General features: G+C 43.2%; 4 protein-coding genes across 11 annotated transcripts in view; all 4 read left to right on the top strand.

Annotated features, from left to right (window-relative positions):
* Window positions 1-1,451, top strand: part of CRABP1 (cellular retinoic acid binding protein 1) — a 13,901-nt gene extending 12,450 nt beyond the window's left edge. Inside the window, exon 4 of the mRNA XM_074964740.1 lies at window positions 1,130-1,451. Within this exon, the coding sequence (XP_074820841.1) occupies window positions 1,130-1,180 (51 nt within the window). The 3' untranslated portion in view covers window positions 1,181-1,451. The remainder of the gene's footprint in view (window positions 1-1,129) is intronic.
* A 37,125-nt stretch (window positions 1,452-38,576) lies between these two features.
* IREB2 (iron responsive element binding protein 2) lies at window positions 38,577-80,364 on the top strand. Its single transcript, XM_074966082.1, has 22 exons — window positions 38,577-38,682; window positions 40,915-41,004; window positions 46,433-46,598; window positions 48,058-48,195; window positions 51,287-51,508; window positions 53,668-53,737; window positions 58,374-58,557; window positions 60,202-60,341; window positions 62,619-62,790; window positions 64,268-64,368; window positions 65,228-65,344; window positions 67,687-67,846; window positions 68,703-68,838; window positions 69,508-69,592; window positions 70,437-70,593; window positions 71,042-71,166; window positions 71,466-71,570; window positions 71,851-71,993; window positions 74,046-74,193; window positions 74,282-74,404; window positions 75,941-76,126; window positions 76,753-80,364. Exons 1-22 carry the CDS (start codon window positions 38,577-38,579, stop codon window positions 76,861-76,863), a joined length of 2,985 nt encoding a protein of 994 aa, XP_074822183.1. The 3' UTR covers window positions 76,864-80,364.
* Window positions 80,365-94,521: 14,157 nt separating this feature from the next.
* HYKK (hydroxylysine kinase) lies at window positions 94,522-117,899 on the top strand. 8 transcript variants are annotated; one of them, XM_074966077.1, is made up of 5 exons: window positions 94,522-94,591; window positions 102,762-103,114; window positions 105,547-105,689; window positions 113,343-113,526; window positions 116,109-116,606. In XM_074966077.1, the coding sequence occupies exons 2-5, from the start codon at window positions 102,769-102,771 to the stop codon at window positions 116,567-116,569; spliced, it is 1,134 nt and encodes a 377-aa protein (XP_074822178.1). In that variant the 5' UTR covers window positions 94,522-94,591; window positions 102,762-102,768; the 3' UTR covers window positions 116,570-116,606. The 8 variants fall into 8 exon arrangements, with proteins under 8 accessions (XP_074822178.1, XP_074822179.1, XP_074822182.1 ...); XM_074966078.1 differs by lacking the exon at window positions 94,522-94,591 and adding an exon at window positions 101,300-101,435; XM_074966081.1 differs by lacking the exons at window positions 94,522-94,591; window positions 116,109-116,606 and adding exons at window positions 101,301-101,622; window positions 116,904-117,899.
* Window positions 117,900-122,946: 5,047 nt separating this feature from the next.
* Window positions 122,947-133,676, top strand: PSMA4 (proteasome 20S subunit alpha 4). The gene is made up of 9 exons (XM_074966072.1): window positions 122,947-123,074; window positions 123,855-123,874; window positions 124,333-124,375; window positions 126,713-126,875; window positions 128,758-128,835; window positions 130,729-130,817; window positions 131,770-131,900; window positions 132,148-132,271; window positions 133,416-133,676. The coding sequence occupies exons 2-9, from the start codon at window positions 123,872-123,874 to the stop codon at window positions 133,568-133,570; spliced, it is 786 nt and encodes a 261-aa protein (XP_074822173.1). The 5' UTR covers window positions 122,947-123,074; window positions 123,855-123,871; the 3' UTR covers window positions 133,571-133,676.
* The last annotated feature ends 10,503 nt before the right edge of the window (window positions 133,677-144,179 follow it).

Raw genomic sequence — 144,179 nt, 5'->3', positions numbered from 1 at the left:
GCACCTAAAGGCCCAACCTCCATTGTGTTGGGCACTGTACAAACATAATAAAAAGACAATCCCTGCCTCAGAACTCTTATAATCAAAATAAAATTGCTTAAAAACATCACAGCAATAAAACTCCTCGGGGGTACCATTCCTACACTCCTTTTTCTGGCATAGCTCCTGCTTAAGTTATCTGGCATGTGTGCATATTTTTTCAAATGTTGTCAGGAAGCCATGTTAAAGTGGGGTAAATCTGGTGGGGTATTAGTGCGCGATGCTGGATGATATGGCTGTGGGGAACTGGTTGAATCCTTTAACTGCTCATTTCCAGGGAATGAGTTTGCCTCAGACAGATTCCGAGTCGATAAGTGTCCATGTCAGAAAACATCAGCAGAATTGGCAAGTTTATTGGTAGACTCAGCAGAGGGGCCGAGGATCGAATGGGCATTGCAAGGAGACTAAGCTACCCTCTCACTCCCAAAGGAGAAAGCTCCAGGTCAGGGTCAGGACTCCCCGTCAGAGCAGTGTGGGGATACTCACATTGATGCTGTCTACACTATAGCTGGAAAAAGAGGATTTCAGTCTGTAGGTCTGTCACGTCAACATCTTGCAGCAGCATTATACAATTACAGGTTTTATATATATAGTGGTATATATGGACCAGATCTTCAGCTGGTGTAAATTAGCATTGCTCCATTGATCTCACTGGAGTTACACTGATTTACACCAGCTGAGGAACTGGACAGCAAAGCAGTCAGTCTTGTACGTGCAGTCAACCTGATCTGAATCCCACCCTAAACACCCTTAATTCAGACAAAGCCATTCAAAGATTGTGACCGTTTTCAAATATAAAAGCCTAGTACATTCCAACTTCTCTTGCCATTCACAAATGCATGCCAAGAAACTGTAGAAAAATTATGAGGTTCCAGGCTATTTATCTCTCTGACAAACTTCATCGGGTCTGGGACAGAGAACCACCTCCAGTATATTACCCTTTCAAAACTTACATCTTTGCTTCGGCAAAGCTACAATTTAATGTCTGCTATACCACTAGCTACTATGGTAAAGTTAACATACTCCTGAAAAATTGTATGTAATTTTTGCCTATTACCTCTCTGCTGATTGATTTCTGTTTCTTTTCAAGACTTTTGGTGCCGATGACGTTGTGTGCACAAGAATTTATGTAAGAGAATGAAGAACACCAATTGACTTGTCATCTGGGATGGAGTGGAGGATTAAGAGGCAGCCGTTGTGAGAAATCCTGCATAATGAATATCTATGTGTACTGTTACTAATGCAGCGTTGTATGTGACCAAGTGTGTCATATCAGAATCCCTATCTGCTGTTAAGTGTATTTTGCTTTTGTTTTGCATAACAAACATTGTTCCTTTTGTCTCTTATGCCGTCACTTTTCTGTCTACTTTGTATTTTGTAGTTACAAATTTGTATCAGTTATTAAATTTATTGGGCATAACTCACAGCTGTTTTGTTAGTTGTTTTGGATTGAAAACCCAACAAAACATCTAGGGCTAGTATGGGCCAACTGGACACAGCCCCATGTTGGGGGCAGTGCAGCGTCCCACTGACCCTGGGAAGCGCTGGAGGCTCTCTGCATGCCTTCCAGAGCTCCCCAATGTGTAAGGGAAGTGCACAACTGCTACCCCTTTTTAAGGGATGCAGCATGCTCCCGCAGAGCCATGGCTCTGCTTACTCTCTACTCCTCCACACCCCCTTTATGGCACCATGAGGGAACAATCTCTATGCTGCTTTGAGTGGAGGGACTGCCATTCTGTTGCAAGCCATGCAGTGTGGGGAAAGCTCATCCCACTACATTTCCACAATATAGCTAGGCAGGAACTACGCTTTTAACACTGGCATCAGTCAACCTTCCCCAGTGGTGACAGCCATTAGCCACTCACAGTAAGACCCCAGCTTAATTTAAAGGCAAACAATGTTTTCATAATTTCTCACAATGATTGCTGTCACACCGGGACATCTTGGATCTGCCCAGAGAGCAGTCAGACCCAACACACCTTGCCTACTATCCTTAAAGGGTAGAGCGGAGGAAAGCCTACTGAGACCCCCACCCTCACTGAACTTTTCCTTTTGTGGGTCACTTATAATGCTGAGAATTTCTTGTGGACCCATGGCGTCTCTCAGCACCCCCTTCCCGCTCACTACGTGTGACTCAGTATTTCAACCTGTGAAGAGCCAGAAAGGGCTTGGTGGACCATAGCTTGAGAACCACGGAAAGTATCTCCATGCCTACTGAGTGGAGCTCAGACACCAGCACTGTTACAGTTTAGATTCAAGCTGGAAGTATCTTCAGGGCACTAAGATGCAAATGAGCCAGGCACTCCTGTTTTCTTCACAGTCTCCCCCTCCGGTATTACCACAGCAAATGTTGCTCTTTCCCTTTAAAACATATATAATGAAGTGTCCAGGAAAATGGAATAGAAAAACTGGCTATTTCTATCCCAGGGAGTTCTTGCGAACAAACTGCCAACACTGTTAATTAGCGTGGTGTTTTTCTGACGGGGATAAGAAAATTAGTAGCTTTTAGAAATGCATCTGTGGGTAAACCCTGCTACAATCAATACCCACAAAAATGTACAGAGCTACATACCGCTGCAAATCTTGCATGCATTGTGTGGCTTTCAGAGCATCCCACAATGTGCCAGGTTAAAAATATCTGTCTATCTGTACAGAATCTCCCATGTCCTCAATGTTCCTCTGGTATCTGAATGAGGAATCCCTGGGTACTCTGTCTGTGAAGATCCTCCTTCAGGTTCACTAATAATATGAACTGCAGCGTGAGTAACTGGCTTCCTGCAGCATGGAGAGAATGCATCTTACAGTTACATGGAACAAACATTTGCCCTCAATGTAATAATTATGAAAACTTGGCTTTTTTGACAATAATACACACCGCTTAGACAGGAAGTGAAGAACAGCATATCCACTTACTTGCTGTTCTGAACTGGCCTGAATTACTGGGGATGCAGGCATATAATAAGCTTAATAATAATAACAAGCAAGAACAATCCTACCAGCATGGGGCTGTTACAAGCTGAATAGAAAATTTGCTTAGCTGAGGAAAAATTGTTGAGGGGAAAAAATATTTTTTAAGAATTGCATTAGTCCACTACAATGTCCATTCCAACAGTAATCCATAGGAGAAAGAATAGTCTTGGCTTTAAGGCACTGGGGTAGGATTCAGGAGAGCTGAGTTCAATTCCTAGTTCTGCCATGGATGTGCTGTGAGAATTTTTGGGCAAGTCACTCATGATCTGATTTTTTCAGACATATTGAGCACCCTGTCTCCAGCTGAAGTCACTAGGAGTTGCAAGAGATTGGCACATTTGAAACTCAAGCCACCAGTTTCTCAGTGCCTTAGATCTGTAAAATGGGAAATATACTGCCCTAGTTCACCAGGGTGTTGTGAGGGACCTAGATACTGTGGTGATGGGGCAAAACAGATAGAGAGGTCCATAAAGATAAGAGAGAAGATTTATACAGGCAGACCATCAGTATCTGAAACATTTGGACCTAATCTGCACCAGAAAATGTTTGTCTGTATAGCTATACCAGTGAACCTTCCCCGTGTACACGCAGCTTATACCTGAAAAGGGGAGCTTTTGCCGATTTAGCTTATACTAGTCCCACGAATGAAATAAGCAATACTGGCAAAAGCACTTTTTTGTGTTATAACTGTGTCTATGTTAGGGCCCAGATCGTTGCTTAAATCGGGGGAGTTAGGCTCTTAAACACAGGTGAAGATCTTGGCCTAGGGCTTTTGCCAGAGTAGAAATGTTGCATAAACAAAATCGCATCCCTAACTAACATTGCTATCCCAGGAAAAGCTTTGAGTATAGACCAGGCCCCGATCGTCCGTCTTCTGGAGCCTTTACCAGACTTGTCTCACACTACCTACACCTGAAAGGAATGGAATCTACCTTGTAAGAGACCGTTTTTCTCTCTCTCTCCACACAAAATATGGCCACAGTATGTAGTCCAGCAGAATGTGGCCCAGCACGTTTTGGCTCAGATGGAAAAGTCACACACTTGTCTGGAAGGGAGAGCAGAACCCGAGGTTGATTATGACAATTGGCATATTTTATCCAGAGCTTCTTAATTGTTTTTAAATGTGGTCCATTATAGATGCATCTGAAGAGTAACCATGACCTCCTAGTCCTGCACTCAGCTATGCCATTGGGGTTGCTCCCCAGGGCAGGGTGCCAGCCATTGGATCCAGCTGAAGGATCAGGGCCATTACTCTAACGTTTCCTACAACAAGTGAATGTATTTAATGGAAGCCATGAGACTAGAAAGGATAGTGCTAAATGACTCTGCTGTTCCAGCAACTATCCTTTTGAGAGTTTTCATGTTGATTGTCAAAAATGGTCAGATATCCATCCAGTTGGCAATTGCTCTGTAGCAAAGCACGAGCCGTAAATCTGAGTTGTGAGGTTATGATTAAAAGCAGATTCTTGAGACAGGGATCGTTTTGTGTAACAGGAAATTTATCTGCTTTAGTGCTGGAAACTAGCCACAGAAATGAAGTTTTGCCTGTAGCTTGGCATTGCAGCAGTTCCCTACTCTCTTAGTGCTGTCACAGCAGCTTTGCAACCTTATTGATTTAGGGTTGCCAATTTTGGTTGGACATATTCTTGGAAGTTTCATCACATGACATAATCTTTAATTAAAGATTAATCTTTAATTCCTGGAGGCTCCAGGACAATCCTGGAGAGTTGACAATCCTATTGTGTGGCATTGCATTAGATTTATGCCAGTGTAAATTGAGAGCAGACTCTGGCTACACTCCAATCAGAGGTGCGACTGCAGCAAATACCCAAGCTAGCTTTGCTCTAGCCAGCTCAAATACCAATAGCAGGGAAGTTGCAGTAGCACAGGTGTCAGCATGGGCTATATACACCCACGTGGGATCCTGGGTATGGAGTCAGGTGGCTAGCCCATGCTGCCATGTTGAGATCACACCTCTGATTGCAGTGTAGATGTACCTTCTGACCCAAGGTGTTTGTTTTATTCTTACAACAAACAGTTGGAAGATCACAAAAGTCAAACAGCATTAGTGAGTCCCCTGACTCTTTACAATACAGCAATATTCTAAATCTAATTGCAAGGGATTTTGAATGACCATTCGCCAAAAACCTTGGAAAAAGACTTCTGGCTTTTTTTATTTGCTGCAGTTAGGCCACTTTTGGGAATTATACAATTTCAGTGTAGCAGTTACAAATAACCTGCACATCTTTGGCACGTTCCAGCTCAGCGTGCTGTACAAACATCAGTGAATGACGTCCTTCAGAACATCTCTGTGAGTGAAGGCAGGAGGGTATCGTTATCGCAGCTTTACAGAGCACCATTATTAAGGGTCTGATCCAAAGCCCACTGAGATCAAAAGGACTCTATTTACTCTGACTTCCATAGGCTTTGGCTCAGGGCCCCAGGGATGTGCCCACAGGCACACAGCAAGGCTGTGACAGAACCAGGAGGCAGTTCAGTGCTTTAGCCAGCAGGCCATGCCCCTCCTGCAAAGCAGAAGCTACTTTTGCCATCACCAAGCTATATTCTGCAGGCAGTGAGTGTCGAAGGGCTTAGTAGCACTTGAGGTGAAACATGCAGTTTGCCACTGCCATCTGGACACATTGGTGGCTGAATGATTGCAATAAGCATAACTGTTCACGGCGTGTCTGCTGTCTTACCAATCCACCTCAGTCTGAGGCAGTCCTACTTCTCATCTGATGACCAGTGCCTGTTGCCAAGTGGCTTTCTGCTTGTGTAGCTAGGAAATGTCTGACAATGCAAGTGAATGCGCGAGGGAAACAATCTCCCATGAGTTGTCACATCTGATGATGACACAAACTTGGGGCGTTACTATTGAATAAGAATTGCTTATACAGGGCCAAGAGAGAATGAGGAGTTCCCTAAACATGTCTGAAAGACAAGATCCCTGCCTGGGGAGCTTGCAATCTAAGGGCCTGATCCTCCAAACACTTGACCAGTCTGTGATGTTGAACTCCACATGCTTTATGAAAAGATGCTTGGAATGTGAATATGATGTAACTGGAATATGCTTTATGCGAAAGGTCTCTTGTAAGGTATCATTACAAATCTTATAATCTACTGAGTTTGTTCATCCTATTTGTATGAATGTCTCATTCTTCTATCTAAAACTAGAAACATGACGTTAACTCTGAGGTCCTATTATAATTATGCAAGGTGTGGGCCATTAATGGTGGTTTAGAATCTTGATGGCATCCATTGACTAGGACAATTGGCCGTACAGTAACTCCCCACTTAACATCCTCTCGCTTAACATTGGTTCGATGTTACATCCCTGCTGCATTACAGAACATGCTCGTTTAAAGTTGTGCAATGCTCCCCTATAACGTCGTTTGGCCGCCTGCTTTGTACACGGCTTGCAGCCCCACTACATTGCCGCCCCCCCCAGCGCCTCCTCACTCCTCCCTCCCAGCCTCCTGAATGCCACAAGGCAGCTGATTGCCGCAGGCAGGAGGCAGGGGGAGCAGGCAGAAGGTGCTGATCCGCGGCATCCACCAGTGGGCCAGAGGTGCTGGGGGGGGGAAGGTATAGGGGAGCTGATGGGGGGCTGCCAGCCTGTTTAATAGCCATATTAAATTGCTTGTTTAAAATTGTTTAAAATGTATATAATGCCTTTTGGCTGGTAAAAAAAATTCCTGGAACCTAACCCCCCTATTTACATTCATTCTTATGGGGAAATTGGATTCGCTTAACATCGTTTTGCTTAGGGTCGCATTTTTTAGGAACATAACTACAACGTTAAGTGAGGAGTTACTGTAGATGGTTTATTTACCTGTAAGCCTCCTTGTGGACGTGGGAACCAGCCTGTGGGTAATGAAGAATAATATCTTACAGTGACATGTGACCATGTCACCTGATACTGGAATCCATCTTAAACCTGGTGCTTTTCCATTTAGAAGGAGGGATGGGAACCCACAGAGACAAAGGATTCCCACCTTGGGCCAAAGCTATAAAAGGGGGTGGAACAGAACAAAAGAGGCTGCAGTCATGAGAAACCCCTAGTTACCAACTGAGCTGGAACTAACAAGAACTGTACCAGGGGAAAGGATTGGACCCAGACTAGGAAGGAGTCTAGTCTGTGAAATAAGATTATTGGAATAGCTCTGAGGGTGAGATTTTACCTGTATTCAGTTTGTTAATGTATTAGGCTTAGACTTGCAAGTTTTTGCTTTATTTTACTTGTTGACTTACTTTGTTCTGTCTGTTATTACTTGGAACCATTTAAATCCTACTTTTTATTCTTAATAAAATCACTTTTGTTTATTATTGAACTCAGAGTAAGTGATTAATACCTGGGGGAGAAAACAGCTGTGCATATCTCTCTATCAGTGTTATAGAGGGCGGACAATTTATGAGTTTACCCTGTATAAGCTTTATACAAAGTAAAATAGATTCATTTGGGGTTTGGATCCCATTGAGTCTGGGTGCTGGAGACAGGAGTACTTGCTAAGCTGTTTTCAGTTAAGTCTGCAGCTTTGGGGGCATGGTTCGGACCCTGGGTCTGTGTTTCAGCAGGCTTGCATGTCTGGCTCAACACGACAGGGTTCTGGAGTCCCAAGCTGGCAGGGAAGACAGGCTCAGAGGTAATTCCAGCACGTCAGGTGACAGTCCCAAAGGAGTCTCTGTGACCGAACCCATCACACAGTCTTCTGCTGATTTCATTGGCACTACTCATTGAGTCAAGTAAATATTTGTACGATTGGGCCCACCATGCTCATTGCATGGAATACTGAGAATGACATGCTATAAAGGCATCTATAAAGGGTTATCCTGATCTTTACAGAGATCTCCAGTTAACTTGTGTAACTTCAACAACAACAAAAAATCTGTTCTGCATGATTCAACCCTTAGGTGGCTGGGACACACTGGGATATCAGGCCACATCATCTGCCCCAGGACGAGAAGGGTTCAGATTGGGAATATTTCTCTGATTTCACTACACTTGGTTGTTATAATGCTGCTCTCATAAAACTTTTGTTTTCTTTTCTCCAGCAAAAACAAAGAAAGACAAGCCAATAAACAGAACAGGCAATGATGTTGGATTCAAAGTAATTCACACTGGGAAAGCAAAAAGAGAAAAGGAACAGCTCAGCCAGAGATGTGATATTGCAATGAATTGGTTAGTGCAGCAGTTCTCAAACTGGCTCCGCAAACCTCTGGCAGTCCGTAAGTCATGTCTGACTCCAGGGGATCCGCAAGTCATGTCCAGGGCTGCTGACCCCGCTGACCAACTCCTCCCCTTTCCTCCCAGTGCTTCCTGCACACCGCAGAACAGCTGTTCAGTGGCATACAGGAGATGCGGGGGGGTCGGGGGAGGGGAGTGGGGATGGGGTGCGCTCAGGGGAGGGGGCAGAAAAAGGCATGGAAGAGGAGGGGCGGGGGTGGGTAGAGGTGGGGGGGCATTGGGGGAAGGAGTGGCCTGGGGGCCAGGGACTGGGGCTGAGCATGGGTTGAGCACCCCCAGGGAAAATTAGAAGCCAGCTTGGGGTTCTGTGAAAAATTTTAAATCAAAATGTGGGGTCCTCGGGTTGCTAAAAGTTTGAGAACCACTCGGTTAGCGTACAAGTAACCGCATTTTTGCCCACTATTGGACAGAAGCCAAACTGTCCAACTGCATGTTCGGGGTGGTTCTTAGGTTCTGTACCAGTGAGTTTCACAGTCTTGGACCAGCTCTTGCATCTCTTGCACAGAGTAGTACCCTGGCTGTAGACAACTCCATGGTGCTAGAGGAATGGGAATGACTTTGGCAGTTCCATTCTAGTCTACATAGGTTTTTATACCACTCTTTGTGATCTTGAAGCTCGAGATAATCTTTTCGGTTCTTTGGACCCAAATTGTTAAGAGCCTTGAAGATAAGGACCAAGATCTTGACCTCAGTGTGTATTCACTGGAGAATACAGATTGGAGGACAGGTCTGATGATCTTGCAGTAAGTTTTCCCAGGGCTGGAGTTTTCATGCCCCAGTAAATTACATTGCTGAAAGGTGATAAAATAATGACAGATATCAAGTGATCTGACAGGACTGCCCATTTTATACAGCATACAGTACAGCAGGACGCAGGTTGAGAATACACATAGTGCTGCTCATTTACATGAGTTCCCTGCTCCCGAAAAGTTCTCCAACTCCTTCCTGTGCATTTGGTGCATTCTTTTCCCACTCTCAACTTGGCTGACAATCCCCAGGGGCTGCATTAGCTGAAGAAAAGCAGCTGTGTAGGATCTCCAAACCAAACTGCTGAATTGCGGGAAAGAGAAGGCTTTTCCTTCTAATCTCCTGTAGGCAGTTTCCCAAGGCTTTGCATTAGAGAACAGAAAGCAGCACTGAAGTCAGTGGAAGTTTTGTGCTGAATAAGGACTGCAGGATTTGACCCAATATAAGTGAAATAAACAACAAAACAGGTCTGATGCCCTTTGCATGTTGAGATTTCATTCATCCATTACAATGAAGGCCTAAAACGTGCACTAATGCAGGGGTGGGCAAAATTTTAATGCAGACAAACTTTTTAATGCAGGGGTGGGCCATGAATGCTCACAAAATTGGGGTTGGGGTGGAGGAGGGGGTGCGGGCTCTGGGGTGGGGCTGGGGATGAGAGGTTTGGGATGCAGGAGGGTGCTCTGGGCTGGGATCAAAGGGTTTGGCGCTGGGGAGGGGGATCAGGGCTGGGGCAGGGGGTTCAGGCGTGTGGAGAGACTCGGGGGTGCAGGCTCCGAGCAGCACTTACCTCAAGTGCCTCCCGCAAACAGTAGCATATCCTTTCTCCGGCTCCTATGCGGAGGCGCTGCCAGGCAGCTCTGCATGCCACCCCATCCACAGGCACCGTCCCTGCAGCTCCCATTGGAGCGCATAGGAGCCAGAGCAGGGCCATGCCGCGGCTTCCGGGAGTCATGTGGTGTGGCCCCCAACCCAGCGCCCCGGCCAGAGCACCACAGCGGGGCCGAGCTGCACGCTATGGGTCAGAGGCCGGCTTAAAATGGCTCGTGATCTGGATCCAGCCCACAGGCCATAGTTTGCCCACCCTTGCACTAATGGGATTATGGTCTAATAATAATATCCAGTTCTTATATAGTGCTTTTCATCAGTATAGCTCAAAAGACTTTACAACTGAGCTCAGTATCATTTCCCCATTTTACATATGGGGAAACTGAGGCACAGAGAGGGGAAGTGACTTGCACTAGGTCATCCAGCAGGCTATAAGCAGAGCTGGAAATAGAACTTAGGTCTTCTGAGGCCCAGTCCAGTATCCACTAGATCACACTGCCTCTAGCATGCTACCTCTGAAGACAAAATGATTTACAGTGGCAATTCCTTATAGCAATCTTTAGCCAGTATTTTATTGCCAGTGTCAATGCAGAGATGTTCATATTACCAGGAGGTTGCTGGTTATTGAAGCCATTTCTTTTGCTATATTTAGGAACTTTTAAAATGTTCTGTGTGTGAACATCTGTGCAGAATATGTACTGTGCCACAGTGACAATTAGTGAATCAGACTACAATAGGGCAATTTGCGAACAATTAGATAAGTTGCACATAACTTTGCAGCCCATAATCACATGAAACTCGCAGTGATCTAAATGAGACTTCTGCTTAAGCCAGGACTGTACATATTCAGTGTGAGTATCTAATAATTTTAGTTTCATCGGTTTTAACGCTGAGTTCAAACTCTCTTTAGCAGGACATTGCCGGAGGACTTGGACATATTGCAGATATTATACAGCCTGAAGGCCAAGTCCTTTCCAGGCACGCCGGCAGACAACGTGCTTACATAAAACATTGTGGTTTAGTGAAATAAATTGGAATCATCTGGAGCTGATTGGCACGATAACCTCTGAAATGTCATTTACTTCCCAATTCCAGTAACTAATTTGATGTCAACAGTTTAGTGCCGGCACGAAGGATAATAAAAGTCTGCAACTGGCCACTTAGGACAGATTACCACAGAAACCTTGTGGTTGATGGCTTCATGCAACAGCTGTTAGAATCTTCAAAACAGGCCATGATATAGTCCAGCCATTGGAATGCTAAGAGTGCCGTACATGGACCACTTACATGGACAGCCCTATTCTTTCATGTTATTGTTTGAATAACTGTAGGAAGTATCAGAAGAGTGAATAGTTTCTGGTAGTTCACTCTGCTGGGTAAAATACCTGAGAATCTCTCAGTTCCCCAGCAGAGGAGGGCAGGGCTGTGTCTGGGAGTTGTCCGGCTTCTCTGCTCCACTACCTGCAGCTGGCTGCATGCAGGCCCCACACAACGCCCTCTACTGCTGGGCAGGAGGCCCAACGTGGGGGGAGGGGGGTCACTCTTAGCTGCTTTTGTAGCCACTGCCAAAGCTGGCCAAAGTACTGCCACCTCCCTCTCCACAACATGGCACCAGAGGCCCAGCTCCTGCTGTGGAAAAGCAGACACCCGGACAGCCCCTCCCGCAGCACAGTGAGGTGGCCTCAGTCTGACACGGTTGCTGTCACACACCCAGCAAAGGGGCTAGGAGAAAATCAGGCCATCACAAGTCCTACTCAAATGCACTGAGGTACGTGGAGAACAGCCCTTTAAATTGCAGCTGTAGTGAAAAGGGGAAAGGGAACTGCACATTGGGGGGTTGGGGAGAGGATGGGATGGGCACAAGTGAAATGGGGACCGCATAGCAATGAGGGGAAGGGGGAACTCCATAGAGAGGGAGGAAACGGAGAGGAAAGGGGAATGTTACTGTGACTGAGGAGAAAGGGAACCCACAGCAAGGAGGGATATGTAGGAAGGAAAATCCACAGTGATGGGGAAGAGGAAACCCTGCACTGTGGGTGGGAGAATACAGGAAAAGGGAGAACCTCAAAGCAATGGAGGAGAAAGTGTACAATGAAGGGAGAGCAGAGGAGACCCATTAAAGGTGGCAGAAGGACATGACCGCGAGGAACATTAAGGGGTGTTTGAGAGGAGAAGATGCTCCATGAAAACACCAAAGGAGGGAGCAAGTTTGGGGTAGCAGGGCCAGTGAGCTTTTCTCCAAGAAGGTAACAGCCAGGGAACAGAGGAAGGGTGGTTTTGAGTAGGAGGCTCATGGGCTTCCTGTAGTGTTTCTAGTTTCTGATAAGTATTTGTAGTGTAGATGTAGAGAAAGGGTGGTTCGATGGTTCAGGCACCAGATCGGGATTTAAGAAATTTAGGTTGAATTCCCTGCTCTGCCACAGACATCTTCTGTGACCTTAGGCAAGTTACTTAGTGTCTCAGTTCCCCATCGGCAAAATGAGGGGGAATAGCGTCCCCTGCCTCACAGTGTTGTGAGGATAAGCACACTAAAGATTGTGAGGCACTCAGACACTATGGTAATAAGGCCATATAATCACTTTAGGGTATGTCTACACAACAAACAAATAATTTGCAGCAGCGACTCTTAGAGCCCAAGTCATGGGCTCATGCTGCAGGGCTAAAAACAGCAGAGTAGATATCCAGGCTCAGGCTGGAGACCAGGCTCTGAGACCCAGAGAGGGGGAGAGGGTCTAGGACAGTGGTGGGTAGCCTGTGGACCACATGAGGCCCATCAGGGTAATCTGATTGCGGGCCATGAGACATTTTGCTGACGTTGACTGTCCGCAGGCACCACCCCCCGCAGCTCTCAGTGACCCCTGTTCACTGTTCCCAGCCAGCAGGAGCTGTGGGAAGCAATGGCCAGCACATCTCTGCGGCCCGCCGCTTCCCGCAGCACCCATTGGCCAGGAACGGTGAACTGCGGCCAGGGGAGCTGTGTGGGGCCACAGGGGGCCATGCCTGTGGACAGTCAACATCAGCAAAATGTCTCATGGCCCGCTAGTGGATCACCCTGATGGGCCACATGCGGCCCACCGGCTGCAGGTTCCCCACCACTGGTCTAGGAGATCAACTGTAATTTTTAGCTCCATAGCATGAGGCCAAGTCAGCTGACCTAGGCCATGAGAGTCTCTGACATGGGTGTTTTGTTGCTGTGTAGACATACCCAGAGATAGATGGAACTATAATTGAGCTTTCTTTGTGCTGGCCTCATGTTAGTTTCCATTTTTCCACTGAATGCATCCGATGAAGTGAGCTGTAGCTCATGAAAGCTTATGCTCAAATAAATTGGTTAGTCTCTGCGGTGCCACAAGTCCTCCTTTTCTTTTTGTTAGTTTCATGGTTCACCAGGGAGATCACCCACAAACTAGTTTTATTCCCTTTAAAATGGATTCTAGCAATCACCTTGAAACAGGTCTTGTGCCAGCATGTCCCTGCCTCACTGACATAGTACATTTTACCAACACATTGTTGGCTGTCTGAAGAGTTAAAAATATGATGAGAGATTTGTGACAGACACCATTTTGTTAACAGAGTGGAATACTGTACAGTCCAGCAGATTTTAACAATGCATAGCAGTGCCGAAATGTACAAGTAATCCCGTGATTTTCATAAAACATTTAAATTTGGCTGTGAAAACCAACATTGTTGCAAAGCAGTTTTATATGCTTCAATTCTGTGCAAAAAAATCCACATATACCCCTCCCCAAATAACAGCCACAGTGGGAATTAAGTGCTTTTGGTACTGCAGATATCTGGAAACACAGAAGGGTCTTGCTTGTGAACAAAGCCCCTAATCAGCTCCACAAAAGAACAGTTCATAATTTCTTCCCTCGGGATTTTTTTTTCCTTCTTGATAAATATTGGGTGAGAAACAGCATTTTAGGAGCAGTTAGAATTCTGTGCAATAAATTAAAGGCCTGAGAAATGGCTTCATTCAATGCCTTAAAATTACATACATGTGACCAGATTGCTGTATAGCTCCCTAAACCATTTGACATTTCCTCTTGTTAGGGCGAACTGCTGCTTCATCTACTTTTGACCCTGATATCTTATGAAAGAGCAAGTTGCTCTCAACTAAGTTTAAATAATGACATGTACTAAATGCTCATAATAAGTGCAGTGGCCTGTTAAATGAAGTTTGAATTCATTCAGGATATGTTAATTTTATGAATACTTTTGAATAAGTAATTATGATCTTTTTGCCTGAAGCTTGTTGTTGGGATGCTGAAGTAATTAAGGTACCACTTAGCCAGTTTTTATTTGTGTGCTACAGCAAACCAAAGGCGAAAGGAAATGTCTAGGGGAGAAATATCCAGATATATTTTGGGAAAGGAGAGGATTTGGGGATAAGAATTAGAAAACATTTATCAACAGGCAAATAGTGAATGAAATAAATTCCTGGAGCTGATTAAATAAAGAGATGGTTGAAGAGTTCTCACTGCAGCTGGGTGACCAGAAGCAGAAGCACCAAATGATACTTTGGAGTGATTGGGAGCAATTCTTTCATGTGGAATGGAGCATGACTGTCTCATGGTAGCTCACTAGCATATGTCTGGTAAACGGGACAATTCACATCAGCTGGCCATAAACAGATGAGATCAGCCTGCTGTTTAGAGAAAAGGGTGAGAACCTGAAAATATCCTGATGCTCACTGGATGAGAATTTCATGCATCTCCTTCCTTTTTGACAAGTGCCATGGTGTATCCACTAAAACCTGACAATCTATTTTGAACAAATGGTTATTGATTTCTATGTTCTGTTGTAATAATTTTGTTAGATCCTTTTCTCAAGCATCCTGTTTATTACCATCCAGCTAAGGCCTCCGTCCTGCAGCCCTTACAATGAGTAGTACTTATTCACACAAGAAGTCCCACAGAAGACATTAGGGCAACTTGCTTAAGTGCCACTCAAAGTGAGTAAGTGTTGCACAATGAGACCATTATATTATGGGGGGGTGGGATCTGTCTGTTAAGAATCCATCTCTAATGTCTGTAAAGTGCCATGCACATGTCTGACTGTAAAAGTAACAGAGAGACAAGGTAGGTAAAGCAATCTCTTCTAGTGGACCAACTTCTGCTGGTGAGAGAGATGAGCCTTCAAGCTACACAGAGCTCTTCTTGATCTCTGTACAGCTCGAAAGCTCATCTCTCTCACCAACAAAGATTGATCCAATCAAAGATATTGCCTCACCCACCTTGTCTCTCCAATATCCTAGGACCCACTCAGCTACAACAACATTGCATACAAAATTAACAAACAATCCTAAGTGCTATGGGGTAATACAAATAAATAAATAAAAATAATAATATAATGTGCTAAGTGTGTATGACTTTAATAACAATATTTGCCTTATGTTAGCATAATAAATGCTCCCCTCCAATTCTGGATGTGGCAACAGTAGCCAGAAGGCATTGATTGGCGTCTGCAAGAAACCTGCCACACAGACTTTGTATTGTCTGTAGCATGTGATGAAGTACAGTACACTATTGTTTCTGGAAATACTTGGAATCTGGATGTCTTGTTCAGTTGTCTGGTCATCCGTGACCACGATAAACTAAGTAATCATAACTATTACTGAGAATGTAACTATGAAAACAGAGGATTAGTTTTTCTCTTCAGATTGTTTGGGGAATAGGGTGATTTATTTCTGAAATTCCTAGAGTTGCGGGGAAGCCATAAAAAAGTCTCACAGCTGAGGTAAAGAGAGCGTTGTCAGATATTTAGTGAATAATACAAACCACAGAAAATAGAGGAAGGAAAATGTCATAGGTTAGCTGGTCCCTGTTCATAGACTAGGCCTAGCAGCCCTGGACCAGAACAGGTGTGTCCAATCCAACCAATTAAAAAGAGCTGGGCAACACCTAGGCCCATAAAAGGCTGCTGGGGGGTAGGAAGAGGAGAGATAGAGTGAAACAGGTGGTGGGGAGGGTCCCCTCAAGCAGCGGGCTAGATGCTCCAGGACACAGCCCTGAGGTTGCTGCCTTAGAGAGGAAGAAGAGCTGGGTATATTCTAGAAGCCACTGAGCTGAGTGGAAATTTGAAAGTAAGGACTGAGTTAAGACTATTTTATTGTTTGCTCTCTTTTGTTGAGAAAACAAACCTCCTTGCAAGACAGTGGGGGTAGCAGTGTATATTTTGGAGCAGGGGAGAAATGCTGCCTGCTTATATGAAACATGTACATTTCCTGGTTGGAAAACTGGCATATGTTTTGAGCCACAGAACTGATGGGTGCATGTGAATTTCCCAAGCTTCCAGTCGCTGCAAATCTAGGACAGGGTGTGGCTTTCCTGAAACAACAATTTCCGTCGTAGGGAAAACGGTCCATTCCTCACAGAGCTTGCTGAGCAATCGGTATCTTATAAATACTCCTCCCCAGCCACCCACTAAACTGCAACCAACAATGAGACAACCAGTTTCATCATCCCCACTATTTCAGTGCCTCCCTTCTCAACTTTTCATGAGGAGCTGGGACTCCGGCCCATTCCACACCACTTTCACTCTATTGGGTTCAACAGATGTGGCTCAGTCCAGAGGTGCCCAAACCTGGCCCATTCCATGTGATAGATTGATTGGAGTCTGAGGACAGCACCTAATTTGCATGGAATGGATCCATGCTCAGCTTTAATCTGAAGGTATGGCTGAGTGCATCCACCTTTCTGTGTGGCCAGGCTGGCTGGCCAGGCCTGATACACTTCATGTAGTGGAAAGCAAATGGCCTAAAGCAATAATTGGGTCTGTTTAATTGCCAGGCCATGTGAATCAATATGGAACATTACATGTTAGAATCTGTGGTCTCCATGGACCTCAACCCCCAGATGAAAGATGAGGGCAGCTGGGTAGAGAAAGGGTCACAGTCTTACCTCAATCAATACCTACCAACATTTAAGTCCCAAAAGGTGCGATTAAGACACTGCTGCACCAAGTTAGGATTCCCTTCTCTACAGCCTATTGGCTGTAATGAAATGACCTGAAAACCCTGGTCCCAGGAGAGTCAATGGCCAGATGTCCCTGGAAGGAAGCTTATCGCTTCCGCCCCCTCCCCCCCCCCCCCCCGCCTGCCCAATGGCTCCAGTTGTTACTGTAGTTGGTTTCCCTGTGCCTTAGCTTTAGTGAGTTGCATTGAGCTTTCTCCTAGAATAAGTTACTCTTCAGCAATAAACCCAATGAACTCACAAGCAGATGATCTGGATGCTAGTTTTTTCTTTATAGTACTAACATACGCCTTTTGTGGGTGCTCTTGGAGGTGTCACATACCTTTGAATTTGTATGTACCTGCAGAACTGCCTGGAGTAGGGTGAACAGAAATGTTTCTCTTTACTAACCCATGGGTAGGAGCGTTGTTTTCCAAGTCCATGTTCAACAGTATTCTCTCTGGAGAGGTTCAAGGAATGGGGTGATAGCTCTTGTGAGCCCAGATGTACCAGCAAGTCTTTAATTGAGCCATTTTCTGATGAGATTAAGGGTCTGAGACTTTGCAAACTGAAAATTCTGATGTCGGGAATCTCTGCTCATTCTCTAAAGGAGGGGAACGACTGCTGTGGAGGGCTGGGAGGAAAGGCTTTAGGCTCACTGTGGCAGAGCTGATTGGGAGGGACACTAGATAGGTGAGGAGAGGGGTTGGTTTGGAGAAATGAATAAACAAAAAGCACAAGTTGCCAGGCATGTTAGGTGTGGCTTATAGCTGTGTATAAGTACTATATTTAGCTGTGTTAAATATCTGCACGTTCTTCCCAAAAGGCTGTTTCAAGATCATTATTTCCATGAATAAATCTAACGGACTGCATCAGGTTAAAATGGTTTTATAATCTGATTTCAGAGTAGCAGCCGTGTTAGTCTGTATTCGCAAAAAGAAAAGGAGTACTTGTGTGCATCCGATGAAGTGAGCTGTAGCTCACGAAAGCTTATGCTCAAATAAATTGGTTAGTCTCTAAGGTGCCAGAAGTACTCCTTTTCTTTTTATAATCTGAGGCTCTTTCTATATATGTTTTTTCCCCACCATATCATCATCAAGTAACCCAAAGGAAGAGACTAATGCATGTATCTTGTATTCTGCATGGTTGGTTTATTATTGACTATATGTCATTCCACACAGAATATGTGGTTGGATTGGCATATTGGTTAGCATAGTAAAACTGGGGTACATGGTAATTGCTGAGGCATGATTAACAATCTATGTAATGTTTTTGCAGGTATTTGTGATTTTTTATTTTCTACTTGCAGGTTCAATATTTATGTTTTAAAATTCTGGAAATCTGGAAGAGCCATGTATATATCTATGGCTCTGCAGCCAGTGGCAGATATGATCTTGGAGAAAGAAAGGACCTATGAATATTATGGCTCATCTCCACGATTTCTGCCTTGCACATGAGTCTGTCTCTAAGAACAAGTAATTAGTTGTCTGTTGTTCAAAGACAGGCACACATGCAAGGCAGAAATAGAATCACTCATGCACAGATCAAGGAGCTGGGGGATGAGTGGAAACCAAGGTCAGTCTGGCCACAGGTTAGGCTCTAGATTAGTTTCAGCTGAAATGTCATGAGAAACCATTTGCTAATAATATTATGGGAACACAGTCTAGGTCACAGCCAGGGAGGGAGTCTATTTGAGGGAGAAACTGAAGGCAAAAGGGAATACATCAAACAGATGTTTGGAGAGGGAGTAGGGTTCAGAGTCTAAGCGTCAGGCTTGAAACACTTAGACTCCCTGGGAGTCTAAGTTTGTACTCCAGCAGAGCTGACTCAGCCCTTCATCATTCTTTGACTGGTGAGTAACTGAGTTGAAGGAAAGGTGACCAGATAAACCCAAATGTGCACGTGTCTAAACAATAACCTTGCAGTTGCACAGATAAAATATGTGCTGGTACCAGAAGATCTCCACTTCAGCTCATACAGTTTCAATACTGGCAAATATCTGGAAAAATGAGACTCATACAACAACCAAAATAAAGTTTCACAATATTATTGAGATCCCCACTTTGTTACATGCTTCTGAAACTTGGCCAATGCTAGACACCCATAATAGGAAATGTAACACACTAATGCTGATGTGTTAGAACTGGCCAACAGACCGTAGGGATAATGATCTGAAAAAGAAGGCTGAAGTGGTTTGGGCATTTTGTACGGATGTCAAAAAAGTATTCCTAGACAAGCCTTAACTGGGTATCAATTGGTGGAAGATGGAAAAGAGGACAATAAATAACACATAAGAAAACTATTGAGAGAGATGTCACTGTCATGTTCACAGACATAGTGGAGCAAGAAATGTGGCACTAGACAGAAGTGGAAAAACTGGGTTGTTTCATGTCACAAGGCAGGAGAGCATCTAATAAAAAGTGTATTGTAATTAGAGGTATGTGCTTTACTGAATATCATAGCTCACCCTTGTTTTTATGCTTTTTTTTTTTTCCAGTTTCAACAGTGTGGAACATTTAACTCCTCCCTTCATTTGAAACAAGCAAAGAAAGATCCTCTGAAACCATGATTGTGAGCCAAAAGATGATACACAGTAATGCTATTAGAGTTTACAAATCTGGGAAAGTAGAATAATTCAGCACAATAAATACTTGGAGCTACATTTGCCTAAAAACCATTTGTTTGCTAGCTGTGACACAGATGCACTGGAAATAGTGAGCCATGAAGCTGCAAAAGAAAAAAAACTCACATCAGGGTAAACAGATTCAGAATCCTAATTCTACAAAGCTCCCAATGATATCAGCTGGAACTGAGGGCTCTTGGCATTTCAGTAAGTGAAAGGGTAGGCTCTGGATTTGCGTAAAGCCAAGTATTCATGTGGGAAGGTGCCTCAAAAACCCATGCATAAAAACAAGCACTTGTGAAAGGAAAACACTCATGGAATGAATGGCACATTAACGTACCTTCCAAAAATTATTCCAGATATGGCAGCAGATAATAGAGCCAGACTCTTTCCAGAAAATGTCAAGAAAATAATGAAGAACCAAAAGAGCCTGAAAATGAACTAAGCCTAGAATTCATCTCAAATGTAGATGACGATTGCAACAAGGATAATAGCATAATAGGAGGCAGAAGTGCACAATATATACAGGGGCAAAGTCATTTAAGATTACTTTGTGATCTAAGTACAAGAGAGAAAAGGATGGCAATCATAGTTGTAGTAGTGATAACACAAAGAGAATGTGCTGATTTACTACAGGAAATTGGGACTTATTTTCCTTTGCATGCAGGGGGTGCGAGTGGCATCTTTCTTTAGTGTTCTCTCCAACTAGCATTTGATGCAAAACAATATGAAGCTCAGTGTCTAAGCACAGGCTGCTACCCAAGCAGAGAGGAGAGCGGATTTGACATTTCCAGCAGAGAGATGTCAGTGCTGGGCAGTCTCAGAGTGATCTCAACCTTTCCTGGAGTTCCTGGGACTGTCTTTCAATGTTCAGGAGTTTGGATCAATCCAGTTCTTAGGAAGTGGGGATTGTGAAGCCCCTAAAGAAAAATGACCAAGGTGGAATTGTCTCTTGCTCTTTTCTTCGAATTCATCAGAGTGAAATTTTATAACGGTATTTCCAGAGCCATCTGGTTCTTCCTTCTTACACAGAAGAGCAGTGCCACCTGCTGAAAAGAGATGTGTATGTAATAATGACTTGTGACTCCAGAGACCAAACACTCAGGGCCTGATTCTCCACAGCCTTACACCTTGTACAATAGTGAGGGTGAAACACTACCGAATCAGAGTGATAGCACTTTACACCTCCACAAAGTGAGTGTAAGGGACAACCCAAGGTGCAGAGACTTACACCCTAGATTATTGTCCTATGAACAACAAAATCCCCACCCCCACCTCAGTGATCACCTTCAGAAGAGGATATATGTGCAGTTCATGATATCAAGACAGTTTGCAGCTGTCCCATTGTAGCTGACCCTGGGTTTTTATATAATTGAGATGGTTATTTAAGTTCTAGTTGAATTTATTAAAGCTGGAGATGGGTCTGAATTACAAGGCTGAGACTGATTCAGCCTGTCCCACGCTCTTGTGTAGAGAGATGAAGGTTTGGCTACACACAGAACTGGGCAGCAAGATGTCTTCCTCCCCCAACCCCTCCATCAAAGGCTGATTAAAATTCAGTCATTGTAGAATCGTGGAATATAAGAAGCCCTCTTGAGAGAATGATCAACTTGGTCTTGGTCCAACATCTCCCTGAAGGTTTCTCTACATAAACATGCTGGTTGAGAGTGGGATGGAAGGATTGCTTTGCCCTCTTCCATGATGGGGTCTTCTGCTACTGAGGAATGGGTCTCTGCCTTTAAGGTTTTCCAGAGATTTTTCTGGTTTATTAATTACTCTTCTTTGGAAATTCTAGAATTCAGGGGTTCTCTCACTTTGGTATTTATAAATACCAGCCCCCCCAGATAAATTGCCTTCCCCACCTCGCAGTCCCAACAGTGCAGCAGTGATGTCATAGTGAGGCTAACCCATTTACCTACCTTTGTCTTACACCTGAATGTAAGGCCAGAAAGCTTCTAGCTTGCCCAGTGCTTGCTAGGAGGTGGGGGTGTGAGCAGTACTTGGTTGCTCAAAAGCAACGTGAGACATTTGGAAAGGTTTGCCAGATTCTCTTGTATATACAAAAATCTATCAATACTCTCTATAGTACTTGTAGTCTTCTAAAGAGTCTAGTGCATCTGGACTGGCTACTGTTTTATTACTGACAATATCTGCATTGTTCCTTGTCATACTGACAAAGTGAGTGAAATTCTGAAACTATGGAGAGATAGACAGTGAAGGCATTTCATGTTAGTGATTAAATGTGAAACTTTCTTGAGAGGCTGTGTGAATCAGCTGGCATCCTCTCCAACAGGGGGCAGGGTAAGTGAAGCTGTGATCCCTTCTCGTCTGCTTCCTTGGCTTTCTCAGTTCTCCCTTTGCCCATCTCATACCTTCCTCTTTCCTGGCTGCTCTGTCACCTTCCCCACTCCCTTGATGTTTTGTTACAATCTGTTGTGGAATGTCACTGCTCCAGAATGACTAGTTAAAAGGTGGTTGCATTTGCATGGAAGGCAAAAGATCCCACTGCCACAGAATCATAGACATTGGAGATTTGGACCATTTCCATGACATCTGGGCTGCAATGCAATGCAATTCTTTGTGGAATATTCTTGAGTATTTCATCCATTCTGAATGTAAATTCTGGACATCCTGTATCAGATTGTTCAGGCCCCTGCGGGTCCTCCAGGATGAAAGGTACCATATTTAAGGTACATGATAATTAAATGATAACACATGGCCTGAGCTCTTTGTATTTAACATGTTTGGGGGCCGGTTCCAGGGACCGTTCTTTTCTCTTACAAAAACTTTTGGGATTAAAATTCAACATACCTAGTGCTGAGGGATTAATTCCTCCAGGAAGACCAAGTGGAGAACTAACCTCGTATTGAGGCATCTTAGAGAGCTGAGGAGGGAGCTCAGGGGCTCCTTAGTTGAGATCAGCCAGGCCACTTCTGTATCCTGAGAAGAGAAATTTAGAATGCCCCCAAAATAAGTTCCACCTTCCAGAGAGGAAGGTGTCCTCTTCCTTGCTTCTGCTGCACTAAAGAACTCCCCTTCCACCTGGCAATGTTCCTCACTGAGACCCTGTGTCTTGGCTTCAGTCTTCCTGACCATGAATGGGGGCCATAGTCACCAGCAGTGGATATTTCATCTGCTTGTCCTTAAATGGCAGGGCTGATATTCTTCCTTACTAAGGTTTAACTCATAAAACTGTGTCATCTTCTACAGATTGACTGACTGCTGCTCTTGGCTGCCATTGTGTTGTTTGCTCTTGGTTTACTCCTAGGGAACATATTTGTCTGATCAGTAACACGCTAATTACAGGTGAGAATTCACCTGGTTTTATCTTAATTCTGTAATGTAGTTGCCAACAGCCCCCATAATCTCCAGTATCCCAGAAGAGAACAGTCTCTCCATCCCAGCCAGCTTTGCTTTTATATGCTAGCCCTTCCATTCATCTCTAAGATCTGCTCCTCTGAGTTGCTATGGAATTTTGGTCTAACAAATGTATTGCTTTGAATATGGAGCATTGGCTTGACTACTGCAATCTGAGTGTGCCCTGCCTATCACAGTGATCCAGTGTCTACCTACGTTGATAGTGACAGGGCCAGTTATTTGTATGACAGTAACACCTAGAGGCTCCAAACAAGATCAGAGACCCAATATGCTAGAAATTGTACAAATGTAGTAAGTCAGCCGCTGCTCTCCAGAGCTCACATTCTCAATAGGTGACATAGACAAAGATTGGGAAGGGAAATAGTGACTCACCCAAGGACACCCAGCTTCAACCTCCTCTATGTAAAACTTATAGGCATTTCAGGTAAGAATCCTCATGGTCTCAGCATAACCCTGTTCTTTCAGGACCCCCTCCAGTCTTTAGTTTCATCACATCCATTAGAAGATTTGTCTGTTTCACCACTATATAAACCAGTGGGCACTCAGCATCCTGCTGTTCAGGTTTCAGCCTCAGACAAATTGTAGAGAACAAATTTACAGCATTAACAGAATTAGTATTTTCCCTAGCCTATTTGGGATTGGGGAAAGAAAGCCGGGGGTATTGCTGGATTAAACTTTGTTAAGGTGGAGTTTTGTTTGCCACACATCAGTGCCTTCTGCCTCTAGTACCCTTCCATTATGGGGGACTTCACAACCACAGACTCACACGTCCGAAAACCAAGAAATGACTAGTTAAGGTCTCTCTGTATATCCCTTGGTGTGTGTGGGGGGGAGTTCCCCCCTGGTCTTCTCTCTTAGGACCTGGACTGAGCAAGATTCTCTGCACCAAGCTTTCCCTCCCATTTAACTGTCTTAAAAAAAATTTAAGGATGAGGTGGTTACTATGTGCAGAGAAGAGGTAAAATGTCCTGAGTCCCAAAATGAGGCTGTGAAGAAAAGTCTCCTAGATGGCTGGATCTCCTGCATATGCCTGACCAGAACTTTGGAACAACTGAAGGGGCCATCCGCAAGAATCCATTCTATGTTTTACAAAGACACCCATGTGTGCTGGGACAGTTTTAATACTGTCATCTCTAGCCTCTGTAAAATATCATGTACGCTTGCTGAACGAAGGGTCACCATCGGGATAGGGTAGAATACGCTTTACAGAATTTTCCTCCAAATAACACCTTGGATATTTTTGTTCAAAAAGATAACTAGAAAGGTTATTAGTAAACCAGGTACTAAACTTGAACCCAAAGCAATAAAGCCTGGAACAGATATCTGAGATACAGGATGAGAAAGCTCTTGGGGCAGGGACCATCTTCTTATTCTGTTTGTATAGCACCCAGTGCAATGGGTCCTGATCTATGACTAGATCCCCTAAGCACTATGTTAATAAAACTAATCAATAATAAGAACACTACAGAATTGTCATAAATGTTATTTCTAACTGGGGTCTTAATTCCCTCTTTTACATATTGGTTACAGGAAGAGGGATATCTAGATTATAAGTGTTCTTTTCTCATGGATATTACCTAGCAAACAGTTTTGAAGGGTCTGCTTGTGTTCATTTTAAACAAAATGTGACTTAGAAGGTACTTAAGCATAAAAAGCATGATGTGGCTCACCACCCTAGGAACATTCTAGAAAAGGCCAAAGGGAGGGGCTCAACATGTGGAGTGGAGAAGTATAAGCATGTGATGAACAAATCCTATATAGAAAGGTTAAATATGATTGGTTAGAGGTTTGTGTTATGTAACTTGTTATGCAACTGCCACATGCTATAAAATAGCAATGGGAGGGGCTGCTTGCTGGAGAGACTCTGGCTGATTTTTGTACCGGGGCTCTCCGTTTGTGCACATTGAATAAAGTCTTGTTGAATTGAATCGAAGACCCTTGATTCTGCCCAGCATCTGACTCATTTGGTTGTTATTGGGAACCACAAAATCCCAACAGTTTCAATATGCTTTTTCTTTCCAGAAACACATTTAGTCCCCTGAATCTTTCACTCCTGGCTAATCTTCCCCCCTCCCCCACAACAGAGAAAGAAAGCATGTGACAAGCTATGCAACCTGGAGCAGGGGGGAAGGGCTCAAATCAACCTCTCTGAAGCCTTCCTGATGTCACTGGGAATGTTAAACCTGTGTAGCTGCCCTCACACTAGATAATACATACAGTAGTGTCAAAGAGAACATTCATGTTCATTTTCTTTAATTCTTCCTACTATTGTCCAATGACATGAGTCTTAAAACTCTTGATCATCTTACTGATGGCTAACTGTCACTGTCAAATCGGCTCTTCCTTCTTTTTTAAACTAGCATGTCTTTGAGCAATGTCTGTGTCATTGTTTCTCTAAACACACATTACTGGTCCTGCCTGTCTCTGTAGATTTGCTCATGTGCCTTAGATGGACCATTGCTAGATTAGACTGACCTTAATTTCTTACATAAATGTTCTACGGAAGGTTTTTAAAGCTATGTCATCCTTTATTCTCAGACTTCACTTGTGAGTGGAAAAAAGGTCAGTTGCTTTATTTCTGTACTGTCGCTAAAGAATAGAAATAGAAGAGAGTGATTCGGTCCCATCTTGTCCTTATGCAGGGAACTATTGGCGGATAGGTTTCTATAGCATGTTCTCCAGTTCTTTGTCCAGTCTTGTTTTATGGGGCTCAAGCACTGGAGCTTTTGCCATTTCCCAAGAGTGACTATCGATAATCTTCTGGATACACAGATACTACTACTATTTGTATTTTTGTAGTGCCTAGAAACCCCACTCAGGGACCAGGACCCCACTGTGCTACACGGTTTCCTATAAAATACAGCTCAAATTGAGGGAATCTTTCCTGATGTGTATTAGTAATACTTTGCACTTCCTACAGCACATTCCATTCATGGATCTCAAAACACTTAAACATGCTTGAAATACCCCTCCCAATGACCCCTGTGTGAATAATAGTACTTACCTATTGCCCCCATTTTATAGATGAGGAAACTGAGGTACACAGAGATAAGGGCTCAATTCTGCAAGTACTCCACACTTAGATATTCCAGTGACTTAAATGGGATGGCTGTAAAAGGAGGGAGTGCTGGATTGGAGACCTAAGCACCCCAAGATCACACAAGGAGTCTCTGCAGCCCAGATTAGAACATGGACTTCAACTCACAGTCCTATGCTTTAAGCCCTAGGCCATGCTTTCTCTCAGAAGACTATAAGGGGAGGATGTGGTTTTATGGGGGGATTGGTTGGTAACACCATACTCTTTCATCAGCCAGAGCAAATAGGCAACAGTTAAAAAGTCTCACATATTGCCCTGCTCTCCCTTCCCCCGTTATTTACAGTGTAAGCTCTTTGGAGCAGAGACCTGAGGGCGTAATGTGGCCCAATCTTATCCAGTAATAACTGTGCTTCCTGTTTGGGACTTAGAAACTATGGTGAATGGTACTCTTAAAATCCCTTAGATTGATTTAGATACAGTAATAGCCTTACTCAGACTTTTGCACAAGCACCCTGGAATGCTTGCCTTTGCTTTCTGTGTTTCACCGAGACACTTCAGTGGGCTTCTGTCAGTTCTGATTACAAAGCAGAAGCAACTGACCTTGCTTTTTCTTCATGGTAAACTCTCCCTTGAATTTAACTTCCTCTAGGATACTGGACTCCAGCTGGGAAGCTAGGAAGAACTCTGAAGGCAGCAAACCATGCTCAGACCATTATACAGACATACTATAGGTATCCATTAATTTACTTCTGAGGCTCCTTTCAGATTCTGATAGAACCATTGAAAACAACAGGGCAGAACTACAGAATAGGAGGAAACTACTATGCAAACCAATAGAAAGGTTTTCAACCTGAGTTAACATCAAGAGCCCATACGCCTTACCCTGCCCAAACAGCTTGTTAAAAATGTGGATGTTTGTGGTTTTAAAAACTGCCTGTTTGTTTAGGTGATGGGTATTAGAAAACCAGAGGTCCTGTGACACTGGAAAAACATTTAAATAAGTGCCTAAAAAGATTTAAAATAAACATATACAAATTCCTCTGACTCATTTTGCCTCATCCACCACAGCCAGCCTTCAGCCAACCGGAGATGATCACCAGAAGTCACGCTGACATTGTCCTTCTGGAGGCCCCTTACGCCTTCTTCAGAAAAGAAAAACAAAACAAAAGGGTCAGCAAGAACCTCCTAGGAGTGAAAAGAAAAGGAGTACTTGTGGCACCTTAGAGACTAACAAATTTATTTGAGCATAAGCTTTCGTGAGCTACAGCTCACTTCATCAGATGCATCCGATGAAGTGAGCTGTAGCTCAGGAAAGCTTATGCTCAAATAAATGTGTTTGTCTGTAAGGTGCCACAAGTACTCCTTTTCTTTTTGCGAATACAGACTAACACGGCTGCTACTCTGAAACCTAGGAGTGAAAGGAAAGGATCTCTCTGAAGACACATCTCACCTGTCTCTTAGAAAGAATGTCCGCAACTACCTCTGCAACATCCACCAGCCAAGCATTTACACAGCACTTCATCAACACTGGGATCTCCTTCTAGACACTTCCTGGAGCAAATCGCTTCTAGCTGGCATGTGTCACATTGCCCTGTGTGATGGAGGGAGCAGAAGGCTATAACCTACCCTCTGCCCCAGGTTATTTGGCTGCAGCACACAATGCTCGGAGGAGGCTTATTAGAAAAAGCTACTACAGTGAGCCAGTCAGTGTGAAGGCAATGGATAGGACACTGATTACAGCCAATATATACAAAAAAGAGACATGGCTTTGACCAGTCTGACATGTGGGCAGCCTGGATCTATCTGGGCACATCGACATAGGAATTAAAAAACCTGCGGCTGGCCCATGTCAGCTGATCTGGGATTGTGTTTGAGAGCAGGTTGGGAATGGTACCTGCTCACCTGAGCATTTTGCTATAAGGTGTCAGTTTGAATCCTGCCCACAATTACAGTGATTGCAAATGGCTACTCTTAGGGGTTTGGAGGCCTTGGTGAAATGAATTTCTGGTCTCAATTCAGCTTCTCATGGGCAGGTGTCCATACGTCAAAAACCAGCATCACAACCAGCACTCTCAGCAGAGAATTGAAGAATGGCTCCTTCAAACCACAGTTGAGACACATTGTTTCACCTATACTACCCTGTCAATCTTAAATGATATATAAACATTGCTGTAGGAGCAGCAGTGATCTGTATGCTCTGTATAACCTGTATGTTCAAAAGATCTGTTACACCTCCTCCCACCCCCCTTTTGTCTCCTCTCCCTCGTTGAATACCTGTGAAGTGGCTTTCCCCCTCCTTCCTGGAATGCTTGTGGAATGAATGGGCTGCTTGAGTAGCTGGAAGATCAGAAGAGCTCCCAGGTAGACCAGGTGTCTGGAACTCTAATTAGGCAGTGATCACACACCCAATGCATGGACACTGTCCGAGGTGGAGTGTGACCAACCTGATGCGGCCAAGTCATCTCTAGTTGCAGGCCATGAGGAGCAGTCCTTAAAAGGGGAAGGGGCCATGTGCTTGGCAGTGCACTCACAAGACTGCACCTCCCGTGAAGGCCCTTCGCCCAGACCACCTGGCCAGTGCTTTGTCGCGTTGCATTCCATTGTGCCTCGGGAAGACTTACCTTCATCGCACCGTCCATCGCTGCGCTGTGGGACACTTACCTTGAAGGATCCTGACACCTCCAGTGCCATGCCTGTTCTGGGAGCACGAGTATATGAGTGTGACCCCCTCCCCCTTTCTTTTGAGCTTAGCTATCAGTATAATAAACATGCTGCTTTCTGCCAAACGCTGGTAGGTCATTAGTCCTCCCTAAGCTTACTAGCTGGCCCAGTTTCAGGTAACAAACATAATGGTAAAATCCTGGCCTCAGTGAAGTCACTGGGAGTTATGCTATTGCCTTCAGTGGAGCCAGGATATCACCCAATATGTTTCAGAATATTCATTGATTGCCCAATAGAACTGATGACAAAAATAGATCCCTATATAATATATTATGTATGATAAACTTTCCCTCTTTGTACATGCTTAATTAATGACTTTCTTATACTTGGTTGTTCCTGTTCTGAGGACAAAAAACGGTCATCAGTCTCAGAGCTGTCAGTACAGCATCTTCCACTGGAACTAAACTCACTTAAAAGGTGTCAACAGCTCTGATGAATGATGAAGATGGGTGCAAATCTTTCTTCCCAACAGCAATGACATTAGAGGATGAACTGTGGAACATGCGATCTAAACATTTGTATAGCTAATGCTTACACCGCATTCCCCCATTCTGAAAGCCACATCAGGAATTGTCTCTGAGGCTTTTTCAGCACTAGGCCTCCCAAAGAGGTTTGCCATTACATGACCCTCTCCCTGGATGCTATTGTTTACCAGTGAGAGCCATGGCGGTGACAATAGACAAGTGTAGAAAGAACACGGAGAATCACTGCATGCAGCACTGAAGGTAAGGGGAATTCCAGGGTGCTGTGCTAAAGGTGCCACACATTAGCTGGGCACTCTCACAGACAGGCTCTGGAGTGGTTTCTCTATGGGAAAGGGGTATACTTACTTCCATTTATTGTTTTGGTGGATTGGAGGAGTGGTGGTTTGGTTAACTAATGTAGGTTTGCTGGAAACACACTGGATATTTTTACCGCTCGTACTGTATACATGTCTAGAGACTGGGTAAATCTCACCTCGGTGCAATTTTTAAACCCTATGTTAAGCACTTAAGTGGGGCTGCAGTCATACATAGATCTTGCTATGTATCGTAATCAGTCCTTATGATTGAATACAACCCAACTCTAACATTACATATAACAAACTAATTTCAAAGCTGTGCAAGTTTCTGGACAAAAATTTAGCGAGTTTTCTTTCCTTCTACTACTGCTTTTATTTGAAGAAACATAAGAGAATCAATTATTTATGATTTTTGTACACATAGATATGAAGTTTCTTACGAAGTAGAGAAAGCACTTTGAAGTCTCTGAAACTTAACGATGTTTCAGCATTCATTTATGCTGGTCATTGTCTATTATTTGATCACTGTCAGTTTGCTTATAGAGACAAGGTGAGTGAGGTAAAATCTTTTATTGGACCAACTTAGAAGTTACCTCACCCAGCCTGTGTCTCTAAACGGCTACAACATCCCACCATCAACCTCAGCCGGGACCAGTCCACACAAGAGATCCACTTCCTGGGCACTACGGTGCTAATAAGCGATGGTCACACAAACACCACCCTGTACCGGAAACTACTGACCGCTATACTTACCTACATGCCTCCAGCTTTCATCCAGACCACATCACACGATCCATTGTCTACAGCCAAACTCTACGATACAACCACATTTGCTCCAACCCCTCAGACAGAGACAAACACCTACAAGATCTCTATCAAGCGTTCTTACAACTCCAATACCCACCTGCTGAAGTGACGAAACAGATTGACAGAGCCAGAAGAGTACCCAGAAGTTACCTACTACAGGACAGGCCTAACAAAGAAAATAACAGAACGCCACTAGCCGTCACCTTCAGCCCCCAACTAAAACCTCTCCAGCACATCATCAAGGATCTACAACCTATCCTGAAGGACGACCCATCACTCTCTCAGATCTTGGGAGACAGGCCAGTCCTTGCTTACAGACAGCCCCCCAACCTGAAGCAAATACTCACCAGCAACCACACACCAAGCAACAAGAACACTAACCCAGGAACCTATCCTTGCAACAAAGCCCGTTGCCAACTGTGTCCACATGTCTATTCAGGGGACACCATCATGGGCCTAATCACATCAGCCACACTATCAGAGGCTCGTTCACCTGCACATCTACCAATGTGATATATGCTATCATGTGCCAGCAATGCCCCTCTGCCATGTACATTGGCCAAACCAGACTCTACGTAAAAGAATAAATGGACACAAATCAGATGTCAAGAATTATAACATTCAAAAACCAGTCAGAGAACACTTCAATCTCTCTGGTCACTCAATTTCAGACCTAAAGGTCACAATATTACAACAAAAAGACTTCAAAACCAGACTCCAGTGAGAGACTGCTGAATTGGAATTAATTTGCAAACTGGATACAATTAACTTAGGCTTGAATAGAGACTGGGAGTGGATGGGCCATTACACAAAGTAAAACTATTTCCCCATGTTTATTCCCCCCGCCCAGTGTTCCTCAGATGTTCTTGTCAACTGCTGGAAATGGCCCACCTTGATTATCACTACAAAAGGTTTTTTTTCTCTCCTGCTGGTAATAGCTCACCTTACCTGATCACTCTCGTTATAGTGTGCATGGTAACACCCATTGTTTCATGTTCTCGGTGTATATAAAATCTCCCCACTGTATTTTCCACTGCATGCATTCGATGAAGTGAGCTGTAGCTCACGAAAGCTTATGCTCAGATAAATTTGTTAGTCTCTAAAGTGCCACAAGTACTCCTTTTCTTTTTGCTGTTACAGACTAACACGGCTGCTACTCTGAAACCTGTCATTACTTATATTATAGTCACAGAACTCCCTCTTGTGGCCAGCTTAATACAGTTAGACCCTTACTAATCTACACTTTGCTACTCCACAAATCCTATAATTCAAGTAAAACCCTGCCACTTCAACAACCTTTCAGCAAAGATGGCTGAGCCAAGTGCTGTGCCTGTTCACGAGTATACTACAAAGTGCCTGCATAAAGAACAGAAACTATTGAATTTTCATGCCTTCTCGCTGCTTTTTGTCCGTTTGATTTTCAAGTATTACAAACAGTCAGGGACAAGTATTACAGCCAGGGAGTCATCCTGAAACCATTTTCTAACAGATATTCTGCAAGGGTTATTGTAGTCCTGTGGGCTTACCATGGGGACAGAGGGAGACCAAGCCCAGCAGAGAACAACTCAAAGGAGCAGAATGCTCACACCTCCAGCACTTAGCACCTGTGGGTCCCACCGATGTGGAGAAGAAGAGCTCCTCTACAATTCCTTTGATCCTGGTGACAGATGGGCCACTTTTAATGAGTCAGGTAAATAACCAGTTTGCACAGGAGGAATTAATGTGCTCTCTTCTCCTTTACAGGGTAAAAGCAGGCCAGTGTAGATACACCTACACATAGGCGCCAACTCCGTGGGTGCTCGGGGAAAAATTAGCAGGTGCTCCGCACCCACTGGCAGCCAAGCTCCCCGCTCCTTGCCTCCTCCTCTCCCCACCTTCCCCAAGTGTGCCATGTCCCCGCTCCTCCCCCTCCCCCCAGTGCTTCCCACCGCCTAACAGCTGTTTGGTGGTGCTTAGGACTTTCCGTGAGGGAGGGGGAGGAGCGGGGATGCAGCACGTTCAGGGGAGGAGGCAGAGAAGATGAGAGGTGGGGACTTGGGGGTGGAATGGGGTCAGGGACTTTGGGGAAGGGGTGGGATGGGGTGAGGCAAGGGCGGTGCAGAGGCAGGGCCAGGAGAGGGCTGGGGGAAAGTTGGCGCCTATGCACCTACATAGCCCACAGCAGCAAGCCTCCCAGCCCGGGTCGATAGACTTGGGCTCACAAAGCTTATGCTACCGTGCTAAAAATAGCTGTGTAGACTAGGGCTGTTGATTAATCTCAGTTAACTCACGTGATTAACTCAAAAAAATTAATCACGAGCATTGTTAAACAATAGAATACCAATTAAAATGTGTTAAATATTTTGGATGTTTTTCTACTTTTTCATATATATTGTATTCTGTGTTGTAATTGAAATCAAAGTGTATATTATTTTTATTACAAATATTTGCACTGTAAAAATGATAAACAAAAGCAATAGTATTTTTCAATTCACCTCATACAAGTACTGTAGTGCAATCTCTTTATCGTGAAAGTGCAACTTACAAATGTAGGATTTTTGTTATATAACTGCACTCAAAAACAAAACAATGTAAAACTTCAGAGCCTACAAGTCTACTCAGTCCTACTTCTTGTTCACCCAGTTGCTTTAAGACAAACAAGTGTGTTTACATTTACAGGATATAATACTGCCCTCTTCTTATTTACAATGTCACTAGAAAGTGAGAACAGGCATTTGCATGGTACTTTTGTAGCTGGCATTGCAAGGTATTTGCATGCCAGATATGCTAAACATTCGTATGCCCCTTCATGGTTTGGCCACCTTTCCAGAGGACATGCTTCCATGCTGATGACACTTATTTAAAAAAAAATGCATTAATTAAATTTGTGACTGAACTCCTTGGGGGAGAATTGTATGTCCCCTGCTCTGTTTTACCCTCATTCTGCCATATATTTCATGTTATAGCAGATGATGACTCAGCAAATTTTGTTCATTTTAAGAACACTTTCACTGCAGATTTCACAAAATGCAAAGAAGGTACCAATGTGAGATTTCTAAAGATAGCTACAGCACTCGACCCAAGGTTTAAGAATCTGAAGTGCCTTCCAAAATCTGAGAGGGACGAGGTGTGGACCATGCTTTCAGAAGTCTTAAAAGAGCAATACTCTGATGCGGAAACTACAGAACCCAAACCACCAAAAAAGAAAATCAACCTTCTGCTGGTGGCACCTGACCCAAGATAATGAAAATGAACATGCGTTGGTACGCACTACTTTGGATTGTTATCGAGCAGAACATGGATGCATGTCCCCTGGAATGGTGGTTGAAGCATGAAAGGACATGAATCTTTAGCACAGCTGGCACGTAAATATCTTGCGATACTGGCTAGAACAGTGCCCTAAGAATGCCTGTTCACTTTCAGGTGACATTGTAAACACGAAGCGGGCAGCATTATCTCCTGCAAATGTAAACAAACTTGTTTGTCTGAGCGATTGGCTGAACAAGAAGTAAGACTGAGTGGACTTGTAGGCTCTAAAATTTTATAATTTATTTGTAATGCAGTCTTTTTGTACATAATTCTACATTTGTAAGTTCAACTTTCATGATAAAGTGATTGCACTACAGTTCTTGTATTAGGTGAATTGAAAAATACTATATTTTTTTTGCAGTGCAACTACTTGTAATCAAAAATAAATATAAAGTGAACACTGTATATTTTGTATTCTGCATTGTAATTGAAATCAATATATTTGAAAATATAGAAAACATCCAAAAATATTTAAATAAGTGGTATTCTATTATTGTTTTAACAGTGCGATTAATCGCACAATCAATTTTTTAAATTGTTTGATAGCCCTAGTGTAGACCTATTGCAGCTCATGCTCTGAAATCTAGGGAGCCTTGACTTCAGAGCCAGAGCTCCAGCCTGAGCCACGATTTCGAAGTGCTGTCAACACAACTATTTTTTGAGCACTAGCGTGAGTCCTGCTAGCAGTCACAATGGAGCACTCTGGTATAGCTCCCGGAGGCCAATACCGTCAAATTGTGTCCACACTACCCCAAATTCGACCCGGCGATGTCGATTTCAGTGCTAATCCCCTAGTCAGGGAGGAGTACAGAAATCAATTTTAAGAGCCCTTTAAGTCGACAAAAATGGCTTCGTCATGTGGACGGGTGCAGGGTTAAATCGATCTAACGCTGCTAAATTCAACCTAAACTCGTAGTGTAGACCAGGGCTAAGGCTGTATTTGCACTGGAATTTTCCATAAAGGCTACCACTGTTGCACTAACTGGTGCAACTCCACTGGTGCTAGAAGCAATGGTGGGAGGACTAGTGTAGACTGGCCACCAGCATTTTAACGCTGTGTGAGTGATCCAAAGTTTAATGATGCTGGTGAATTCTAGACCCATATCTACACTAGTGCTCCCACCAGTGGAGCTGCTAGCACAGTGATGGGAGACTTTGGAAAAAATTGAGAATGCAGAGTTGTAAAAGTATGATCTCACTTATCTCCCACCAGTAGTCAGCCCTCCCAGCTACGTTCTGTTCTGGTTAAACCTCTCCTTATTTGTCTGGATGCTTAGTGGACAAACACCGTCAGCCTTTGTGTTACCTTAGCACAGGTGACAGAATCTGGAACAGCCTGGGCTGTTACAAAAAATCTTTGTTAGGTGGAGGAATTGAGAGGCAGTCAGAACAAGTGCCAAGACGAATTGTGTTAGAAAGCACAAACTAGCTGCATGGCTTTGAGTAAACTGATTCTTATACGAGTTTCTGCCAGAAACTTGTAACCAGTAGAGAGAACTTGTTTTTTCACACTTTGGGTCCAGGAATAAGAGATTTTCCAGGGTAACACTGCAAACTTCAAGTAGCAGTATGGATGAGAGGCCATGTTGCCCAATGGACAGAGCACTAGACTTGGATGCAGGAGACCAGGTTCTATTTCTGCCACTGCCTTATGGGTGACCTTGGCAAGTCACTATGCCTTCCTGTGCCTTAGTTTCCCCCTCCGAAAAATGCAGGTAATGGTTTTGTCCTTTGAGATCCACTGATGAATAGCACTCTATAAGATGTATGTAGGAGTATTCTATACTCATGACATTAGTTCCATTGTTCCCAACAGCTATTTAGGCCAGACTTTGAACTCCACTGAAATTATTCACATAAATTACTATTCACTAGTATAAATAAGGGGCTATACAAGTTATAAGAGCTATAAAAGCGGGACCCCTTTGTTTGGACCCCTTCTCCTGAACATAATTCCGCACTCTGCAAACTGTGTCAGACATTTCAGAAGGTGAGGGAGGAGGAGTTTAGTACATACAGACCTATCAACCAAGGGTAGATCTATTTTTAAAGTAAGTTTTGTACTGAAAACAAAAGGTGGGAAAAAATTGTGCATAGAGGAGTCTGATTCCTATCTTGTAGCCATATATTAACATCTGAAATAAAGATACAACCAAAAGCCATGTTGTGTAATATGTTCAAAAAAGGGAGAGAAAATAAAAAATAAATCCCAATAGTCAAAATATAGTGGAGGGGGGGAGAGGATGAGTTCCTAGTTGCAACACATTTTTGTCTTTGCTACTACAGCATATTTGCTGTTCTTCGGGAGCTAAAACTCCAAAGTTACTCTGACCAAGAAGATTAAAAGGCAATGGTCATTTGTTTCTTCTGATAAGAAGCCAGTAATGGGATTTCAAGCCCGCAGCAAATCATCTGAGGTCCTAAAGATATAAAATGTCTAAAGACATGAATCTGAGTAGGGTGGAGATGGCAAAGTCTTTTAAGCAAGTGTCTGTTCATTTCATCAGGGTGCCCTACAACCCAGCAAACAAGGAACACAAGGAGTCATTTTTTTCAGCAGCCTAACAATGGAGTAGCTGGTACATAGTCTCCTGTGGGCCACCTTCCATAACTGCAGGTGCAAGGACCTCATTGACAAAAAGTTCACTGGGGAAGATTTCAATGGTGCAAAGAACCCACACTCTTGCATACTCCAAAATGGCCAGGGGACAATGTTGGTCAGGGAGGATGTCCAAAAAATGGGCAACGTTGATTAGTAAGGGGCATAACTAGAGTAGCTAAGGGTGTATCCTAACTGCAGCACATGCTGCTAGGACTTCGGTAGGACCCTCAGTGAAAAGTAAAGAAACTTACATATACTGAGGGAAACCCCAACCAGTGCAAGTGACCTGCTCTCCTTTGCCTGAATTTTGGCTGGGGCACAGTGGACAGGCAGTTGCATGGAAGTGTAATTTACATCTGCTATTCCAGGAAAAACAGATCTGTCCCAATCTTTTCTACCTAGAAGGTCAAATATTTGATTTTGGACATCGCGAAGCTGTGGGCATGACATGAATGATCAACTTTTTTTTAAAATGTCACTCTTTAGTCTGCACCTTAGAGACTAACAAATTTATTTGAGCATACGCTTTCGTAAGCTACAGCTCACTTCATCGGATAAAGTGAGTTGTAGCTCAAGAAAGCTTATGCTCAAATAAATTTGTTAGTCTCGAAGGTGCCACAAGTCCTCCTTTTCTTTTTGCGGATACAGACTAACACAGCTGCTACTCTGAAACTCTTCAGTCTGAATTTCAATTCTTACTGGCCTTACAAGTAACACCAACAACTACTTTAAATTTGTTTATTGATTTGATTTCAAGCTGACTGTGTCCCTTTATTTAAAAAAACCCTCTCCTCTGCTGCATTACTAATCCACTTTATTAAATTACAGAATTAATGAAGCCTAATTTACTAATTATTATCTATTCTGATTACTTTTCGCAGTCAATTCAGCTTGGCCAATGAGAATGGACTAGTCAATTTCACTTGTATTTAGCATCAGCTCAGGATCTGGGATCTCAGGTGCTTGAACCACATTGCAATACTTTGTGCGTCACTCTTCAAGCAGATGACAGCAGGGCACAGAGCTCTTTGGTTTGCTAACATGCTCAGTGCTGGAGGAACAATAAAGCATCCAGTCAGAGGGACAAGGGACTCATAGAATCATAAGACTGGAAGGGACCTTGAGAGGTCATCTAGTCCAGTCCCCTGTGAACCTGCTCTTAAAAATTTCCAATGACAGAGATTCCACAACAATTTATTCCAGTGTTTAACCACCCTGACAATTAGGAAGTTTCTCCTAATGTCCAACCTAAACTGCCCTTGCTGCAATTCTCCAATTGCTTTTTTTCCCTATCCTCAGAGGTTAGGAAGAACAATTTTTCTCCGTCTTTCTTGAAAGAACCTTTTATGTACTTGAAAACTGTTATCATGTCCCCCCTCAGTCTTTTCTTCTCCAGATTAAACAAAGTGTTTTCAATCTTCCTTCATAGGTCATGTTTCCTAGACCTTTAATCATTTTTGTTGCTTTTCTCCAGTTTGTCCGCATCTTTCCTGAAATGTGGCACCCAGAACTGGGTAAACTATTCCAGTTGAGGCCTAATCAATGCAGAGTAGAGCAGAATTACTTCTTGTGTCTGGCTTATAACACTCCTGCTAAAACATCCCAGAATATTTCAGTTTGTTTTTTTTTGCAACAGCGTTACACTGTTGACTCATATTTAGCTTGTGATCCCTTATGACCCCCAAATCTCTTTCCAGTTCTCCTTCCTAGGCAGTCATTTCCCATTTTGTATGTGTGCAACTGATTGTGCTTTCCTAAGTGGAGTACTTTGCATCTATCCTTATTGAATGTCAGCCTACTTTCTTCAGACCATTTCTCCAGTTTGTGCAGATCATTTTGAATTTTAATCCTGTCCGCCAAAGCACTTACAACCCCTCCCAGCTTGGTATCCGTCACAGACTTTGTGAGCGTACTCTGGACCATTATCTAAATCATTGATGACGATATTGATCAGAACCCGACCGAAGGGGCACTAAAACGCAATTTCCCCAGGGAAGCGTGAAATGAACGTGAGCCCCCACCCTGCCCCATCTGAATGGCTCAGCTAGACAGGACCTGGTTGCTGCCCACCGGACCAGCCACCCCTTGTGCCCCCAACTCTCCCAGCATGGGGCACAGCCTGGGGTGACACGTAGCCCCTGCCCTGCGACGCCGAGCCTCGCAACCAGCGCCTGTAGGCCCCCCCTGCGGGACAGTCCCAGTCACCCACAGCCTGCTCCCGCCCGCCTCTTTCTCCCGCGTAGCCCCGCACAACCACGGTGTCGCGGGGACCCCAGGGCATGGAACAAGAGAGTCGCCGGAAGCTGAGCTCACGCCCAGACTGAGGCTGACCCGACCTGACACCCAGCGACTAGTAAAAACACTTCCCCCAAACACCCCACCCCCTCCTTTATTGAGCCTGGAACTGCCGCGAGAGCGGCCACACACACCGCCCTCCCCCCGCCCCACTGCTAATTCTCGCGAGATCCCCCCTATTTTTCCTTTATTGCCATGACCCAAGGTCTCGCGAGAACTGTGTCAGCTAATCGGAAGGGCGGAGCTCATTTCTAGTCTCGCGATGTTTGGTGCTGGCTCCGCCCCCACGGGCCCCTCCCCGAGTCTTCCTCGTCCCCCTCCCCACGTAGGGTTAATATGGTCGCCAGCGATGGACCCTGCAAGGCCAGGTCAGTGCGAGCCGGGCTTGGTGGGGGAGGGGCGATCCCGCTCCCGAAGGGCCCCGCTTCTGCCGAGCGTCCCCACGTTCCTGGTCTGGTGCGACCCTCCCCCTTGCAGTTAGCGGCCTGGCTTGTACCTCGGCCCCAGGTGCCCCCAGAGTGATGGTTTATCACCCCCCTCTCCCCCCCGCTGTCTTTATCGCCTCATCATCCCTCCCCCCCGCGCCCCGGACCAGCTGCGCTTTCGAGCCGTCGCTTCCCCCCCTCCGCAGCCGCCTTCACTGTCTGCCGTTCTTTGTTCAGCCCCTTTCCGGTATCACCGACTTGCACTGACATGTTCACAGCCCCTGGGCGGGGGGCTCGGCCGAGTCCGGGCGAATCCCTTCTCCGCTGGGCAGGGCCCAAGGCCGAGCCTAAGGCGGCGTGGAGAGCCGCCAGTGGGCACCACTGAGCGGCACCGCGAGCAGCTGCCCCCTCGCTCCTGGCACGCTCCGTATAGATCTAACGGTGCTGCGTAGCGGCTCCTGCTGCTGCCCCGCACCCCATCCCAGGGTAGCGCTCACCCTTCACCCCCCGCCCCGTGCCCCCCGTTGTCTGCACACCTTTCAGCTGCCGGGTAGGGGGCCCGGGGCTTCCAAGGGGGGGGCCGCCCCGCAGCAGCTGCCTCCCACAGCAAAATGGCCAAAAAACTGTCCTGTGATTTGGGGGGAGGGGGGTGACAGCTATACCGGACCCTGAGCTGGGAAGGGCCTCAAAACACCTGTTATGTCTGTGTAGGTGAAGTGAAATGGGATGGTGGAGTCCCAGCGAACATGATGTAGTGGGCCCCAAATTTTCTCAGGACAGGCCTTTCTGTGACCCAAGCCTCTCAATCTTTGGTAGGCTCTTTTCCAAGTCATGGATCAAAAATGGGTTGAAAAACAATGGATCTCATACTTGTACTCTTCTTGGGTACTTTTTACAATAGATAGGCACAGAGCAGACAGGGCTTTGTTTTTTAACCTTTAATTCAAGAGCCCACCATGTAGATAATTGAGTCCTATGTAGTTCATTACTTCAGAAGGTTGAAGGGCATAGGTTCATGGTGTTACTATTTATTAAGCTGTCTCACTTTAAATATTTGTGAATAGATAACCTATCTCACTAAGTATCTCACTCCCTTTTTTAAAACTAGTATCTCCAAATCCTTCAGTTATTTTTGTTAACTATTTCTGGTTCTTCTTTAAGTTCATTATCCTGCGAACATTTAAGCACATGAGTAACATTATGCGCATAAATGGACTACTTGAGCATGTTTGCAGATTCAGGGCCTTACCATAAAGGCAAAATAATTTGTAAAGTACCAATGTTGCTGCATTTACATTACAATGAAAATGTAAGCAAAGTAGGAGGTGAAAACAAGGCAACCTAGTAAAAAAGATAAGCTTTTATTGCTGATACAGTCTTTTAAAATCAACAGAGGCCCTCTGCCTGCAAACATGCATATACTTAACTTTACTCACCTGAGTTGTTCCATTAATTTCATTGTAAATGTTTGTAGGACTGGGAGTGGGTGGTGTCACAGTTTTAACTTTTGTTTTAAAACCAAATTTGAATTTCTTAAACATACACTATATTGAGTTCTTTGGGCCTTCCTAAGAGATGTTACTGACATTGTTCATTTAGGTTAATAGTATTTGAGTGGCAATAAATATTCTTTTTGTAAATTCCATTACTTCAGAAAATAATTTCAAATTAATATACAGTTCTTTTCTACAGATTTTTTTTTCTACAGATGCTTTTTAAATAAGGTCCGTATTAAAGTGCATTTCTGTCTATTATCTTTAGGTACTTATATGGCCCCTGTTGCCATAGTACTTCACAATCTTTAATGTACTTATCCTCACAACTCCCCTGGGAGGTAGGGAACAACCATTTTGCAGATGTGGAACTGAGACTAGATGCCAGATTTTTAGTAGTATTTAGGTACCTAGTGGGACTTACAAAAGTTCCTAGGTGTCTAACTCCCATTGAGTGCCTGACTCCCTAAGAGGTTTTGAAAATCCCACTAGGTACCTATCTGCATCTTTAGGCACCTGAATATCTTTAAATATTTGGCCCTGAGTGATTTGTCCAAGGTCACACAGGGATATCTGTGGTGAAACAGGGACTAGAACTGCATCCGTTTGAGCCCCAGCCTACTGCCTGAACCATTGCACCATTCTTTCTTTCCACTTAATATTTTGCTGCATTATTTTTCAGAATGCCCGTTCCAGTACTTAATTGAAACATTAAATGACAATCCAGAGAAGAAGTTCTACAATATCCCTAAACTTGGAGGCACCAAGTATGGTAATGCTACTTTTTCATAGCTTTTTAGTAGTATGGTTCCACTAGTAAATATGCACCAGTTATATGATGCAGGAGGAATGACTACATTGTCTTTAGTAGGTTTGTATGAAAGTGTGTAATTTTACCCTAAACATGCTGTTTTATTAAGTTGATTAATAGCTTGCTTTAAGTGAGATTAAAGGAATGATGCTTAACGAAACTTTTCTACTAAAGGAAAAGTGAGGGATACTTCTTGGACTTTTACAGGCATAATAGTCAATATAGTAATAAAAAAACATTTCCACTACAGAAAATCACCACTTCTGTTATGGAATTAACAAGCGGTGACAAAAACATAAACTCTTTGTTACCTTACATGTAAATAAATGTTTGTACTGAAATGAATTCATGGTGTGGTCACATAAATGCGGAAGAATTATGCATCATTGACTCATTTACTCTAATGACAATCTCATATTTCTTTGAGGGTTTCCTTGTGTCACAGTTTAGGGCCAAAAGCATCTGTATTTCTGTGCATGGTCCAACAAGAGTACCTGCTGTCAGGCTTCTGGCTCCCTCGCTGTTGTCTTTCCTGGATGGAGACCCACCTCTCCCTTCTGACTGAGTATTTCCTGCCTGAAAAGTTCCTTGATTATACTGTGAATTCACCATCAAAGTCAGACTGCCTGCTTTGCCTTTTTCCTCAGAGATGATTTACAGTGCAGTTGCCACAGTCATAAGTTACCAAACAGCACTTCCTATTCAAGAATATTTATTCTTTGGGTATAAACATTACAGAGAAAACATTAAAGAAATAAAAGAACCTACATGCATGCTAATAAGCTTACCAGAGATCAGCGCAGCTGTCTTTAATATGGGCTCTGGCAAGTGAGTCCTTCAGCACTCCTCCAAAGAGGTTTCTTTTGTGGTCACAAGTTCATAACAGCCTTAGCTCAAAACTAGTGCACACGTGAAAAATTTAGGCCCTCTTTGTACAGTTTGGAGGTCTTTGTACTGAAGTTTTCAGGAGCAGGTAATCAGTAGACAATTGGTTTCTCTCCCCAGGGCTTAGCTTCAAAAGGACGGATTCATAGTGGGTCATTTGCTCTCACTCCCAAGTATTTCTTAGGAAATCCACTTCACATGTATTGTTCCAAAAAGTCCTTTGAAGTTCCTAATATCTCCCAGAGATTGCGCTCATCCTTCCTTCTGCCTCCTAAAGAATTTCCATACAGTTCCACGATAGTGCACAAACATTAGCATTTTCAATATAATGGATCCCAAAGGTGTTAAATGTAGTTCAGTAAGGTTTAATTCCGTAAGATTTGTCCATGATATTGCAGAATACGATCATAAGTGTCACATCTTGATTTTAATTTTTTGGGTGAACTTGGTGTTCATGAAAATGATGAAACTAGCTAGAGCCAGAGAGGCCTTATGAAAGTTTTCTTGTCAAGGTCTTCAAATACACCTTTGTCCTGACACACAGTTGACTTCTCTCCAGCTGTGGCTCACCGGCCTGTTCATCTAATAAGTAGAAAACTACACGTACATCACTTGGGTTTCATGTATTTTGTGGAGTGAACTTTGTCAGGGGCGTGGGCTTAGTCCAATAGTCTTGGTTGCTGGCGACTTTCCTAAAGCCCAGTTCTGTTCAGTAGGACTACTGCTGTTAGCCTTATCTCTTTTGCACTGTTTCTTGCTATCCCATATCTCTCCTCTTCAGGAATTCCAAACTATGGATAAATGCCCTGTTTACTACCTGTTGCTAGATAGGGCATAATTTCTATTGCAGTTGCTGCAGAGGGTTCAGTTGAACTGAACTGTATGGAAGTTTTTGTGAAGTAGACAAATATTTCACCTCAGCAGATAAATTACTGTATAAATATATTTATTTGTGTGTACTTTTAGATGTCTAAAATAAACCTATTAGGCCTGTCTCCCTTGATGCATAATTAAATAAAAATACACTTATGCAATGCAAATACAATACAGAATATTGTTGATCAGTGACAACTTGAAATAAACTTCCCCATAAAATTTAAGTAAAAGTTACCTCCATCATGATCTCCCCAGGCAAATCAAAATTCTGAGTAAATAGAGGAGTTTGAGTCTCTTTGGGACTTTTTTGGGAGGTGTGGATTATACTTATATGCTCACTGGACCATTAATGCACTCCTTTGCCGCTGTTTCAAATGGATGTTTTATTTAAATCAATATATATGTTTGGGAACAGTAAAGCAATTACTTTTCTTTGGTTTGAAGTTTATGTATAATATAGCTTCAGGGCTTGAAAAAAATTCACTTCCCGGTAGAGGGACATAGACCATCAACTTATGCAGCATTTAAACTTATGCTTTAAAAAAATATCTCTAGTTCTATTGGCAGCAAAGAGAATCTTCCAAATGTGAATGGCAGACAGACTGCTCCTCTGCCTCTACTCATAGCTTTTCAAGCAGCATCAGTAGAGTAGAATTAAGAAAACCAGTCAGTTTCACCTGTTCTCTTCAGAACCTTAAGGACAGCAGTGAAATTGAACAGAATTATTTCACTTTCTGTCTGGATGCTTTGGAAAGCTATGAAGAGCAGCAGAAATCACTGGAGCTATTTAGGGCAAAAGACTGTGTAAATGGAGACTGTGGAGGAGTAGACTAATAGTGACTCCAACAGTCAGAGTGCTGGGTTGTGAGAGGGAGAAAACCCTCTCTTCCAGCAAATATGGATGCCTTCAAAGTTATCAAACATGCATTAAAACAGACAGAGATTGTTATGAAAGATAGAATTCCAAAGCAGGGCCCCGAGACAGCATTCTGATAGGAATCCTAGCTCCTGCATCTTTCCAGGTCATCCATCCTGGATCTCCTTTGTGACTCCTCTGTCCTGCAGTTTAAAGGTTCGTTTGATTTCTTTGGTTCCAAATTGCTATAGAGAGTCTGATTGTCTTAATATTTAAAGTGGGAGCAGAGGTATTCAGTTATGAAAAAAATTGCAGCTAGGTGACTGAGACTGAAAGACCTTTTCTGGTCAGCGCGCGCGCTCTCTGTGTGTGTGTGTGTGTATATATATATATATATATATATATGGTAGTGCATTGGAATGCCTTTATTCTTCATTAAAGGGAAGAACACAACCGACAGGGATATACGGTCATTTTGTTCTGGTAATTAAACACACTTAGTGCTGACATTACACCACATTTATTTTAATCAGATTTCTGTACAATTTGCTTTTTATATGAATCATCTAATTAGAGAATTACAGTGACTGCCCTTTAAAATGTATCTCATGTAACAGAAGCCACCAAACCCTGAAGCAATAGTTTGTAGGAAGACAAAGTCCATGGACTTGGTTGAAACTGCCAAACTCATCTGTTTGTTAACATTATTCAGATCTGAGCTTTGGTCTCTAGAGCTGAAACACTAGTACATGAACCTGTTTGACCAGTTACCTAGCACCCTTTATACTTGCCCCTATTACTGTACTCTCATCTGACCACCTGAATTATTGCTGAATGGAATGATGTTTGTGAGCGAATGAGTGCTCTTAATTTAGTACCTAAGAGCTCCATTACTGCCTTCAGTGGTGACTGGCAGCCCTTTCTTTTTTTTAATGTATTCCCTCCCCACACACACACACGTTTTCCCTTCCTTGAAAGCATCTCCCAATTTTTGCTTTGCTGTTACTTTATATTAATCAGTTTAGGTCTAGATTTCTCCCACTTTTGGAGCCCACACTGAGATTATTTCTTGTCTTACTGTCACCTTCTGTGAACAAAGGGGAAACTGCACATAGCGATCCATATTCTGTCATTAAAGTCAGTTCTGACTTGATATCACAAAGTAATTAAATGGTCAAGTTTAGGCTTCCAAAAATTATCTGTATTAATAGTTAGCAGCATAGTCTCATTGTGTCACACCTTCTGCTTTGTCAATGATACCAGCTTTGGCACTCCCTACAGTTATTTCTCCTACCAGCCTCTCCATGCCTTCTCTTTCTTTCACCCTATACATAGGGTATCATTGCTTCTGTGTTCAGTCAAGTCCTTATTCTCTTCCATTCAAATCCTTCTTAAAAACTCCTCTTCTCTAGTGCCTACAATAAGTGACTCACTATTCAGTGTTTGTTTTTATATATTTAAAACAAAATCCCCAACCCTCCCAGATGTGTACACTCCTAATCATACTGCTGTAGCCCTCATCCTAACTCGACTGTTTGTCATTGTCATAAATATAAAGGGAAGGGTAAACCCCTTTAAAATCCCTCCTGGCCAGAGGAAAAATCCTCTCACCTGTAAAGGGTTAAGAAGCTAAAGGTAACCTCGCTGGCACCTGACCAAAATGACCAATGAGGAGACAAGATACTTTCAAAAGCTGGGAGGAGGGAGAGAAACAAAGGGTCTGTGTCTGTCTGTATGCTGCTTTTGCCAGGGATAGAACAGGAATGGAGTCTTAGAACTTTTAGTAAGTAATCTAGCTAGGTATGCGTTAGATTATGATTTGTTTAAATGCCTGAGAAAAGAACTGTGCTGAATAGAATGACTATTTCTGGCTGTGTGTCTTTTTTGTGACTTAAGGTTTTGCATAGAGGGATTCTCTATTTTTTTGAATCTAATTACCCAGTAAGGTATCTACCATCCTGATTTTACAGAGGTGATTCCTTTACTTCTATTAAAAGTCTTCTTGTAAGAAAACTGAATGCTTTTTCATTGTTCTAAGATCCAAGGGTTTGGGTCTGTGGTCACCTATGCAATTTGGTGAGGATTTTTACCAAACCTTCCCCAGGAAGTGGGGTGCAAGGGTTGGGAGGATTTTGGGGGGAAAGACGTGTCCAAACTACGTTTCCCAGTAAACCCAGTTAAAGTTTGGTGATGGCAGTGGAAATCCAGGGGCAAAGGATAAAATTAATTTGTACCTTGGGGAAGTTTTAACCTAAGCTGGTGAAAGTAAGCTTAGGAGGTTTTCATGCAGGTCCCCACATCTGTACCCTAGAGTTCAGAGTGGGGAAGGAACCTTGACAGTCACTCTCACATATTTTGGTCCATCTATAATAATGTCGTGACCCTGCAATGAGCTCTGTATGATTGGACCGCTACACTTGGGTGGTATCCCTTTGACTTCAGTGGGGCTCTGCCTGGATTCACATATTCAAAGCTCATTGTACGATCAAGGCCATTTTTTTCATAAGCTTTTATACTAAGGACCAGGTCCTCCTCTCTTCCGTGAGACACTGTTGCACCCTTCTGAATGCTATAAAATAATAATAGAGAACAAATGCACATTGATTTAGTGTTTCCTTGTAACTTTATTGTATTCCTGTGCTCTTATGGGGTCGGAATGAATTTCCCTGCATGATTTGTCAAATATCTTAAGTATAGTAAGGTGCTATTAGTTAAAACATGTATAGGCTAAAAGTGTTTCCTTGATTAATTCATTTACTTTACCATAACCAGATACTCTGCCTTATTCTATACGGGTACTGTTGGAAACTGCTGTCCGTAACTGTGATGGCTTCTTAGTAAAAAAGGAAGATGTTATGAATATTTTAGACTGGAAAACAAAACAGAACAATGTTGAAGTGCCCTTCTATCCTGCCAGAGTTCTTCTTCAAGACTTTACGTAAGTGAGATACTTCCTTTTTTTTAATTACATTTTTCTAACAACGTTTTCAAAATCTGTCTTGGTTCACCGTGCTCAGTGAGTTTACCAATCTTTTATCAGGCCTGAAAGAAAACAAAATGAGGTGGCCCTTGTGACGTTTAAGCATTCCATTAAGGAATGGAAATCATAGTTTTTGTTTCTTAGTGCACCTTCAGTGATGTTTCTACATTGTAAATAAAGCCTCTGATCCTGCAAGTTGGTCCAAGAAGGCAGATGCCTGTGCCCACATGGAACTTCGCTAACTTCAGTGGGACTCCATGTGGGTGAAGGTTTCTGTCTGCATGGAGTAACTTGCAGAATAAGGGCCAAAGAACCAGCTTGGTGGCACTTTAACTGTAGTAGGATTGTGTGATGGTGCAATGAAATATTTAGAAATCTTACTTGTGATAACCTAAGGTCAAATCCTGCTTGTTTTACTTGTGCATATAAGCCTATTGAAGCCAATGGGACTACACTCATGAATAAGAAAAGCAGGATTTGTCCATTAGAATGTTACCTATGGATTATTGAGATTTGTGGATGTGAGGCGGCTAAAAGGAATATTAAGCAGCTACAGAATATTAAACTAAGCACATTTAATTTTGCCAAGCTAGGCAATCATTTATTTGTCAAGTAGCCATGCAGAATAGAGAAGAACTCTGTAAATTCAAAAGCTCATCTCTCTGACAAACAGAAGCTGGTCCAGTAAAAGGTATTAGTTCACCCAACTTATCTCTCTAAGAAGTATCCTGGTTTTATAAAAATATATGGAAGTGATTTAAGTGCTTAGTTAACAAATCAAATCATAAGATTTTCATAACATTTCAGTTTATATCAGTATTCATATTCTTTCCTTTGGTTTTGTATGTTGTCCTTAAAGAGTGTTTTTTATTTGTAAAATGGGGATAACAGTACTTAACCACTTTTGTAATGATCTTTTAGATCCTGAAATGAATACTGTTATAATATAAGTGAAAAATACAAATTGAAAAGTAGTAGTAGAATATGTAGCATACACGTTCATTTGTATAGCAAAGTGGTGGTGTACAGTAGCATACATCCAGAAGTGGGCATTATGCCAAGATTTCCTCACAGTTCAGGAGCATACCAAGACAAAAGGGCAAATACCAAATGTAATCAGTTGGCCAAGGATTTTGCATATTCCTAGTTGACACAGACTTTAAATGTGATGGTGGTTATGCTTGGGGTTAGGATGGCAGACAGTTTTTATTTAGATATATTTAAATAAACCCAGCACATGAATACTAAATATTCCTTAAAACATGTTAGACAAAGTAAAACAAGCATTATGAGATGGTATTCAAATAGGCTGCTATGGAGGGTGAATTAAAAACAAGCCTCTACAGTTAGCTTTATTTTAGAGAATTGTCAATGTATCATAATATATATAAAGTGCTATTTCTTTGTTCTTTGTTAGTGGAATTCCTGCAATGGTGGATTTTGCCGCGATGAGGGAAGCAGTGAAAAATCTTGGAGGAGATCCTATGAAAGTCCATCCTGCCTGCCCAACTGATCTCACTGTTGACCATTCTTTGCAGATTGACTTCAGTAAATGGTATTTAATCTACAAAAGCCAGTTCTGTTTAATGATTAAATTTCAGAGGGTGGTCAGTATTCTCCATTGTGCTTTGTTCACTGCTCCTTTGGTAGCATAGAGGTAGCCTATGTAACCGTCATGGAGTTACTATTTAATAATTCACGAATATCATATGTTCTATACATTTGATGTAAGAGGGTTTGCTATATGATTATAAAGTGAATTCAGACAGGGGTCAGTTGCATATATGTAGGAAAGAGGACAATAGCCTGAGATAGCCACCCATTTACCTACATTTGAGGGACAATATTAGACCCATTTGCTTCTAACCCCCCACTCAAACCCATATCGTGCTCCATGGACCAGTTTATTGGGTGGGTGGGGGATCACAGATTGTAGATGCATGGAAACCTAAGACAAAGGGCTTCCTGGGGGACAAAAGACATTCTCAAGTGGGGAGGACAGTAGTTGTCAGGAGCTGTTCAGGAGCAAGAGGCTGACAGACATACCCTTAAGGAGGTCATCTGAAGCCATTGGACCTTTTTAAGCTTCCAAGTGATGGTTAAGTTTAAACAGTACTTTGTTTTAAGAACATAAAACAGCCATACTGGGTCAGACCAATGGTCCATCTAGCCCAGTATCCTGTCTTCTGACAGTGGCCAATGCTCAGTGCTTCAGAGGGAATGAACAGAACAGGTAATCATCAAGTGATCCATCCCCTGTCGCCCATTCCCGGCTTCTGGCAAATAGAGGCTAGGGACGCTTCAAAGCATGGTTTTGCATCCCTGCTCATCCTGGCTAGTAGCCATTGATGACCCTATTCTCCATGAACTTACCTCATTTGTTTTTGAACCCTGTTATAGTCTTGGCCTTCACATCCTATGGCAAAGAGTTCCACAGGTTGACTGTGCATTGTGTGAAGAAATACTGTCTGGTCCCTCAGAAAGCTGTCTGGCCCTGTATTGACTGGGGGTCATACCTCCTGAAGGGCAGACTTGCAGGTGCCGAGCCCAGTTGGGCCTGCTGAAAAATCACGTTGGTATGCAGGGCTGTAGCCCAAGACCGGTATGAGATTGGCAGAATCCCAGCCCAGGCAGGTTGAGGCACAAGACCTCATACCTGAGGAGGTGCATGCAGAGAGACTAGAAAAGCGGTCCGAGGCAGTGATGTCATGAGATCAATTTGGGGCTCTCCTTTATGTCTGGAAGTTTTGACAGTGTGGAAAAGGAAATCTTTAAATTACACTTACCTTTTGCCTCACTCATGTAACAGTATGTTACACAGCAAAAGCTGTGCATGTGCTAGCCTACTCAGGCTAGCTTGAATCTAGCTAGCATGACTAACAATAGTGGGGAAGACATCACTGTGAGGGGTAGCAAGCAGAGTACGTACCATGGGGCCTTCCAGGCTTGTACTACCCATGCTGAAGTCTTCACTGCTTTTGTCACCCTGCTATATGGACTGAAGCTAGCTTGAGTAAGCTAGCCCATGCACAGATTTTGCTATGTAGACATACCCTAAGTGATTACAGCTCCTTTTCTTCTTTCAAAGCATGTAGCCTCCCAAAGGGCATATTGACTGGTCTAACCTGTGGAATAGTGATTTCAGTCTCTGGAGAACTGAAAAAGTTCAGAACTGCTGTGAAAGACAGTCTTGTGCGCATATTTGGTATTTGCATGGACCTTTTAAATACATACACAGCTCCAATTTTGGCAGTAGTAATTTAGAAGAATGAAAAACAAGAAAGTACAGTAGAACCCTGTTAACCGAGCCTCCATCATCCAGCTCTCAGTATTAACCAAACCACCAGCCACCCCAGGCTGACAGTGGCAGGGGCTCCTGCTGTCAGCCTGAGTCCCAGCCACCCATTCTCCAGTTTATCCAGTTTTTTGGTTATCCTGTCTGGCTGTGGGCCCAATTAGACTGGATAATCGGGGTTCCACTGTATAGCTGTGAAATGAAGATTATTTTGTGATACTGCTTCTCCAGCAGTCCAGTTCTTTTTTTACCCTTCCTCGTGTTTGAAGGGAAAAGCCCAAATTGTAATTAGTTAAGTCTGAAATTATCAGGCCAAATGTTGGCAAGAGATCTCAACATGCTGCTTTATACTGATAGATCCAGTTCTGCTAGCTCACTGTTGGAAATTCCACGGGGAGTCTGTCAGCATCTGCTAAAGTGTGATATGAGGCCCTTCCCCAAGGTGCTGCATGTATTGTCTCTGCATAGCTTCCAGATCCCACTAGCTGAGGGATTGTGAACTGAACTTAGATTCAGACAAAATACCCTGTGAGGTGGTACGGTATCCTGCCACTAGACAATGGAAATGTTTCTTTTTATTTTAGAGCAGCAGAAACATTGATAGACGTATTTATCATTGTGGCAAATTACTGAATGTAACCATTAGAGGTAAAAAGTCAATCATCTTTCACAGTGGGTTTTTTCAGTGTGTTCATGTTAAGGTTGAATGTAGTGTAAATAGAGTGTAGTATGGTAAACGTGTAGATGGTTTTAAAAATGTTTACCTACAGTGTTTTATGTATGTACTTACATTATTTTCTTGAGCCTGAAGTATAATAATTTTATATTTGTAGTAATAAAATGTGTTTATTGCTTGAGCCCTTATTTCAGAAACACAATTAAATATAAAATATCACAACTGCTGCTTTGAGTAAACTGTAGCATATTCAATTCTCCAGGGATCTAACAAATGTCGACAGTGCTGCAATAGAGAATAAAACCAAACACAATTCCCAGCCCTTCCCTGGGACAAGACTTTCCTCACATCCCTTCCCTTCAGAACTTGAGTAAACAGTGCAAGGACCATCTGTGTCCTGTTAATAAATGTAGTGTTTTGCAGACCAATCAGATGAGTGAGTAGTTTATATGGCAGATAATATAGTTCATTTTAGAAAAGGTCAGTACAACTTCTTTTTGTGTGGTCACCATGCTGTATTCTTTGATTAACTAAACTTACCCAGTGACACTTTACTTTCACCAGGGTTGTAATAAAATGGTGACCTTTTAGATACAGTTGGTCATTTGTTGGGGGTGTTTTTTCAGTAGGAAAATGTTTTTATGCACTTGTTTTATTTTCTGTTTAAAATGACAGTGCAATACAGAATGCTCCGAATCCTGGAGGTGGTGACTTACAGAGGCCGTTGGCAAAGGTTTCTCCACTTAAAGTGCAGCCTCGGAAGGTACCTTGCAGGGGCCAGACTGGCTGCAAAGGGCCATGTGATGCTGGAGAATCAAGTCGTAACTCAGGAAAATTTTCTGCGCAGATTGAGAATACCCCTATCCTCTGTCCATTTCATCTTCAACCAGTGCCTGAGTATGAAATGCTTTTATTGCTTAGCATTTAATTGTCAAATCCGTCTTTTGCTGGAGGGAATTATGGTTGTGTTTTACTGACTGGAATTCAGGCTCTTTCTGTGTGCTGTCTCCTAGTTCAGCACTTCCTTTTAGTTTGCAGTGCTTTTGGTTTAAATTTAAGGTGGAGCAGAACAATTGTACTATGCTATCAGATGATGCAGGCTTGTCCCCAGAGCAACAGTACAGCTTTTAAAGTGTTGGCCTGCCTTCTGAAATCCTGTTGGCTAATTACAGCTAGCTTTTTTGTAGTTAATTGTAAAATTTAAATGTTGCCTCCAAAATACAAAAAAGTGAGCTAGCTGTCTGTCGTCCGCAAAGCAGGCAATGCTCCTTAAGCTGCACTGAAGGGGCCTCTTGGTTGACATCCAGAATGCCTGCAACAGCTGACAGAGATGCTGCTCCATGCTAAGTGTACCTCTCTGCATCTTCGTCCACTGCACCCAGAAACAGGCCGGAGCATTTAGGATGATGTCTAACACAACAGGTGTTTGAACTGACCTAAAACAGGAGAAGAACTTAGGTAAAGCGTTCTGTAGAGGGTCATTTATCTGGTGGTTGATTGTCTTTTTAAATCTGAGCTGGAGACTTGCCTCATTTCCTTGTAAGGGCAGTGATACATAGGAACAGTGCTCTGTAAATTAGTTAATGTAATAAGGCACTGCTGAAACTTTGGTTTAAATCTGAAAGTCTCTCTTGTTTTATATTTCATTTAAATGATTTACAGAAGGTTTAAACTCCTTTCTTTCCTGATAAGAATTGGACATCCCATACCAGCTAAGAAAGCAGTCTATGTATCATCCCCCAGGCCACAAATAACCTCTAATTCATCTGTCACTGAGTTGAAATGCAGCATTACATCTTGGCTGCATGTGACACCCCACAAAGGCCTCATCTGCTTGCCTTTTCCCAAGATTCATTTATTTATAGGTCCTTTTGCAGCACTCTGTCTATGACAATTACATGTAATAACCCTCATCTTTCAACTGCCACCTATCGTCTCTGATAGATTGACTAGATCTCTGTCTTTCTGTGGCTGACATATCTAGAATTTCAGTGCTATATCGAAGAGGAGACCCACAACAATACAGTATTTTGATTGTGTTGCAAATTTTGTTTTAAAAAAATTATTTCCATCCTCTTTTGCTTTTTCCACACAGAAATAGAAATGTTATGAGAAAAGCTAAATGTTTTCTGCAATCTGGATGTTGCTGATACCAGTACACCCTTTTCTACCAGCAGTGGCATTCATTAAGCTGCAATTTGAGTGTTGACTGTCCCTTAGAGCTTTGTAAAACAATACACCATATGACCTCTCTCTATTGCAGAAGAGAAAGGGGGAAAGGTCATGATGTAAAATGCAGCCCTAAAATATCATTTAGAGAAGGGCTTTTATTACTCTCTCTCACAAAAAAGCTCCCAGAGAAGCAGTAGCTATAAAAACACAATCCAGCAATGAATTTCACTCATTTAATAAAATGATGCTTTTCATAACAAACACATATGAAAGTTAGTCATCTGCATTTATGTTTAGACACTGTGGTGATGAACGCATATACATAAGTAAATGAATACGTTTCTGGAAGATATTTACAAATAGATTATACAGTATCTTATTGGTGTTCTAGTCAGCCGTTAGAGGACCAGAGTTGAAAATGAGCAATTCTCTTGCCAGCAATAACATAAATCAGGCACCTAATTTCTTTCTCAACGTCAAATTGTTTGAGGTAAGCAACTCCTACAAATATCAGTTAGAAGAAATACCTTCCTTGTTTGACAGTGCAGTTTTTGTAGTCCCTCATATGCTGGGAAGGTATCTTTTTCTGATTGGTGTTTTTTGAGGTTACTTGGTTCAGGCAAACTAGAGCTAAAAACTCTCATTTATGCTGTGTGTGATGAGAAGACCAGTCCCTTTCTCTGCTGTTTTCAGAGGGCATCTTCTCCTTTCCTCACTTCCTTGTTTGCAAGAAATTGCCTCAGTCTTATCTAAAAGAATTTAAAAGAATTCTGCTATTTGCAGCAATGAATCAGCGTTCCAGCAAATAGAAGCAAAAACCAAATCTCATTGTTTATCATTCAAAACATGCCGTTGTTTATCAATTAATTTTAATTAATTTCTAGGCCTGAAACAGTGTTAAAAAACCAAGAGGTGGAATTTGGCAGAAATAGAGAGAGACTTCAGTTTTTTAAGGTATGCCATTTTTTTTCTACAGCCCTCTTACTATATTTTTCATTTGATTTGATGTTTTGTCAATCTTTCAGATGGCCTTGGCAGTTCATGATGGTAGTGGGGGAGTTATTGTATCCCTTTCAAAATTTCAGGTTTTCAAGTCAGAATTTTTGAGTGTATATTAGTACAGCTGATTAGTGCATAACATGATGATACAATTTTTTGGAAGAATGCCCAAGTAATTAATGACTCTTAGGCATTGTAGAGCCCTAATTAAGGTGTGTGTGGGGGGGGGTTTAAAGGAGGAAGGGTACAAAATGTTAATAGAAATAGTAAATAAGCTAATATTAACTGAAACAGTGGATTTATTTGGATTTAAACATTTCCCAAGTGTTTGTAACCCAAATATCAATAGTATGGTGTTCAAACCTGAGAACCGGAAGTGATGCTAACTGGAAACAAAAGTGAAACTGACCAGACACTAAGGACTTGATACTTTGAGGTGCCAAACATCCTAAATTTCCATTGAAATGAAAGTGCGTTGAGAGCACTCAGCACCTCAGAATTATTATCTGTCTGCATCTCTACAGGTTAACTGCTTCCTCAGTCCAAAACTGTTTTCATCTAAAGTGTCATAGGAATTTTTAGTAGGTAGACAATAGAGCCCATATACTTAAAAGTTGGTACTGTCTATTGAATCAACAATCCTCAGCCTTAAGAGGATTGGAAAGAGGTGCCATATATGAGAGATTTCAAAGCCTAAATACAGCTGAGTTTCGCACCAGCCTTATCCCTAGACAAAGCCCTGATCCTGCAAATCTTTGTTTAAGACAATAGTCCCATTTAAATCAGTGGGACCACTTCTGAATGGGATTTGGGTACAAGTCAATGCCACTCTGATTACCAGTTGGTAGTTGTGGTGGGGTTGCTTTACTGATGTAAGTCATTTCTCCCTTCCTCTGATTCAGTGTGTTTCTGTAGTGCTTGCTGCTAGCCTAGGAATTTATGACCTGAACTCTGATCACTATAAGGCAGCATGATATGCTGCTATTCAATCAACAGACAGGATACCTAACTATGTATGTTGCTAGGGCATTTTTCTTCTGTATTACCATTACATATAATAACAGTAAAAGCTGTTTTATCCGGCACTTCACCAACCGGAAAGCTCTATAAACTGGCATTTCTGAGCTTCTTTGAAATTCTGGTTGAGAGTCTGGTTGGGCTGGGGCACAGGAGGGGGTGCGGAGGGCGGGCTTTGGGGGAGGGAGTTTGGGTGCAGGAGGAGTTCGGGGCAGCGGGTTGGCAGGCAGGGATGTCAGATCCGGGGGGGCTGTCACTTTGGGCAGCTCCCTGCAAGTGGCGACCTGTCCCAGCTACTCCAGGTGGAGGCATGGCAGGCGGCTCCGTGCTCTGCCTCTGCCCCGCCCCAAGCACAAGCTCCACAGCTCCCGTTGTCTGGGAACCGCCTGCGGGCGGAGGCAGTGCGCAGAGCCTCCTACTGCACCTCCATCTAGGAGCAGCCAGGACAGGTCACTGCTTGTGGGGAGGTGACCGCCCCCCAGATCCAGCACCCTGCATCCCAACCTGCTGCCCCGAGCCCCCTCCTGCACCCAAATTCCCTCGCTCTTAGTTAACCCACATTTTTCACTTACCGGCACCCCCCATTTCCCCAACATGCTGGATAAAACCGCTTTTACTGTAATTTAACACAACCAACAAAGAAAGAAAGAAATTAACAATTAAAGTGCAGTTCTCCTCTGAAAAGTGACTCTGAAAATTGGGTTTCCATGTTTGTGATCTGAGTTTACAAGTAAAAAATAAGGCTGTCGATTAATCTCAGTTAACTCACGCGATGAACTAAAAAAAAAAAAATCGCAATTAAAAAAATGAATCACGATTAATTGCAGTTTTAATCGCACTGCTAAGCAATAGAATACCAATTGAAATTTATTAAATATTTTGGATGTTTTTCTACATTTTCAAATATATTGATTTCATTTACAACACAGAATACAAAGTATACAGTGCTCACTTTATGTTATTTTTATTACAAATCTTTGCACTCCAAAAATGATAAACAAAAGAAATAGTATTTTTCAGTTCACCTCATACAAGTACTGTAGTGGAATCTCTTTATTGTGAAAGTGCAACTTACAAATGTAGACTTTTTTGTTACATAACTGCACTCAAAAACAAAACAATGTAAAACTTTAGAGCCTACAAATCCACTTAGTCCTACTTCTTGTTCAGCCAGTTGTGAAGACATACAAATTTGTTTACATTTTCAGGAAATAATGCTGCTCGCTTCTTGTTTACGCTGTCACCTGAAAGTGAGAATAGGTGTGCACACGACACTGTTGTAGCTGGCATCACAAGATATTTATGTACCAGATACGCTAAAGATTCATATGTCCCTTCACGCTGCAACCACCATTCCAGAGGACATGTGTCCATACTGATGACTGGTTCTACTTGATAACGATCCAAAACAGTGCAAACTGATGCATGTTCGTTTTCATTATCTGAGTCAGATGCCACCAGCAGAAGGTTGATTTTCTTTTTTAATGGTTTGGGTTCTGTAGTTTCCGCATCAGAGTGGTGTTCTTTTAAGACTTCTGAAAGCATGGTCCACACCTCGTCCCTCTCAGATTTTGGAAGGCACTTCAGATTCTTAAACCTTGGGTTAAGTGTTGTAGCTTTCTTTAGAAATCTCAAATTGGTACTTTCTTTGCGTTTTGTCAAATCTGCTGTGAAAGTGTTCTTAAAATGAACAACATGCTGGGTCATCATCCAAGACTGCTATAACATGAAATACATGGCAGAATGAGGGTAAAAAACAGAGCAGGAGACGTACAGTTCTCCCCCAAGGAGTTCAGTCATAAATTTAATTAACACATTTTTTAACTGGCGTCATCAGCATGGAAGCATGTTCTCTGGAATGGTATCCAAAGCATGAAGGGGCATATGAAGGGATTGCTCTACAGCAGTGGTCTCCAAATTTTTTTGAGCGCGCATCCCTATCAGTAAAACTTTTTTGAGCACACCCCCCCATATATGTGTATTTATTTATGTATAAATTATATATATGTCCTACTGTACTAATATATTGTGTAAATTATGAACCATACACAAAAAAATAGAAATTAAAAAATGATGAGATAAAGATGAAATATTTTTAAGATTTTTTTATTTTATTAACGGAACAAAAAACCTTTTTGCTCTCACTTTAAAAAATTTATTAATAATAATTTTAATGAGAGCAATGTGATTGAATATGCTTTATTATTTTTGAAAATCTTGGTTTAACACTTTGTGATACAGCAGGCACTCAGGGTGGGGTGCGGGGTCTGGGAGGGAGTTAGGGTGCGGGAGGAGGCTCAGGGCTGGGGCAGGCAGGAGGTGCAGAGCACTTACCTGGGGCAGCTCCTGTTTGGTGCAGGGGGTGTGCAGGTGGCTCTGTGCAGCGCAGCACCACCCCCATGGCCACGATTCTGGGAGCTGCCGCCCCCCCCCCCACCCCTCACCCCCCTAGCAGGCGGGGCCACCCGGAACGCAAGGGCTTTAGGGGCTTCAAGGCCTTGGGCTAAGGGGGCCCCGGGGCCCTGGTCTGCAGCTCTAAAGCCCCTTTCGGAATGCGGCCCTGTGAGCACGAGCCGGAGGACTCAGGAGGAGCAGGGGCAGTCGTGCAGCCAGCGGCCGGAGAGAAGCGGCACTTTCCCTTCAAAGTGCCGCTTCCCTCCAGCCGGCTTTGAAGGGGAAAGTGCCACTTCTTTCCGGCTGCGCGGCTGCCCCTGCTCCTCCACAGGCTTTAATTTATTATTTTTAGAGTGCAAATATTTGTGATAAATAATATAAAGTGAGCACTGTACACTTTGTATTCTGTGTTGTAATTGAAATCAATATATTTGAAAACATAGAAAACATCAAAAAATATTTAAATGATATTCTATTATTGTTTAACAGCGCGATTAATCACAATTAATTTTTTTAATCACTTGACAGCCCTAGTAAAAAGATGTTTTTCTAAGTGTCAGCTTTGCAATCTCAGCCAAGTTTGTGAGAATCAAGCTGTATTTTTTGCAATCTCATAAAACATAATCAGTACTGACGGTTCTGCTGGCCAAGTATTACCCTTGGTTACACTTGTGCTTCTCCGTTGTCTCAATTCAGTGACATCTGTGTGAGCCCATTGCTTTCATTAGGTTTGTACCTAATTTAGTAAATTTACCTAATTTAGTAAATTTTGGTGATGAACAAGAAGGAATAGACCCCAACTGATTCTCTCATAGCTGTGATGACTTTGCAGTACTAACAGAAGGAGTGAAAACCACAGCCAGGAATATCAGAAAATGTCTTTCTATACTCACAGGAAACAGATGTGTGGATTTTTACATAGTCACTTTTCAGAGTAGAACCATGTATAAATGCTGAAATTGCATGTTTCCCAATTTACTTGAACAGCCAATCATATCTGAAGAGCAAGTACGATGACGTTCATTTTTTTAATTCTTTATTATGTGTTCTTTAAAGTTATGTGGCTTTATGTCACTAAACACAGTTTAGCACACCTTCTTTACAAATGCAAAACACCCTGGTTGATTTAAATATAACACAATAACCTTTTTTTTATTCTCTCTCTCAAAAAAAAATTTAGTGGGGTTCAAAGGTTTTTAGAAATGTTGCTGTAATTCCACCTGGAACGGGAATGGCACACCAAATGAACTTGGAATATTTATCAAGAGTTGTTTTTGAAGTTAAAGATTTCCTATATCCCGACAGTGTAGTTGGCACAGATTCTCATACAACTATGGTAAATGGTTTGGGGATCTTGGGATGGGGTAAGTATTCTGTACATGACTTGATAATTTCAATTGTATTGTAAGGGTTTTTTTACTATGTAAATGGAAAATAATTACTATTTAATACTTTCTTTATATTGGATATTTTTCTGTTTCAAGCCTAACAGCATTTCAGAACTTGAAATTTTATTTAGGGGAAACATATTTTGAAGATAGTTTCATGACATACGAATAATGGACTGAAATTGTTTGCAGTTCTTCTAAAACAAGGGTGGGCAAACTTTTTGGGCTGAGGGCCACATCTGGGTGGGGAAATTGTATGCAGGGCAGGGGGTTGGGGTGCGGGGGGGCATGCAGGGTGTGGGAGGGGGTGCGGTGTGCAGGAACGGGCTCAGGGCAAGGGATTGGGGCATAGGAGGGGTGTGGGGTGTATGGGGGGACTCAGGGAAGGGGGTTGGGGTGCAAGAGGGGTGCGGAGTGCCGGAGGGGGCTCGACGGGTGCAGGAGGGGTGCAGACTGCGGGAGGGGGCTCAGGGCAGGGGGTTTGGGTGCAGGGTGCGACGGGGCTCAGGGTAAGGATTGGGGTGCAGCAGGGGGCTCAGGGCAGGGAGTTGGGGTGCGAGGTGCAGGCAGGGAGTTGGGGGGCGGGGTGCAGGAGGGGTTTGGGCTCTGGTCCGGCGCCACTTACCTAAATCGGCTCCGGGGTGGCAGCGGTGCGCACCGGGGCCAGGGCAGGCTCCCTGTGTGCCTGCCCTGGCCCCACGCTGTGCTACTCCGGGAAGCTGCTGGAATCACATCCTTTTGCGGCGTCTGGGGGACGGGGGGCACAGGGCTCCGTGCGTTGCCCTTGCCACGCCTCCAGGTACCTCCCCCGAACCTCCCATTGGCCACGGTTCCCCGTTCCTGGCCAATGGGAGCTGTGGGGGGTGGTGCCTGGAGGCAAGGGCAATGCATTGAGCCCTCTGCCCTCCAGGGACATGGTGCAGGCCGCTTCTGAGAGCGGCGCAGGGCCTCCGTCACCACAGGGAAATCCCGCAGGCCGGATCCAAAGCCCCGAGGGGCCAGATCCGGCCCGCGGGCCATAGTTTGCCCACACCTGTTCTAAAAGAAACTAGAGAGATTCCATATAGTAAGGCCAGTTTCATTCCCAGAATAATAGTGATTCACAGCCTAAATGGTTGGATTTAAGACATTTATATAATGCATAGATGAGTGTTTTGATGTTGTCATTGGAAATCAGTCAAGAACTGTGTATCCTGAGAAGGGATTTGAAGGAAATCATAATATTGCAAAGCTCTTGTTACTGTAGTTCGATGCACATTGGCATGGCAGTGTGAGGAAGTTTCCATGCTGCATGTGTTCTCTGGATGAATAGAAAACTTCTATCTAACACCTTTATATAAAATCAGTAGTAGATATGGTACACCAGTAGGATTAAAATGTGATAATTTGAGCAGTAGTTTTGCAAGATTCTTTCTTGTCCGTCTTTTTATTAGAAGACACGTGTATTGAAATATTGTCTTTCAGTTGGAGTCAGATACAAATAAGGATGTGTTATTGTACAGATTATTATGGCCTTTAGCTTCAATAGGAGGAACTTCATTAGACTTTAATATGCACTTCAAAATGTTTATTATGTTAATTACTTAGCACAATAAAAACAGTTTAATATTCTACCTCTAGGTGTTGGCGGTATTGAAACAGAAGCAGTAATGCTGGGAATGCCAGTTGCACTCACTTTGCCTGAGGTAGTTGGGTGTGAGCTGACAGGCTTAGCCAGCCCACTTGCTACATCCATAGATGTTGTTCTAAGCATTACTAAGGTAATTTAGAATTCTGTTTATCCTAAATCAAGCAGACTTTGTTATGGTGAGAGTTCTACCAGAGATGCTTGGGAAGTGAAATAAAAGCTGGATATGAGTCAACAGTGTGCCCTTGTTCCCAAGAAAGCTAACAGCATTTTGGGCTATATAAGTAGGGGCATTGCCAGCAGATCGAGGGACGTGATCGTTCCCCTCTATTCGACATTGGTGAGGCATCATCTGGAGTACGTGTCCAGTTTTGGGCCCCACACTACAAGAAGGATGTGGAAAAATTGGAAAGCAACCAGCGGAGGGCAACAAAAATGATTATGGGACTGGAACACATGACTTATGAGGAGAGGCTGAGGGAACTGGGATTGTTTAGTCTGCAGAAGAGAAGAATGAGGGGGGATTTGATAGCTGCTTTCAACTACCTGAAAGGGGGTTCCAAAGAGGATGGATCTAGACTGTTCTCAGTGGTAGCAGATGACAGAACAAGGAGTAATGGTCTCAAGTTGCAGTGCGGGAGGTTTGGGTTGGATATTAGGAAAAACTTTTTCACTAGGAGGGTGGTGAAGCACTGAAATGGATTACCTAGGGAGGTGGTGGAATCTCCTTCCTTTGAGATTTTTAAGGTCAGGCTTGACAAAGCCCTGGTTGGGATGATATAGTTGGGGATTGGTCCTGCTTTGAGCAGGGGGTTGGACTAGATGACCTCCTGAGGTCCTTTCCAACCCTGATATTCTATGACACTCGCAGTCTCTGATGCGGCATCATTAACGGTAGCTATATGAAACAGCAACATCTCTATTAACCGCCTAAGTACGCAACTGCTCATTTAAGTCCTATTTATTTTCTTTTTACCAATGGTCCCTTAGAGGTCTTACATATAACTATGTATTTACAGACATTTTATAAATGTAATTAATGTCAGTGTTCCCTAGTGAGAGCACTTACAGTCTCTGCAGTGGAAAAACCCTCCTGTTTGACTCTTTTTGCTCCAAAGTGTTCCCGCAAAACCCTGCTTTTGCTCTCAACCTGGGGTAAATCAGGAGTAACTTTACTGAAGTCAGTAATTACAGTAGTGTAACAGAAATGTAGTGAGAGGATATCTGTCTCTCTGGATCTCCACTCCTGGGCCTCTGGTAAATGGTGTCAGAGTGATTTGTGTCAGTATGGTGAATGCTTCCTTTCTGTTCAGACCCTTAGCAAGATTTAATCAGTTTCTATTTTTCAGTTTTTCACTGCACTTGGAGTTTTGTCCTTATAAAGCAGAAGGTGTAAGAGGGGATAAATGTCAATGAATCCCTACTCTCTAAGCCCGGTGAACTAGTTACAGTGGATTGCACAATCACACAGAAAAGCCTTGTTAGATTTCTGTTCCCAGTTTCTTGTTTCCCAGGATACCCTAGCTGTGAATGCAGCATGCTTGGCTCCAAGAGATGAGTGTAATGTTTCACACTGTTTACCAGCAGCTATGCTAGCCTAAGGAGGACAGGTGCTGGCATCCTGGAAGGATTAATGGGGCAGTGTACAGTGCCTCAGAATGTATGGGGGTTTTCCAGGGAAATTGGGGGACCATCAGGGATAAAGCAGCACTTAGTTTCAGTGACCACACCCAACAAACCAGTAGTGTCGCTTTGCTTAACTGTCTGTTAATTCCAGTATGGTGGTTTTGTTTTCAAAAGTTGTTCCAGTGACATATGTTGCTGCTTAGATATTTATTTGTCTTCTTATCCTGACCTCTACAAATATCTTTTCCTTCAAGTAGTTATCCGATTCTTTTCATTGCCATCCGCTGTTCTCTAAAATTTCACTGCCTTCACAGCTAGGGTACCTTGAGGAACAAGAGAGGGGGAATAGTGTCTAACTAGGCTTTCCCCGTGATAGTACAAAGCACCCTCACTAGTTCACTGGGCTTAGAGTAGAGCTTTAAATTCCTTCCTTTGAATCTTTGTCACCTTGACTACCAAATGAAAAGCCACACGTTGCCTTGTGAATTCCTGACTCCTCCTAGCAACACTTTAAAAAGCATGGTACAGTCACTGCTTGAAAATACGCAGAACTGAGTGGGTGGGGAGACATATCTTGAGGGTTTTTACCTCTGTCAGAGTCCAGTTTAAGTGTTAAAGTTTTGAAGTTTGTGGACATGATTTAGATATAAAGAAGTTTTGCACTGTATTTCATTTTGTAAAATTAATAATTGTTACTAATTTCAAACTGTTGCACCAACCATTCCTTGTAGTATATCTTCTTATATTCCAGATGTTTTATAGTTCTGTATTTCATTTTTAACAGCAACTCAGGCAAGCAGGAGTGGCTGGAAAATTTGTTGAGTTTTTTGGAACTGGCGTTTCCCAGCTGTCTGTAGCTGACCGAACCACAATAGCAAATATGTGTCCTGAATATGGTGCTATTCTGAGCTTTTTCCCTGTTGATAATGTGACGCTAAAGCACTTAAAGCATACAGGTAAGGATGAAATTAAGGTGTAACACATATGATTCAGCATATTAGCATTTTAAACTCACATGGAAAGTATTTTTTATCTAAAATTGCATCATGCGTTACAGTTGGACAGTATTTTTCTTCAGGATTATAACCTGCTTGATGGAGATAATGTAATGAGTTCTGCTGGCAATAACGTTCTGTGTCGTGGGGAGCTACTTTGCAGATCCCTCCCATGAATAGCCTCATGGACACAATGGAATTTTAAATTTAATAAAAATTATATTGCTTTAATGAATATCAGCTACCTTTTTCTGTGGAAGTGGCCTTTGGGCCTTGGAGCTTATTAGCATGTAAATTTCCTTATGGCACTACATTTCATTAATTACTGTTTTTCTATTTAAGCTAGGAAATAATTTTTTTAAATAAATCTTGACAGATGGATAGCTGGCGTGCCTCTGAAGCTTGTACCAAATCTGGTTATATTATGTTTGCTGTGATCAGTCTGATCATTGCCATCACTGTTCAGGGTCAGCTTATTCTTGAGCATGCAGAGGTCTTCTTTGTCAAGACAGACCATTTTCCGCCCCCCATGAGTTATTCTGTAAGGCCAGGAATGGCAACATGGTAAAGTGGTTCCTCTTGACAATTAATGAAATCTTCTTTTTATATTATGGGAAAAAAATTGTGAGCATATATTTAAAAACGGTTTCTGCCAGGATGGGTTAAATGTGATTTGCCTGGTAACTACGGACCTCACAAACCATTACTTCATCTAACCAGTGTTTGAAACAATGTTAGAGAACCATGTTTAAAATGGTTTATCACAATTTGAAAACAAGTTCAGACAGAGTTTGGTGGCTGCTGGGAATGGTCTTTTGCAGGATTATTTTGGTGCATCTTAGCTTCTTTGGTTTTTGAGTTACCTTTTGGTTTTTGCCTTTTCACCTCCTACAAAAGTGAGATTCAGTCGCTCCTCTTGCCTAATTTGGCTCAGAGGATCAAGAAGTTTCTGCTGTTGCTCCCCATAGACCAGGTCATAATGAGAAGGGTACCTGCTGAATGGATGTTCCTTTTCTGAGTTCCATCTTAGACTGCAGTGAGGTGATCAGATGAAAATGAAAAAAGCTCTTAATTATGAACTAATAGTACATATGCTTTCAGCAAGCTATTCAGTTTGTGTAGCTTGTCAGTCCTTGTTTCAAAGATTGAAGTATTTCACTTTTAGATTTTGTGGGGGTTCAACAAACTGCTAATAGGACAGAGGTAGAATGTATAGGGACGATTATATGGCAAGAAGACTGATCTTCAGGGCAGTTATTAAAGTGCAAAGTCAGATTTGTCATGCACTTCAATAGTGCTTGATTCATGGAATCCATGGGGCGGCACACAGATTGTGTGAATTTGTCACAATATTTATTTCTGAGAACCCTAGTTACAAGTAAGTTATGCTCTTTTTCAGTAGCATACCTTTTCCCATGTCTGGAAATTTTTTCCATAGGCTTTGACAAGGCCAAGCTTGAGTTCATGGAAGCATATCTTAAAGCTGTGAAGTTATTTCGAAATGATCAGATTTCTTCAGAGGAACCTGAGTATACCCAGGTATTTGTAAAATGGCTTTTACTTTTTCAACTATTTGTATTCATTATTCATAACTTATTTTTTATCATTGTAATTGTTGCCACTTTTTAATTGACATTTGTACATGAATATCTTAACTCATAGCTTTGGATAGTTAGATACTTTACAAAAAAACCCAACAACGTTCGGTAGCGTAGCTAGGGTGGGAAGCGAGACAGCGGCCGCTCTCCCACTGAGCAGAAGTGGTGCCTTTTTAAGTTTTACTCACCCTGTGGCTCTCTGGGTCTTCGGCAGCGGATCAGGCAGCGCTCCGGGTCTTCAGCGGCACTTTAGCGTCGGGTTCTTCATTCACTCCAGGGTCTTCGGTGGCAGTGGGTCCTTCAGTGCTGCCAAAGACCGGAGCGAGTGAAGGACCCAATGCCGAAGTGCCACCAAAGACCTGGAGTGAGTGAAGGACCCGACGCTGAAGACCCGGAGCACCGCCGGGTGAGTACAAGCGGGCGGTGCCTTTTTTAATCTCCGCTCCCCCTGTTTTCTCCACCTGGCTATGCCACTGACAACCTTAAGCACTATAATAAGTGTAGGAACGGCTGATGAATCCCTTTCGTCAACCAACTCTTTCAGGGTATCATATAAGTCTGACTTCATGAGAAATTTTGGCAGCTGGCATCAAAGCTCACGGATTGTTCATGATAAAGCATTGTTAGTAATACTCCATCCTGAAAATGAAAGCCTCACTTTTTAATGGAAAAACACCACAGAATATTCAGATTACTAAACCGGATGGGCCCAGTTGCCTTGAAAAACTAGGGCTAAATGTGTTCTTACCTATTGGGTAATGTTTCCTAGCACGTGTTACTGGGTTTTTTTTCTTTTCCAGATAATACAAATAGATCTGAGTTCTATAACGCCATATGTCAGTGGCCCAAAGAGGCCACAGGATAGAGTGGCTATTACTAATATGAAGAGTGATTTCCAAGCCTGCTTAAATGAGAAGGTTTGTACAACTTTACTTTTAGTGGATTGGTAGATAGATGTATTGTAACTCATTTTTTGGCTTTCATACTGAACACAATAGTTTATAAAGTCATAGTCCGTAATCTGAAGCATTTATTTTACAAATACTCACTACGTCAATGAGTGTCCCTTGGGCATAGCTCTGTGTACTAACCATCACAGTAATGTTACTTGGCCTCAAACAGTAGAAAATTTGAATAAAAATTGCAAAAAGCCTCAATTCATATTATGGACCTAAGAATCTACTAAGCAGAAAAGTGAAAAAGTTAAGCAGTCAGATGTTCCAAACTTCTACAGTTTGTCCATTTAAGTCATTTTTAATTGCTAAATTGGTTAGGCACATGAATGGGTGGGTTTTTTTGAGAATTTCTATTTTAAAACAACAGTGGGGCAAAAATTATTGTACAGTGCCATTTCTTATGAGTGAGTTAAAAATCCCTCCAAATCAGCTTCATTGTTTGAAATTGAAACGATGATTCTCAGTGTTGTTGGGAGGTAAATTCAGTTTAGTCCAGCTTAATATAACCGTTGATTTTAATCAATTGTTAAATTATCCAAAACGTAAAAAAAAAAAAAAACAGAACGTGCCTTAACAACCATGAGCCTCCAATTTCCAATGCTTTTGAATGGGAGCTGAATTTTCAATCCTAACATGTACTGTTAAGTTCAGTGATCAAGAAGAGCTGGTTACAGCACCGAGTCAGAAGTAGAATTGCAAGTAGCATAGAGTCTGATTCAAAGGCCATTGAAATCTCTGAGTCTTCTGCTTCAGTGGGCTTTGGATAAGACCCATAGTGTGTAGCAGTCAGCTGTGGTAGGCTTGCCTTATGTGGGAGAAAAATCAAAGACTCGGTAGTAAAAAAAAGAGATGTTTGCGGGGAAGCTGTTTGACTGGGAATGGTGTGTCTGGGTGGGCCATGAAGACTTCTGGGAGATTAAATGTTACAGATCCAGACCCTGTTTATCTTTAATCCTTTCCCAGTCAAACTTGGTTTGACAGCTTCCTGTTTGATTAGTTCATCTTTATTATATTTCAGACAGTTATAAAATAGTGCTGAAGAAATATATGTAATTAATTAGGTTTAGTGAAGGGGTGGGCAAACTTTTTGGCCCAAGGGCCACATCAGGGAATAGAAATTCTATGGCAGGCCATGAATGCTCTCGGGTTCAGGGTGTGAGCTCTGGGGTAGGGCTTGGGATGAGGAGTTTGGGGTGTAACAGGGTGCTCTGGGCTGGGACCGATGGGATCGGAGGGCAGGATAGGGATCAGGGCTGGGGCAGGGGTGCAGGAAGGGGTGCAGGTTCCAGCTGGGGATGAGAGGTTTGGGGTGCAGGAGGGTGCTCTGGGCTGGGATTGAGGAGTTTGGAGAGCAGGAGGGGCATCAGGGCTGGGGCAGGAGTGTGGGGAGAGGCTCAGGGGTGCAGGCTTCAAGCGGTGATTACCTCAGGCGGCTTCTGGAAGCAGTGGCATGTCCCTTCTCCGGCTCCTACATGGAGGCGTGGCCAGGTGGCTCTGCACACTGCCTCATCTGCAGGCACTGCCCCTGCAGCTCCCATTGGCATGCCAGAGGGGGTATTAGAGTGCGTAGGAGCTGGAACGGGGCCGAACCCTGACCCAGCACCCCGGCTGGAGTGGGGCCAAGCTGCGTGGTCCAGCCCCCGACTCAGCGTCCCAGCCGGAGTGGGGCCAAGCTGCATGGTGCGGCCCCCAACCCTGCTCCCCAGCGGGAGCTCGTGGGCTGGCTTAAAGTGGCTCCAGCACGTGGGCCATAGTTTGCCCACCCCGATAGTGAGTAGAATATCTTGTACTGGAGTACGTGTTGGAGGTACAAAGCTGGAGGAGTTGTTTTTAATGGACCAGTTATGGTTTATATTAAAAGTCTTGAGCCTTGCCACATGATACACACATTTTCTAATTTTGCAAACTACATATACCTGAATGAATGCCTATTCCTTTAAATAAGGGAATTCACCTAAAAGAAGGGGGAAAATACTCTAGGGATTTGATCCTGCTTTTGATACATAAGCACTTATTGCCACACATTTTGTACTATTAACAACGGCAGTTATAAAGGTATATGGATGAGTGCATCACTGTTCATTTGAGGGCAATGAATCCTTGCACACATCTCTGAAGACTTCTTTGAAAACCTATTATATTTCAGTCTACTCATATGACTGATAAGCACTTTCACGGAGTACATGAGTCTTAAGTGAAGGTGCACATAATCATGCTATGATGAGGTACATATCTGTTTTAAGTGTGATCTATAGTTGTTGAATTGTCTCTGTTCTTGACTTGTTATATATTTTGTCATCTAGATTGGCTTTAAAGGGTTTCAGATTGCTATTGAGAAACAAAATGACATTGTGCCTGTTGAGTATGAAGGAAATGAGTACAGATTGTCTCATGGATCTGTTGTCATTGCTGCAGTAATCAGTTGTACAAATAACTGCAATCCATCTGTCATGCTTGCAGCAGGTATGTTGTGACTGGTGACAACTAACTTTGGTTTACTATTGCAATCTGGTGTTTACATGGTCTTTGTCAATTTTGGTCCAATTCAGCAAATGCTCAGTGCAGGGAATTCCCAGTGTCAGACCTTTTAACTCAGTTAGACTGTTCATTGTACTTTCAGGCCTGAATTCCTGTTATATGTATTGAGAACTGTGTTAATGAGAAGTGGCCTTTATTGTACATAGTGCTGTATAATTTCAAAGTTTCTGTGGCCTTATCAGACATCTATAAAAACTAGATGCCTATGAAGGTAGGTCTAATACGTTTGTGTTTGTTTACTTTATGATCCGACATTACCAGTCTGTTTAGAGCTCCTTTCAAAAGGCTATGGATATCAACATAACCATTGATAGTGTCAGGAGGTTTTGATCCCTGAATGAAAGGGTGAAATTTAGCCTTTAATTAGATGCTAGCTGAGCTTTAACAGCAGGAATTGAAAAGTCAGTGACAGAACTTGAAATAAAACCCAGACCAGACCACCCTTCCATGCTCTGACCACTAGACCATCCATTAAAACACGGAGAAGAGATTTTCTATCAGGTAAGGGGAAGAAAATGGGTATGTTTGATCTGAATAAGAAAACAAATATGACTTCTTATTATTGATAAAGCAACTTTGTTATATTACTTGTCTAAGGAATATTACAAATATATATTCCTTTTAAACAGTTTCCTTAAAAGACAGTAAATGATGATTTCCCTTATTTTCCCCTCGTCACAGTAATTTACCTACCTGACACCATCTTGGTAGTTATAAATTCAATTGCTCTTCCAATAAATATGCACAAGTCTTATTTAAGTATTATTTTGTTTTTCTTTAGGTCTTTTGGCCAGAAAAGCTGTCGAAGCTGGACTGATGGTTAAACCTTATATAAGAACAAGTTTATCTCCGGGTAGTGGGATGGTTACACATTACCTCAGTTCAAGTGGAGTGTTACCATACCTCAGTAAACTTGGGTAAGTTTAACTTCTTTATTCATGCTGACGGAGGGAAAAGTGGTGCATGTGTAAGTGGATTTATGTATAGTCCTTAGATATGGCCCCAGTTCAGCAAGGTGCCTAACTTTAAGCATGTGAATAGTCCCACTGACTTTGGGACAACTTGCATGCTTAAAATTAATCATACACATAAGTGTATGTTGGATCAGGTCTTGGCCCTTGCACATACAATTTACAAGGTGCAGGTGATCTCCTGTGCCTGAGCAGAAGCCTGTTTTCTTTAACAGAGCTCCACAGGACTGGTGGTTTGGATTGTAAATTTTTCAGGACAAGAACCATGCCCTGGCTTGCTTGTCTGAGACACCTACTATACTTTTGACTGCTCAGTAGCAATAATAATCATAATCAAATCACACTGTATATTAGCTTTGTTTTATGCATGAACTTTATTGTCCTTGCTTACGTTTCACTAAGTAATGGCAATACATCAGGAGATATTCTGGAGACCTGACTTATTTTTTGTAATTCACCAAGACAAGTGAGAAGTAATGGGATTATTATCTCTTTTCAGTGTACTCAGTATAAAAAATGCCCAGTTAGCAAAACAAATTCCCTCAGCTTCAAATATTTCACCAACACTCATTTTAAATAATTGAATGTGCTACTTACTGCAGTTTTTCAATGCAGGTTTGAGGTTGTTGGATATGGATGTTCAACATGTGTTGGAAACACTGCTCCCTTGCCAGAAGCCATTCGGAATGCGATAAAACAGGTACAGCTTAAAGATTCTGACAGTGCATATACAATGTAGCAGATTCTTTTCTACTCAAATGGTCAGGAAATAAAAGAATCTGTATAAAATAATATACTTTGTCCTTGGCTGGAATTTTGCAGTGCATTTGGAGATGCATCTTTGCATGTCACATGGAGTATATAAAGTGACTAATTTGGTGTCTGAAATAATAATAAAGTCATAGTGAATACAACTTTATACTACACAAATCTCAGCTGTAAGATGAAGTTTGTATATTCTTGCAAGAGTTAGTCATATTGTGTATGATATATACATATACTAACCTGAGTTTCTGCTATTTTCTTGTCATTGGCAAAATAAGGTTAATGATACAGAAATGAGCCAGTGGTTGATACTTTCTTTATTGTATATCTAGTAACTCTGTGAAGCACAAATGTGTTTTGGAATATTAAAAAAAAATCACGAGAGTGAGCAGTTTTAGACAGCTAAATGATAAGCTGCCTTTAGCCTTGTCAGTTCTAAAAGCTGCTCAATCCTCAAGGCTGCTGTTAGCAATGAGGGAGTAATAGAGGCATCAGCCTGGGAAAAGGTGATGGAGAAGTAGGAGAAAAAAGGAGGGGAGAACTAATCCAGCTGACTAAGAGGAGACATGAGGGAGTTCTGTGACTGGGGAGACAGAGTGGGAATAGTAGTGGTAGAGAGCAAATGACCTTTCCTTTTAGGGGCTTCTATAAGTACTTAGGGTGCCTTTAGCTTTTTTTTTTTTTTTTTTTTAAGACAACAGAAATCTAAGCAAACTGTCATTAATGCACCTATAAGTTTGTAAGGAGTGCTGAGAAATGAATTTGTTTCTACCTTTCAGGGTGATTTAGTTGCTTGTGGAGTTTTGTCGGGAAACAAAAACTTTGAAGGCCGTCTCTGTGATTGTGTCCGTGCCAACTACCTTGCTTCTCCACCTTTAGTAGTCGCTTATGCTATAGCAGGCACTGTTAATATAGATTTCCAGACTGAGCCTTTAGGTAACTATTTCTTTATATCTCATATTTCAGAATAGTACCAGGTTTTCTTTGGGTGCTTTGGCTTAAAATGTCTGCCTGTTAAATGGCAGCAACTTTTGCATTTTCTGTTTTGAAACAGGACTATCAGCCTTAGACCACTTCATCTCTTCTTTTATTTATACTCAGATATTTTGTCTCATGAGAGAAAGGGGAAATTACATATTTCCTCAGCTTTTCACAACGTTTGTTTCATTTAACTGACATTTAAGCATGCAGAGAGCATTACATTATTACAGCACTAGACAAAGAATGACCATGCTTTTCATTCCTAGCAGCAAAGAAATAAAAAATCACTTAGCCGATTACTTTTTTGGAATCGGCTGTAGCATCTTTGAATAAAGTCTCAACATATATGGGGGGGTTTTGAACGTTTGTTTTTGTTTTTGCTTACAAAAAACCTTTTACATAGGCATTGATCCTAATGGCAAAAATATCTATCTGCATGATGTTTGGCCCACTCGAGAAGAACTTCAGCAAGTTGAGGAGGAGTATGTGATATCATCCATGTTTAAAGAACTGAAAGAAAAAATTGAGGTAAGATAGGTCTGTCATTTTAAATAGTTTAGAAGACAGTGCATTTCTGTATAGCTTTGCTGTATCTTCTGGTTGAAACAGCAGCCGTTATGGAGGGTTCTGATACCGTGACTAAGATTAAGTGACGAAGATATGGCCACCTGTATTCTGTTATACTGGGGTTCTTAAACAGTGTACGTTACGATGGTATCTCCCACAGTATAGTACAACCTCAGAAAAAAAAACTTTAAGACTGTATAAGATAATTGTAAATCGGTTTCCCTGATAGTCTAATTGGCTAATATACTTTCCTTTTGTAGAAAGGCAATAAGCGATGGAATTTTCTGGAAGCACCAGAGTCAGTTTTGTTTCCATGGGATTTGAAGTCCACATATATCCGATGTCCTTCTTTTTTTGATAAGCTTGTAAGTACAGTGATTCCATCTAAAATAATATTTTGGGAAGTGTTGAATACTAAAGTAAGGGGAAAGTTGCGTTTCAGTAAGATTTGGTTGTATTTGATTAAGTTGTGTAGCATTAACCATGTCTAACTGTCTCTAACTGGTGTTCACACCATTGGAATGATTGGAGCTCATGGATGGATGCTCCATTTTTGACGTGAACAAACCTGTTTAAATAAGATTTGTGCTAGGAATCCTGGGGGGAAAGTATGTATTTTTTTTTCTTTTTTTTTCCCCCCAATAGGCTAAAGAGCCAATTTCACTACAACCAATTGAAAATGCCCATGTCTTGCTATATTTGGGAGATTCTGTAACTACAGATCACATATCACCTGCTGGAAGCATTGCAAGGAATACCGCCGCTGCGAAGTATCTGACAAACAAAGGGTATGGATCGTAACGTATATTTAAGCCCCTTCATTTTCATTTTTTTTAACTGATTTTTACCAAAAATTTCCCAGGTTTTACAAAAAGTATTATTCATTTTTTTTCTGATTTTCATCCTACTTTTGTATCCTTCAAATATATTTTAAAACCCTTGTTTTATTAGGAAAATACAATACCTTGCATGAGATATATGTATTACAATAATACATTAGTTTGTATATATGTGCAAAGCTGACTGAAGTAAGGCTGTGTATTAGTCTACTCTAGAAGATACACATAATAAACAAACAGGCACACATGCAAGCTCTGAAGCGTGTGTGCATCTGAATGTACTGATGAGTCTCACGCCCACCATGTACACATTTCAAGCTGTTAGCAGATAATGGTTTAAAGATATGACACACTAAAATGGGAAGAAAACAAAAATCTGTCAGAATACATTTCAGAACACAAGGAAGTATTCAAAGGGAGAAAAGAAGTCGAGTGTGTGCGCTGCAAATGGTGTGGCCCAATTATTAAATGTAAATATTTATAGGTAATAGTTATAACTCTGCAACAGTAAACTGTTGATTCAAATGAAAAGTTTTATTTGGGGATAAGAGATGTATTATTTTCTTAAACTCAGAGGTGAAGTTGTGTTTTGAGTTCTGTTTTAGTTCTGCAGCAAACCACACTGATGAACGGAATTCAAAGAATTATTCTGCTGAATACTTTTTCCCTGTCTTTCTGTCCAATAAAATAAACCCCTATATTTACCGAGAAAAATAATATTTTTGCACTGATTTTTTCACCTGTTTTTTTGTTGTGGTGGTAATAAACATTGATAAATTCCCAGGAAAAATTAAATAAAAACAAAAGCTGAAAACAAAGGGCCTTACGTATATTTTATGAAGCAAATGAATCTGCTTTAGTTTTTGTCTCAGTGGGGAACTTAATTTACCAAATAAACAACTGATCATCAAAAATTGTTTTGTTCTGTAAATGCCATTATGCATTAGAGAAATTAATTGTGTATGTCCTGGCTAACATGTAAACTGTCATTGCTGTGATTGTAGGTCATCACCAGAAATGTATTTGAAATCTCTTTTGCCTTGTGAACAGCTGAAATCTATTTTAAAAGATCACATCAATGAGATAGACCATTGTAAAAAGATAATGGTCTGCTGCCAAATCCATCTCAAAACAAAGATACATTGTTAATTTACAAAGCAGATAGCACTAATCTTGTGTTAATGTTCTATTCTATGTCCATTGATTTTACATAAGAAATGATAATGTTGCTTTCACTTCATTTGATGGGTGTTGAACACAGTATAGGGATAATTGCTTACTCCACTGCTGTTGCAAAATTATTGTTGTTGGCAAAGAGAGCAGACTGGCAAATAGATGCACAGAACACATCAGAGACCAGCTTGTTCATAACACGCCTCGTTTAAAGACTGAATTGCCCCTGTATGAATGTGAATTTGGCCGAAGGTTTGATGTAGATTTATTTGAGAGATGAATCAACAATTCTGGACCCAATACAGTGAGATGTTAAACACCCTTAACGCCCAGTGAAGTCTGAGGGTACCCAGCTTTTCACAGGAGGTGCAGAGCTCCTCACAGAATCAGACCTTCCATTTGGTAGCACTTTACACGGACTAATTTTACGGTACTGCACCAACAAACCCCAGTTTATCAGCCGAATATCTCAAAATAATGGCTTCCGGTGCCCACTGTTTACCCATGACTATCTCCCTCAGTCTAAATGAAGGGTACTTTCTAGAAGTAAAAATGAATTGACCCTCACTGCCAACTCAGCTATCTCACTCATGAGACTAGAACTTGTAGATACTGCTCATGTTGATTTCTTCTACAGACTGCTTAACCAACATTTGTTAGAAAATTAGTCCTCTAGATTGTCACCAAAAAGCCACTTAAAACTTCAGTTCAGCTACGGTTGTAATGTTCATTAGCTAGTGCTCTATACCACCTAATGGTAAAAACCCTCCAAAACAATATCAGTAGACTTTCTGTTGAATAGTAAATACTGTCTTATGATATTTGTAGCCTCACACCTCGTGAATTCAACTCTTATGGAGCTCGAAGAGGTAATGATGCTGTGATGACCAGAGGTACCTTTGCAAATATGAAGCTTTTGAATAAATTCATAGGAAAACCAGCTCCAAAAACAGTTCATTTCCCATCAGGACAAACGGTGAGCATGTATTTGTTCAAATGACTCTATTAGCTAAGAGCTATGGATTAGAGCTTGTCTAATGATTTCACTTTCTTTTTTCCTGCAGCTAGATGTGTTTGAAGCAGCAGAGTTGTACCAGAAAGAAGGCATTCCTTTGATTATTTTAGCAGGGAAGAAGTATGGACTGGGTAACTCAAGAGACTGGACTGCAAAAGGGCCTTTTTTACTGGTACTGTTATATTCTCATGAAGTTAGTTTCAAATGTATTGTTTTAAGAAGATGTCGTTAAGCATCAATTCATGTTGAACTGCCTTCAGTTTAAATTTAAATATTTGCAAAATATTGTTTGCTTGAAAATGTATAATCTGTAGTTTTTCCTTGGTAGAATCTGCATAGAAGAGAACAGGTGGTTACAGGGCCAGTTTATTAAATTTCAGAAATGTATAATTTATCAAGTTTGGCCCACAAAATGGGGATCCAACATAAGAGGTTCTAGACTTAGCTAGATAAATGACATACACTATTGGTCTAGGGCCCCAGTCCTGTGGGGGTGCTCTGTATACCCCCCAGCTCCTATAGGGGTTAGGGGGAATGAAGGGCAGGCTTTGTAGTAGCTAAGGTAAGTACCGGTCAGTTATTTTTGTGTGCTTGCTTTGGCTGCAGTATAAGTAACTAGGGTAAAAAGTATGTTGAGGTTGGCTAGCCTACTAATTATCCTTTACCTTTGTAGTTTCTTAAATTTAGTTTAAACTTTTAAAAGTTTCATTCTCTCCTGTCACTTCCCCAGAATCATCGCTCTCCCATTTTAGTCTCTGTTAATGTTTTTTAAGCAAAAAGAGGAACTTGCTGCCTTTTTTTTTTCCCCTTGGAAGCTTTATTTAAAAATTATGTTCATATTTTTTAAATGTTTGATTTTCAATTTTAAATTCAATCCACATTTCGCAGTCTTGTGAGTGGAAAAGCTGCACACCATTATTTGGGGTTGAATTTCACTAGTGAGCTAGATCACTGCCAATTTTCAGCTGAGTATTGTAAAACTGCAACTCTTTCTCAAGAAAGGAAAACATCCAGACAAACTAATATCTCTCGTTAACAATGCTCTGCATTTTTGATGAAGGTTTTCTCTGTTTAGTTTGTGCATGTGGTGGTGACAGCCATGGGATACATTGCAGACTATTCTGATAAACTGCATTTATCATATACCTCTGTCTGCCACTTGCTCCCTGCCCATCTATACTCTCCATCTCTCTGGGAAAGCATCTAGCATTCCATGCCACCTCAGCAGCTTCAGATAAACATTTTTTTAAAACTCTCAGAGAAGCGTTTCCTTTTGCCTTCAAACGTCAAAAGATCCCCCTAATTACTACAAAACAGCAACAGACTCTGAAGCCCTCGGTGGACAGTGTTCGGTCCTGCATTGCTAATAGATTTCAGTTCAGTAATGTTCTGAAAAATAACTAAAAATGACACCACCTTATTGCACTGGTCTGCTTCCTTGGTTTATTCACTGCCATCTGCTCGTTTTAGTGCCAAAAATAAGTTGTTACTGCATTTTACCCCTGCTAACACTGCAGAGCCAATAACGAGGCATGTCCAATAAACCAGACTTCCACCAGCTTAAGATACAGGAGTCTGGAGGTCACTGCCTCTGTGTTGATCAGAAAAATATTTGGTGTTAGTTTTAATGGTTATTTTCATTAAACTTCATTATTATGCAGACTGCTGGCTGAAATCGGAAACCAATTATTTTATTTACATTTTATAGGGTGTTAAGGCAGTTATAGCTGAAAGCTACGAAAAGATTCATAAAGGTCATTTGATTGGAATTGGCATAGCTCCACTTCAGTTCCTTCCGGGGGAAAATGCAAATGTTTTGGGCCTCACTGGCAAAGAACAGTTTTCTGTATCATTTCCTCAAGAGCTGTTTCCAGGAATCACATTGGATATTAAGGTATTTCTAAAATATATCATCTCTATTTCAAGGTGCAGACCATTGGAATTATGAAGTAATATTCTGATTTACTTGAAAAAGCAAACATAGTCTTGCCTTGTGCTTAAACTGCTAGTGAACATAATTTGCCAGAATATCTTGAAAGTACATATAATTTTATTTGCCTTCTTGTTCCGTTACTTGTCTGCATGTGCAGCCTCTAATCACTTCGGTTTTCCCCCCAACACAGAAACTTTGTTAAAAGCCAGTTAAAGTTTAATCAAATCCCACTCACATAACTTGCCATTTCCTTGTTTCTAAGGGATTAAAGCAACAGTCTGCATGATTCCTTTCCACCTAGACATCGCATTCAATGCCAGCTATGACACACTTTGCACATCCACAGGGAAATCACTCCTACTTCCAGCAGAGAATGCAGCACAATATGTTCTCCAAAATTATCTAAAATTGTGCACTAATATAAAACGTAATCGTGGCCTTAGCAATGTGAACATCTGGAATGGTTGGCATATGCAGATTGAGTTTTTGTCTGTCTCATTTATTGTTTGTGGGTAGAGTATGAGTTCAAAAATTGGAGACAAGTTTTTAAAAGTAATTAACACTAATTGTTCTTTTTTATTTTGAAGACTAACACTGGCAAAGTGTTCAGGGTGATTGCCTCGTTTGAAAATGATGTGGAAACAACAATATATAAACATGGTGGAATTCTAAACTATGTGGCTCGAAGATTCTTATAGTAGCTACTGACTATATGGATACCTTGCATAACTGGTAATTCTGAAAATGCCTTGTGTGAACCCAGGAATCCATGCTATGGAACTGCAACAGTCCCAGTCCGCTCAAAGTTATTTCGTCCATGGATGTAGAAGATTGTGAATCATTGTAGTGACCGCAACAAGATCCTTCCTGATTTTAAATAATATTCAAATGGTGCTATTAACATTGCTAAAATCGACATTCGTGTTTTGTGGCAGAAAGCTGTAAGTATGGGGGGGGGATATTTTATCACACCATTTTGTAGATAAAGGATGTGAAATCCAAAACTGAATTGTGCTGAAGATTATTCTTTAAGACGACTCCTCCTGCAGTTGTTTTCACTTAGTTTTGCACCTGTAAATCTGTGTACTGCTATTTGTTGGTTTAAAGGTAGCAGATGATATGGAATGTTAGAGGCAAGAGAGATGGATTCTTCCATGGTAGTAGCTAAGAATCCAGATCCGAAGGTTTGAATTCATTATGCTTTAAATTGGGGGTTGACCAAAAGAAGGTCCACACGAAGCCCAAAGAGTTCTGTAAACATAGGCCGTGGCTTTCTTTACCTTCACTGTGGAGATGGTGTGCTCCATCTGATCCAGATCAAACATCACTCAGAGTAAGATGAAATATTGTATGCTGGGGATATGAAGTCTCCATGGGCCACACCTCTGTATTTAAAATGAGGATAGCTGCAATAAATTCTGTTTCATGGAAGATGCAGCTCTGAAACTTTGGGCAAGTTCCTGTGTCCCTCAAGCGGGCAGCTTGCCCATCTTTGCTGTAACTGGAGCAGCATGGTTGTCCCCCTTGTGTCACCCTGGGAGTTAATGTGTACTGTTTGCAATGTCGCTAACCAAAGTACTGACAAGCTGAGTTGTGAAAACCTACTTTTAAAAAATGTACTAGGCTTTTAGATTTTCTTCTTTGCTTTTAAGTGTGGCCTACGATTACTGTGTTTTGTTCCTCTTAAATTACATTGTAAAGCATTACAAGGCTGAGAACCATATTGTCTTTTAAAACTTCTAATGTGTCCTCTGAATACTCTTCTCATGACACTAGAACTCTGCTTAAGATCCCAGTTTTCTAACCAAAGCTAGCTGTTACTGCATTGCCTTTTGAGCTGCTGTAGTTTTGGTTGTGTCAGCACTTCCACGATAAAAGCCTGTTTTCCATGAGTTTACAATTGGAAATATACTGTCTCAGCACAGGAACTTATTTGGTTTCATTAGTTTAAAACACCATTTTACAACTAATGATTTTTAAATCACTTGTATAAATCAATTTCTGTTTTTTTTCCCCTCTTGAAGCTCTTTTCAAAGTACATTTTAAAAATCGGCTTGTGATTATCTATTATATGTTTATAGTTCCCTTTGGGAGAGAAATAACATTTATTACCATTAAATATTAGCTAGTCCTCTGCACATGCCCAGTAAATTATTTCCATAATTATGCGTCAGGATTTCTACTGCAAATAACATGTATATCAAAACTCTTGAGAGAACAATTTCAGCTTTATTGCATGATGGGGGGTTGGATTTTAATATAAATTACTAACTTATACTCAGGCAATAGACTGTAGTGGTCTTTCAGTCAAAAAATATAGGGCATAAAAATACCTTTCAAGTTTTTACATGAAAATGTAATTTTTAAAAAATCCTGTTTTAAACCATGTTACAGTTTTGACAAAGTCCTGAAAAGACATGGTTAAAACTGGCAAATTTATAGCACTTTCAGGTGGTGGTAATAATTTTCATGATGTGAGATAACATAGCTGTCAAACTGAACTTTGGATTCCTTGGCTACTTCATTTTATGTCACAACCCTAGTGACATTTAAACACCTTTGTGTGTAATATGCTTTTTGAAGAAGGAAAGTTTTTCTATACAAATTCCAAAATCCTGTGTAATCTTTTCCTACATTTTACCAGCTGAGCTGTGCTTTCTTTTAGCAAAGATAAAAACCATTGACAATTGCCGCTGCTCAGTAAATTAATTTAATACATTTAAGACAAAAACTACTCAGCTGTGTGAATTAAGCATTCAAAGATCCATTTCTATCTTGGACGTTTGTAATGACAGTTGTGATTGAGGAGCAAATCTTGTTTATTGTATAAAACTGGCTTATCTTAATCTCACTCTGTTTTTCAGCTGAGTGGTATATTCTCTCTGGGTTCAAGTGAAGGGGAATGTGTGTTCATTATTGGGGAGCAAACAGTTATGCTAACCGATAAAGATGTCCCCCCCAGCCGATTACTGTAAGTGGAAATCCTGTTGTTTGGCACGAAAGAGTTTAGTTCAAACATCTCTCTTGTCCGACTACCATTGCTTGAGTTCAGCACACAACCTCCCAACTTCTGCAGTCTTGCAATAAAACACTTGTTGCTGCAACAGTAAAATACTCAAGAGAAGTGATAAGACACATCAGAAGTAAATCAATATTGTGAGAGAAAATGCAATTTAACAAGACATTTATCAACCTACAATTTTTCCAACATTAAAACCAGTAAATTCTGTTGAGGCATTCCGATGTCACTCCTGTAGTGATTACTTTAATTCTGCTGCTCTTTTGCTTTAAAATCATTGAAAGAATATTATGAACGCCTCAAAGTAAGCTTCTGTTTTCATAGTTGAGGTCCTGTCATTGCTATTTCACATGGGCCGATCCAAAGCCCATTGAAGTCAATGGGAATCTTTTCCTAGACTTCAGTTGACTTTGGATCAGGTCCTCAGTGCCCACAAGTTTGAAGCATGGTGAATGCTGAGGAAAATGGCACCTATCTGTTTTGCTTGTCACAAGTTAGCAAACTGCTGTAGAAATGAAGGAACTTGCTTGGCTGTCTTCCCCTGACCCCCCGTCACGTGCATGTGATCACAGGCATTACATAACCCCCTCTCAACACAGCAGCAGGGGAAACAAATTAATTTTGACATAGTGCTAGGATCTAGTAGTTTGAGATGCGATAGCCTGATTAAATGACATCCATCTCACAGCAGTGGCAGGATACAGTCCAATTAAAGGACTGCTTTCACCATATAAAATACAATGTTCAATAAGCTCTCTTTCCTGTATTTTAAAGCATAAGAGGAAAAAAATAAAGTGACTCTCCAAGTGTTAGAAATATTTAACTTATAATTTTTTCCCCCAAAACTTTGGGATAGTGTTGATGTTTATAAATTTTACACATACATATAGGGACATGAAACAAAATGTATATTAAACACATTTAAGCAACTGCAAATCAGTGTCTGCTGTTTAAAGCCAACAAAACAGTATAACAGTTTTAAGTTCAGTAATGTTAAGTATTGTATAGAAATATTATCTTGAGACAAAGTTCATTTGCTGACAACTGTGCATAAAATGTTACTGATGTTGTAAATTATTTTTAATAAAGAAAATTGTATCACACTACTTGTATGCAACAGTCTGTTTTAAAACAAATCACATAAAATGTGTTTAAAATGCCAGCATAATTCTTTTTAAAAAGGGGGCAAGGATATTTCTCTCAAAATTTGGGAACCATTATACATTAAATCACTGGAAATGCAAACTGCAACTGTCATGTATGGAGTACTCTGTCTGCAGTGAACAGCTCAGAATTAGTTAAAAAAAAAAAAAAAAAAAAATAAGCAAAGGACTGCTTCCCTCCCTCTCTTATGGCAAATGCCTCTGAGATTCATCTTTCCTTCTCCTAAATTAAAGGGAGGGAACTCAGATTAAAAACTACATTTTAAAATAAATGCCCTTAACATTAGAAATAACACCTCAGAGTACCTAAAGAAAGAATTATTAAAATCTGGTTTACTTTAGAAGATTCATGCTCTTAATTTGGGGGGGGTTGCATTTCTCCTTAGGAGTCCTTTTCACTTTTGTTTCTAATCAACTTCACTTTCTTCTTACAATCTCAATGCTGCAACATTGAGGTTGTACACATTGCAGGGAATATTTATTTTATTTAAGATTTCTTTGAGATTTCAAAAGCAAAAACATACCCATCTTCAGGGAGAGAGTCTGGTATGTGAGTAAAATTTTAAAATATTGTTAAAGCTTGTTTTCATAAAACCTATAAGTGGGGTCAAATATGACCAGTCACGTGAACTAGAGTAGATGTGTATTCTGAATTGGAACACTTAGGCACTCTAAAGGACATATCCCATACGAGATGCCTCAGATTTGTTATAGGGACACCATATTCCAATTCACAGAATTGTCTTTGGGACTTGTGTTAACCTCGTTCATAAAAGGTATGATTTTCAAGCACGCAGTGTTGGCATTACTGTTTCCACTGTAGTCAGCGGGATTTGTTGAGCACTCTTTAAAATCCCGACTACATTTTTTACCCTTTTTTCATCTCCCTGGGAGGGGGAGAGAGAGACTGTGTGTGTATTCCTGCAAACAACATTGTGTGAGATTTGTTGATTACATAATTTTAATTAACCAGTTACCTTCAAGTTCAGTCTAAAATTCGGACTGGTGAAATTATTTATATATGTATAGGTTTTATTAGCCACAATAGATTTGAGAATAAAAGAAATAACAGAAAGCAAAATAAAGATGATAAATTCATTTTTTAAACTTTATAAGCATCATTAAACTCAGGGTATTAATGTGCAAAGTGTAACAAAACTATAAAACAAATATATTTTAATACCTTTTAATTATCAATTGAGTATATGACCTTGATCACATTCCTACTGAAAATGGTATTGTCCAAGCAACTTGTAACACATGGTAATTTAAGGTTGCTTTGGCAATTAAACTTCCTCAAATGTGAAAAGACACAATTGTAGGTCACTTACTAGCTGGATCATATTTATTCTCTCTTTTTACCTGCTAATACAAATGGTAATGATGTATCAAATATAACAATCTGCTTGTTACATAGACCTCAATTACTGAGCACGTGATAAGAAAGAAAAAAAAAGTTAGCCATAGTGCTGCTCATCACCTCATAGTAGTGGGGCTGGTTTATCTGCCTACCCTCTTAATTAGCTTCTGGCTTGTTCGGGTTACTCAGCAAAGTGCTCTGTATTCTGCCTAACATTTTTAGAAACTTGGGCCTCAAGTAGGCTCAAGATTACTGGCAAGTACTGTATTATTAATCACTTAAGTCCATATTCTATGCTGTCAGCATCACAACTGGCTGGTTTTAGCGTACACACAACATGCCTCAGGTCGCACATGACCAGGACTCATCACTGAATTTTGTCCGCTGGTTGGATCGTTAGCTTCCTCGGCCTGAGCTGGGTACTGACAGGGAGTGCGATGTGAATGCTGATCTGTGCCCCCAACTGGCTGGTGAAAGATTATTAAGGAAACAGACGTTTGAGTCCCCAGAGTCTTCAGTCAGTTTAGAAAAGGGGATGAACCTGTAAGTGCCTCAGTCTGGCTGTTAGGTATGTAGCCCCCATTACTGTAGTATCATGATCTTTAATGTAGTTGTCCTCCTAATGCCCTGGGTGGTAGGAAAGTGCTGTAATCCCCATTGTACAGAACAGAAACAGGCAGAGAGAGACTTTAGTAGCTTGCCCGAGGTTCTATTAGAAGTAGTCTGTAGGGGCTTAGGAAACCCTGTCTCCCAAATCCCCTGGATTCAACACAGGGTATTTGATCTCCATAAACCCATACTTCCTGCCTGTATGTTAACATCCAGGAAATGAACTCAGAGCCTTTCAGGAATCTGATAACTGACGAAATTAGGAAACTCCATACCCATGATGAACTACTCATGTATGATGTCTGTGAGCGGGGTCTTAGTGGGGAGCTAGCTCTGGTCACTCAATCGGGTGAACTGCAAAGAATGGGGCAGACAATCCCCTTAAAGCTGGTGGATATTCCAATACTTAGATTTACCAAGCCAGCATAAAACAGCTTCTTTATTATTTTACTGGTTACTCAGAAGTTCCCTTAAAGTGATCCAGCCTCAGGCCTCCATCCAGGTACCCACATCAAGTATGACGACAATTTCTGTAAATCTTATTTCATCATATAAAATAAAAGATTCTACCAATCCCAAAGGATTGGACACATTACCTCCCAGGTTATTAAATATTTCAGATCTTAACCAAATACACACTACAGGCAGTTCTTATTAACTAAGCTAAAATTAGTTAAAAAACAAAAGAGTATGGTTAAAAGATCAATATACTGTGGCAAATTGCCGGCACTACTATGATGGGTCTTGCGCTTTTTCCTCTTGTGCGGGGGGGTCAGGGCACCGTTTCTTGCCCCTGGACTGGGGTATTAACTGCCCCACTAGTGTCCTAGAGGAGGGGAGTGGAGAGGGAGGGACCCGGGCCCGCCCTCTACTCTGGGTCCCAGCATTGAACTAGCGGTTCCTTCCCCTGGGCTACTTCCCTCTCCTGCCCTTCAGCTTGTGGGGCTTCCTGCCCCTCCCTCTGCACAAACCAGGTGTCCCTTTACCTAGGGTCTTGGTCTTCTTAGCCCACTGCAGCACTTCTCCAAACTCTCCTCTGCTTCCCTCCAAACTGCTCTCTGCTCCAACACCAATCCACTCTGTTTCAACTCCTCCAAATTGCTCTTTGCTCCAACGCCAGTCCACTCTGCTTCAACTCCTCCTCCTGTCTGATTGAAGCAGGGGGTTTTTACCGGGTGATGGGCTTCAGGTGCTTTAATTAATCTATAGCAAACTTTCTTCCCTCTACAGGGAATAAGACTCCCTTCTTACACTCTCCTGCTGCCCTCTGGCCTAGGCTTTCCTTGCTTTTTGCCCCTGCTTTAGTTCCCCCCCCCCGCGACCGGGCCAGACGCTTTTTCTTCGGGGGGTTTTTTTTTTTTTTTTTGCTGTTTTTTTTTTTTTTTTTGCTGCCGTTCGAGTGCTGGTCTGCTGCCATCTTGCCTGCCAGCCCCCCCACGCCTGCCCTCGGACGCTGCTATTGCTTCAGCTGCAACCCCCGGAGAAGGGGGGAGGACTTCCGACCCGCTCCCCAGAGGAGGGGAGTGGACACCCCCAGACCCAACCGTTTTGCTGTTCGTTTGTGGATCCGTAATTAATCGTCTTCTTATCTTTGCTTGGCATTTTTGGAATGCTCCACAAAGACCGGGAGAGAAGACAGCTGACAGAGACTTCGCCCAGGGAAGCTACAAATCATCATGGAGGGGGCCGTAAGACTGAGTAACTTTTGAACTGTACTCTCGTGTGGGGGGAGTTTGACTGTGTCTTAACTGCGTTTGTAGGGGCACAGGGGGTGTGGCACGGAGCTGCCCCCCGATCCATCGGTGCCCCCCCCCCAACACCACTACAACCGTCACGGCCCCCCTGCCGTCTGTCCCTGCTGGCAACCTGCCGTCTCCCTCTAGCCTCAACTGCTTGCTTTGAATTCCATCACCCGGACCAGACACAACAGCCGACCAAACGAGACTCTTTGGATAAACGCACGTGGGTCCGCGTTCCCTCCCCCCCCCGGACTGCCCACCCCACAGTTTGCCCCACTACCTGACCCCAACTCCTGTTTCCTTCCCCTGTCCAGTCCGACTCATTTGGCCCCCCTCCCTGCCTGCAGCTCAACAGGGAGAAGTGGTTAATCTGTTTCCCCCTCCCCCCTCTGGTGTCTCCCCGTCTCTCCCTGCTCACAATGGCAGGGAATGAGAGGGGTGAGGCCCCTCTAAGAATCTCAGTTGCCCCTCCCCCACCCACCCCCCTGCTCAACCCCCAAGGCTCCCCCCCACCACTGCTGCCAAAACACCTGCCACCGCCCCCGCTGGGGCATCGGCAGCCGGAGGCACCGGAGCGACTATTGCCGCTGCTACACCCACCGCCCCCCCAGATTCTAGGAAAGCCCCCCCCCAGTTAGCCGGAAAGGCCAGGGTGCGAAGAAGGGGAAGGGCCCCGCCACAACCACCAAGCCCTCCATGTCAGGGGCTGCCCCCACCGCTGTGGCCTCATCATCGACCATGGCATCCTTCCCTGCTGTTCCCTCCACCAGCTCTGCGAGCGTCCCTCCCCCGGCCCCCAGGGCGTATGCCCGGGCGGTGGCAGCCCCCCCCACCTGCTGCCTTGTCATCTTGCCCACCCACCGCCTCTGCTACCATCAATAGCGGCCGGGGCCCCTTTCCCACCATAACCAGGGAGCATGGCGTCCATTGCCTCCTGGTGCCCGCCTTGCCCCACATGGAGACATACGTGCAGGCGTTGGCGAGGGTGGTAGGACCCACGGCTATTGCGGCGGCCTCCAAAATGTACGGGAAGGTCATCTTTTTCTTAGCATCGGAGGCTGCCGCCCAGGAGGCAGTGGAGAAGGGCCTGGCGGTGGGGGGGGGTTGTCCCCCTGGAGCCGCTAGAAGACCTGGGCGTCCGCCTAGTCCTGACCTCCGTCCCTCCTTTTCTACCCAATGCCGCCCTGTTACCCGCTCTCTCCACCCTCGGGAAACCCGTTTCCGTCATCAGCCCTCTCCCGTTGGGCTGCAAGGACCCCACCCTCCGTCATGTCCTTTCGTTCCGCCGGCAAGTGCAGCTTTTACCGCCGCCGGCAGCGCATGACGGAGAGGCGCTCGAGGGGTCCTTCCTAGTCCCCTACCGGGGAGCCCGCTATTGGGTCTACTATTCCACAGGAGAGGCCCAGTGCTACCTCTGCTGATCAGCGGGGCATGTCCGAAGAGACTGCCCCTTGGCCCGGTGGGGAGGGGCACCTGAGACCCGGCAGGACATCGGCTCCATCGTTGCCGACGCCCCTGGCCGCCCGAGATCTGAAACCACCTCTCCTCCTGCTCGATCCACCGCTGCTCCTGCCCAGGCCCAAGAGACACCTCCCCTACAATGCCCAGACGAGCGAGGGAGCCCCGCCCTTGCTGTTAACAATCCAGCAGAGCCTATGGAGGAGGGTGCAGCAAAGATATTACCGGGCATAGGAGAGGGCCCGCCCTAAGGAGAACCGCCCCCCCCTCATGCTGCCTCACCGTTACCCCCCCGAGCCCCTGAACCATCGCCTCTGCCCTCCGGCACGACCCCTGCTAACCAGCCCCCAGACGATGCTATGGAGGGCTGGACCCTAGTCCAGGGAAAGCGAGGCAAGCGGAAGGCTCAAGCTCCGCTGCACCCATCCGATGCGGAGACCCCCTAGAAGACCAGGAAGGGAGGCACTGACACTGAGCCTTCCGCTATGCCCACGAGTGATATCCATCCGCCGGTGTCGGGAGGGGAGGACAAAATAGCACTGGAAGGTACACTCTCCCCTCCGAGACCCCTGAGGAAGCCCCTTCTGCCCTTATATCACCCGAACCCCCCGCGAACCCTGAAGCGACCATCGTAGCGGGCGCCAGAGGGGAGACCCCCCCGGGGTGGCAGAAGACGACCTCTCCTCCATGTATGAGGAGATCGAGGCCCTAGATTTGACCCCGGTCACCCAGGGAGAGAATGACCTACTGCCAGCTGGCCTCGATCTGGGCAACCTTACCCCAGTCCCCCTTTCCCCATGCTCCCTCCCCCTAACCGTCTTCCCGGGTGAGTACCCTGCAGAAGGTGGTACACCACCTGAGGCCATGGCTGCCAAATCCACCACAGAGACTGCGTCTAGCATCACTGGGAGCCCCCTCCCCACCCCCTTAACCCTCGAATCTGTTCGGGAGGCACCACCTCTCAGCTGCTTGCCTCCCGAAGCCCAGAGCCTCGCCTCTGCCCCCGCTCCCCACCCTCACCCCTGTCCCTGCCCAATCCACCTCCTCCTGCAATGCTATTGCCGCCCCTGGGGTTGTTTCTTTCCCGTTTTTTGCGGATCCCCCCCAGGGAGAAGCCTTTGCATTTTCCTGCCGCGACCCATTAGGAGCTGCAATTTTCCCTCCGCCATCCTCTTCTACCCCAAGGCTTGAGACGGACCTAATAACTTTAGCCTGTCAGACGCCCCGTCGGTGGTCTGCACCCTGCCTGCCTGCCTCAGCGGACCACGAGGCTGCACCAAGAGCCCCACCAGGGAATAACCCGGAAATTGCAACCCCACCCCCCCAAGAGCTACGAAAAGCGTTGCAACAGTTTTTAGAAGACATCCGAGGCTCCCGCAAAAGGGTACAGCTAACTCTCCAGCTATGGGGGGACTTTGATCAAATCCTCCAGGCCACAAGGGCCCTTATAAAGGAGGGTAAAGGGAAAAGAAGGCACGGTGCCGCGGCCTATGGGTGGGCCCGCAGGTTCCGTGACGATTTACTCACTTATGGGATGGGTCACGGATTGTTGCGTGACCCGCCGGGGGCTGCGAACACCCCCGCCAACAAGGAACCCCCACCCCCCCAGCCCTCCGCATGACACCCCTCATTATTGCAACTTTGAACACCAGGGGCTGTAGGATGGCTCTCCGCAGGTCCCAGGTGCTCTCTTACCTTCGGGAAGAGGGGTACTCTGTGGTTTTCCTGCAGGAGACCCATACAGATCCAACCGCCGAGGACAGCTGGCGGCTGGAGTGGGGGGACGGGGTCTACTTCAGCCACTTCACGATCCGACAAGCTGGAGTGCGACCCTGTTCTCCCCCAACCTACGGTCCGAGGTGCTAGGGGTCACTGAGGCCATGCCGGGCCACCTGCTGCATCTCCGAGTCTGTATGGAGGGGCTCATGGTCAACCTCGTTAACATCTATGCCCCGACAACGAGCCCGAAGCGGCCACAATTCTATCAGCGGGTGTCCGACTTCCTCAGCACCCTAGATTCTCACGAGTGCTTAGTCCTGGGAGGGGACTTTAACACCATCCTCGAGGAACAGGACCGCTCAGGGGCCGAGCCGAGCCCGGTCGCTGCGAACATTCTCCGAGAAATAGTTGAACATCACTCCCTAGTAGACGTCTGGCGTGACCACCACCCAGATGACACTTCCACGTTCACCTTTGTCCGGGTGGAGGCCCATCGGTCACACCACTCTCGGTTGGACCGTATTTATTTATCCCGTTTCCATCTTTCAGAGGCCCACTCCTCCAACATTCGGCCGGCCCCATTTTCCGACCATCATCTAGCCACCATAATGGCCTCCCTCCGTGCAGAGAGGCTGGGGCCAGCCTATTGGCACTTTAACAACAGCCTGTTGGAGGATAAGGGCTTCGTGACGTCCTTCTGGGAGTTTTGGCTGGCCTGGCGAGAGCAGCGGTGTGCCTTTCCCTCGGCGTGGCGATGGTGGGATCTAGGGAAGGTGCGCGCCAAGCTCTTCTGCCGTGACTACACCCGGGGCACCAGCCGACGAAGAAATGCAGCGATAGAGCAATTGGAACGGGAGTTCTACCGCGCGTTCTGGGACATTATTGGCCCAGACCTAGCCACTGTCTGGGCTGAGTCTTTGCAGGGCGGGGTCCTCCCTCTTTTGTGCAGGCGAGCGGTGCTCGCCTTGTTGCCGAAGAAGGGGGACCTCCGCGATTTACGAAATTGGCGTCCCGTCTCGCTCCTTAGCACGGATTACAAAATCGTAGCGAAAGCAATCTCGCTGCGGCTAGGGTCCATGATGGCGGACGTGATCCACCGAGACCAGACCTATACTGTCCCGGGTCGCAGCATTTTTGACAACCTATTTCTAGTCCGAGATCTTTTGGAACTCGGGCGTAGAGACGGTTTGTCGTTCGCCCTCCTGTCTCTTGATCAGGAGAAGGCGTTCGATAGAGTGGACCATGGGTACCTCCTGGGCACTCTGCACGCGTTTGGATTCGGACCTCAGTTTGTGAGTTTTCTCCAGGTGCTGTATGCTTCCACGGAGTGTCTGGTTAGGCTCAACTGGACCCTGACCGAACCGGTCAGCTTCGGGCGAGGAGTATGGCAGGGGTGCCCCCTCTCGGGCCAGCTGTACGCTCTGGCAATCGAGCCCTTCCTCTGTCTCCTCCGCAGGAGGTTGACGGGGTTGGTGCTGCGGGAGCCGGAGCTGCGGCTGGTCCTGTCGGTGTACGCCGATGACGTGCTCCTCGTGGTCCAGGACCCGGGGGACTTGGCGCGGGTGGAGGCTTGCCAGGCCATCTATTCGGCAGCCTCCTCCGCCCGAGTCAACTGGGTCAAGAGCTCTGGCTTGGCGGTGGGGGACTGGCGGCAGGTAAGCTCCCTCCCACCCGCGCTTCAGACCATCCAGTGGAGCGCGGGCCCACTGCTCTACCTAGGCGTTTACCTTTCTGCCACGCACCCTTCTCTGCCGGAGAACTGGCAAAATTTAGAAGGCGGGGTGATAGAGCAGCTCCGGAAATGGACAAGGCTACTCCGATGTCTCTCCCTCTGAGGAAGAGCACTGGTGCTTAACCAACTAGTCCTATCCACGCTCTGGTACCGGCTCAACACCCTGATCCCGGCCCCAGGTTTCCTGACCGACCTCCGGACATCTATTCTAGAGTTCTTTTGGTCAGGAATGCACTGGGCCCCTGTTGGGGTTCTTCATCTACCCCTGAAGGAAGGAGGGCAGGGCCTGAAGTGTCTGCACACTCAGGTCCATGTCTTCCGCCTCCAGGCTCTGCAGAGGCTCCTTTATAGTGCAGGTAGTTCGACGTGGAGCATATTGGCGCACGCCTTCCTGCACCGCTTCCAAGGGCTCCGATACGACCAGCAGCTCTTTTATCTTTGTCCGAGAGGTTTTCCGCGAGACCTCTCCGGGCTGCCGGTCTTCTACCAGGACCTCCTCCGGACCTGGAAACTGTTTTCAACGGCCAGGTCCGGGGCGGCCACCGTGGGAGCAGATCTCCTCGCGGAGCCCCTGCTACACAGCCCCCAGCTCCGTGTGCAGGCAACGGAGTCCCGCTCGGCGTGCCAGAGTTTGGTCCTGGCAGAAGTCACGAGAGTCGGAGACCTCCTGGACTACGACCGGGGAGACTGGCTGGATCCCGTGACGCTCGCTCGGCACATGGGGCTCTCCAGACCTCGTACCCCCTGGTGCGTACTTCAGGAGGTGAAGGCTGCCTTGACGCCCGCTGCTCGGGCTTATCTCAACCGAGCCCTGCGCGAGGGCGCACCCCGCCCACCCTCTACCCCAGGCCCGCCGGACCTTTCAATTGGGCCCCTACCCCGTAGATCCCAACAAACCCCTCACCCTTTCACTGCGAGCCGGCTGCATGAACTGCAGCCGGTCAGCTTCCAAATTGCGCCACGGAAATATCTATACACACTCACACTTCACACCCTTCACGCCCACACCCTGGTGTCCCGCCCCGATACAAAGTGGTGGGACCTCCTGCCACCTTTGGAGGGTGAGCAACCCCAGTGGGCCAGCCTGTATTCCACTTTGGTCCCGAGGCCCGTCGGGGACATTAGTTGGCGGCTCCTTCACGGAGCTGTGAGCACGGGCGTGTTTTTGACACGGTTCACCCCCATCCCGGATACTTGCCCTTTTTGCAATGTGAGGGAAGCCCTGGCGCACGTATATTTAGAGTGTGCCAGGCTGCAGCCCCTTTTTTGGCTCCTCATGAATATTTTATTACGCTTTTGGTTACACTTTTCCCCTCACCTTTTTATCTACACACTCCCCATCCGTGGCCCCACAAAATCGCGAGATCTCCTGGTTAACCTCCTCCCAGCCCTAGCTAAAACAGCCATTTATAAAACCAGAGAGGGGAGGTTGGCTAATGAAGCGTCCTGCGATTGTAGGGCCGTTTTCCGATCCTCAGTACATTCACGTATCCGGGCGGAGTTCCTCTGGGCGGCGTCCACCAACTCCCTTGACTCCTTTGAGGAGCGGTGAGCGCTGTCCGAGGTTCTCTGCTCGGTGACCCCATCCGGTTCCCTCCGTCTGACCCTTTGATTGAGGGGAAGAATGAGAGACCCCAGCCCCAGCCGTTGCCGCTGTGGATACCATCATCACTGTCACCTAGGAGGGGTCCTATCACACGTGGTGTACGTCCCTCCCACCCCCAAACCGCCCACCCCGCAGCCGTGCCCAGCTTGTCGGGCACTCTCAGGAGAGGAATAATCGGTGACACTGGGCGTGGCACTAGGTAACTCGAGGGGGTGGAAGACCATGAGTGTCGAGGAAGCCCACCCGCTCTAGGCCACCAGGTAACTCAGGACGCTGGAAGACCACGAGTGTCGAGGAAGCCCCCCTGCTCTGGGCCCAGGCTATCCTGAACACTTCTCCCTCCTGAAGGCTGCTGTGTTATACCTTGTGTTTGCTTTTGTTTTGTTGCATAGTTTTGCTTTATCCTTTTTGGTGATTCCTTGTAAGTGTTACACAAATAAAATTCTTTTCTGCTTAAAAAAAAACCAAAAAACAAAAAAAACCACTTTCCTGCTGCCCTCTGGCCATACTGTATCACAATACATATAGACATGAGTTCAATTCATGTAGGTGAAGGTTCATAGCAGAGATGGCGAGCTTTGTAGTTGCAAAGAGTTCCTTCAGAAATAGTTCACAGGTTATAGTCCAATGTCCAAATATATTCAGGGCGTACCAGCATAACTGGGACCTCAGTTTTGTGACTCAGACTTCCCCTAATGAAGCCTAAGCAGATCTGAGATGACAGAATCAGGACCCAAGGATCTTTTATACAGTTTCATGTCTTTTGACAAGTTGGAGTTCCTCAGGGAACAAAGGGTAATTAGGATGACTCTGAAGGAGGTACTTAGCTATATGAATTAACTAGGCTGTCAATTAATCGCAGTTAACTCACACGATTAACTAAAAAAAATTAAATCACAATTAAAAAAATCAATCATGATTAATCGCACTTAATAGAATACCAATTGAAATTTATTAAATATTTTTGGATGTTTTTCTACATTTTCAATATTGATTTCAATTACAACACAGAATACAAAATTCACAGTGCTCACTTTATATTATTTTTATTACAAATATATGCACTGTAAAAATGATAAGAGAAATAGTATTTTTCAATTCACCTCATACAAATACTGAAGTGCAATCTCTTGATCGTGAAAGTGTAACTTACAAATGCAGATTTTTTTTTGTTACATAACTGCACTCAAAAACAAAACAGTGTAAAACTTTAGAGCCTACAAATCCACGCAGTCCTGCTTCCTATTCTGCCAGTAGCTAAGCCAAACAAGTTTGTTTACATTGACAGAAAATACTGCTGCCGGCTTCCTATTTACAATGTCACCGGAAAGTGAGAACAGGCGTTCGTAAGGCACTTTTGTAACCGGCTTTGCAAGGTATTTACATGCCAGGTATGCTAAACATTCGTATGCCCCTTCATGTTTCGGCCACCATTACAGAGAACATGCTTCCATGCTGATAATGCTCATTAAAAAAAATAATGTGACTATTACATTTCTGACTGTACTCCTTGGGGGGAGAATTGTATGTCTTCTGCTCTGTTTTACCTGCATTCTGCATATATTTCATGTTATAGCAGTCTCAGATGATGACCCAGCACATGTTCGTTTTAAGAACACTTTCACAGCAGATTTGACAAAACACAAAGCAGGTACGACTTCTAAAAATAGCTACAGCACTCAACCCAAAGTTTAATAATCTGAAGTGCCGTCCAAAATCTGAGAGGGACGAGGTGTGGAGCATGCTTTTAGAAGTCTTAAAAGAGCAACACTCTGATGCAGAAACTACAGAACCCAAACCACCAAAAAAGATCAATCTTCTGCTGGTGGCATCTGACTCAGATAATGAAAATGAACATGCGTCGGTCCGCACTGTTTTGGATTGTTATTGAAAAGAACCCGTCATCAGCATGGACATATGTTCTCTGGAATGGTGGTTGAAGCATGAAGGAACATATGAATCTTTAGTGCATCTGGCACGTAAATATCTTGCAACGCCGGCTACAACAGTGCCATGCAAATGCCTGTTTTCAGGTGACATTGTAAACAAGAAGCAGGCAGCATTATGTCCTGCAAATTGTAACCAACCTTGTTTGAGTGATTGGCTGACCAAGTAGCAGCACTGAGTGGACTTGTAGGCTCTAAAGTTTTACATTGTTTTATTTTTGAATGCAGGTTGTTTGGGGTTTTTTTTACATAATTCTACACTTGTAAGTTCAACTTTCATGGTAGAGAGATTGCACTACAGTACTTGTATGAAGTGAATTGAAAAATACAATTTTTTTTGTTTTTTACAGTGCAAATATTTGTAATCAAAAATAAATATAAAGTGAACATTGTACACTTTGTATTCTGTGTTGTACCTGAAATTAATATATTTGAAAATGTAGTAAACATCCAAAAATACTTAAAATAAATGATATTCTATTTTTTAACAGTGCGATTAATCACGATTATTTTAATCGCTTGACAGTCCTAGAATTAACATAAAGCCATTTGCTTGTTCCTTCACTGTTCACTGCACATTTCAAAAAGAGATGAATACTGAGATATCCCATGTTTCAGAGTAGCAGCCATGTTAGTCTGTATCCGCAAAAAGAACAGGAGTACTTGTGGCGCCTTAGAGACTAACAAATTTGAGCATAAGCTTTCGTGAGCTACAGCTCACTTCATCCAATGAAATAAATTTGTTAGTCTCTGAGATATCCCATGTTTCAATTCATTTAAATGATTGGATGTTCTTTTGACCTCTGAATTATCAGAATACAGCATAGACAGGGACTGTTGATTACATTGTGGACCCTACTCATACATATGTAAATACACAAAAACACAAACATTATCTCCCCACATGTCTTTTGGGGGTTATTTATTTTGCAGGATGTTTAACCCTTTCTAGCCATGCATCACAATGTCACTGAGTAGAAAAGATACTGACTGACTGTGTGTGTTAGAGAACTACTGACACATGGGCCAGGACAACCTAGATCTTCCTTGGCTGCTTTGTATTGCAATAGTACCTAGAGAGGCTTCAGCTACATTGTGCTAGGAGCTGTAAAAACAGGTAAGTGTGAGTCCTTCTCCAAAGAACTCAAAATCCACCTAGACAATGCACAAGAAAGGATTATTATCTCCATTTTATAGGTGGAAACTGAGCCACAGCCTGATTGTTACCTGCCCCCAATCAAACAGAAAATCAGCAGTAGAGCCAGGAACTGAAGCTAGATCTCCTGAGTCCCACTCCACTGCCTTAACCATAAGATCATCCTGCCTCTACTTGGGAGCTCAGTTCAAGGCTGGCTTAGCATTTGAACAGGAACCAGGACTATCCACCTCCACTACTTTCAAGACGACTGCTTCCCTGTGGCCATAAACGGCCTTGGGAATGTTTGTTACAGGGCATTGCAATAGCACAGGCAGCTGTCCCCCGCCGACAGCACCCGCAATAATAGCAATACTTCTAAAGCCTTGCACCCGCACCTTTACAACCAACCAGCTCCATGGGCCCGTGGTGCCTGGTCTCTCCTTCCGCCCCCAGGCGCTCCCCCCAGCATGTCCCCGGGGTGATTTAAAATGGCCCCGGGGGCCCCACCCACCACCCACAGCGCAGCGGAGCTGAGCCGCTTGCTGCCTGCTCGCTCCACGTGGCTGCCGGTGTAGCGTAGTAAACTGTTCTCCATAGAAATGTGCTACTTACATCTGCTGAAGGCACTGCCCTTCACCGTGCCCTTATTATCCCTCAGATTCTGCGGACGGCTTTTGACAGAGGTTAAAACGTGGCAAAGGGGGTGTCATAAATATACAGGGAAGGGTAAACACCTTTAAAATCCCTCCTGGCCAGAGGAAAAACCCTTTCACCTGTAAAGGGTTAAGAAGCTAGGATAACCTCACTGGCACCTGGCCACAATGACCAATGAGGAGATAAGATACTTTCAAAAGCTGGGGGGAGGGAGAAACAAAGCCTCTCTCGTTTGTGTGATGCTTTTGCCGGGGACAGAACAGGAATGGAGTCTTAGAACTTAGTAAGTAATCTAGCTAGAGATGTGTTAGATTCTGATTCCTTTAAATGGCTGAGAAAATAAACTGTGCTGAATGGAATGTAGATTCCTATTTTTGTGTCTTTCTGTAACTTAAGGTTTTGCCTAGAGGGATTCTCTATGTTTTGAATCTAATTACCCTGTAAGGTATTTGCCATCCTGATTTTACAGAGGTGATTCTTTTTACTTTTTCTTCTATTAAAATTCTTCTTCTAAGAATCTGATTGCTTTTTCATTGCCCTTAAGATCCAAGGGTTTGGGTCTGTGTTCACCTATGCAAATTGGTGAGGATTTTTATCAAGCCTTCCCCAGGAAAGGGGGTGTAAGGGTTGGGAGGATTTGGGGGGGGGGGGGGGAGATGTTTCCAAACGGGCTCTTTCCCAATTATATACCTGTTAGACGTATGGTGGTGGCAGCGATAAAGTCCAAGGGCAAAAGGTAAAATAGTTTGTACCTTGGGGAAGTTTTTAACCTAAGCTGGTAAAAGTAAGCTTAGGATGTTTTCATGCAGGTCCCCACATCTGTACCCTAGAATTCAGAGTGGGGAAGGCACCTTCACAGAGGGGCGAATCTGAGCAGGAGGGTGGCCAGGGTCCGAGCAGGGGGTGGAAATTTACTAGTTGGGGGCCTCAAGCAGCTGGAGGCAGCATTAGGAGAGGGGCTAAAGGGCAAAATCAGGAATGAGGTGGAGTTAAGCCCAAGAGTGGGGCGCTGGCAGAGTGTGTCAGAGGGCAAAACCCAGCACAGACAGGGGCACAGGGAGTAGCAGTTACCCCAGTGGGACTGAGACACCAGTGCTTTGGAAAATAGTTTTTTTTTGGGGGGGGGGGGTTCGGGGAGATGCTTTTTTTATTTGAGCAAAGTGTCTTTTTTGTATGGTCACACGAACTGAGCATGCTCAGTAACATCTGCTGAATCCACTGCCCTTCACCCTGCCCTTATTAGCCGTAAAATTCTGCTGACTGCTATTTACAGGGGTTAAAAGGGGACAAAGGGGGCGAATCGGAGCAGGGGGGTGGCCAGGGTCTGAGCAGGGGGCGGAAATTGACTGGTCAGGGGGGGTCAAGCAGCTGGAGGCAGGATAAGGAGAGGGGCTAAAGGGCAAAATCAGCGCTGTGGGGGAGGAGCAGGAGTTAAGCTCGGTGCGAGGTGCTGACAGAGTGCAAAACCTGGCACAGGCAGGGGCACAGGGGGTAACAGGTACCCTCAGTGGGACTGAGACACCAGTGTTTGCCAAAAAGGTGGGGGGCAAAGGGGCTTTTTTTTTTATTTTCCCTCTCACAAAGAGCACCTCTCAGCATCGGCTTCCCAGGGCTGGGTTCTTAAAGTCACAGGCATCTCAATGCCTCCTCAATGCAGCTGCTCTTTGTCTTATCTAACCGACTGAGGCTATGTTTGGACTACAAAGTTCAAAGTGCTGCTGTGGGTGCCAGTGCTCCTGGTAATCCACCTCGACGAGGGGATTAGCTCTGAGCACTGGGAGCCGAGCCAGTCCACTCTAGCAAAGCACTCAAACTTGTTGCATTCCGGGGGAGGGGGGGGGGGATTTTTCACACCCCTGAGCCAGCAAGTTAAAGCGCTTTAATATGCCGCTATAAATAATCCCTGAGACTTAATTCAGTGAAACATTTTACATCTATCCCCTCAGAAACAAAGAATCCCTTATCACTGTATCTGATTGCATAGAGTCTCCTAGCAGTTTCCCAAGTTGTCTTATCTGCTGCTGGGATTCCCTGAATTTGTAAATTTAATTTTTTTTCTTCTCATTTTAGAGCTGACTGAATTTCTGGCCTAGTGTCAAAACTTAGTTTTGAGTCAATCCACCAGTGGGGATTGCATTTTTTACAACTGTTATTTTGCCTCTCAGTCTAGCCCTTAGTGTTTTTCCGCATGCCATTGCATACAACTTGATTCTCAAATATTCAATAAAGGCAGTATACTATCTCCCATAACATCTGTCTCCCTGGAAAAAATCTATTGTAATTTTTGCAGAAAATTAGAACTGCCATCGTGGGTCAGACCAATAGTCTGCCTAATCTAGTATCCTGTCTTGTGATAGTGGTCAATGCCAGGTGCTTCTAAGGGCATGATCAGACCAGGCAATGACTCAGTGAACCATCCCATTGTCCACTTCCAGCATCTGGCAGCCAAAGGTCAGTTTAGGGACATGCAGAGCATGGGCCTGCATTCCTGGTTATCTTGGCTAATAGGCAATGTACTTATCCTGAGGGCCTGATCTAATTTTGTTCAATCCATTCATAGTTTAGCCTTTCAAAATATAATGAACACATCTATAACCCCAAGATACCTTTACAACCACAAGGATTCTAAAATCATGAGTTATACACCCTCAAGTCAAGAAATTTTAATAAATTTTTTTATGTGCTTCTTTTTTCCTGAGCCTGTAGGGTGCAGTAAGGCTAGTTCCAATGCCTTGAGCTTAAACACCTGAATGAATCTTAGTCTACCCTCATATTGTTCCTGTTACCTCTCCCAAACATTTAATAAACCTAAGGCCATATCTACACTTTAAGTGCGTGTTAACTCAAGTTATGTCAGCATAGAGTCACTACGGTTACTATGCCTACCCCAAAAAGAAAAGGAGTACTTGTGGCACCTTAGAGACTAACCAATTTATTTGAGCATAAGCTTTCGTGAGCTACAGCTCACTTCATCAGATGCATACTGTGGAAAGTGTAGAAGATCTTTTTATATACACACAAAGCACGAAAAAATACCTCCTCCCACCCCACTCTCCTGCTGGTAATAGCTTATCTAAAGTGACCACTCTCCTTACAATGTGTATGGTAATCAAGGTGGGCCATTTCCAGCACAAATCCAGGGTTTAACAAGAACGTCTGGGGGGGGGTTAGGAAAAAACAAGGGGAAATAGGTTACCTTGCATAATGACTTAGCCACTCCCAGTCTCTATTCAAGCCTAAGTTAATTGTATCCAATTTGCAAATGAATTCCAATTCAACAGTTTCTCGCTGGAGTCTGGATTTGAAGTTTTTTTGTTGTAATATAGCAACTTGCAGGTCTGTAATCGCGTGACCAGAGAGAATGAAGTGTTCTCCGACTGGTTTATGAATGTTATAATTCTTGACATCTGATTTGTGTCCATTTATTCTTTTACGTAGAGACTGTCCAGTTTGACCAACGTACATGGCAGAGGGGCATTGCTGGCACATGTCTACCCCCCAACCCTCTAAACCCACCTTGCCTCAGTGGCTACTGCCAGTCATCATTTAGCCCCGGCTCACTGGGGCAGACTGCAGTCTGTCATGGCCACTCATCATTGGCAAGGGGTTAGGACCTGCTGCCTTTGCCTATTCCCAGGTTGCTCCTCTGCAGCCCCAGTACCTTTTCATAAGCCTTCATCAAGGCATGCAGCCTGGGGGGGGTTTACCAGGCTGGAGCTCCCCAGTTCCCCTCGCCCTTCCCCAGCACTGCTCCACTTCAGGTACCTTGCTTCCCCCTCCCACTCCAGGGCTAGAGTGAGACTTCTCCAGCTTCTGGCCCACAGCCCTCTGATCAGGGCCAGCTGGGCCCTAATTGAGCTGGCCACAGCTGTGGCTGCTTCCCTCAATTAGCCTACCTTGGCTGCTTTTAATCCCCTGCTTATCAGAGTGGGGAAGCTGCCCCACTACAGGCACAGACAAAACTTTTTTTGTATAGCGATGTGCCCCGTGAGGGTTAATGTGTATACATTAGGTATGTTAGCAACAAGAAGAAAGTCAAGGGAAGTGTGGGCCCCTTACTGCATGAGGGAGGCAACCTAGTGACAGAAGATGTGAAAAAAGCTAATGTACTCAATGCTTTTTTTGTCTCTGTCTTCATGAACAAGGTCAGCTCCCAGACTACTGCACTGGGCAGCACAGTATGGGGAGGAAGTTACCAGCCCTCTGTGGCGAAAGAAGTGGTTTCAGGACTATTTAGAAAAGCTGGACAAGCACAAGTCCATGGGGCTGGATGCGCTGCATCCGAGAGTGCTAAAGGAGTTGGCGGATGTGATTGCAGAGCCATTGGCCATTATCTTTGAAAACTCATGGCGATTGGGGGAGGTCCCGGATGACTGGAAAAAGGCTAATGTAGTGCCCATCTTTAAAAAAGGGAAAAAGGAGGATCCAGGGAACTAGAGGCCAGTCAGCCTCACCTCAGTCCCTGGAAAAATCATGGAGCGGATCCTCAAGGAATCAATTCTGAAGCAATTAGAGGAGAGGAAAGTGATCAGGAACAGTCAGCATGGATTCACCAAGGGCAAGTCATGCTTGACTAAACTAATTGCCTTCTATGATGAGATAACTGGCTCTGTGGATGAGGGGAAAGCAGCGGATGTGTTATTCCTTGACTTTAGCAAAGCTTTTGATACTGTCTCCCACAGTATTCTTGCCAGCAAGTTGAAGAAGTATGGACTGGATGAATGGACTATAAGGTGGATAGAAAGCTGGCTAGATCGTCCAGCTCAACGGGTAGTGATCCATGGCTCCATGTCTAGTTGGCAGCCGGTATCAAGCGGAGTGCCCCAAGGGTCGGTCCTGGGTCTGGTTTTGTTCAATATCTTCATTAATGATCTGGAGGATGGCGTGGATTGCACCCTCAGCAAGTTTGCAGCTGACACTAAACTGGGAGGAGTGGTAGATACGCTGAAGGGTTGGGATAGGATACAGAGGGCCCTAGACAAATTAGAGGATTGGGCCAAAAGAAATCTGATGAGGTTCAACAAGGATAAGTGAAGAATCTCATGCACTGCTACAGACTAGGGATCGAATAGCGAGGCAGCAATTCTGCAGAAAATGACCTAGGGGTTACAGTGGATGAGAAGCTGGATATGAGTCAACAGTGTGCCTTTGTTGCCAAGAAGGCCAATGGCATTTTGGGCTGTATAAGTAGGGGCATTGCCAGCAGATCGAGGGACGTGATCGTTCCCCTCTATTCGACATTGGTGTGGCCTCATCTGGAGCACTGTGTCTAGTCTGGGGCCCCACACTACAAGAGGATGTGGAAAAATTGGAAAGAGTCCAGCAGAGGGCAACAAAAATTATTAGGGGGCTGGAGAACATGACTTATGAGGAGAGGCTGAGGGAACTGTGATTGATTAGTCTGCAGAAGAGAAGAATGAGAGGGGATTTGAGAGCTGCATTCAACTACCTGAAAGGGGGTTCCAAAGAGGATGGCTCTAGACTGTTCTCTGTGGTAGCAGATGACAGAACAAGGAGTAAAGGTCTCAAATTGCAGTGGGGGAGGTTTAGGTTGGATATTAGGAAAAACTTTTTCACTAGGAGGGTGGTGAAGCACTGGAATGTGTTACCTAGGGAGGTGGTGGAATCTCCTTCCTTTGAGATTTTTAAGGTCAGGCTTGACAAAGCCCTGGCTGGGATGATTTAGTTGAGGATTGGTCCTGCTTTGAGCAGGGTGTTGGACTAGATGACCTCCTGAGGTCCCTTCCAACCCTGATATTCTATGATTCTATTATTAGATTCCAGGGCCTTGTACCATCCAGAAACATATGCAGCAGTGACAGGTTCTACTTTGCTAAAAAAAAGGCCATCTGATGTAGCTCATTGCTACAGATAGCAGTCTCACGTACCCACGGTGTGAGAAACTGCTATTTGTAGGTATTAGTTTCATCAGATTGCAGTGTTACAGGCAGCACATCCCTACAGATTGCAGTTTCTTACACATGAATGTGTGTGAAAATGCTGTCTGTAGGACTGGGCTACCTGCAGCAGTGACAGGTCCTACTTTGCTAAAAAAGGCCATCTGATGTAGCTAATTCAAGCAGTCTCACATGTGAAAACCAAACTGATAGCTTTCTTTAACAGTGTAACAAGCCTTGTGGTTGGGGGGGAAGTGGCTGACATGGTCTACCTTGCCTTTAGTAAGACTTTTGATACTGTCTCCCATGACCGTCTCATAAACAAACTATGGAAATGCAACCTAGATGGAGCTAAAATAAGATGAGTGCAAAGCTAGTTGGAAAACAGTTCCGACAGCAGTTATCAGTGATCACAGGCTGAAAGGGCTGAGTCAGGCTGGAAGGGCATAACCAGTAGGGTTCTCCAGGGATCAGTTCTGGATAAGTTTCTATTCAAAATCTTAAGTCAATGATTGAGATAATGGCGTACAGAGTACAATTATAAAGTTTGTGAATGATAACAAGCTGCACGCATACAAAATGGAAAATGACTTCCTAGGAAGGAGTACTGAGGAAAGGGATCTGCGGGTCATAGTGGACTACAAGCTGAATACCAGTACTGTGGAAAGGGATCTAGGAGTCCTAGTGGACCACAAGCTGAATATGAGCGAACAGTGTAAGGCTGCCGCAGAAAACCAGAACATCCCTCTGGGATGTCTGCTCTACTCTGCGCTGATTAGGCCTCAGCTGGAGTATTGTGTCCAGTTATGGGCGCCACATTTCAGGAAAGATGTGGACAAACCGGAGAGAGTCCAGAGAAGAGAAAAGAAATGTAAGGTCTAGAAAACATGACCTATGAGGGAGGTAGCATCTTTTTACAAAAGCTGTTTCTTACAATCAATGCGTATAAATAACTGCTACAGACAGCACATTTCTACGTGTCGCAATTTCACGTATACAACAGTGCAAGAAACTTGCCATGTAGGACGTGTCAGTAACCGCTACCCCTAGCACAGCCCTACGCGGAGCAGTTGGATACACGATACCTAACGCACCCAGCAGCCAATCAGACATTTCCTCACACTCCGCCAGCGGCGACGAGCCCGGGAGCTGACCGCTTCTGGTCTGGGAGGAGGACCTTGTCCGGCTCCAAGCTTCCGAGGCGCCCAGGGGGGCCGAGCGCTGTGTGCGGTATGGAACCGTTCCCCCGGGGAAATCGGAGCCAGTCCGCTTTGCGGCGGCGGTGCGGGGTGGATGCGCTGTGAGAGGACACGGGACGCTTTGCGCGCGTAATGGACCAGGGTCAGAAGAGACGCCACGTCCTGGCCAGCGTGTCTGATTCTTTCGGATCTGCTCCCACGCAGTTTGCTGCTAGGAGGTTGGGACCCTGCTGCAACCTAGGCTGGTTCTTGTTCGCCGTTGGGTTGTCTAATATCTCTGACGACGCGTTTGGGAAGCGTGGGGCACTCTGCTGTCGGAGGCTGTGCTCTGAGCTGCGACTGCCTAGCTGCTGTGAAAGCTGCATGCCCTCCTGCGGGGCGGCGGTCGCGGATTTCCCCCCAGGACAGCGCGGTGAAAGAACCACTTTGCAAGGCGGTGCAAGCAGAAGCCTGGGCGTTAGCCGGAGTAAGAACAAGGGGGTCTCGAGCCCGTGTAGGTCATAGGAGACAGGCCAGGGCTGTGGCACAGGTCAGGAATGGAGCTAAAACGGCGTTTGGTTCTGTCTATTACACGAGACCAAACTGGTTTACCCCAGGATTGGGCCACCAATAAGATTGTACATGGGGAGCATAGTCCGGTTGCTGTGGCTGGGCCCTTGAGACGCCCCCCACTCCCCTGTCCCTCCCCCTGTACCCAGGTGGGGCGGAGCTGCCCCATCCCACCCCAGATGGGGCTGCTGGCTTCAACAGAGTCCAAGGTTGCGGCAAGGCTCGGCTGAGGTTGTGAGGAGAACTGTTGGTTTAGCACTTTTCAACAGAAAAACTGACAACTGGCATCGGGGAAAAACGGAAAGGAACCTTTTGGGCAGAGGTGGGCAAACTACGGGGCGCGGGACCATCCTGCCCAGCCCCTACATTCCCGGCCCATCCCCCGCTGTCCCGCTTTCCCTGGGCTTTCCAATAAGCCAGTCCTGCCGCTCTGAGCGGCGTGGTGGGGTGATATTTTATATTTCGTGCTTATGAATTTTGTTAGCTAGCATCCACTAAATTGTTCATTTTTATGTTTTATTTCTCAACTAAAATTGTGTATGTGTGAGTATATATTTAAATTAGGCCTTATACTGGAAACTGCCTCAAAGGATGAAGTGGGTTTACAAACAAGAAGCTGGTGAAGAAAGAGAGAATGCACATGGAGAATCCTGAATAGTTAAATTTTCATTAAACAGGGAAGCTTTTTTCCCCCTTGCTAATAAATATATGAAGCCTTCTACCCAAGAGTCTGTTTTGTCACACTAACTTATGCCCATATTAAATGGCAGAATACAACTGAAATCTTCTCATCTCTGTTTTCTCCTAGATACACAATGTCTTCTGGAAACATCCATGGATCCCAGACATTAATTAAACCAGCATTCAGTGAAAAAGAAGCCACTGAATTAGTTGAAAGGGTATTTGGATTAAAAGTATCTGTGATCAGATCACTCCCCAGCTATACTGATCAGAATTTTCATGTGCACGTTTCAAGAAGTGAGGGAACAGCAGACTGTGCTGACAAGTATGTTCTCAAAATCACCAACTGTGAAGACAGCCAGAATCCTGAACTCATTGAAGTGCAGACCCAGATCATGATATTTTTGAATGTTGAAGGGTTTCCTTCAGCTACGCCCCATCTTACTAAAGACGGTAACATAATGTCTCTAGAATCATTAGGTGAGAGATTACAAAATCCTTCAAAAAATTACTCTCTGCTTTGTCATTCTCGTGTCAAAACATGCTACCACTGAGTAACCCAATTTGTCCCAGTGATTGCAATTGGGCCACATTCTGCTCTGTTACACTTGTATAAATCTGGAGTAATGTCACTGAAATCCACACCAGCATGAGTGACCTAGAGCAGTTGCAACAGTGCAGAATATCTGCAACAGTTGCCCTTGTTCAGGTGCTCAGCTTGCACATACAGCATTCTCTGAACTGTTGCAGTAGTAATGTAGTGTAGGTACCTGTCCTACGGGTCCAGACACTGCTTCCAATCCACTGCCCCATTTAATTTTCTATTTCTAAAATATAAGCACTTAAACTTTGTAGGTGAAATATCACCTCTGCTCTGGAGAGGAGAACCTTGACCAGAAAGCTCACTGCCAGCATATCAGGTGCACTGTAGAACTGTGCTAGGAAGACCAATTGCACCTATGCAAGTGAACTGCCAGTGCTTTCTGTCCTACACTGGCACTACCATGGTGCAGGGAGTCGCAGGGCAGGAGGCAACTTAGGTGAGTCTTGCTCAGAATAAGTGCAATTGCAAAAGCACTGCTAAAATGCTTGTGCACCACTACAAGCACTTTTGTGTGTAGGCATGTGAAGTGTATTAAAAGAGACGTTCAGGTAATTAGGTTAAAATTCTCTTTGGTAGCTCTAGCAGGGTGCGACAGGGTGCTGGACAACAGCAGTTGTACCAGCCCTCTGATCTCTGAATCACCAGTTAAATTGCCCTGGAGTAAACTTGAGGGACAAAGCTGTGTGTAATTGATAGTTTGGGTTGGGCTGAGGAAAGCCCAGAAGACATTAGCCCAGAAAGAAAAAAGGCATGGGAATGAAGTGCCCAGGCCAGGGGGAAGAGACAGACTGGCAGGCTTGAAAGAGCCAGAGCCAGGAGAGATCTCTCAGGGGAAAGATATCTTCTGTCACTTGGCTGAGTGAGCTAAGGATTGTATGCTTGTAAATACAGAGTTGCATGAGTTTGTAAAGATGGTGGGGAGAATGCAATAAATAGATGGCACAAGGTATTTGACCAGAAGAAGGTCTCTGAGCATAGGTGCTGGAATTAGGGGTTAAGGGGATGCTGCTGCACTCCCTGGCTTAAAGTAGTAACAACAACCCAAATACGTGCTTTTCATCTTCAGCACCCCCACAATAAAAATTGTTCCAGCATCACTGTCTCTGAGCAGTTTATGTCTAGAAAAAAGACAGGAATGGAATGATGCCTTGTCACACAGGGTCATGGCATGGTTCATCAGAGAACTGTGAATTCTCTAAAGGACTTTCTGCACATATTTATTCTAATTTTTCAGTTAACTTGTTTTGACCATGTCATGGCCATTTTTGTATTTGCTTTCTGCAAATGTTCTAATGTGTTTCTGGCAGGACTGTTTGTAGAAACAGCAAATTTTAGCAAATAACTGCAGTGAAGGAATCACCAACAAGGAATTTGGAATTCAGAATCATGAGTATTCATACCAGAAAATTAAGCCATGAGCCCCCAAGCCCACCCATGGCTTTACTGTTTAAGAGCATGTCTGCCCATTATTTTACGTTATACATTAGGGGAGGTGTGATGCTGTTGTGGTTAAAGCACACAACTAGGATTCTAAAGACTGGGGTTCTATTCCCAGCTTTGCCACAAACTTACTCGTCCATTAAGGGAACAGAAACATGCCATGTGAACTATGTGGTCAGTCAAAATAGCTTGAACTTCAAATAGCGAATGCATCAAACTGCTCACAAAGAGAAACAGAACAGAAAAAGACTTAGCCATAAAAATTATTCGGAAAATACATTCAAATTAATAGATGTGAGAAAACGCTGATCTGCTTGCAGGCAAATCACAAACAAAAAAAGGTAAACTTCATTAAATAAATCTTATTACAAATTATTTCCCCAGCTCCATGGTTTGGGGATGTAGTTTCAAACGCAGTTCAGACCCATCTAAAATGCAAGAACATGTATGGTGGGAGAATACTGTGTTGAACCTGGTTTCCTCAACACTGTAATTTCAATAGGGTAACCAGGGCCATTGAGACTCATCACTCTGATAAAGAAACCTATTATTTTAGGTTCTCTTTAGGCCCACTGCAATCAATGCAAAGACTGCCATTGGTGTTGGATCAGGCCCTTTGTGCACATGAAAGGGGAACCTTCCCAAGGTGTGTCACTCTCCTACGTAAAGGCAAGGAGTTACACTTACACTCCACATGTGCTGAGCGTTGGCCTTTCCTAATGTCATCTAGTAAATCTGTTCTTTGAATTGTCTCTTATGATCTGAGTTTGATTTCTTTTATGATGGGAGAAACCTCCTTATCCTTACACACAATGACCTTTAATGGAGTGTATTGAAATGATTCACAGTGTATCTCTTTGCCTATTAGGTACTGGCTCTGTGACAAAAAAGTACATGGTGAGACTGCTGACCTACCTCCCAGGCATGACCGTGGCAACAATCTCTACAAATCCTCACATTTTATACGAGATTGGGAAACTAGCTGCCAGATTGGATAAAACTCTCACAGAGGTAGGACTTTTTGTTCTCAGCATGCGAGTGGGAGTGATTCGTAGTATTTTATGCATTTCATAACACATATAACTAGTGGCATCTCACAGTAACATCAGAGACATTCACATAACTCCTGCAGTTTCAGAGCTACCTGCAAACACAGCCTGAACACTGTAGACATAGAGTGCTCAACACACGACAGTGCTCTTGTGTGTGGCTCTGTAGTACGTAACTATGCCCTAGCCATGGCTTCCCTTATTCTTTCGAGGTTTGAAAGGAGAACACAACCACTTTTGTTAAGTACTACAAATCTGTGGTCACTTAGGACTCCACGTTTGTCACTATGTTGCATATCGTGACCAACTGGAATGCCTCAGTGAGCCAGGGTTAGAACATGGATCCCTCCTGCTCGGACTGATCTGTCTCCTCTGCCAGCTGCTGGATTTGTGCTGGAAATGGCCCACCTTGATTATCATACACATTGTAAGGAGAGTGATCACTTTACAAAAGCTATTACCAGCAGGAGAGTGGGGTGGGGGGAGAGAAAACCTTTTGTAGTGATAAACACCCATTTTTTCATGATTTGTGTGTATAAAAACAAACATCTTCTTCTGTATTTTCCACAGTATGCATCCGATGAAGTGAGCTGTAGCTCACAAAAGCTTATGCTCAAATAAATTGGTTAGTCTCTAAGGTGCCACAAGTACTCCTTTTCTTTTTTCTCAAATAGCTTGTGGTTCCTATGGCTGCTCTGTTTTATGCCAGAACTGACGCAGTGCAGAGCAGCCCAGAGAACAGGGGAGTTGTATCTAGCTTCCCCCAGTCCTGTGTTGAATGGATCTCAAATGCAAGATTGAATGTCCTTGGCCTTCAGCCACGTTCCTCAGCGAACATAATAGTGGATGATGTTAGACAAGGTCCCCAAGCCCACCTGTGGCTTTATTGTTTAAGAGCATGTCTGCCCATTATTTTACCGTATACATTAGGGGAGGTGCGATGCTCTTGTGGTTAAAGCACACAACTGGGAGTCTAAAGATTGGGGTTCTATTCCCAGCTCTGCCACAGACTTACTGTGATCTTGGTCAAGTTACTTCACTTCCCTGTCCCTCTCAGTAAAATGGAGAGAATGCTTCTTTCATACCTGTTGCACACAAGACCTCTGAAGCTGAATATATAAATGTGTGTAAAGTTCTTTGAGATCCTTGAATGGAAGGCAATATAGAAATGCAGAAGACTTCATAACGATGCACACAAACAATACAAGTGAGATTCTCCCCTCCATTCTGGCCCCTTTACATACAGTTAAAGGGCCAGAGCACCATTAATGGGTCCTAAAAGCCTGAATTCTGGCTAGGGGATGATTCCCCTGGCAGAATCACTGCTGCAGGCAGTGCTAAGGCTGCTTGTGAGACCCCCTTGCAAGCCCTGGCATGTAGTATGGTCGGGGGGGGGTTGCTTCAGAATGCAGTAGTGTGGAGACTCTGGGCAATGCTTGCATCCTACAGGAAACGGCTGTCTGCCTTATTCCAGGGCCTCTACAACTCCTGGGGCAATCCAGGAACAGGACGGAGGATACAAAGGTGGCTCAAAGCTACCATAGACCGCTACTGCATGGGCTGCACATTTTAGGCTGTGCCTCAGAATCTTGTCCTATGTGTCTTTCTTACTTATAGAGACACAAGATGGGTGAGGTAATATTGTTTATTGGACCAGCTTCTGTTAGTAAGAGAGACTAGCTTTCGAGCCACACAGAGCTCTTCTTAGCCCTATTCACAGAAGTTGGTCCAATAAAAGCCATTACCTCACCCACTTTGACTCGCTAATATCTTAGGACTGACACGGCTGCAACTACACTTTCTTACTTATAGTTATTTGCTTTCTCCCTCTGGCTATGTTCTGTAACTTTGTTGACGGTTTAAAGGAAATGTGTGCATTCCTGGTTTTAGATATACTTTTATGACAGGGAGTCACTGTATTTTGAAGGTTTCAGAGTAACAGCCGTGTTAGTCTGTATTCGCAAAAAGAAAAGGAGGACTTGTGGCACCTTAGAGACTAACCAATTTATTTGAGCATAAGCTTTCGTGAGCTACAGCTCACTTCATCGGATGCATACTGTGGAAGCACATTTCACTGTGTATTCAGAGTGAGGAGTATTTTTCTCTTTGAATTTTCAAAGTGCTGAACAGAACAAAAGTGATGGTGTCTGCTCTTTAATATGATTCCAGCAGCTCAGCTATTTTCAATTTTGATATATCCTAAATTAGCAGTGGAGAGGGGATTAGGTAGAAGTGATTCATGTCTAATGTGTGACACAGCGGCTCAGGGAGCAGTTATTTTGCGACACCGCATGAAAAATTCACTTCACCTCCAAATAAACTTCCCTTTTCTTCTCCACCCCCTTAACCTCCTCTCCTTCACTTAAACTAAAAATTGTTCCTTCTCTTCTTTCCTCCCAGTGGCGAGATGTTCAGGCAAAATCACTTATGGCCAGCTAATGAGAACATCCTTACTTTGCTCCTGTTCGTCAATTTAATTTGGCTTTCAGCTGAAAAATACCTATGGGAATTCTCAAATATGACCGTTATTGTTAAATGATTCCCCCTGGCAGTGAGCCCAGACTGGTGGGTCAGATTATGAGTGTGAATGTGAAGGTGTGTCTGCACTGCAATCAGGAGGTGTGATAGCTGCACATGTAGGCAGACCCAAGTGTGTCTCCACCCTGCGATTTCACTGCCTTTTTTAGCAAGCTAGGTGAATCAAAGCTAGCTTGCAGAGGCAGTGCTGCCCCATTGGGGTCCCTAAGCAGGAATATTTTGGGGGACCCCCACAGATAACAGATAGTAAAAAGCAAATAGGGGGCCCTCCTTGAGCTGCTCGGGGCTCTAAGCAATTGCTTAGTCTGCTTATGCCTAGCGCCGGCTCTGCTAGCTTAGGTATGTCTACATGAACTGCAGTCAGACCTCCCGATTGTGACATAGATGTACCCTAACTGACCACATGCCAGCATGATGGAGTCTATACATTTCTTCAGCAACACACCTTCCTACTTATGACTTTGTCCAATTCCCCTTAACTACACCAAAGAATCATTAACCATAACTACAGCTGGCAATAAGAACAAAAGAGAATCCCCCTTATTCTTTAAAATGCCTTTTAAATTGAGTGTGTCCGCTGATGATTAGTGCACTGTTCTATGGAGTTCCTTGCAGCTTTGGAGGCCAAAAAGCTTTCAGACCCAGTGTGCCCCCCTGGTTGTCCTGGGCCTTTTTCAGATGGGGCAGATAAAAACTCTGATATAAATGCCTCTGGACTTTGAGAGTTTGGATCTGAGTCCAAACTTTGCAGCTCATGAGCCAGCCATCCTTAGGGATTTTAGCAGCTAGTGGCTGGGACTATGTACACTTGCAGCCTGAAAATTACTTTCACTTATTATTACAACTATATCAGGAGCTGCCCAGTGCATGAGAGATGATTTGAGAGATGGTTTCTGAAGACATCGGAACAGAGGCATGTTCTTTTTGTGAGTAAATAAAGCTAACAAACAGGACAATATTGTTAGAGAGGAAGGATGGTGCAGTGAATAGGACACCAGGAGACCCAAGTTCAGTTCCTCGCTCTGGCACAGACTTCCTGTGTGACTTTGAGCAAGCCACTTTTATTCTCTCTCTGCCCCTGTTCCCCATCCGTAAGATGAGGATAATAGTACTTCCTTACCTCACAAAGGTTTTGTAAGGATTAAATATATTAAAGATGGTGAGGTTCTCAGATACTCATAACAGGAGCCATAAAAGTACCTAAGAGAGGTAGATTTAGATGCATTATATATATATATATATATATATATATATATATATATATATATATATATATAGAGAGAGAGAGAGAGACACACACACACACACCTCCCCTCCCCCCCCCCCCCCCCCAAGGAAAACTGGACAGAATCAACCTACTGTGTCTGTCTGCAGCTCCTTCCTCTATTAGTGTTAACCTCCCACTGATTGTCTTCAGAGTCCAGCTACGGGGTCTTTAGCCATGCCCATAATTAGCATAACCCTTCCTGTAGGAAGAGCTTCTTCTATTAATAGACTGTCCTCCATAATAGAATTGCTGCTTGACCTTAACTTCTGTGTGGCTCATCTGCAAAATGGAGATACTATTGCCTACTAATGGGTGTTGAGGCTGATTTCATTAATATTTGTACTGTGCTTTGAGATCCTCACAGGGAAGGTGCTAAAGAAGGGCAAGGTAGTATTACTATTATTTATTTATTATGTGAAGTAGACATCCCAGAGGCTCAGCTGGCTAAATTTTTTGAAAATTCATTTTGACCTGACTCTTTTTATAGTAACCATTTGAACCATGACCAGTTAACACTGGTACAGACTGGTACACTTGTAACAGAACAGTGGTGCTTAATATGGAGACATTTATGACAATTCCTTCAATGTGCTGCTTCCAATTAAATACATTTTAAACAGCATGGAATGCAAAGTAAGGTCTACCTTTCATCTTTGATTAAGCAAAGTAACAAAGTCCAATAAATGAGCTAGTAATCGAGTTTGTTACATAAAAGACCTTTGCACTGTGTAGTACTTTTCATTAACCTCTGTTTCTCATTTTCTGTGCTACAGACTTCAGATAATTGTACTCCTCTCAATTGTGCTAGTGTTACTGCCCATGTTTTTAAATGTTAAGAGCATTTATCAGCGTGGGAAAGATAATTTTGTGTTACCAGAGTCCATGGTGTTAAAATGCAATATGGTTGAAACAATTTAAATAGACAAGCTGCTCTCAGAATATGAATGTTACATTATCTGAAGAGAGAGAGAAGTAGAGGATTAATTTTAATGGAGAATGGGGAAAAAAATCCATATGCCCCATATAACTTCAGTTATTCCTTTTAAATAAAGGAAACTTGTATAACTTTCTTCTTGTCACTCAAGAGACTCACAAAATCTAAGATTACTTTAGCTGACAGATGATAGAGAAAAATAATTCCCTTTTTTCCCCCAGTTAGTTTCCTTGTACATTTGATAGCACTTTGTGTATAGTAAGTTTCGCTGTTTCCCCATTAGATTCTCTGTTTGCCTGTGTGGCTCTTACAGAGCCACAGGGGAGAGAAAAATATTTAAAATAGCAACATGTTATTGTTAAACCATAAACATTAGCAGGTGATACTCATAGGAAGGTATAGGAACCTGAGTAACATGTAACTTGTATTTTAAAACTGATTAGGTTTCACATTGATGGTGTCCCTCTCTCCTGAGCAGAGGACACTGCCTGTTATAGAAGGTTAAAATTGCAATGTTTGATCACCTAGTGGCATTGTTCTTACTAGTGCAGTGCATTTTACTGCAGAGTAGTATGTATGTACTATAGTAGTATGTAATCAAGTTTTAGTTGAGGCAATATCCTGTTCATTATCATATCCGATTTTCATCCATACTTCTGTTTTCAGCTGTCCCAAACCAAATCAACTATACCAAACCAACCTGGGGCTAGATTTGCCACTGCAGCATGCTTTTGCACGGCACCACTGGCAGAATCTGCCCCTAAAGCCAGTTTAGCCAAGCCACCCCACAAAGATCATGCCAATGTAAGAGAGTGGCAAAAATTAAGAAAGGCACTTTGTAGCGAGGTGACGCTTCACCAATTTGGTGCCTCCTGCTGGTCATCTTGGAAATTAGCTCTTTCCAGCCCAGAGCACCCTCTGCAGGCCTATGTCTCACCTGCTGCTGGCCCCCATATCCCTCCTGGACCCCAGTGCCCCTTTACCTCAGGGTTCTGCCCCAGCAGTACCCCCCACACTCTGGGTCTCCCCTCCCAGGGGAACCCCCAACCCTCTAAACCCACCTTGCCTCAGTGGCTACTGCCAGTCATCATCTAGCCCCCACTCATTGGGGCAGACTGCAGTGTAATGGCCACTCATCATTGGCAAGGGGGTAGGACGTGCTGCCTCTGCCTATTCCCAGGCTGCCCCTCTGCAACCCCAGTACCTTTCTGGGCCTTTACCAAGGCCTGCAGCCTGGGGGTTTACCAAGCTGGAGCTGGAGCTCCCGCTCCCTCTGCAGCAGTTAGCCCTTCCCACTCCAGGGCTAGAGTGAGACTTCTCCAGCTTCTGGCCCACAGCCCTCTTATAAGGGCGTGCTGGGCCCTGATTAAGCTGGCCACAGCTGTGGCTGCTACTCCAATCAGCCTAGCTTGGCTGTTTTAACTCTTTTTCCCCAGCTGCAGCCCCTTCAGGGCCGGAGCGGGGTGACAATCCCGCTACACACTGGTATGCCACTCCTCCTCTATACTGCTTTCAGAAATTCCCTGCACATGTGCAAGAGAGAGAATGGCTTCATGACCTAAAGATTAAGTTTGACAATACCTAGATTCCCTGGATACACAGGGTCAAATCAGAGTACCGTTGACTTGGTTGTTCATTTTTTCCAAGTAAATAAATGAGATGCAGTTAGTTTACTGCATGCAGACCTTATGGGTGAGTGTCTGCCTGTGTTGAATGGACATTAAAAGTCCCATGACACTTTTTATAAGGCTAGAACTTTGCTCCATTATTATTGGCCAAAACTTCCTATCCCTTGCACTGTTGTGCAGTATGCTGAGAGCCAGCTGGTTGGCAGTCTCTATCCCAGAAGTGGCTGCATTTAAATGGTCAGATTGTATCCACTTTTGGCAAGTACCTTCAGGTTCTGTCTCTTTTACACTTTGGCAGCAGTTGTATGTATAGCTTGTTGTGCCCAAGAAGTGTTATTGGATGTATGCAATTTGAGAGGCACTGTGGAATTCTTACGGATTAAAGTTTCTACATGTATGGAAGATATTATCATCACCAGCACTTCTATAATATTTTAAAGAATGATGAATTGCTTAAATTAATCTTTCTTACTAAAAGATGTGGGTGGATATCAATGTACTGAAACCAACCATCTTCCAGGACACCGTTGGTATTGTTTCCCTGAGCTGCTAGTCAAATTTTGAGGTGCTGGGGATGTTCCTGGTGAAAGTAGAAATTGATGGAGTCGGGTATTTTCTTTGATGCAATCTTGTATATTTACAAGGAATGTATCAAGTCCTGCTTCTCCAAATGCAGGAGGAACCAAAAGCAAAAGGAGCAGTTTCTTAGCTTACTGCCCAAGCCTCTTTAGCCAAAAGCCTTCTCTCTAGCTTTTTTTTTTTTTTTTTTTTGACACTGTGCTCAGATGCTACTGCTCGGCTTTTTTGCTTTTTGCCTCTGTCCCTCTCTCTGTTCTTGTCTGTCCTCAGTTTCTGTGTTCTCTGCTTCTCTCTCTAATGCGTGCGCACACACACACACACACAGAGTCACAATGGGTGCGGAACTTCTCACCTACATAGTGCTAGTTTCTGGAGAGATTATATTAGACCTTGTTTTTAGGTGTGGCCCTTAAGTGTTTCTTACAACTGTCTTAAGGGAAGGATTTTCACACATCAGCTTGAATGAGGTTTTAATTTCAGACAATCACAAGGTTTCACATGGTATGAAATGACTGTCAAAGCAAAGCCCCCTCTCCATGGACTTGATCCAAAGCCCATTAAAGTCAATGCATTCCAACTGACTTCACTGAGCATTGGATCAGACCACTTCTTCATTGTAGCAGAGCTGTTGTATACAGTCTTTTTTTTCTTTCTTGTGTTTTTCTTAAGAAATTCCATCATCCATCAATAAAAAGTCTGCATCGAGGGAAGTTCATTTGGAACTTGGCAAATGTTCCTCTTCTAGAGCAGTATATTCATGCCTTGGGCCAGAACAGTTATCGTGAAGTTGTGGAGCAACTTATTCAGCAGTTCAAAGATAAAATAGTACCCAAGCTAAGGAATTTTCGAGCCTGTGAGTATTTTTAATACAATTATACTGTAATGTGATCTAATAAATTTTTTAAAGGGAATGTGAGTGCTTGTAAGAGGTGGCAAATTCAAGGCACTGTAGGCAGAAATTATTTACTTTATCCACAGGACATGTACAAATTTCCCCACAATGCACCATGAGCATGCCTCAGAAACAGGACTGGGAGGGAATCATCTCAAAGAATGAAAGGGGAGTTCAGTCTCAGGGCTTGTCTACACGGGCACTTTACAGTGCTACAACTTTCTCACTCAGGGGTGTGGAAAAAAAACCCCTGAGCACTGCAAGTTGCAGCACTATAACGTGCCAGTTTAGACAACGCTGGTAGCTACACCCTTCGTGGAGGTAATTTTTTTTTTTTAAGAGCACTGGGAGAGCTCTCTCCCAGTGCTGTGCCATGACTACACAAGCCACGTTAAATCATAGAATATCAGGGTTGGAAGGGACCTCAGGAGGTCATCTAGTCCAATCCCCTGCTCAAAGCAGGACCAATCCCCAACTAAATCAACCCAGCCAGGGCTTTGTCAAGCCTGACCTTAAAAATCTCAAAGGAAAGCGATTCCACCATCTCCCTAGGTAACACATTCCAGTGCTTCACTACCCTCCTAGTGAAAAAGTTTTTCCTAATATCCAACCTAAACCTCCCCCAATGCAACTGGAGACCATTACTTCTTGTTCTGTCATCTGCTACCACAAAGAACAGTCTAGATCCATCCTCTTTGGAACCCCCTTTCAGGTAGTTGAAAGCAGCTATCAAATCTCCCCATATTCTTCTCTTCTGCAGACTAAACAATCACAGTTCCCTCAGCCTCTCCTCATAAGTCATGTGTTCCAGTCCCCTAATCATTTTTGTTGCCCTCCGCTGGACGCTTTCCAATTTTATTCACATCCTTCTTGTAGTGTGGGGCCCAAAACTGAACACAGTACTCCAGATGAGGCCTCACCAGTATCCAGTAGAGGGGAACGATCACGTCCCTTGATCTGCTGACAATGCCCCTAAATATACAGCCCAAAATGCCGTTAGCCTTTTTGGCAACAAGGGCACACTGTTGACTCATATCCAGCTTCTTGTCCACTGTAACCCCAGGTCCTTTTCTGCAGAACTGCTGCCTAGCCATTCGGTCCCTAGTCTGTAGCGGTGCATGGGATTCTTCTGTCCTAAGTGCAGGACTCTGCACTTGTCCTTGTTGAACCTCATCAGATTTCTTTTGGCCCAATCCTCTAATTTCTCTAGGGCCCTCTGTATCCCATCCCTACCCTCCAGCATATTTACCTCTCCTCCCAGTTTAGTGTCAGCTGCAAACTTGCTGAGGGTGCAATCCACGCCATCCTCCAGATCATTAATGAAGATATTGAACAAAACCGGCCCAAGGACCGACCCTTGGGGCACTCTGCTTGATACCGGCTGTCAACTAGACATGGAGCCATTGATCACTACCTGTTGAGCCGGACGATCTAGCCAGCTTTCTATCCACCTTATAGTCCATTCATCCAGTCCATACTTCTTCAACTTGCTGGCAAGAATACTATGGGAGACCGTATCAAAAGCTTTGCTAAAGTCAAGGAATAACTCATCCACTGCTTTCCCCTCATCCACAGAGCCAGTTATCTCATCATAGAAGGCAATTAGATTAGTCAGGCATGACTTGCCCTTGGTGAATCCATGCTAACTGTTCCTGATCACTTTCCTCTCCTTCAAGTACTTCAGAATTGATTCCTTGAGGATCCGCTCCATGATTTTTCCAGGGACTGAGGTGAGGCTGACTGGCCTCTAGTTCCCTGGATCCTCCTTTTTCCCTTTTTTAAAGATGGGCACTACATTAGCCTTTTTCCAGTCATCCGGGACCTCCCCCAATCGCCATGAGTTTTCAAAGATAATGGCCAATGGCTCTGCAATCACATCCGCCAACTCCTTTAGCACTCTCGGATGCAGCGCATCCAGCCCCATGGACTTGTGCTCGTTCAGCTTTTCTAAATAGTCCTGCACCACTTCTTTAACATTGCCAGTGTTAAAGACCAAAGATGGCAGCACTTTAACATTGCCAGTGTAGACGAGCCCTCACTCTGCTGAGACTGCCACCTACTGTGTAGGTTTTCATTATGTAGACACCAAATGGTAGAAATAAGGAAGAGAATACTAACTCGTTTAATATAGGCCACCAGACAGCTATCAGATAGCAATGTCTTTGAAGCTCTCTGTGCAATCCCTTGCATTTGGAATGCACTTACCATATTGTGGGTATTACAACAAGCTAAATAATAAATCATCCCAATCCCATTGCCAGTTGCCATCTAGTCAGCTATTATATAGGATTAATGAAGCTAAGGTTCTTATGAGGAAGCAGTGAGACCTGGCAAGGCATGATGGCTTATAGGAATATTATCATGCCTTAGTTCTGAGATAGATCAGTGTATGTGTCCGTTTACACTCTGAGTATTCACATATGATGAGGAAATCAAGTGCATATTTTCAGTGTGGTTTTCTGAAGAGAATGAAAAAAGCCAGAGGAAAGTTTCTTCTGTTTATTATTTATTCATAATACTGTTTCCATTTTTTCTGCATTTAGGTATCAATCATGGGGACCTTAATGATCATAATATCTTATTAGATTCCAACACTGCTTCACCAGAGAATCCACAATATAGAGTGTCCGGTATTTTGGACTTTAGTGACATGAGCTATGGTTATTATGTATTTGAATTAGCAATAACTATCATGTACATGATGATTGAGAGCAAGGATCCTCTCAGTGTGGGAGGGCATATTCTTGCAGGGTTTGAAAGCATTGTACCATTGACAACAGAGGAGAGAGACGCCCTGTTTCTCTTGGTGAGTGGTAGATTTTCTCAGTCACTTGTAATAGCCTCATACACTTCCCTCTTGTATCCTGAGAACAAAGAATACCTAATGATCACAGCAAGAACTGGATGGAAGCACTTATTAAGAATGTTTGACATGGGCCAAGAAGCTGTAGAGAAGATTTGGTTTGAGACTGCAAAAGCATATATGAACAATGAACCCATGTAGCTTTCATACCTTTATTACAGACACAAATGTTCATATACTTACAAGTAAAGATGCACCTAACAATTTATGTAATTGTACAATTTGTATTCACTACATTTTTTTAAAGTAATTTTAATATAAAATAATGCATTGAGAATGTTTTCATAGATGCATCAATGGCTCTTAGGACAATGATTTTTAAAAAAAAAAACTACAAGTTGTCTGCTCATGTTCAGTTACCAGGGTGGTGGATGCACACTGAATACTTACACACCCGAATAGCCAGTCATGTATATGCCTAAAGACAGTCACTTGGTTTGCTAAATGTGCATTGAAATTGTACATTTTTTCACAGGTAATTGTCCATGTACTGTTTAGAAAATTGGGCTCAACATTGTTACCTGGCAGTTCTGTGTTCTTGGGGAACCAGGGCGCAGTACCCAGCCTGTCTGACTCACAAAAGACCTTTCCTCCGTTGCCCCCCATCTGCTTGAACCAAAACCAATCAGAAGAAAGACTTACAAAAAGCAATGAAAAAGCAGTGGGGGACACACCTAAGCCCCTGGGATAAGGGTGACAGGATTAAGGAAACTCCCCTCGCCTCATTTACATTGAAGATAGGACAAGGAGGCATCTCCATTAGCATACAGAATGGAGAACAGAGATTCCAAGGCAAGAACCACAGGGACCTCTGGGACCAGAAAAGCAGAGAAACACTGCATGACAGGGGATCTCTGCTCCAGATGTTAATGAACCCACGCCTGCACACACTCGGCTCAGTAGTTATCAGACTAATTCTAGTAATAAATCCTTTACTGGTATCCAAAATAGTGAAGCTCCCTAACTGCATTGTGAGCTTCCCTCCAAGGACCATTACCCATAGCCAGGAATGATCAGCTCCCGTTGTATAGCCTTAACAAAACAACTTTGGTATACTCCCTTGAGACATCAGTTTACACATAAATCTAGAGTTCTCCCTTGAACCATTGTTGTTTCTCTACAAAAACCCACCCATGGCCAAGTAAGCGTTCTGATGCCTGGATCCAAAATCTGAATCAGTTCCGTTGGGACTTCATCTTCTCCTGACTGATCGTGCTGGGGCCTCTGCCTATCTCCAGTACTCCAGACCCTCAACTACCACCACCTTCTGGGACCCCTGATCGATTCAAGCTTCACGGAGTGCTGAGAACCCATCTCTCTCTCTCTCTTTCTCTCTCTCAGTCTAGGTATAGCCTTCTGACCCTGACTTGTGTGATTAGTTATCATTTTCTAAACCTGACTTTTATAATCAAATTTAAGTTAGATTTAATATTATAACTCTTTTTGTTTGTTTGGCTCCCCTATGGTTATTACCTGGCAATAAATAACTTTCATGATTAAGCTGGTTGCTTCTCTCTCTCTCCCCCTATTGGGTGTTTTTTGGTTTCCTCATTCATTCTGCAGCAACACCCCTCGTACCTAAGCTAAAAGATCACTGCAGTGCCCAAAAATCCTGTGGGGTTTGCTCATCAAATGGGTTACTACCAGAACAAGTGTAACGTGAAAGTGGGGATAGGGATGTGCTGAACCTGGGACATATGAGGGTGGCAGCTTGGAAGTGCTGCTTGATCCAGTCTGCTGAATCCAGGGGCAGTTGACGGTGGCAGATTGAAAGTGCTGCTCGACCCAGCCTGCTCACACGTGCTCTATTCCAGTGCGGTGCCCGTGGCATAGGAGGGTGACAGCTTGGAGGTGCTGTTCGATCCAGCCGACTGAATCCAAGGGCCTATGAGGGTGACAGCTTGAAAATGCTGCTCGACCCAGCCTACTGAGTCCAGGGACATATAAGGAGTCAGCTTCGGAGGTAACCCAGTCCTCTTGGATGTGCTCTGTTAATGTGTGTGTTTGTCTGATTCTGGGGCTGGAAGAACCCAGCACTGGGGAACCTAGGTCCTGCAGGATAGGTCCATTGGGAGGGAACTTGCAGCAGGGAGAAGTAGAGCTCCATATGAGAACACAAGTGACACAAGCAATACACTGATAGATACACTGATGATGATGATACACTGACACCCCCCTTGCCCCAGAAGAGTAATCCTAATAAATGAGCATACCCCAAAGTAACGGGCAAAGCTGGTAACAACATGTCTCTACTCCAGTTTTGGCCCCCCACTACAGAAAGGATGTGGACAAATTAGAGAGAGTCCAGCGGAGGACAATGAACATGATCAAGGGACTGGGGCACACAACTTACAAGGAGAGGCTGAGGGAACTGGGCTTGTTTAGTCTGCAGAAGAGTAAGGGTGGATTTGATAGCAGTCTTCAACTACCTGAACAGGAGTGTCAAGGCTGAATCCCCACTCTGTCACTCCGAGTGCAGAAAGTGGGGGCCTGTAAGGATTTTAAAAATTAATACTTGCCACTCCAAGGTTACAGCTTTTCTCTAACCTTGGCTTGGTAAATGCTGCCACCACCCAAATGCAAAAAAACCCCAACCCTTTGAACCCAGGAAGGCGCACTTGGGAATTCCTCCCTGTGGGGTACCCTCAAGCCCTTTCACCCTCTCTCCGGGAAAGAGCTGAGAAAGAAAACAAAGGAAATTAGCTGTGGCTACCAGCTAATCAAACAACATGCACAAACCTCTTCGGACACCAAAAATCCATCCCTGTTCTTAAAAAAGGTAAATTTTATTTAAAGTTACATCTGGAATTTAGGCTTTTGCTAGAGTTTAAAAGACCAATTCCAAAAATCAAACATCCAAAATAGCTTTCTTGGGGGTTCAGCTTAAAGGTTACAAGCAAACAAAAGCAGCTGGGGTTAGCATAGAGGAGATCCACAAACCAAAATAAAAAATAAACCTGATTGTGTCGAACTAAACATTCCCTATCCAAATAATTTCTTCTATGTATAGAAGATGAATATTCATATCTGGTTCAAGCCTTACACAGCATTGCTGCTCCGTCCTTGCAGCCCAGAGAACAACAAACAAAGAGAAAGTTTCTTTTTCCCAATTTTTAAAAGTTCTACCTTCCCATTGGCTCTTTTGGTCAAGTGCCCACTCTTTTACTTTTACCTGTGGGCTTGTTAACCCTTTACAGGTAAAGCAAACAGAGAACAGACCAAGAGGGATTTTACAGCCAACTGGCTGGCTGGGTGTCCATCGAAGGAAGCTACTCCCTCCCCCCACTTTATGTATCACAGGGGGTTCCAAAGAGGATGGAGCTCGGCTGTTCTCAGTGATGGCAGATGATAGAACAAGGAGCAATGATCTCAAGTTGCAGTGGGGGAGGTCAAGGTTGGATATTAGGAAACACTATTTCACTTGGAGGGTGGTGAAGCATTGGAATGGGTTATCTAGGGAGGTGGTGGAATCTCCATCCTTAGAGGTTTTTAAGGCCCAGCTTGACAAAGCCCTGGCTGGGATGATTTAGTTGGTGTTGGTCCTGCTTTGAGCAGGGGGTTGGTTTAGATGACCTCCTGAGGTCTCTTCCAACCCTAATCTTCTATGATTCTATGATACTCTCTAAGTCTAGCCAAAGGCCATTGAAATCAATTGAAATATTCTCCTAAATTTCAGTGAACTTTGGATCTAGTTCTTAATCCTACTTGTCCATCTTTGCCTGATCACATAAAGTGTATTTTCAGATGAATTCCCCATGTTTAATTTTGGCATAATACACAAACTTTATTTTATCCTTTTAATCTTTGCCAGTTGAGATTTTATTTCATATGGACTTTTTTACAATGTCTGTTGAAGAATTCAAATGTAGTGCAAGGACACAGCAGTAATTCCACTTGGATACACCCAAAATTAAGTGGTATCAAGGTGCCAGTCCTTCACACTAATACCGTGGTTGCTGGCATAACCTTGCTGGACATAACAGCCACACTGGGTCAGACAAAAGGTCCATCTAGCCCAGCATCCTGTCTTCCGACAGTGGCCAATACCAGGTGCCTCAGAGGGAATGAACAGAATAGGTAATCATCAAGTGATCCATCCCGTCACCCATTCCCAGCTTTTTGCAACAGAGGCTAGGGCAGGGGTGGACAAACTATGGCCCGTGGGCCGGATCTGGCCCATCAGGGCTTTGGATCCAGCCCGTGGGATTGCCACCCCTGTGGTGCTGTGGGCCCCGCACCGCTCCCGGAAGCGGCCAGCACCACGTCCCTGAGGTTCCTGTGGGAGTGGGTGGGGCAGAGGGCTCCTCATGCTGCCCTCAGCTGCCAGCACCGCCCCCTGTAGCTCCCATTGGCTGGAAACAGGGAACCGCGGCTAATGGGAGCTTTGGGGGAGGTACCCGCAGGTGAGGGCAGCGCATAGAGCCCTCTGCCCCCACGCCCTACCCCAGGGATGTGGTGCCGGCCACTTCCGGGAGTAGTGTGGGTCCAGGGCAGACAGGGAACCTGTCTTAGCCCCGCTGTGTGCCGCTGCCACCCCAGAGCTGCTCAAGGTAAGTGGTGCCAAGGGAAACCCTGGCGCATGTCTATTTAGAGTGTGCCAGATTGCAGCCCCTTTTTCGGCTCCTCACAAATATTCTATTGCGCTTCTGGCTTCATTTTTCCTCCCACCTCTTTATCTATACACTCCCCATCCATGGCCCCACAATATCGCGGGATCTCCTAGTTAACCTCCTCCTAGCTTTGGCAAAAACAGCCATTTATAAAACCAGAGAGAGGAGGTTGGCCCATGAAATGTCCTGCGATTGTAGGGCCTTTTTCCGATCCTCAGTACATTCACGTATCCGGGCGGAGTTCCTCTGGATGGCGTCCACTGACTCCCTTGACACCTTTGAAGAGCGGTGGGCGCTGTCCGGGGTTCTCTGCTCGGTGACCCCATCCGGTTCCCTCCGTCTAACCCTTTGATTGAGGGGAAGAGCGAGAAACACCAGCCCCAGCCGTTGCCGCTGTGGATACCATCGTCACTGTCATCTAGGAGGGGCCCTATAATATGTGGGTGTCTACCCCCCCCACCCCCAAACCGCCCACCCCACAGCCGTGCCCATCTTGCCGGGCACTCTCGGGGGGGGATAATCGGTGACACTGGACGCGGCACTAGGTAACTCGAGGGGGTGGAAGACCACGAGTGTCGAGGAAGCCCCCCCCGCTCTGGGCCCAGGCTAGCCTGAACACTTCTCCCTCCTGAAAGCTGCTGTGTTATACCTTCTGTTTGCGTTGTTTTGTTGCATACTATTTATTTCTTTGGTAATTTCTTGTAACTGTCACAATAAAATTCTTTTCTGTTTCAAAAAAAAAAAAAAAGGTAAGTGGTGCCAGGCTGAAGCCCATACCCCAAACCCCTCCTGCACTCCGCACCCCAACCCCCTGCCCTGAGCCCCCTTGTATACTCCACACCCCTCCTCAGCCCCAACCCCTTGCCCTCAACACCATGATTTTATAGATCTCTATCATGTCCCCCCCTTACTCATCACTTTTCCAAGCTGAAAAGTCCCAGTCTTATTAATCTCTCCTCATATGGCAGCCTTTCCATAGCCCTAATCATTTTCTGAACCTTTTCCAATTCCAATATACCTTGAGATGGGACGATCGCATCTGCATGCAGTATTCAAGATGTGGGCGTACCAGGGATTTATATAGAGGCAATAGGATATTTTCTGTCCTTTTAGCTTACCCTTTCTTAATGATTCTCAACACTCTGTTCGCTTTTTTGACTGACACTGCACAGTGAGCAGATGTTTTCAGAGAACTATCCACCATGACTCCAGGATCTTTCTTGAGTGGTAACAGATAATTTAGACTCCACCTTTTTATATGTATAGTTGGGATTATGTTTTCCAATGTGCATTACTGTGCATTTATCAACATGGAAATTCATCTGCCATTTTGTTGCCAAGTCACCCACTTTTGAGAGATGCTGTTGTAGCTCTTCGCTCTCTGCCTGGGGCTTAACTATCTTGAGTAGCTTTGTATTATCTGCAAACTTTGCCACCGCACTGCTTACCCCTTGTTCCAGATCACTGATGAATATACTGAACAGGACTGCGCCCAGGTCAGGTCCCGGGGGGACACCACTAATTCTCTCTCTCTCTCTCCAATCTGGTTACTGAAGAAGAGCTGAGGAGCCTGCAGCGCCATGGCGCCAGGCCGAGGTGGCCGAGCAGATTCAAGGCCTCCCCAGAGCTGGCGCGTTGTCAGGGACAAGTCGGTTTAGCGAGGCAGTTCCGGAGCTACTGAAATGAGGGACACATTGAAGAGGCTGGAGCCCAGCCGCTGCCGGTGAGACAGCGCGCTCCCTGCTCCAGCTCGGAGGCGCCTGGCCCGGGGAGCTGCGAGTAGAGCGAGAGGCCTGGGCTGGGAGCGGAGCGGTCTCCCACCGGACCCTGCCTCCCTAGGCAGCAAGCCGCCCGCTCCGCCTCTCCTCGCCCCCGGCAGCGCCTCGCTGAGCCGGGATTCGGGAGCGCCCCGGCCAGCGGGCCAGGCCATGTTAGCGCGCGTGCGCGGGGGCCATTTTGGCGAGCGGTGCGGCGTTGAGTCAGTGGCCGGTGGCAGGACAGTCTCTTCCCGGCGGACGAGACCCCGTAGTGCGGCGGTGAGTGCGAGGCGGCCGCCCGAGGGGCAGGGCTGGCCCGGCCCGGCCGGGCCTGCGGAGAGTAGCAGCCCCCGGTGTGAAGTGGGTGGCGGTGAGGCCTTCCCGTGCTGCGGGGGGAGGGGGATGACTCTGCAGTGCAGCCGCCTGCGAACTGGGCTCCAGCCGGCCTCCCTAGGCTGGGGGAACCCCATAGCCTCTCTCACGGGACTGTGGTTGTCCCCAGCCCGTCTCGATAGGTCGGGGCGTAAGGGGGCTGGGCAGGGCCTGCTTCTCTTCCCCCCGCCCTCTCAGTGGGCCGGGGTGTAAGGGGGAGGGGGTTGGGGGGTGTTGGGGACTTAGCTCCCAAGTTCCTCTTATGTGGGGGATGAGGTCTTCTCTGTCCCAAGATTTCTCTCTCTGGGAATAGGGACTTTGCAAGGAGAATGAGGGGGAGAAACCTGTCCCAGCCTCAACACTTGCCCAGTAGGTAGAGGCACTGATCTGCTCCATTACAACGACTTCTGCTTTGATATAATTTATTAAAAGGGACCTTTTTAATCGGGTTTACTTACCACCTGTCAAGGTGATTCCCACGACCCCTTTTAATGATCTCATCAGTGAGATTCATGTATATTAAAAACTTAATTACAACATTTAAAAAAAACCTTCTATTATTGAGGGCTAATTACTGTAATTAGTACTTTTGTACATCATTTTTCAATGTCTAAGTGATATGTGTAGTTATGTTCTATGAACCTATTCTTTGTATTGAGTGGGGTTTTTTTTGTTTTGTTTTTACAGTGTAACATACAAGCAAGATGGTGAGTTACTATGCATGAAATATATCCCTTTTGGTGCCTGAGTTCAGCAGTATCATTAAGCTCTCTGCAGCTAAATGACTTTAAATAACAGAGGCCCCAGTCTTGAAAATACTTATACACGTGTTTAACTTTACCCACCTTAAATTGGAATGTTTTACATAAATTAAGCATGTGCAGAAGTGTTTACAGCATTAGTTGTAAAGCTTTGTGAGGAATACAATGATTGGGATAGGGATAAGAGGAAAAAGCGTTGAAGTAAATTGAGCACTCATCCCTTGACTAGTAACAAAAGGTAACTAATACAATAATGGTAACAAAACTACCAGTAATGTTATACGTCTCACAGATATTAAACTGAAATCACTGTTACTGCTGAACATGATTGCCAATATTACTGAATAAAGTTTGTTCTGTTTAAAGGGAAAAAAATAATGAGTTCTGTTATGTTTTTGTTACAGTCTCGAAGATATGATTCCAGAACTACTATATTTTCTCCAGAAGGTATTGTTCTGTAAATGGGAACCACATGTCCAATCAGCTTCTCTCCTTATGCCTCCCCAAGAATTTTAAATAGCAACTGAAATATGTAGAAGTCTTGAGTGTTGACAATTTGCCTGAGTTCATCTGTGACACAGAAATCAGATCGTCACATTAAGAGGAACATCCAAAACTATAAGGGATTTCATGACCATAGTGGAGATATGCTTTTAATTTTAATGCAAATTGAGATAATTTTAAGAATAAAGTATAAAAGTTCCTCTATCTAATTGAGATCTGCTTCTTTACATTTCTTTTTGAAGGCTCTCCAGCTTAATTTATATATGGTTCTTGCCTATTCCATTGGCAGTGAATTACATGTTTGTGCCCAGAGGGGCTGACTGCCACCACCCTTTTGGTAGTAAGTTTGAGTACGTTTTTTCAGTCCAGCTTTGGGAAAAATTCAGTGAGATTTTGCAGTAAACTTTGTCAGCCGGAGAGTTGCTTGTGCAAGCCTGGATACACCCCCAGTTTCCAGAAAGACAACTGCATTCATCCTTATAGCTACGGAAACAATGCACAAAAGTATGAATTGCAAAACCATAAGAATTTTCATGTAGAAACAGACCCAAAGGTTTATCTACTCAGTATACTGTTTCCTTTTGTCAACAGTGTTTAATGCTGAATGCATCAGAGGAAGGTGTTAACCTTCCAAAATTCAAACCGTTGTTCAGTACTATTTTTATATATATATATATATATATATATATATATATATATATATATATATATATATAAAAAAAATTTGGTTACCTTTTATTCAATACTCAAAGTACACTGACCTGCGCCCCCCCTCCCCCCAAAATTACCTGTTCAAGAATCCAGCCTGAAATACTCTGATTGAACAACGCTGCACAGACATTTAACAAAATGCTTTATTTAAACTGGAAAATTTGTGTTTAAAAAAAGATTGTACATCCTAGGCAATGGAATAATACAAGGAAAACATCTGTTGGCTATTGGCTAAGCCCTGACACATGAGTATTAATAGCCCATACAATAGTATCCTACCTAGTGTAACATTTGATGCTACTTATTCATGGACGTGTCTAAAACTCCTTTTTGAATCTTGAAGAATCCATGTTTTTTGTCTCCGTTTCTGCTTCAGTTAGTTTTATAGATCAGGGTTTCTCAACCCTTTTTTTTTTTTTCTGAGGCCCCCCACAACATACTATTAAAAACTCCAGGGCCCAGTGCGGAGAGGAGGGGGCTCTGGGCAGGGGGGCTCAAGCCAGCTCCGCACAGTAGGGTCAGGAGAGGGAGCACCACCTCCACGCTCTGACTCAGGTCAGCAGGCCACCCACCTGCCTGTGTGGATTGTGGGGAGGGAGGCGCAACCAAAAATTATAACTCAATGGTGGGGGCTCAGCTCCAAACGTTTGAAAACCACTCATGGTGCAGGGAGGTAGTAGATAGGGGCTGTGTGCGGGCAGAGGAGTAGCTCAGGGTGCAGGGAGGGGGGTAGCTAGGGGCTGTGTGCCAGGAGGCCTTTCTTGCGGTCTCTGTTCCCCGAGGCCTCTGCCGGCCATGGAGCCAGGTCCCCCAGCCCAAGCAGCTCTGACCGGCTGTGTGAGCAAAGGGGGCTGGGAGCTGAGAAGCAGCTTCAACCCCCTGCACCAGTAGCAGCAGGAGATGAGGGAGCACTGCAGCTGCCTGCTCCATGGCACCAGCCAGAGCAGCAGCTGTCCTGCACTGCCTGGCTCTGGCTTCCCACCTCCTACCTGGCCAGGGGGCAGCAGGAGAGGGGTGTAGCTGCCCCAGGAGTGCCCTGCTCTTGCACTGTAGTTTATGGGGGGCAACACCCCTGTGTCCCTCCAACTCTGCCCATGGGCTCAGGGCTTCTGCCCCTCTGGAATGCTGCTCCAGGCTTCAGCCCTGTGGGGGGTGCTGAGGATCGGAACTTCAACCCAGCAGCTCCTGGCTTCAGCCCTGCAGGAGGTGCTGGGGCTCGGGCTCTGGATTTTATCCATGGGGCCCTGCAGACCCCGGAAAGTGTTTGTCGACCCCCAGTTGAGAACCGCTGTTGTAGATAACTTGCATTTAAAATTCTCTGTAAGGGCAATGCTTGTTTCTATCTGAACCTGCCACTGTGTGTGTTCATTGGATTTCCTACTTGATTCTGACCAATTAACTTGCCATCAGTGACAGACCTAGAACCTGATCCTGTGATGATGTGATTACAGTGAGAGTTGGTTGAGTTATGCTTTCTTAGTATGTTGTATGAGGTGCTCAACACCTTGTAGGATTGCCCCTCTTCAGAGTTAAATGGTTGAATTTACCAATTGAAACCTCTTTTCCTAGGTCGTTTGTATCAAGTTGAATATGCTATGGAAGCAATTGGACATGCAGGCACTTGCCTGGGAATTTTAGCAAATGATGGTGTATTGTTAGCAGCAGAACGGCGCAACATCCACAAGCTTCTTGATGAAGTCTTTTTTTCAGAGAAAATATACAAGCTTAATGAGTAAGTTGAGATGTTGGTGAAAGATGTTTACTGCTGTTATAATTGCTAATAGGGTATTTAATTACCTCTGTCATTCAAACAACATAATTGAAACTGATTTTCTTTGTTACTTGAGGAGTTTTGAGTTCTTGAGTGAAATTATTTTATCAGTGTTAACTTTAATAGCTTTCAAAAATTATGGTTAAAGCAAAACCTTTTTCTTTTTTAGACAGAGTAACCCATATGTTAAAGCTAATATGGGAATGTTTTTCGTAATGGGAGCTCGTATTTCCCAATACAAGGTGCTATCACTGCATTAGCATTTATGTGATAATGCCCAGGCTTACCAAGTACTATGAAAAAGCAAAAAGTCTTGCAGAAAAATCCCCTAATCTTTTAATCAAGAGCAGTGCTCTCTGATTCCCTCATTTCTCCTAATTTTCAGATTCGCTCTTGAACAAATTTATCCGTTGCTTCTATTGCTGATAGGTTTTCATATTTCAGTGATGTGCACTCTGTTACATACATTACCTTCCACTTCCATTGTTTTTCTTCATTTGCTCTCTGTTCTATTTTAAAACTGAACAATTCTGCGCATTATTTCTGCAATAGCATTGGTCCCTGTCTCGTTCAAATGTAATCTTTAATTTGTATAGGCTGTAAGTCACATTTCAAATCGTGCATTTGTTCTATCTTTTGTATTTTCTGTGGATATGAATAAAGCATGCATTAATATTCTATGACATAACTCTAATAGAGATGATCCATATCTCCATTTCTCATTCTCTTGTTTTCTAATTATTCAGATTTTTTTTACCAGTGTTATCAACAAGAATCATACTGTGGATTGTTTTCCGCTCTGCCCAATAAAGGTCTGGATACTCATGTTCACTGGAGTTTTGCTCGGTGCATGTGAGGCATAAGTGACTTTGTCCTCTTTCTCCCTCCCTTTCTTTCCCAACCCCGGGGGGCAGCCAGGGGCTTATTTAGCAGGGGGAAAGAACTGGGTTATTCAGGAATCCTATTACCTACAATCAAAGGAGTGATTACTTGTGTCTGCTCCTACTTTTTTTCTCTAAATCCACTACCTGGATTATTTTTCTACTTTTGTATTTGATCCTGTCTGCTTGAGCAGTGGATATTTTATAGCCATCTCAAATTCAGCAGGAGAAACACTAAATTTAAGCTACTTGGCACAGTTAAGGATATGCAATATTTTTTGTTAAAAATAAATAAAGCTAAGAAAATTCTCATCTGTTCTCATCTGAATCAGCTGTTTCTTTCAAATTGTTTTTCCAGTAACAATTAACCAGATTGTCAGTTGTGCACACGCTGAATATCCTCTAGAACAGCGGTGTCCAATATGTTCGCCACTAGCCACATGTGGCTAATGCATGTGGCTTTTTTATAATGTGGCTAATAAGAAAAATTCAAAACCACAAGTGTGGCTAGCATCGAATTTCTGTTGGACACCGCTGCTGTAGAATCTCCATTAATAAAAATTTAAAGTTTTGTTTTAGTTGGTCATTGCACAGTATGTTTGACCCGAATAAAAGGTTATGTCAGAATGTTAAAGGTGGCCTGCAAAATGGTAATGTATATATGTTTCCTCTAGTCACATCCAGAGTGTATTGTCAGTTTCTGGAATTTAATAATCCGTGGACTAATCCTCATGTTTGTAGAATCATATGTAAATGTATAACTTAATGAACCATTTCAAGATTGCTGTTTTGTTGTATCTGACATAATGCAATGGCAAGAGCTTATGGCCTTTTTTGTTTTACAGTGTGTGGGTTTGATCGTAGATATGAAACTGTGTTCTTCCTCTGAAATGTTGCATAATGATACAACTATTGCTCGGGAATGAATAACAACCCAATGAACTTGTGTATTTATATTTCAGGGATATGGCTTGCAGTGTTGCAGGGATAACTTCAGATGCTAATGTTCTAACAAATGAACTGAGACTTATTGCACAAAGGTATGGTTACAGATATTCTTGTAGCTTTACTTAAGAGCTGTAACGTGTGACAATAAGGATTTAAGACTAACCCTGACTTCAAATTCAATCCTCTAACAAGGAAAGTGCTTCTCTTTTTTGTTCTCTGTATATGTATTAAAGTTTAATCAAACAAAAGGAATAAATGTTCTACATTTTAGCTCCTGCCCATATTAAGTTTTGCTTTTACTTTCATGTATGGTTTTGCTTATGTGAACTAAAAGGAGTAGCTCTAAAGAGCTTTAACATTTACCAGAACCTTACCAATGGTTTAATGAATACTTGATACCAGTCAACAAATTGAACTCTGGATCTGCTTATTTTATAATTCTTGTTTACTATTCTGGTCCAATTGTATAAATGTTATAAAATGTAATGCCTTGCATGTGAGCCTCCTTTTTGTGGCCTATATATATGGAGCGTATACCCAACTTTAACACTATTCAGATAATTAAATATACTAGCAGAAGATAAATTTGTTCAGTTTTAGATGATTTGACAAACCAGGCCAAGAAAATGGAAAATAACAATCTGTCAAACTGCATTTTACATTATCTTGTTATGTATTCCAGACAGCTCCAGTTTATAACTGAATCTCTAGTCATTTAGAGCAATAAAGGAAATAGTATCATTTCCCCCGTTTGTTTACATTGGATAAAATAGATAACCAAAATGCTTGGATTACATCCACTAAGGATTTAGCCTGTTCCAGTGAAATGCTAATCAATTTATTGCTAATGTGTTAGAGGTAGTTTGTGTACTTTGCTTCAGAAATGTCCTTTTTAAAAAATGAAACACCTTTAACTACTGGAAAGCTAGGTAAAGACCTAATAAACGTGTGCAGCTTCAAGGTTGTCTGATTCTTTAAATAAGGAAATAATATGTAATCACAGAAAGTGTTCTCAAATATAAATTTTATTTGCCATATCACCTCGTGGAGTACAAAGCCATTCATACATTTTAAAGTACGTTTGCATACTATCACCCAGAACTGTGAAAGGGTACACTTTCATTATACCCAGGGATCTGGTCCATTTCTTTAATACTTTTTTCTTAATTTATTATTATTATTATATCTGTAGTCTTATAGTAAATTTACGGACATTGTGATGGTAATGTCACAAGTAATAAATTTTTTTTGTTGAAAATTAAAGTTACAGGCATGTGTACTCTTTACTAAATTGCTAACCTCAGTCCTTTTTGGATAACTAATTACTTGTTGTTCCATTCTTTGTAAGATTCATGCTGCATTTATTTTTTAATTTTTACAATACACCTGTCTTGCCAACGTGTTTTCTCTCCTAATTTATCCTGCTCCAAAAAGATTGTTCCAGATTCATTGGTCTGTGCTCACGGGCCATCATCAGGTATTATACTGAGTCCACTCACTCTTGTGACAATTGTACAACCTAATCATTGTGGACAAATTCAAAGTGATTTGTTTTTTATTAAGTCTTGTGAAACAACTTTGACAAACATTTTCCGTTCATAAAGTTTGGTAATAAAGACACCAGTGCCAGGGATTTTGTTCAATGACTTGTTTTGTATTACCTTCTGCTCATTCTAATCCTTCCATTAGCTAATTTTACTTTTCATTCCCCTCTTGCAAAAAAGTAGTTTCCATGGAGGTTGCTATCACAGCTACATTGCAAATTGGCTGATAAGAATTACTAAATAATAGAGCGGCGTAGTACTTTATGCTGTGGTACCAACTGTGTGTGTTTTGGGATTTCCATTCTCATTCTGATAAAACTGTGAATCAAAATAATATCTTAAGCATTGCTGTGCTGAGCTCTGTACCTGAATCATGGAGCTGACAAACAAAAGGAGTATTTTGAAAAAAATATTATTTTTGATATTTCTTTTGAATATTAGGTATCTATTGCAGTATCAAGAACCAATTCCTTGTGAGCAGTTGGTAACAGCACTGTGTGATATCAAGCAAGCTTATACACAGTTTGGAGGTAATAAATGAAACACATTTGAACTTTTAAATTTCTAAAGAATGATTTTATGAAGTTATTTACAATACTTGGTCACTGACCTGTAAAATTGCTAAGTGCAAATGACCCCTGAAAAATTGCCGAGGGAATTAACTTTTGTTTCCAAATGATGACACTGCAATGATGATAAATTTATAGATACTAAATTGTCTGATATAGACACAGCCATTAATCACTGTTGAAAAGTTGGTGGCTGAGATGTAGGGCTTTTTGAGCACAGGAACGCTCTGAATCCCAACAGGAGGAAATTAGTTTTGTGTATTTTATTTATTTATTAAATCTAGGACTCATATATTGTACCAGTGTAACTATGGACCAGCAGCTGTGGCTAGGGGCATCAGTCTTCCAACACTTTTTTTTAATTATTAGTGTAGATGAGACAACAGGGTTCTGTGACTGTTAGACAACAATGTTATGGCCTAGGGAGTGTTTCCAAATACACAGAATGGTGATGTTTCCACAAACACAAGCAATAACAGTGTTAAAACACAGAAGACCCTAGCTGGCTGATAACCTCCATTATATTTGTAGTGTGACTTGACCATTAATGTACTTTTGGTTTCTGGAGCTCTTATGCTATAAATTTAAGGATGGACATTGAAGATTTGTTTTAAGATACTAAGGTGATAAATTCCAGTTTGTTTACATGGAAATAAATTGGTGGTAGGGTAAGAGATTGAAATAAGACACTAGCAGCATTCTTTTCTTAGTCACATCTTAGAAGGAAACAATAAAAGGATTTATAGTAGAGCTTATCTAAAATACCAGAAGTACAGAGCAGTCTATTAAATCCTAGCTCCGAGGAAAGGATTTAACATTTTCCTTGACTCTCTTTTTTTTTTTTTTTTAAAGCAGCATTCAGGACCAATCTTGTTACTAAATTTAGATGACTAATACCCTTGTATTTTAACAGGAAAACGTCCTTTTGGTGTTTCATTGCTGTACGTTGGCTGGGATAAGCATTATGGATTTCAGCTGTATCAGAGTGATCCTAGTGGAAACTATGGAGGATGGAAAGCTACATGCATTGGGAATAATAGTGCTGTAAGATATTTTTTCTTAATAAAACAAAATAAATGAACTTGTCCATGGATAAATAGTTTACAGTTGGACTGTACTAACCACAATTCCATATTCATTACTACTACAAGCAGAAATAGTTGTAAAACATTTCCTACAGTAATGTTAATGCCAGCAGTATTAATGATCTCTGACATCTGACACAACAGAACTTTAAATTGCCTATATGCATTGCTTTGCATTAAATAAATCTCCATTCTTTGTCTTACAGGCAGCTGTGTCAATGTTAAAACAAGACTATAAAGAAGGAGCAATGACCTTGAAATCTGCACTTGCTTTAGCCATTAAAGTGCTAAACAAAACCATGGACGTTAGCAAACTTTCTGCAGAGAAAGGTAAGCAATATTGCTCTCCCATATTTAAAGGTGAACTTCTTTTAACTCCTTGCTGCTGAAAAACCCAAATACTTCCTGTAAAAAGATTACAATAAACTGGATGTTTTTCAAACAATTGCTTTTTAGTCAAAAATAAGTCTGTGATAATGGAGTTTTAGAGAACAAACTAGTGTATTATATTGCCACACAGGGTAGTTGTAGCTGTGTCAATCCCAGGATATTAGAGAGACAAAGTGGGAGAGGTAATATCTTTTATTGGACCAAATTCTTTAGGTGAGAGAGACATGCTTTTGAGCCACACAGAGCTCTCTCTTGCCTCTCTCACCAACAGAAATTGGTCCAATAAAAGATATTACCTCTCCCACATTCTCTCTCTATTGTATTGTCGAAACTGAGTGGCAGTATAATAGAGACGGTGGACAATGGCCAGTTTTGCAGATGCAGGAATTACTTACTCTCAACCTTGAGCCTGTGAACAAGCACGTGCTTAACTTTGTTTATATGAGCAGAGCCATCCCTAGGGTACGGTGAATCGGGGTGACCGCTGCAGGCCCCGTGCTTTGAGGGGCCCTTTGCTTCATGGCAGGGGGGCAAGGAGGAGCCCTGCTATCAACCTTCTCCTCCTCCCAGTGCCTCTGGCCTGCCAGCGGGCCCTGCCGATCAGTGCTTCCTACTCCCTCCCAACAAGGTTGATCAGCTGTTTCCCAGTGTCTGGAGGTGCTGGGGGGAAGGGGAGAGGAGCGAGGGCACAGTGAGCTCGGGGAAGGGGGCAGAACTGGGTGGGAAGGGGCAGGGGGGGAGGAGGTGGGGTGAGGGTGGGGCCTTGGGGAAGGGGCAGGGGGAGCACCCCCCAGCAGATAGAAACTTTGTGCCTGTGTCCCGGGACCTGCACGCCCCTAGGGACAGCCCTGTATATGGGGGTAGTCCATTTATTTTTTTACTACTCACATGAGTAAGTAACACATGTACAAAAGTGTTGACAGAATCAAGGCCTTAGGCCGAGATTTTCAAAGGAGACTATTTTCAGTTTGGTGCCTAACTCCCTCGGGCTCCTTTGACAATCATAACCATAAAGAACCTTGGCTATTTAATATTACTGATTTTAGGTAAAAGTGACAATGCAAATATTTTCCGTCTGTTTCAGTTGAAATTGCAACATTGACAAGAGAGAATGGAAAGACAACAATTAGAGTACTAAAGCAGAAAGAGGTGGAACAGTTGATAAAAAAACATGAGGAGGAAGAAGCAAAATCTGAGCGTGAAAAGAAAGAAAAAGAACAAAAAGAAAAAGATAAATAGAACTTGAAATCAGGCATTTTATAGATTATATAGGACCTGCTTCAATGAAAGATTTGGATTTCCACTTCATGAAAGCCTGCAAATCTGATAGAGTGGAAAAGCCAGAAATACTATTTATTGAGCCAGGCCCCTCAGTCATTATAAAATTTAATACTTGATTTACCACTTCTTGCATAGAATTACTATTACTTTAATTCTGGAATTCATTTATTTCTTACATCTTTTTGTTTTGTATTAAAGAATAAAATGTGAAAAGAATGATAATGGGTATTTTATTTCATCAGTAACATCTAAATACACTGATTCTTGAGGGAAGTTAAATATTTTAAACCAGTGTAGAGCCTAGATGTGGCTACTTGATAAATAACAGAGTTATGACACTACTATGAAAAATAAAGCCTTTCAGAAATTTAGAACACGTTTATAGAACATTTCCTATTTAAAATTCTAATACTGAATGAAAGTATACTTGTCACACAAGATTATCTATAATTTTTTGGCATATTAAATTCTATAATATTGATTAAGGCTGCTCCACTAATATTCCTGTAAGCAGCAAGAGTACTTCTAATCAGTAGTAAATACTGTTAGTTTAACATAATCTTCCAGAAAAGTATACGCTTTCAAATAAACTAATTGCCCAAGTTTAAATGACTAAGATATCAAAATAAGCTATTTTCTCACAAGAAAGGAACATGGCCCTCCCTAAGGAAGGTATTTGTAAGAAAAAGTAAACTATCTTTAAATCAACCACTTCCACAGAACTTAGGCTGTTTGACTGTATTTTGTATTCAAGGGCATTAAACACTTCTGTCTTGTTTTCGTGCCCTAGCATGATGCTATTGGATTTTCTGACATTGCAGTGAAGTATTAAACCGCTCCCAACAGCTGTGTCCATTTGCTTTAAAATGTTATGAAAATACTTTTAAAAAATCTGAATAAGCTTAAATCAATGTGCAGTGCCCCTCTTTAATACTCCTCACTAAGTACTGACAAACCAGACAAATTATTGGGAGAGGTAGAAAACCAAAACCAAAAAAACTAGCCCAAACTTAAAGTTCTACACACTAAGTATGAAATAAAAATCCATATGGAACAAATATTATACAATGAAGTCCTACAACTTAGAACAACTAACTTTTCCTTCAGTGCTAAAGGGATTTCATCTAGGGTAAACAGCCAAATAGGTATTGTTTAGGTGGTGATGTGCCTTTTTACTGTCCTTTCTATTCAATAGTCTCAATTCTCTGACACATCCCAGAATATCACCGGTAATTTTAAAAAATAGGACTAACTGTTCCTTAACTGAGGGGCTTTAACTGATGCATTTCAAGCTGTAATATTGGTCGTTGGGCCTTTAGTTTAATATTCAGTATCTCTTATTGTTCCTCTAAAGGAAACCAGGTTCACAGGATTGAATTTGATCTGAAAAAAGTTAAGTTCAGTTTCATGTGTAATTTTATTTTGTGTAATCTATCCCAGATAGTTTTGACTGGTTAAGTACCTCCTCCAAATGTGGCCAGAAACAACCTGCAGTCTGAACAAAAGTAAATTTATATAGCCTGTTGCCTCAAAGAAACAGAATTCTGTCAGATTGTTTCCAAACATCCTGCATTAAAAGTTTAAATGATTTGGGGATCATAACTATAATTTATTTTAAGATGAGGCATTTGTGTCCATCTAATAGATAGCATTCTTCTTGTTTGTTTTTTAAGACTTATCTAGTTGATACCTGCACATTATACTGAATTCTTTCAACTTTTAGTAGCACATTATATATCAAAGTGGACTTAAAAATATTTTAATCCCAAGGTTTTACAGTAATTGGATTTATGTACTGATTTACTATAACTATAAGTGTAGTTAGAGTAGGAAGAATTTTTGACATTCCGTTTCAGCTTTAACCATAAGAGCAAGTTTGCTGAAAAAATGAAACCCTGACTAAAACTGTTCATTATATGTAGACTAATGCAAAGAATTAAATTCCCTTCATTATATATGGGCATCATAAAAATGAAGCTTAAACTCTTGTACATAATGGAGTTGCTCCTGGTGCATTAATCTAGACTAATGTAGAAATTCCAGAAGTTTTGAGCCTTTTCACTTTTTAAGTTCACAGAAGCACACATATTACAGTAATGGGGCCCATATAAGTACCTAGTTTCCCAATAGTGATCGTTCCAAAAGTAATGGACTATTTTTGAAGATGTTAACACCATCTGAAAAAGATTGGGTATGTACAGTAAGTGTTCTCTCTGGCTTCTGGGAATCTTATGCAGCAGTTGGCTTGTGTGCATGCTCTATAAATGATGTACACACAACTATCGCCTAAGCATACATATAGTAGTCTGTGGAGGGGCTGTCACAGTTGAAGTTAAGGGCACCCCACTTAAGTCTAGCTCACACCTTTCTCAGGATGGGATCCCACAAAATGTCTGTCTCCATCCAAGGGTTTTAGGCTCCAGACTCCTGCAGTTCATTGTGATCACCTCAGCAGGTGTGACTTGAGCAGCTGCAATTCTTGTCTCTCTGGGCAATAACAGGGTTATTCAGTGACTAGTCTAAGGTTCATGAAGAAAAGTACTATTTATTTAGAACCAAAGCATTTAAGAGAAAACATCTTACAAACAATAAACAGCTGTTCTGCATGCCTGGCTTACCAGCTAGTGTTAAGGACCATATACTAAGAGCAGGGCTGATATTTTATACAGTTTCAAGTCCTTTGTTGTCTTAGTCATCTTAAACCAGGTCAAACCAGTCTCATCAGCACAGGGTCCAGAATGTCGGGGCAATTTGTTCCTGCAAGCACCACCACGTTGGTGTGGGAGTAGAACCCATCCATTTCGACCAGCAGCTGGTTCAGGGTGTTTTCCTGCTTGCTCTGCCCCCCGAAGTTCCCCCGGCCCCTCTTCTGGCCCACGGCGTCAATCTCATCGATGAAAAGGATGCAGGGGGCATGTTTGCGGGCCAAGGCAAACATGTCCCGAACCCGGGCAGGCCCCACGCCCACAAGATATGCTTCAGGGGGTGTAGTTTCAAAAGACTTAATCTGCGTTGTTTCAGTATTGGGAATTTGCATTATTTACCCCCAAGTGTCTTTAGGTCCATTAGCTCACCCACTGATCCAGGAATACAATCATTAACAAGCACATAAATATGCCTATAAGGTTGATAAGTGTTTGGCCCAGATTTTTAAAAGTATTTGGGCATTACTGCTCTCAGCATTGCAATGCCTAGCTGATTTAAGAGCCTAATCTCATTCCAAAAGAGGTTTAGGCACTTAGTAGCCTAAATCCCATTGACCAAATGTCTACTTTTTTCCCTTGCACTCTCATCTGTTAGTATTCATATATTGTCTCATGTCTTATAACTAGATTGTAAGATCTTTGGCATTTGGACTATCTTTTTGTTCTGTGTTTGTGCAGCACCTTAGCAGAACGAGGTCCTGGTTCATGACTGGGGCTCCTAGGCACTATAGTAATGCAAATAATTAGAATAAAATGATGAGTAATACTACATTTTTAAAAGTTCTGGTTTTTTTATTTAAACTGTTATAGTAACAGAGAAGGCCCATATTCCATTAATGTCCCTTAAAACTTTGAAATGGATGCAGGCCTGCAGCATTACCAAAATGATGTTCAATAACCAGCAGTCCTCTAACATCTGAAATATACAGAAAAAGTTATAAGAAAAGGAGTACTTGGGGCACCTTAGAGACTAACCAATTTATTTGATGCATCCGATGAAGTGTGCTGTAACTCACGAAAGCTTATGCTCAAATAAATTGGTTAGTCTCTAAGGTGCCCCAAGTACTCCTTTTCTTTTTGCGGATACAGACTAACACGGCTGCTACTCTGAAACCTGTCAGAAAAGTTATAGTTCGCTTGAGTCAGTTTCCTCCCAATTTCTGACTGTATTTTGATCAGAAGTAGAAAGGTATATTCAACACTAATTGTATGCCAGAGAACCTTGTAAAGGTAAATTAACCCTATGCCCAGACTCTTATCTGCTTTTCCCAGAAGTATATCTAATATTTGACCATGTTAAACCTACCGTCTACATTCCTTAGCCTTGCAAGAATGTATTTCTTGTGCCCACCACGGTATCTGTGCCTCTTTCAGAGCTAAATTAGGAATGGGTTATGTCATAAATATAAAGGGAAGGGTAACTACCTTTCTGTATACAGTGCTATAAAATCCCTCCTGGCCAGAGGCAAAACCCTTTCACCTGTAAAAGGTTAAGAAGCTAATGTAACCTAGCTGGCACCTGACCCAAAATGACCAATGAGAGGACAAGATACTTTCAAATCTGGAGGGGGGAACAAAGTGTTGGTCTGTCTGTGTGATGCTTTTGCCAGGAACAGATCAGGATTACAACTCCTGTAAAGTTAGTAAGTAATCTAGTTAGAAATGCGTTAGATTTCCTTTTGTTTAATGGCTGGTAAAATAAGCTGTGCTGGATGGAATCTATATTCCTGTTTTTGTGTTTTTTTGTAACTTAAGGTTTTGCCTAGAGGGATGCTCTATGTTTTGAATCTGATTACCCTGTAAGGTATTTACCATCCTGATTTTACAGAGGTGATTCTTTTACCTTTTCTTTAATTAAAATTCTTCTTTCAGGAACCTGATTGATTTTTCATTGTTCTTAAGATCCAAGGGTTTGGGTCTGTTTTCACCTGTACAAATTGGTGAGGATTCTTATCAAGCCTTCCCCAGGAAAAGGGGTGTAGGGCTTGGGGGGATATTTTGAGGGAAGTCATCTCCAAGTGGGCTCTTTCCCTGTTTTTGTTTAAAACGCTTGCTGGTGGCAGCATACGGTTCAAGGACAAGGCAAAGTTTTCACCTTGAGGAAGTTTTTAACCTAAGCTGGTAAGAATAAGCTTAGGGGGTATTTCATGCAGGTCCCCACATCTGTACCCTAGAGTTCAGAGTGGGGAAGGAATCTTGACAGGTTATAAATACCAAAAACAGATTTTAACAATATGTTTATGTCAGGTTTAATAATCCGCACTGTCTTTCTACCTATTTACATATTTATTTTTAGTGCACAAAGTAGGAACTGTTTACAATATACTAGTACCTAAGTATTCTATTTAGCTGTCCCTCTAAATTTAGTGTTATTTTCCTACATGTAAGTTCATGTGGTGTTGTCTGCTAAGGTTCATGTTTCAAATGAACATATTCCCTCTCCAGAAATGTTTGTATTAGATGATGATACTGAACAATAAAATAGAATGGAGCGCAGTTCTCATTTCAGTGGATGCTGGAACTGGTTAGAGTCAGTATTCACTAAGGAATTGTTAGAAATCTGGGGATCCTTTTGTAATCACAAAAGTTATTTAAATTCTTTAGTAGCAAATTAGGACTAACTATAATCAATATATCATCTGCATAAAATGCAACCTCTTCCCGTTTTCCTTGTAATCATTCCTAAAATATCTCTACTGTCTTTGGCCTCTACAGAAACAGTACCATAATAATTACAAAAAATAATTACAAAAATGCCAAGGGCTCAGTAAACTTGTTCTCCAGATTATTATGCTCTCTTTATTTTTTATGCTCTATTCACTTTTATGGACGTTCTTTGTCTGACCTACTGTATTTTGCCTGTGTATAGCAATGTATCCTGGGTAGACGACCCAGACCTTCTTTCAGATATACTCTCTTGGTCCAATCAAATATCTATTTGGTATCTAATTATAAAAGCATACAAATTAAGAAGGCCACCCAAGCAACTTATATAAATATGTAGAGTCATGTATATCATAATGCTATATAAATAATGAAAATAACATTGTCCATTATTTGACTTATTCTTATTAATCATGTTTGATCCCTTTGACACTGGGGAAGTACATATCCCCTATCAAGGCCAAAACTATTCAAAATCAATAGGTATTTGCATTAAGGAAGAGAGGCAAAGTACAGAAATCATGTGGTGGTATAAGTTACACATAAGTAAGTGCAGGTAAGGAGTTTAAATGACTGCAGAGCAATCTACGTTGGTGTAACTTACATGCTGAACAAATGTCAGAAAGTTAAATTTAAGTGGAAGAGAAGAACTACTTGAAAGTATCCTACTGTTTTAGTTTCTTTACTGCTGCACTTCTCCCTTTTTGCCACTTAATGTATGAGTTACACCAGTTAAGTCCCTGATCTTGCAGGCTGATCTGTGCAGATGATCTTTTATTACCTGTATGGAGACCCATTGATTATAATGGAGCTCTGCATGGGTACAGGGATCCACCTGCACAGCACCCCACTGACCTCATTGGCTCTCTATACAGATGCAAGGGACCATCTGCACTGATTATCTTGCAGAATTAGAGCTTTAGTGTCAGACTAAGGAGAGGAATGATGGTCCAGTTGTTATGGCACTAGCCTGGGACTCAGGAGCACCAGGTTGAATTTCCTGCTTTGCCACAAACTTCCTGTATGATCTTGGGTAAGTGATTAAGTCTGATGGTACCTCATTTCCCCATCTGTAAAATGGGAATAATAATACTTGGTTGCCTCACAAGGGTGTGCTATGAAGACAAATACATTAAAGCTCATGAGGCACACAGATAATATGGTAATGGAGACTATGCAAGTACCTAAATAGAGAGATGATAAACTCCCTTACACCTACTGACAAGTGAGTAGTATATATCACCTTGGCGCAATGAGATTATGCTTCCAGATAATTGTAGTACAAATATTCTCTCTTTCTTATAGTCTCAGACAAGACTTCTAATTAAAAAATGTCATCCAAACATTTTCCCAATTTCTTTCAAAAACTTAAAATACTCTCCATCAGGACTTTCGAACTCTAAGGACCTCTGCTTTTCAAGTTTTAATTGCTTCATTCACTTCTATTATAACAGATTTTTCAGACAGGGCTTTTAAATTAGCGTTTTAAAAGGATTGATTTTAGTATCCCATTTGCTAATTTCCTACTACTTTGCTTTAGTCTGAAAAAAAAATGCACTTCACAGAATTTTGTGAAAAACATCTTATTTTACTAATAGAACTGAGCAGTTCGCTATTTTTATCTGTAATTAACTTCCAATTTACTTTTTGCATTACTGGCTCTGATGGATGATTCATAGGAGTCACTTTAGTAGGGAATTTTAGAATCTCCACTTCTGGTTAAGTGGACCCTATTAAAGATACCAGAAATCAACGTATTATTTATGCAGTTATTTTGATATACAGAATTATATGCTTAATGCTAGCTATTGCAATATTAACATTTTGTTCAAGTTCAAAACACCCAGTGGAAAATTAGTTTCTTTATTTATATATGTTATTTACTACCATAAAAATATTTACACATTCACCAGATCCAGGAGTGGATTTACCATGAAACAAACCATGTGGTGGCACAGAGCCCCCAACGACACGGGGGCCTCCAAAATGCAGGCCAAATATCTGACAACCTGCCCCCAAGTCCCGGCTGGTGGTGCAGCAGGGCTCAGGAGGGCAGGCTGCCTGCATGCCGTGGCCAGTGGCCCCACAGCGGCCAGCTGCTGGCATGTGTCTGCGTGCCCTGGCGGGTTGAGGAGGTGGCTCCACATGCTGCTCCTGCCCCAGGCAGCTCACGGAGACCTGCTGCCCCCTCCCCACAAGCAGCATGCAGAGATGTACCAGCAGCAGGGCTAAGGCAGCTCCCTGCCTGCTCTGCCTCCCTCCTTCCTCGCCACTTCGCTCCTGGAAGCGGCCAGCATGTCCCTGTGGTCCCTGGGTGTATGTGTGTGTCTGCGCGCTGCCCCTGCCCCAAGTGCTGACTCCGCAACTCCCATTGGCCAGGAACTGTGGCCAATGTGAGCTGCAGGGGCGGAGCCTGCAGGCAGCAGTGCACAGAGACCCCCTGCCCCCCCCACCCCCGCCTGCCTAGGAGCCGCTGCTGGAGGGGTGTGTGTGCAGGTTGCTTTGGGAGCCGTGCTGCCTGAGTTAAGCGCCACTCCTCTGCCCCCTTTCCGCACCCCAATCCCTTGCCCCAGCTCAGAGCCTGCACCTCACACCCAAACTTCCTCCCAGAGCCTGCACACCTTACCCTTTCCCACACCCCTTCCCCCTCCTCCCACACCCCAGCCCAGAGACTGCACCGAGCACCCAAACTTCCTCCCAGAGCCTGCCCTCCACACCCCCTCCTGCACCCCAACCCCCTGTCCCAGTCAAGGTACCTCACTTTATTTTCATTTATTTCCCATTACTTATAGGAGGAGGATGAAGAAAAAAAGAATAAAAAATGGGGGAGATGAGAGAGAATGTTCTTTTTCTTAGCTGGTCCCGAGGGGGGTCCCCCGAAAATGAAGCTGCACAGAAGGCCCCACTAACTCTAAATCCGCCACTGATCAGATGACCCTCGATATATTTAGCATAATGATGGGCATGTACCTTGACTTTAATCCTTTTCAATCTTGCAACATCTACTTTACCCAAATGGCACCCATTTGCAAGCAAATTCATGGGTATGAATTAAAAATAATTTATCTTTTATGTGCTGGAAAGTCAATAAACTACATCCAATACCTTTAACCAGAAACTACCATAATAAAATACCTTTCATGCAATTCCTACATAAGGTTAGTATATATATAGCTCTTAAGAAGCAAATTTGATTTAGGAATACAGACAGTGCAATGTGGTCAAAGATCAATCGCAGCCAGAACCTTAAATTTGTGATAAACAATAGAAATGTTGCTGACTGATTTTTGGAGTGCTCAGAAAATTGCTTGCTCCAAATTTATATTAATGATATTAAACATGAGAACAGCACATATTTTCATGACACATTAGGCCAAAATGGCTAATTTTATAATCTTATGCTGAAACCTGCATGTAAACTACAAATTGCAAACTAAGGATTAAATCCTACATCTTGAACACCTAAAATTAATGGGAGTTCTGGTGTGCAATGAATGCAGAATCAATCACTCAGTGTATGTAAAGCAAGAAATTGTCAAGACTAAACAAGAAGATATATGTTCCCAATGTATGAAATGTCATTTTTTACTGCAGAGCATTCTAATCCATATAACAGGCCACTGGACGACTACACTGGAAAAACTACCATGTAAGCAATCGCTCTTTGGATGGCTTATGCTGACTGCATTATGCCTTCTGCAGACATGAATAATCTCAATATGACATTCAGCATATTAAAACAAAGAGCATACAGGAAAAAAAATAATATAAAAGTGTTAAAGTATTGATTTTCATTAAGGTAAACAATTTTCATTAAGATCTGACATGATGAAGTACTGTTTAATATTTTGCATCCGATGAAGTGGGCTGTAGCCCACGAAAGCTTATGTTCTAATAAATTTGTTAGTCTCTAAGGTGCCACAAGTACTCCTGTTCTTTTTGCAGATACAGACTAACACGGCTGCTACTCTGAAACCAAACATGTTATGATGTATACAAATAGGCAGACTGATCTGTTCTGTAAAACAAATAATTGATATAAAATATAGTTTTGATCATTGACAATATGTATAACAATGAAATCCCAAACACATATAATAACCATATTGAAAAGGAGATAAAGAATTGCTAAAAATGATATGAGTTGAAAATGTTCTTCATTTTCTGAGAATAGAGTCTCTGGAGACACAAATACACACAGTAGATACACCTCACACTAGTACCCAAAACATCTTTTAACATAAGGTTAATAAACATTGTGGCTAATAAATATTGTGTTAAAGTCACTTAACCTATTTTTTTCTCTCCTTCTCTCTACAAACTGAAAAGTATTACCAGGTAATACCTCAAATCAGAAATATATTGTTTGAGTATGTCAGTTACTTCTATTTTCTGTTTTCTTATGTACCTTTTTAAAAGTATATATTATGTTAATAAAGGAAAAATCAATAAAGCATTTAAAAATCAGTTTTACTGCTAAGCCCCCACTCAGGGCTGGGAGGAGAGCGAGGCCCACTGGAGTTGCAGGAGAATCAGATGTGTGGATGGAATTAGTGGGTTGTTTAGGGAGCAGAACTGATGTGGGGGCTGGGGAGACATGATTGATCTTGGGTTGTGGGGGCAGAATTAATTGCTGGGCAGGCAGATGGACAGATGTGAGAGTGACAGCTGCTGCAGTGGGGGCCAAAATCAATACATCTGGGAGAGACAGCCACATTAATTCTCACACACATACACTGGAGGAGCAGGGGGAATTAAAAAAATAGAAGACAGACCAAAAAGCAAAACTCATAGTAGTATGTTTTTAAAGAACTCATGGCTTTGGAGGGTCTAACTCAAGGGTGGGCAAACTTTTTGGCCCAAGGGCCACATCGGTGTTGCAAAACTGTATGGAGGGCCGGGCAGGGAAGGCTGTGCCTCCCCAAAGAGCCTGGCCCCTGCCCCCTATCTGTTCCTCCCACTTCCCACCCCCCTCAGAACCCCAGACCCATCCAATGCTCCTTGTCCCCTGACCAACCCTTCCCGGGACCCTGGCCCCTAACCACCCCCCAGGACCCCACCCCCTATCCAACTCCCCCTTCTCCCTGTCCCCTGGCTGCCCGACCCCTATTCACACCCCTGCCCCTAACTGCCCCCCAGAACCCCACCCCCTATCTAACCCTCCCTGCTCCGTCCCCTGACTGCACAGACCCCTATTC

This window comes from Natator depressus, chromosome 10 (assembly GCF_965152275.1).
Source record: "Natator depressus isolate rNatDep1 chromosome 10, rNatDep2.hap1, whole genome shotgun sequence".
Lineage (NCBI taxonomy): Eukaryota > Metazoa > Chordata > Testudines > Cheloniidae > Natator > Natator depressus.
The sequence above is the reverse complement of the archived record's forward strand: the minus strand, read 5'-3'. Positions and strand labels throughout refer to the sequence as shown.

Bases quoted from the DNA above. Each gene is read 5' to 3' on its own strand.
- IREB2 (XM_074966082.1), top strand. From the start codon at position 38,577: ATGTTTGGTGCTGGCTCCGCCCCCACGGGCCCCTCCCCGAGTCTTCCT. The intron at 71,571-71,850 runs GTAAGTACAGTG...TCCCCCCAATAG, and splicing joins CTTCTTTTTTTGATAAGCTT to GCTAAAGAGCCAATTTCACT. The intron at 71,994-74,045 runs GTATGGATCGTA...TGATATTTGTAG, and splicing joins AAGTATCTGACAAACAAAGG to CCTCACACCTCGTGAATTCA.
- HYKK (XM_074966073.1), top strand. From the start codon at position 101,537: ATGGACCAGGGTCAGAAGAGACGCCACGTCCTGGCCAGCGTGTCTGAT. The intron at 103,115-105,546 runs GTGAGAGATTAC...TTTGCCTATTAG, and splicing joins AATGTCTCTAGAATCATTAG to GTACTGGCTCTGTGACAAAA. The intron at 113,527-116,108 runs GTGAGTATTTTT...TTCTGCATTTAG, and splicing joins GCTAAGGAATTTTCGAGCCT to GTATCAATCATGGGGACCTT.
- PSMA4 (XM_074966072.1), top strand. The intron at 130,818-131,769 runs GTAATAAATGAA...GTATTTTAACAG, and splicing joins AGCTTATACACAGTTTGGAG to GAAAACGTCCTTTTGGTGTT. The intron at 132,272-133,415 runs GTAAGCAATATT...CGTCTGTTTCAG, and splicing joins CAAACTTTCTGCAGAGAAAG to TTGAAATTGCAACATTGACA.